The 144179-nt window shown below is 39.9% G+C and overlaps 4 protein-coding genes and 1 long non-coding RNA gene across 6 annotated transcripts in view; all 5 read left to right on the plus strand.

The window, feature by feature from the left end:
- LOC124394825 (pre-mRNA-splicing factor CWC22 homolog) overlaps positions 1-25 on the plus strand; it is a 9747-nt gene extending 9722 nt beyond the window's left edge. Inside the window, exon 14 of the mRNA XM_046863300.1 lies at positions 1-25. This exon is cut by the window's left edge and continues 730 nt beyond it. The gene's annotated coding sequence lies outside the window, so the exon portion shown is untranslated.
- Positions 26-1174: 1149 nt separating this feature from the next.
- LOC124394130 (putative uncharacterized protein DDB_G0292636) lies at positions 1175-3942 on the plus strand. 2 transcript variants are annotated; one of them, XM_046862222.1, is made up of 4 exons: positions 1175-1364; positions 2245-2327; positions 3024-3155; positions 3795-3942. In XM_046862222.1, exons 1-3 carry the CDS (start codon positions 1343-1345, stop codon positions 3153-3155), a joined length of 237 nt encoding a protein of 78 aa, XP_046718178.1. In that variant the 5' UTR covers positions 1175-1342; the 3' UTR covers positions 3795-3942. The 2 variants fall into 2 exon arrangements, with proteins under 2 accessions (XP_046718178.1, XP_046718177.1); XM_046862221.1 differs by having other exon boundaries at positions 1184-1364; positions 2991-3155.
- Positions 3943-8417: 4475 nt separating this feature from the next.
- Positions 8418-62651, plus strand: igsf11 (immunoglobulin superfamily member 11). The gene is made up of 7 exons (XM_046863582.1): positions 8418-9698; positions 55020-55183; positions 58782-58989; positions 59663-59818; positions 60304-60426; positions 60577-60724; positions 61425-62651. The coding sequence occupies exons 1-7, from the start codon at positions 9641-9643 to the stop codon at positions 61894-61896; spliced, it is 1329 nt and encodes a 442-aa protein (XP_046719538.1). The 5' UTR covers positions 8418-9640; the 3' UTR covers positions 61897-62651.
- An 8584-nt stretch (positions 62652-71235) lies between these two features.
- Positions 71236-72471, plus strand: LOC124394784. Its single transcript, XR_006927553.1, has 2 exons — positions 71236-71376; positions 71683-72471. It is a non-coding gene; the product is annotated as an uncharacterized LOC124394784 (long non-coding RNA).
- Positions 72472-88362: 15891 nt separating this feature from the next.
- Positions 88363-144179, plus strand: part of LOC124394186 (limbic system associated membrane protein) — a 507895-nt gene continuing 452078 nt past the window's right edge. The window contains exon 1 of the mRNA XM_046862315.1: positions 88363-88651. Coding sequence (XP_046718271.1) covers positions 88588-88651 — 64 coding nt within the window. The 5' untranslated portion in view covers positions 88363-88587. The remainder of the gene's footprint in view (positions 88652-144179) is intronic.

Below are 144179 nucleotides of genomic sequence, written 5' to 3' on the forward strand. Positions count from 1 at the left end.
CTTCTCTTCTCTTCTCTTCTCTTCTCTTCTCTTCTCGGAAGATGTTCCACTAGATTTTGTGTGAGATTCATTCAGCCACATGGGTCAGAGGTCTATAGCAGGGAGATCTTTGTGGAGCTGGCTTTGTGCACAGAGGCATCGTCATGCTGGAGCAGGTTTCAAGTAAAGGGAAATGTAATACAACATCCAAAAACGTCCTTCACAATCTTGTGTCTCCAACAGTTCAGTGAAGAACCTCATATGGCTGGAAAAGTCAGTGTCCTAATACTTTTGGCCATAAAGTGCATGTATTAATCACTAGGTATTGAATTCAATTCAGATTATTTTATTTAAAAATAAAAAATGAAATATGAGTTTTATATTGTGTTGATGTTTGTGTGAAGTTTAGAGCAGCTATAAACGCTCTTTCCTTCACCAGCTGGAGTTCATTCAACAAGAAAACCTCCCCTGATAGGCTGGAGATATAGACTCCGCCCACATCTCATTATGAAGGACAAAGAGATAAAACTGCACTGTAGCAGTGAAAACAGGTTTCAATCAGATCTTCCTTTAAATATAAACATCAAAAAGGTGTGTGTGTGTGTGTGTGTGTGTGTGTGTGTGTTTTCTAAATGAACTGTACGAACGAGGCGTTTATCCTGATCTCATACGCCTTGTTGATGATGATGATGATGATGATGTTCAGTTCCAGGTTTGAACGGTCACACTGAAGGAACTGGATTTCTTTGGAATGTTTTGTGTGGAACAGGAAAGTCCTGATTTCCCTCTCAGTGAACAATGAACAAGGAACAACATGACTCTCTCACGTGAGAGAGAGAGAGAGAGAGAGAGAGAGAGAGAGAGAGAGAGAGAGAGAGAGAGAGAGAGGGGAGAGAGAGAGAGAGAGAGAGGGGAGAGGGAGAGAAAGAGAGAGAAAGAAAGCTCTTGTTTTTCTGCATTCAACTGCTTTAAAATTAATAACATTAATAAATAAATAAATAAATAAATAAATAAATAAATAGTAATTAGGGATAATTAGTAAATATTTGCATGACGACGTTACAATAAATCGTTTCCTTCCTAATGGCGGAACCACAAATGCCTCTTTTTTCTCTATGTAACACCCCCCACCCCCCACCCCCGGGCATCTCACCCCCTCTGATGACGTCAGAGTCACTGGGGGATGTTCAGGTGGACTTGTTCAGCAGGTGGTTTGAAACACAGCCTCGGGTGTGGCGCGAGTTGTTTTATTTCCTGGTGCGTCAGTGATCCTTCACACTTTCACCTTCACTTCACATCAGTTCTTCATCGAGCTGCTCAGAGGAACCGGAGACGAGAACAGCTCAGAGCTCAGGACTGAATCATGGACTTCGACTTGGGTGCAGGTGAAAATCAAAACAGATATTTAATTCTATATTATATGTAGAATAATGACGCGTCTTGTGTTTGAGATAAGTCTGCATGACGTTATGAGCGCTTGTAAAGCTTTCATACGGAGCTCATACAGCTCTTACAGCGGTAATAAAGTATTCACAGAGCTCATAGAACACTCACAGCGGTAATAAAGAATTCACAGAGCTCATACAGCCTCCATACAGCGTTCACAGTGTTCATGCAGCGTCCATAGAGCTCATACACAACTCATACACTGCTCATAGCGTTCATACAGCGTCCACAGAGCTCATACACTGCTCATAGCGTTCATACAGCGTTCATAGAGCTCATACACTGCTCATAGCCTTCATACAGCGTCCACACAGCGTTCATAGAGCTCATACACTGCTCATAGCCTTCATACAGCGTCCACACAGCGTTCATAGCACGCTGGAGTTAAAAGCGCTTATACGACATGATGAATTCTTTTGCACCTCACCGAGTTTATAAGTTTGTACTTTTCCTGTTTAGAAATCAGAAAACAAAATATATATATAAAAAAAAACGAAGCAGTAAAAATGCAGTTGAAATAATAATAATAATAATAATAATAATAATAAATACTCAGGCGTGTAAATGAGGACCGGATAATAAACATGTCTGTCAGTTTATTATAATTATTTTACTATTTATTTCCTTGATTTTATCCAGTATTTCTGTTTATTTACTCCAGTCTTTAACTCGTTCTCTACTCCACATGTTTATTTATGTATTTATTTATTTATTTATATATTTATTGTATTTGTTCCTGGTGTTAGTTTGCACAGTTTGTAATGATATTTTTGGACCCGGTTGTGTTTCCACACTCGGATGTTTTGTCTCTGACTCCAGCTGTGGATCAGGGCGAGGTGAAGAAGAGCGAGGCGAAGGAGGTCGAGGGAATCTTCGGATTCGGAAAGAAGAAGGATGAAAAAGTGAGCTTCTGGATGTTTCTCTGTAACAGTAACGAGCGGTGTTTATCGAGGCCGGAGTTTATTTTTCTATTGTTTGATTTGGAAACATCATTAAATGAATGAACTTCTCCAGTACAGCTGTTCAGACTGATCTGAGAAAAGCCCTGGGAGGCGGGGCCTAATATTCTAATGTGCATAACTGACAGTCCTCAGTTTGAACCAGTCATGCTAATGTTAGCTTAAACATGTTATGATTAGCGCTCAGTTTTTATGTTTAGTACATACCACACTTGTACCATGATGGTATTCCTTCCACGTGAGATTATTTATGCGTCACTATAATACGAGGTGAGATCAGGAACGTTTGAGACTTGAGTTTTGGTAACACACCAACAGATGGCAGCACAACGCACAGTCACATGGAGCACCAACCTTTATAGTCAGTGTGCCAAAGTGCATGGTCCTGTGTACATTGTTATCCGTGCAGCTGCTGCCGTAATGACCACGTTCTGATCTCCACTTTGAAGAGCATGACCATCACTCTATCTTTTCCCAGCATCTCATTTAAAATACTGAGAAACAGAACAATATGCAAATCATGCAGATTAGCGGCTGATGTACTGCGATTGTTCCTTTAGAGGTGCTGAATGAAATGTTCATGTTGTTCTGATCTCACTGTTACAGCACAAGAAGGACAAGGAACACAAGGACAAGGAACACAAGAAGGACAAGGAACACAAGAAGGACAAAGAACACAAGAAGCCCAAGGAGCATAAGAAGGACAAAAAGGACAAGAAGCATAAGGAGCATAAGGGCCACAGCTCCTCATCCTCCAGTGATGATGATTAGGTAACAACCTCCTGACCTTTTGAGGTCATCTCTCTGTTTATGATGCAACAATTCCCCAAAAATAGTAACGTGTGAGCTCAGAGAGGATAATATTTATCAGCTAGGGATCTTCTCACAGGGTAAAGTGCACAAAGACGAATAAAAACCTTTACGCTTTCAACCCTTAAAGCAGTATTTAGCACACAGAGCTACTTTGGCATGTTGGTGTCTCCTCTTGCAGCTGATAACATCAGTGTAGCGTCGCTGAGACGGCGGTCTGGGTGTGTCCCGGGGTAAAGGTGAAGCTGCTGTAAACGTGCTGTACAAGTCCGAGTGCACTCTGTAGCCTCAGGTTTCACGTCAAACCACAGAAAAGTTTTCATTTACAATAACAATATATTGTACTTGAATAGTTTAATAAATAAAAAAAGAGTAGTACAATTTATTTTGTGTGTGTGCGGGTGGATGCCACTAGATGTCAGTGTTGGACGCCAGTCAGTTCTTATTTATTTATATGTGTATATTATATTATTATAAAATAGATAGGTATTTGATGTATTCCATAATCCTTGTTTTTTTTTAGGCAAAACGTCATATAATTTAACACTAATTACATAATTATTAAAAATAATAATAACGATTGTGTGTTTGTGTGCGTAGGTGTGTGTTGTAGGAATGCAGCTGCAGCGAAGATGGAATTTGTCTTTTTTACATCTTTTTCTCTCTCCATTTATTCCCTCATGATATAAAATGTTATCATTAGAATACTGTAATGAAGAAGAACAAATAAATAAATACTAGAATAATAGTTTTTCTGTTTTTTATTTCCTGGTTCCTGCAGTGCTGTAATACATTTTTGTCCAACACATTGAGTGCACTTCTCAGTTTGTCCACATGGTGGAGACATTTTACAGTTGCATGTGAACTGGATCTGATCTGGAGATGGTGATGGAGATATAAATGATAGAGTGGATCATGTAGATCAGTGGACCCCAAAATTTTTTGCGCCACAGACCGGTTTAATGTCGGACAATATTTTCACGGGCCGGTCTTTAATGTGTGGTGGAAAAATACAACAAATAAAATAATACGACCATAAAAACTGATATTTTCTAAATCTAATAATAAACCTGAATCACTGAGGTGTTTTTTGTTCATTTTGCTCGCGTGGGGGTTTGAATTTAGCGGTAATGTATTACATGTTAGCGGCCGGAGCTCCTTCAAGAAGGTAGCGAGATGATGTAGAGGATGAAGAGGTAGAGGATGATTGAGATGTAGAGGATGAAGATGAAGTAGAGGATAATCGAGATGATGTAGAGGATGATGAAGTAGAAGATGATTAAGATGATGTAGATGAGGTAGAAGATGATGAAGATGAGGTAGAGGATGATTGAGATGTAAAGGATGAAGATGAGGTAGAAGATGATCGAAATGATGTAGAGGATGTAGATGATGAAGATAAGGTAGAAGATGACTGAGATGATAAAGATAAGGTAGAAGATGATTGAGATGATGTAGATGATGAAGATGAGGTAGAAGATGATGTAGAGGATGTAGATGATGATGAGGTAGAAGATGAGTCAGATTATGTAAATGATGAAGATGAGGAAGATGAGGTAGAAGATGATATACAGTTGTGTTCAAAATTATTCAACCCCCACTGAAATTGATTGTTTTGGTCGGTTTGACATTGATTATGATCATTCAGTCATCCTGCTTACAATTAAATCAAAGAGGCACGTGTAGGTCAGACAAATATAACATAACATTTATAATGAAATAACCACAAATGTCTTTTCTGAGCTCACATCATTATCAGTTTTATTCAACCCCCAAGTGACATTCAATCTTAGTACTTAGTACAACATCCTTTTACAGTTATAACAGCTTTTAAACGTGAAGCATAGCTTGACACAAGTGTCTTGCAGCGATCTACGGGTATCTTCGCCCATTCATCATGGGCAAAAGCCTCCAGTTCAGTCACATTCTTAGGCTTGCGCACTGCAACTGCTTTCTTTAAGTCCCACCAGAGGTTCTCAATCGGATTTAAGTCTGGTGACTGCGATGGCCACTTCAAAATGTTCCAGCCTTTAATCTGCAACCATGCTCTAGTGGACTTGGAGGTATGCTTGGGATCATTGTCCTGTTGAAAGGTCCAACGCCTTCCAAGCCTCAGGTTTGTGACGGACTGCATCACATTGTCATCCAATATCTCCTGGTACTGAAGAGAATTCATGGTACCTTGCACACGCTGAAGCTTCCCAGTACCTGCAGAAGCAAAACAGCCCCAAAGCATGATTGACCCCCCGCCATGCTTCACAGTAGGCAAGGTGTTCTTTTCTTCATAGGCCTTGTTCTTCCTCCTCCAAACATAGCGTTGATCCATGGGCCCAAACAGTTCTAATTTTGTTTCATCAGTCCACAGAACACTATCCCAAAACTTCTGTGGTTTGTCCACATGACTTTTGGCATACTGCAGTCGACTCTTCTTATTCTTTGGGGACAGCAAGGGGTGCGCCTGGGAGTTCTGGCATGGAGGCCTTCATTACGCAGGGTGCGCCGTATTGTCTGAGCAGAAACTTCAGTACCCACATCTGACAAATCTTTTCTCAGTTCCTCAGCAGTCACACGGGACTTTTCTCCACTCTACGCTTCAGGTAGCGCACAGCAGTCAAGTCAGCATCTTCTTTCTGCCACGACCAGGTAGCGTTTCAACAGTGCCCTTTGCCTTGAATTTGCGAATGATGCTTCCTATGGTGTCTCTTGGTATGTTTAACATCTTTGCAATCTTCTTATAGCCATTGCCCTTCCTGTGAAGAGTAATCACCTGTTCTCTTGTCTTCCTGGACCATTCTCTTGACCTCACCATGTTTGTAACCACACCAGTAAATGTCTAGAAGGAGCTGAGTATCACAGTCATTTTAAAGCTGCCTAATTGGTGCTTATTAGGCTTTATTGCTGCTCCCTGATATCCACAGGTGTTTTCAATACCTGATTGAAAACACTTCATTGAACCTCTGTTCTTCAGAGTGGTAGTCTTTAAGGGGTTGAATAATTATGTCAATGAAGAATTCACAAAAGAAACATTTACTACTGTATTACAAAACTAATTGATGTCATTTTAGTTGCATATGGTTCTTTAAGAAGTCCTTGTAGGATTTCATTCTGAATACAATTACAAATGTACACTAAATTCCCTAAAACCATTTACAGCATTGGGGGTTGAATAATTTTGAACACAACTGTAGATGATGAAGATGAGGTAGAAGATGAGGTAGATAATTGAGATTATGTAAATGATGAAGATGAGGAAGATGAGGTAGAAGATGATTGATTATGTAGAGAATGAAGATGAGGAAGATGATCGAGATGATGAAGATGAGGTAAAGGATGATTAAGATGATGATGATAATGTAAATATTTGTATCTCTGTATATCTTTCAATATCTGTAGTTCTTTTTGTTTGTTTCTCTCCCTGTCTCTACTTGTTCTCTCTCTCTCTCTCCCTCCCCCCCTCTCTCTCTCTCTCTCTCTCTCTCTCTCTCTCTCCTCTCTCTCTCTCCCTCCCTCTCTCTCTCTCCCTCTCTCTCTCTCTCTCTCTCTCTCCTCTCTCTCTCTCTCTCTCTCTCCTGTTCTGTAAATAAACTCCAGGCTTCTCCTCTCTCCTTTATAAAGTTGTTTTGCGTGAGTCTCTGATGCTCTCGGATCTGAAGCGATCAGAACACGTCGGAATCAGACAGCAGGAAAAGAGCAGGAGCACCGTGGCATGTCGCCATCGACACTTCTGTCACTTCCTGTTAGACGTGCGTTACTGACGTGTCGAGAGAGATCACGTCCTGGGGAGGAGTTGGGAAAACACACTGCACTCTCACAACATCAAACTGAGACACGAATGGAACAGAAGCAGCCGAGAAAAGCAGAGAAAAAAATCTCCTGGGAATGAGTTCAGAGACAAAACATCGACCTCAGATACTGAGACAGGCTGAGACAGACAGAGAGATACAGTGGCAGGCAGACAGAAAGACAGATACCGAGACAGACATTTGGACAGGGAGACAGGAAGACATGGGGACAGACAGCAACACACAAACAGGCAGGCAGACACTGGACCAGACAGGGAGACACCAGGACAGACAGAGACAGGAAGACATATGTGCCAAACAGACAGACAGATAATTAGGCAGACAGATTGACAGATAAACAGACAAATAGACAGATTAACAGACAGATAATCAGATTGATAGACAGACAGGTAATCAGATAGACAGACGGACGGACAGACAGACAGGTAATCAGATGGACAGACAGACAGACAGACAGACAGACAGGTAATCAGATAGACAGGTCTGTCGAATGGTTCCGAGAGTAACAACAACAGGCAGTGTGAGAAAAAATCTTAATCTACACACCTGGGCTTTAACATCGCTTTATTAAGCTGACTACAGTAAAACACACACACACACACACACACACACACACACACACACACACACACACACACACACGTCCCTGCAGAAGCAGTGTGAAGAAAAGCTGAGTTTTATTTCTGCTGATGCAGCTGCGAACTTCAAATATACAAACTCCTGATCAAACTTTCTGCATTTTACTCTGCAGTGAGTTCATCATCCTCTCTCTCTCTCTCTCTCTCTCTCTCCCTCCCTCATCCTGCTCTCTCTCCCTCCTCTCTCTCCCCATCATCCCCTCTCTCTCCCTCCTCTCTCTCTCCCCATCATCCCCTCTCTCTCCCTCTCTCCCCATCATCCCTCCCTCTCTCCCTCTCTCCCCATCATCCTCTCTCTCTCTCTCTCTCTCTCCCTCATCCCGCTCTCTCTCTCTCCCTCTCTCTCCCCATCATCCCCTCTCTCTCTCTCTCCTCTCTCCCCATCATCCCCTCTCTCTCCCTCTCTCCCCATCATCTGTCTCTCTCTCTCCATCATCCCTCCTCTTTCTCTCTCTCTCTCCCCATCATCCTCCCCATCATCCTCCCCTCTCTCTCTCTCTCTCTCTCTCTCCCCATCATCCCCTCTCTCTCTCTCTCTTCCAATCATCCCTCTCCTCTCTCTCTCCCCATCATCCCCTCTCTCTCCCTCCTCTCTCCCCATCATCCTCTCTCTCTCTCTCTCTCTCTCTCTCTCTCTCTCCCCATCATCTGTCTCTCTCTCCCCATCATCCTCCCCTCTCTCACTCTCTCTCTCCCCATCATCCCCTCTCTCTCCCTCCCTCTCTCTTTTGCCTTTACCTCTGACTGCACTCACACTGGAGACTCAGTGATGACACACACTGAGGTCTGTGATTGGACAGAATCCGAGTCAATCAGAAGGATTTTAATATGTAATATCAACATCTTCATTCATCATCCATTTCTTTAATCTCTCAAATTCAAACAAATAAAAATCAATCAAGAACCAATCAGAAATCATTTCCAGGTCAGAACTTTCACTCTACAGCCAAAAGTTTGTGGACACCTGAACATTAAACTGCTTTGTGGTTCTTCTTGAACATCTCATTACACATTCAGTCCCAGGTTGCTATTAGAACGAGCTCCATTATTTTCGTGGGGTGCAGGTTGGAGCTCTATAGCAGGAGATCATCCACCAGGTACAACCAATGGAAAGCAGATCTTCATGGATCTGGCTTTGTGCACAGGAACATTGTGATGCTGGAGCAGTTTTGGGTCTCCTAGTTTAGGTGAAGGGGAAAGTTCATGCAGCATCCAGAGACATCTGATACAAGTGTGTGCCCTAAGCCTGTAGGAGCATTTTTGGGAATGTGAAGAACCTCATACTGTATGGGTGGAGAAATAAGGTTTCCCGAAAAGGTTTTTCTCTCCGTCGCCACATGATGGCGTCCTTTCCGCTCCTCCTTCGACCCCAGCCCTTCCTTCCGATGGCGTCACCGGCGTCTCCACGGCAACAGCGGCAGGACCGAGAGAGCAGAGAAAAAAGAGAAAGACTCGGTCTCCGGGACGGCGCGCGCCTCTCGGCACAGCGGACCAAGAGCGCGCGCGGTCAGGACGCACGGCCATGCACCGTCTCACGCTCACGCGCGGGGTCTCGTCCGGTTTCTCTTTGAGTAGGGAACAGTAATAACGATAACCATTATTAATATTTTGCAAAAAATAAATAAATCCGTGCCTCGTGCGGCGGACATGCGCGGAGCCACCGGAGTGGCGGACAAAAGGAGGAGGAGAACATCATCAGCGCTCCGGTGAGATGCAGGAGAGAAGCAGGAGGAGCGCGAGGAGATCCGAGTGGCGCAGGAATGCGGCGCCTTGACGTGGTGCTGCTGCTGCACTTCTTCTTTTTCTTCTTCTTCTCATTTTTATTTCTGGAATGAAAAGACGCTGCTGCGTGACAAAAGACTTGCGAGCGCGTGCGGTGCGTGTGTTGTTTCCAAAGCCAGAGAAAAAACTCCGGACGCACTGATTTCATCCATCCGAATTCCAGATCAACGCTACAGAAGGAAAGAGGAGAAAAATAATAAAAAAAAAAACAGATCCAGGAACGATGCTGAACTCTCACAGTTTCTGGATTGCATGGCTCGCGCTCCTGTGCACGGAAGAAGGTAAGGAAGGTCTGGGATTTCTGGTTAATTCCAAGTCCATGCATGGCATAGGAACCCTGAGAGGGAGTCTGCTGTAAGGAATAAAGGTGTGTGTGTGTGTGTGCGCGCGCGCTGAGATCTTTTTCCAGGTGCAGAGAGAGAGGTTGCAAAGAGTTGCAGTCAGGCTGGTAATAAAGATCTGAAAGTTGCACGAGGCCACGCGTGGCAAGGTTGTATGTTGTCTCGTGTGTGTGTGTGTGTGTGTGTGTGTGTGTGTGTGTGTGTGTTGTGAATGCTGGACCTCTACAAACCCTGAAGAGCCAGACGGCGCGTGCATGTGGATCCTGTAATCCTTTCTTCAGACGCTTTAAAAAAAAAAGAAAAGAAAGAAAGAAACGAGGAGCTCTGCAAACCATGTGATGAGATCTCTAAAGCTCGTGCTTGCAGCTCGTGGTTTTAACGCGGGATCCGACGTGCATGCAGGCTGAAGCGTGGTGCAGAAGAACGAAGGAAAGTTGTAGCACCTCGTCACGTGACCAATACTGTGCATCATTGTTAGTTTTTTTTTTTATATATATAAAACAAGAAGTAGAGATTTGTGTAAGTCATCACGTGACCTGTTCTGGATTTGATCAGATTAGTTGTGTGTTACGTATATATTCTTTTTTTTGTAGTTTTATTCTGAAACCATGAGGAGAACATAGAGAACAAAAGTATAGTCAGATGTCCACCTCACTTTTTCACTAATGTGTGGTTCCTCCACGCTCTGTTTCTACAAACTTGGAGAAACATCTTTGCAGCATGAATAATTTTCTTTGAACTAGGAGACTTAAACCTCTTTCAGGGTGACAATGCAAACCCTGTGCCCAAATCCAGCTCCATAAAGATCTGCTGTCCATGGGTTGGAAGTGTATGGAAGATCTCCTGCTATATATAGAGCTCTGACCTCAACCCTGTTGAACATGATGAATGTGAACGCTGACTGCACTCCAGGTCTTCTCACCTCACCTTCATCAGTACCTGACTTTACTAACACGCTTGTAGTTGAACAAAAAGCAAATCTGATGCTCAGGAGATCAAACTTTTGGCCTCCTACTGTATTTTCTATTCTTTAAGAACATCAGTCCAGCAAAAAACCTGAGCTTTAGAGTTCAGACCATCGGAGACATCTGAAGTTCCTGCACTGTGCTTCTCTCTAATGATCTCACGCTTAGATCTGATCTTGAAATTCGGCTTCTTAGCAATTTCTTAACATTCTTTTTTTTTTCGCCCCAAAATCGATGAAAAACTCCAAACTGGAACATGATCGAGAAGCCTGAGGTTTTGTCGACTGTCTTGTTTGCTGGTTTATCGATTTCTCTCCACTCTGTGACCTGCTGCGCTGGGATTCTATACTAATTAATCTGATGTGCTCGATATCTCAAACATTTCCCATCCTGAAGCTACAGGATTTATCCGACGAGAGATTTTTGGATCTTTATTCAATCCGCAGTGAACCAAAGTGAAAGCGGAGCTACTTTTTAACGCATGCTAGCTCCATGATCAGGTACAGCGATGATCTTCAACAAACACTGTACAAAGCCTTGAGGTCAAAGCCAAATAAGTTCAATTTCATGGTCAATGTTTCCACCAACCGATCATAAAGTGACCATCGATGAAGATGTGGTTCTGATTAGCATTCTAACAACTAGCTAGCTGAAGTAGCTTAGCATGCTAAGAAACCACAGGATACAAGGTTCCTCAAGGTTCCTTCATATTGTTCTGTTGTATTGGTAGATAATATTGGATCAGACCCAATGTGTAGCATAAGAAGGTGATCCTGACATCAAGAAAGAAATTGACCAACAAGATCTGAGTCTTTAGTGCCACAGTAAATGAAGTTCTCACAGAAACAAATATTTGAGTGCTGTTGCTATGACACCAGACTAAAATCCACCAATTGAAGGCTGATAAACTCACCATCAAGCTACAGATGATGATGAAACCTGATCACCGTGATGCTCATGAGAACCGAAACCAATCATCGGTTTGACCTGAAGCAATGTTTGTTCAGGAGAAACATTAGAAAATCGGTTTGTTTGGGATCTCTACCCCGATTAAAAAGGTGTGAACATCTGGAAAGCACATCTGTAAACTCAAACCTGACCTTCTACCAGATTGCTGGCAAACTCTTGATCCTTAACTTCGCTCATCTCATCTGCCGAGTCGTTCCTCTTCAGCTGTCACTCTCACTTTGAGCCGGTGCCATTAATTTTGCATCTGCTGCCATTAACGGAGAGGCGCAGGACAGGAAGAGCGAAGGAAGGACGAGTTCACGAGGACGTGAGCGGACTGAGACATGAGGACACGAGGAAATCTACTGTAAACTCCGAGACAGGACAGGAATCAAAGTTTGAAGCTTTTCATCAAGATCTTATCTGAGATCCTGAGAGACACCAGAGATTATTGATGTGTGTGTGTGTGTGTGTGTGTGTGTGTGTGTGTGTGTGCGTGCGTGCACAGTGTAGCATTGCGTGAATCCTCGAGGAGGACTCAGCAACGTCCTTCAATGTGATTACAGATACATTTTGAAACACACGGACGCATTGACTTCCGCCCACAAACCAGAGACGAAGCAACGTCCTGGTTTGTAATCCGTTTCACATCTTCGCCCTCTTTTTTTTTTTTTTTTTTGGGATGGAAGTCATGAACTGAAGGACTGGTCCAGGAAACAGATTGACGCCTATAAGTGCTGAACATCACATGACATCCCGAACACCTACAGCTCAAAAACATCTGCTGCGCTCCAAGCTAGCACTTAGCGCTCATATGTCCCTCGTGCCTTTCATCCTGAAACACCCCCACTGCATGTCCCCCCCCCCCACTGCATGTTCATGTTATTTTTTTTATCTTGTTGAAAAAGAAAAGCGGAGCAGCTGGCCTGGACAGGGGACAGATGGGAGTTTCCACCTCGATTATCTTTAGCTAAAAATAACCACCACCCCCCAAAAAAAAAATTAAAAGACCATTAGGAGTGTTAAGGGCACGAGGAAGCACATGAGAGGAAGAGGAAGGAGAAGGAAGTGTATAGGAATCGAAACTTGCTTGTGTGTGTGTGTGTGTGTGTGTGTGTGTGTGTGTGTGCGTTAGATCACTTTCATACTTTGACGTGTTCGTGAGACGAGCGATAATTACTGTCCACGTTTCTATAATGTCCGAGTGACACTATAGGGCTAAAAGATTGTGTGAGATTTGTGCTCATTCCACACTGAGTCTCCATTTGCCTGCTATAATAAGCTCCACTCTTCTGGGAAGAAGTTCCACTAGATTTTGTGAAGATTTGTGTGACATTTTAACACCCTTATGGATAAAAATCAGATACTAATGTAGAGATGATGAGCGTTCACATTCATCCCAATAAGGTTTATAGTAGGAGACACACTTCCAACCCATGGAAAGATCTTTATGGAGCTGGCTATGTCTTCTCATGATGAAACAGGTTTGGATCTCCTCGATCAAGTGAAGGGAAAATTCCATGCTACTGCATCCAAGGACGTCCTGTACAACTCCGTGGAGTTTGCTGGAGAAGTCTGGTGTTCCAATACTTTTGGCAACACTGTTTGTACAATGTATGTAGGTCATATAATGTGTTAATGCTACACACACACACACACACACACACACACACACACACACACACACACACACACACACAGCAGCCAGGCAGTTTCTTTCATAAAGCATTGTGACTGCAGCGCTCTAAAAATACACCAAGGTAATAATTTCACACTGCTGCTAATGTCGTTTTCTTCATCGCTCACAGCTCCAAAACGATCAGGCTAAACCAATCTCTCTCTCTCTCTCTCTCTCTCACACACACACACACACACACACACACTTTTTATTCTTCTTTTTACACACAGACCTGGAATTTCTGTTGAACACTTCCTTATTTTTACAGTCTTCACAATTTCACAAAAACAGGTTCCAAAAGTACTGGGACACTCGACTTGTTCACCCAGGTGTCCACATACTTTTGACCCTAGTCTGTAGATTGGGTTTCTAATTTATTTGACTTATATATATAAATAAATCAGTAAATATAACTTATGTTGACCCTCAACCATTCGAACGAATATCTAAGATGTTTGTGTGTGTGTGTGTGTGTGTGTGTGTGTGTGTGTGTGTTTGTCACACGGGTAAAAGATGAATTTTGCAGAAGGACGTGTCAGTAATTCCCTCCATCAGGCGGCCATATGTAATTCATGAGCCACCAGTCTGTCCTCCTGTATCAGTCTCAAAATCTGTTCATTACCACACACACACACACACACACACACACACAGAGTTTAGAGCTTCCATAACAAAAAAATAATCTAAATGTAACAGTAAGCAGATAAAAACTGTCTCATTGTTCTCTACTGAATAAAAGTCTAATGTGGGCGGAGCAATAAAACACCTGCTGTTCTTCAAATATCCTTACAAGGAGATGAGGTGCAGCACCTGAGCTTGTAGTACCTGCATTTTACCTTCAGCATCACTCTGTGTGTGTGTGTGTGTGTGTGTGTGTGTGTGTGTGTCTATACACTGCGCTGTAATTTCACATGGAATGACTAAGGCCATAGACCCCATCTGTACACTGCAAATTGCCCTATTATTGCTGTCTATTGCTTCCTCACTCAGGCATCGTGAAACACACACACACACACACACACACTGAGTGTAGTATGTGTGTATCGTTTATTCATGTGCGGCAGTCTGTCCTGTTAGTCTATAATCTTCCACTGACAGAAATGGCTTTTATTTGTTCACGTGTGTGTGTGTGTGTGTGTGTGTGTGTGTGTGTGTGTGTGTGTGTGTGTGTTACACACTATAGATTAGCCATGTATGCGTGTGTATAGATTACAGTACTCCTCTCACACACCATCAATTCCACACTGATTTCTAATTTAAAGCTACATTTACTGTATTTCACTGTAGTTAAAATTTACAGCTCACTTTCACACACACCAAGTTTTCCGCCTCAATTTTTAACTACACAGTCTGGTGTAGGAGAAGGAGGAGAACATCTCACCTGCCATTCCTTCAGTCCTTTCCCCATGCCCCAGTGTCCTAATTGTCTCCCCACTGTCCTGAGTCTCTTCCCAGTCCTGATTCTCCAAGAAATTATTATACAGAGTCAAATAAAAGAAGTAAGACAGTGAAACTGCCATGCAGTGTGTGTTACCACACACACACACACACACACACACACACACACACACACACACACACACAGAGTACACTTTATTCTCATGTCTCTCACATTCACATCTCCCAGGAGTTCGCTCTGAGAAAGTCTCAAACAGAACTAGAGACAAAAGAGCGTCAGATCTCCAACACCAGATTCTCAGAATCACACCGTCTGTATTTCAGCCTGCTGAGAACCTCAAACTTCAACCACTCATTCTTTACAAAAAACTGCATTAAGAAAGTAAAAAAATAAAATAAATTAATAACTGAACAAAATTTCAAAATCCACATTAAATAAAATCTGCAAAGGAAAAAAAAAAAACAATAAATAATAATAAATAAATGTTATATATCCCCTAACTAAACAAACAAACAAACAAAAAAATCAAGAAGTAATTAATTAATAAGTAAATAGTAATATCTGTCTTACTAACATAAATAATAATACAATTTTATTGCCCTTTATGTGTCTCGATATTTGAGAGTGGAGAAAAAAAAAAAAAAAAAAAACACACTTCTTTTGACAGAAAAGTAAAATAAAAAATAGCTTCAAACTAAACAAAAACCAATGCGGCAAGTTTTTTGTTAGAAGTAAAATTACTCACAGTAAATAAATATTTTTTCACTCATTAAACAAACTGAAAAAAATCGTTTATAAGATTTAAAAAATTATTTAAATCACCACAATTATTGAACGAATGAAACAAAAATTCTATGTATACATTGCAATTATTATTATTATTATTATTATTATTATTATTATTATTATTAAAACTCTCTTCCTACACTACTTGCACTAAAGAGAAATAACGTGATGCAGGTTAGAGTTAATCAGGCTTTGATCAGTTCATCACTTATTTTTATTTATTACATTTATTACTTTTTTACTTATTTATGTATTAAAGCAGGTTATTTTTCTCTCGGTAGTTTCTCACCTCTACCCCAGTAATGATGTACATGTATTTATTTGGGTAAGAGCAGTTGTTTTTGTGTCTCTGGGTTACTGATTGGATGGTTGGGGGTTCAGGCCCTTGTATCACCGAGCTGCCACGCTTGGGGCCCTTGAGCAAGGCCCTTAGCCCTCTATGCTCCAGAGGTGCGTATCATGGCTGACCCTGTGCTCTGAACTTAGCTTCCCAACATCATTTAATTAATAATAATTTCACTGTGCTTTAAAGTACATGTGACAAATATAAAAGCACCTTTTCTTATTTTTTTTCTTTCTTTTTCTTTCTCTCAGAGCGCATGTTAGCGTTTGTGCATTTCCCAAGCGAAAACGTTCCCCTGGGGGTTTATTAGATTTTTTTATTTGTGATCTGTTCTCGTGCTGGATGTGAATCGGTGTTAAAAAAGAAAAAAAAGCCCACAGGCTCATAACAAATGCGTCCTGAATGCATCGGCGTCGTGGTGCTGGGGCCGGTTGCCGTGGCGACGGCCGTCCCAGGTCGCTTTGTTGTGTCTTATTAGCATGCCAGTGCGCTCGTCTATCTTCCAGTGGAAACAAAGGAAAGCCCTGTTCTCGAGACGAGGAGCCGGGACACGCCGGGGCTCTGACGCTGACTCACAGGATTTCCATTTACATGAATATAACGAAAAAAAAACAACGTCTGAAGTCCCAACTGTAAAATCGCAGCAAATTGCGATGATACCATTTGGCTAATAATGAAATGGAGATAAATCCCTACTTAGTGACTGTTCCATTGACTGATAACACAACGTGATCAGTCTGCGCTAGCTGCTAATTCGTGACCTAATCCGCGTGCTCTGGATTATCGTAGATGATAACTCGTCAGGACAAAGAGATCGGTGCTGGAGGTGTCTGAAACCACGAAATGCAGAGCATTAACAGGGTTTAAATGTAAACCAGATGCAATCTAAAGGAACGACACCAACTCTCTCCCTCTTTCTCTCCCTCTATACGTTTTTCACATACATCACACGTTTGTTGCGGACGCCGAAGTGTCACCGAGCCGACGCCGGGCTTCTCTGGGCCCAATTACTAACCTGAAAATAGTCTTCATGCAGCGTGAACAGAGATCTGCTGCAGGACATGCTTTTGTATATGAGGTTCAGAAAAGGTCATGTACAACACACACTACTTGATTCTCGTCTCTAGGCTCCGTGGACACTCCGGCAAGGCAAGAAGGAGAACATACACATGATATTTACGCAAGAAATTTGTTTCGATTTTATTTAATGACCAAAATGTACTTTATTAGTTTGTTACATCGTAAGGTTCGTCCAAAAAACGAACCTGTTATAGCAGCAATAAACACACATTCCCTCACCAGCATTTCTTCTTATTCTCAGCAGTTACTGGAGACATGAAGGTTCAGTAGCATCGATGCGTTCATTGCCGGTTGTTCCGCAACACCAATACACCACTTTATAAAAGTGCAAAATCCCTTTTATGGCTTTACTTAAATTAAAAAAATGTGATCTCAGATGCGAATATTGGATGTTTTCCATCATTGTCATTTGATACTGTAGAAAATGTCATTAGATAAACACAGACCCACGTTCGGTCCATAAGCCACGTTTCTACCCGACACCCTGAGAGAGGCTTGATGAGAAATGGAAATTAAAGAAAATCGAGGAGTAGAGTGTAAAATTCGGGAAGAAAACAATGGCAGACGGAATGAAGGGGTATCATATGATATCAGCTCATAGACATGTTAGTTTTATAAGCTATTACACTCCCAGTGTGTATATGGAACTCGTGATAACAACGAATACAAGTAATGGAGGTATTTATTAATACATGTAAATATATCAAAATGAACTATAATAATTACATATATAAATAATGTATATTTATACAAAAGCTTCGATTCATTAAAAGGGCCATGTTGAGTCATTTGTTTGTGATCAGCTGGTTGCACTGAATGTGTTCGGACTTCGCTTTAATAGTTAATTTAGTGTTTTTTCTTTGTCTTCTCGAGCGTGGCTGCTGTAAATTGGTTGAGGAAACTCATTACATTTTTATGTATACATTAAGATAGCAGTTCTGGGGTGGCAGATGGGGTGGCAATGCTTTTCGTGATGATACGATCATTTAAAATATGACGTTTTATTAAAAATAAAACCAGCTGAAAAACAGCGTATTAAATACTGACCTCATTAGTGATCACGAATTCTGTATGAGTAGAATAATTGTGTCGAAGCGGCCGTGGTTTAAGGTTGTGATGTAACTGTTCACGTGGTAGTACCATCTCCTGTTTGGACACTCGTCCTCGCTCGCGTTCGCTTCTACAACAGAAACATTGCTGTGGAAGAACGACGCCCTTGAGCTTAAAATGCAGGCGAAGCTCATTTAGCGTTAAATTAATTACGCATGACGACTATTACCAGGTCAGTCGATTAATGATTAATGTTCGTTGTGGTTTAATCTGGGATACGTCTCAGGAGAACCTCGCTGAGTGGTGTGAACCAAGAAAAGGAAAAACGAAGGAGATGAATAGCTTGAGGTAAAGAGAATGGACGCTCATTTTTGGAGAAAGTAAATACCTGGGAACAGTGAAGGTTTAGCTTTACGAGAAGAACGGCAGAAAATTGTGCAGGGTTGGAAGTTTGGAATCTGTTAGAAACCAGATAAAGTTTGCCTGAGAGAAAAGAAGGACTATAATTTTCCTATTAAGTTACAACAAGGCTCAGAGGAGAAGGAAGAAGCTGGAGAAAGTGGGAGAGGAACCATGTGTGGAGGGATTGAAATGGAAAGTTGAATGCTGGCTGAGGGATCTTCAGGTCCCATAGCCATGTGCAAACGGTGCCAGCTTTACAAGCCTGTATATGAACCTTGTATTTTCGTCCGCTGCATTTCCGTGCGGTTCGTTCTCCCAAGAACGTGCAAACGTTAACCCTTCTCACGTGTGCTCTTCTGTCAGATTACTGCAGGTATACCTACAATAGGTTTCATCTCAAATACAGAGCGACAGTCATAAATGCCTGGAGGTAATTGCACTGTAGGGGGTGTGTGTGGGGGTAATTAACATTGTCTGCCATCTTTTCATGGAATGGTCACCTGCTCTTCTGGTAAAGACCTGCCATCTTGCAACGATTGAATCCTAAACTCACACACACACACACACACACACACACACACACACACACACACACACTTCACCTGGCAATTTAATGACCCCATACATCACTGAAGCGAGATCAAGTGTGTTAGAACTGAACAGGAACAAAAGCATGTGATCAGTGTTTTTATCACGTCCTCAAAGCTTCAGCAGGTTCCATCCTACAGCGTGATTTCTTTGAGAAGTGAAGATGAAGCTTTATGAGAAGCCTCCGCACTTTGAAAGGTCATCGCTCACTCGTTCATACTTTACCCTCAACCCGCAAAAGCAACACACCAGACAGACCAGTTCCTAAATGACCTTGAGAGTTCTCGATCGAGAAAAATGCCTGGATAGAAGCTTGTATTTGTAGCAATATCCATCTGCTTGAGAAGGAAAAAAAAAAACATTTTATATTATTTTACATTTCTGAAGCATGTACAAGACTCTACATTGGCAAAAAAAAAGCTCCAGACATCAGCTTTGAGACCAGAGCCTGAATGACCTTGACAGCTCAAACCAAAAAATTATCACAAAAGCTCAACCTGGAAGCAAAGTATGGCTCCTGAGGGGGAAAAACATATTGTAGTCTGTTGAACTCTTGCTATTGCCCTCCTACCAACCCTTTACCCCCAAACTACCCTTCTTGCCCTTGTCTGACCTTGAGGGTTCTTGATCAAGATGATCAACCTGGTTTGAAGTTTCTGTAACAGTACATCTCTAATGGAGAAAAAAAAAAACCCTGTGATTAGTGATGAGTTGATCCTGAACAATAAGTTTGTTTTGAACGAGTCTTTAATGCGACTCAGAAGAACGAGTCGTCTCAAAGAGTGATTCGTTCATTTTCCGCAAGGCATCGCAAAATCTCCGTAGGTTATGAACAGAAACAGAGTGGGGTAGTTCATCCCTCGACTCTCTTATAGTCCGAGTCGTTTGTTCTTTTATCACGTGACTCTCGTGGAAATGAACTAAATGACTCATAAAAAGATTCGTTAATTTTCATGAAGGAGATTTAAAGAACCAAGTCACTAAAATGATCCAATCGTTAGATCCCTACTTGTGACCCTGGGATATTTCTGAAGCATGTATCAGGCTTGACCTTGAACTTCAAGTGACTTTCTATGAAGTCTTTCTTCTGAAATAATTTCTCATGCTTTTCTACTCTGGCTGAAGTTACTGATCAAGATCATCCAGGTACAGAAACTTCATGCAAGGACGATCTCCTGTATTAACTTTTGGTAACCCTGCTACATAGACTTCCAACACTATTGGTGAATATTTGCTTCCCGGTGAACCTGGTGAACATGTGGAATTGACAGTGAAGGTCTTTAAATAAATCAATCAATCACATTGGATGAGACTTGAAACTCGTTTGAAGACTGGATCCATGGTTTTGATTTGAAAATGGTGTGGAGAGCAGGATTTTTTCGTCCCCTGAGCAGAGCTTTCAAAGTTTTTATTGATGTGCTGATGCTGATGCTAAACTCAATTACCTGTAGTTTAGTGGCCCATGAGCTTTTTTTCTTCCTCATTTGCTTCAAAAGGAAGAAAAAATAAAATAATCAATAGCAGTGAAGGATTTCACTTTGACTCAAGAGCCTGGGCATCTGCAATCGTCAGAAAGTGTGACTGTGTGATTGAAGCCCTGGATTATTCTCCAAAACCTCTTGACGACACACACACACACACACACACACACACACACACACACACACTGACGTGTCACTGCAGCATTTACACTGCCATTTTTGGCTTTGCTTTTTTTTACTGCCCTCATCATCAAAATCTGTCTTTTTTTGTGGCACTAAAAACATAAACCTTCAACTAAATACACACGAGAAGATTTCTCACGTCCACGCTGTGGGATCATTACGCATTTACGGTCTCGTCATTGTGATTTTTTTTTACCGGAATCACGAGGAAATAGTGCATTTCCCTTAATCAACAAATGAAGGAGAGTTTGTTCCTTGAAAACTGAAAACGCAGGTAAAAGGAAGGGCAGGTGTGAACGCAGGAAGGTTGAACGGCGGCCGAATCGCAGGGTGAAACCGCAGAGCGCTTGCTGTCGCTCGGTCGGAACCCTGGGCTCGGTGCCAGCACATGCCTGTATCTATGGTAACAGACGTGCTTTTAAGAGGCTCCATTGTTTAGCTCCATAATTGGTTGGAATTCTCACCGATTTAAAGGCAAAAGAGACGAAATCGAAAGAAATGAGTTTATAGACAGTATATCAGTAGAATTGTGTGTGTACCGACGGAGAACAGAATGCATTATGGGTAGTTCCCACCATGCTGCCTGCCAAGAAATGATCTTTTTTGTCAGCCTGTGTGACAGTTCCACCTCTCTCTTTCTTTTTCTTCTTTCTCTCAGTCTCCTGCTGCTCTCTCCATCTCTCCCTGTCGCTGCATGACGTCTAAAACGATTGCATCTTCATCTCTGAAATGAAAGACATTCCACACGGTACAGCAGGTACCATTAAAGTGAGGACTAATAGACCATAAGTGTTCTCCATCACCCACACACACACACACACACACACACACACACACACACACACAGTTAAAACATCCTGGGAAATTAATAATAATGACTGACCTTAGATCAGGTGTGTAATTTATGATGGTGTCATTAAAGGTGCCGTAAGTGATTATTTTATTAAGTCATCGCGTACTGATGGAGAATCTCAGGAAAATATTCCATAAACACGTCCGTTTCTTATGCAAAACAGGTCTAAATCTCCACTGCTCATTTTGTCGCTATGTAATGAAAAGGTGTAATTGTTTTTTTTTTTTTTTTTGGGATCCACCACACTTCATTAGCTTCATTAAAAGGTTCGACTCGAGGGCCGTTCTGTATGTCGGAATGTACTCCATCTGAACGTGTGTCTGAGAGCGAATGTGCTGCCTAATTATTTATAAACCGAGCTGTAGATCGAATTCAGACAACGTGCAAAATCTGCTCTCACTTCGGCGCTAATTCCTCACACAGTCACCAGAAAAAAACAACGAAGTAATAATAATATACTAATAAATATGACTGACAGTACAGCACGCGTCACGTTATTCCTGCACGAACCCCGTAGTCACGCCTCAGTGACCGAATCATTGATTTTCCCTCCGTTTCCTGTGTCTGGTGTTTAATTAAAAGCGTCCTGCCACCAGCGTTCTAACGTAATTATCACTCATGGATTTGGGAAGCGGATCGAGCGAATCCTTCGGCTCGCTGACGTGACGGGGCGACACGGACGGATCGCCGTTCTGCCATCGACTGTTTCCTGTCGCCTGCCAATGCGATGAGCAGCGCCGTCTTTCTCCTGATTGGCTGCGCATCGATCCCGGTCGTGTTACATCATCCAATAAAACAAAATGATCGAAAAAGTGTTCCTCACTGTAGTGTATTAATACAGGACGGAAAACGGAAATCGTCTGGTGGAATTTATTTACGAGAACTTTAAACATTATATAAAGCCTCCAACTTTCTGCTATAGAATTGTGTGATGTGTGTGTGTGTGTGTGGGATTTTAATGATTTACAGAAACCAGATTGTCTATTTGTAATTTTTTTTATCGTTTGTTTTTCTCTGTATTGTAGCTCACATGAAGGAGCGTTTTAGTTCATTCTCCGTCTCGGTCGTTACTGTACCAGTCGTCCCTCGTTCACTCTCTCGCCACTCGATTGTGCATTTGTGTGTCCGGATGTCAGTCGGTCCTCAGTATAATACAATCCACAGCACCACGTGTTATTACATCAACATCTTTATCCAGAAGATTCAGAGAAATGAAGGAAAAATTAAAAAATTTTTTACTTACTGAATGCCACACACACACACACACACACACACACACACACACACACACACACACACACACACACACTATACTGTATAATACTCCATATAGCACTACACTACACTACATTATATTACACACCTTAATTTCTGGATTGTGGTCAGATGCATTTCATCGTTGGCTCCATAGTAACAGCTCAGTCACAAAAATCTGTTGCACTTATTTTTAAATTTGATGTCAAAACGTCTAATTGCCCCCATTTATGGAAGGAGTCTCCAGTGTAGTTCATGACTTACGGTATTGTAATAGTAAGTGTTTTGCAAACGTATCATATGCGTATATCATTCTTGTTAATTATTTGAATTTCATGTGTAAAGTTATGAAACAGCCCCCACACACACACACACACACACACACACACTCACCCGCGGCGTAGTGCGGATATAAATCTCGCGAGTTTTCACACAAACTAATTGAAGACAGTGTGCGTAGTCTGAGGAACATTAGGAGATTACTAACAGCAGCATATGGCAGACTCATGGAAATGTACACATCGCAATCTGGGACTGTTCTTCATCGCTGAGCTCTACAGCTACAGGACGAGGTTCGAATCATAGCATCCTGACTGTTTAGGCTCCGCCCCCTTCCCATTATTGGTCTATTTTATAATCGAGTTCATGCTTTCGAATCTGCTGCTATTTCAGGAAACCCTACTGTATGAAAGTCTATTGATGCATGTTGTTTATTTGTGTTTGCTTAATGTAAAAATATTGTGTGCATATTTAAATTGCAAAAACACTAAATTATTAAATGATACAGATAAAATGATTTTTCAAATAATTTAAATTATATAACATTTCAAAAAAGCTGATATATTGTAAAACATTATATATATATATATACACACACACACACACACACACACACACACACACACACACGTAAATGTGCGGCACATCTACAAAACAATAAAACACTAAAAATACAGTATAAAATTACAATAAATATTAACGAATAACGAATATAAAACCACATATAATCTTTTAGAGCAATTTGCCTGAAACACAAAGCAAAAAAACAAACAAACCAACCCATAGAAAATAAAACACATGCCTCTAATTATCAAGTGAATTATTAATGAACAGTGCTGTATGTTAAATGGTTTTGTCGCCTCTCAGACGTTCGCACGTGATCACGCCGAGCCATCAGGGTTAACTGTCCGTGCTGGAAAACAGCCCCAGGACCACAACCGAGCTTTACTCCGTGACTCATTTATCACTCCGGGGAATGTAATTGTGTTTAATTATTATTTGGCCGTGTGTGTGTGTGTGTGTGTGTGTGTGTGTGTGTGTGTGTGTGTGTGTGTGTGTTTAAATACCAGAGGAGACGTATTCATAGGCGTGACGTGTACAATTAACCAAATCATCGCAGCTAATTATTGTTATTTACTGAGGGTTTGTGCTGTGCTCAAAGGCATGATCTCACACACACACACACACACACACACACACACACACACACACACACACACACACACACACACACTCCTGAGATTCCCATTAATAAAACACACACACACACACACACACACACACACACAGGTATCAAAAAGGTCATAGACTGATTTATTTCTTGCCACTTTCCTGTAATCATCGGTTTTTGATGAAATATTACGATATTGAACACAGAAAAGAAACCGGTGAGGTTCAGGAGAAGGCGCATCGGTAAGCAGAAATTCTGGGCAACTTTTGAGCTCCTGAGAGCCGTCCCATTTGGATGCCGGCCGAAACACCGGCATCTTCTTACGTTGCTAATTTCAGACGGATTTGAAAGGAAGACCCACATACAAGCAAATTCCCAGTATTCTGTTCCCCGAAAGGAAACGGCACTGCGCTCATCGACTCGAACCCGTAGACCTGATTCATGCTCCATGCCTCAGTAAAGCCTTTACCAGCTCATCAGTGTCTTCACAAAGGAAATATTTCACTTATATCCATCATTTTTACCGTGCATTACGATTTTCCTGGGAATTTGAACTGAAAGGAAAGAAAACGCGAAAGTATAAAGGGTTTGTGAAAAAACTGAACCGTGTTGAACTGTTTTGGTGACTTTTCCTCACCATGTCCAGCTTTTCTTGAAAAGTCCATCTTGTAAAAAACAGCGTTTAAATCCACCTGAGAGTTTGTGCAGTTTGCGGCATGATTTATGAGCTATGGCTAGTGATGCTCTCTGTCCATCCAATCAAAAAGACGTGAAAATGCTACATGGCCCTGGTGTCTCCAACTCGAAATCTGATTGGTTGAAACAAAAGCCTTCATGCCACATGTACTTTACTCTCCAGGCTCCTGGACTGTGGATCCTAAAAGCCTCAAGCAGATTCCTTTGACCCTGGAAATGCATTATAGCTGAAATCTGATTGGACAGTAACTCAAACAGAAGCTTACATTCCTAAAAGCAGTGCATTCGAGAGAAACGCTTAGAAATAAAGAGAATAGACTAAAAGGAATGATGTAATACATATTCAAATGCAAGTCAGTGATTCTTTAGGCCAGTGGAGAAGGACTTGCTGACCCTTATGGCTTTCCACTGACTGAATTAACAAATCCAAGACTGGGATTCACTCCATCATTCAGCGAGAATCATTTTGGTCAAGAATGCGATTCTTTCTTCTCTCTGGTTGAGCAGAAAAGTATCTGAATCTGAGAATCTGCTGATCTTCTCTTCCCGATCATTCACTCAGTCCGGATCAGAGCTTCACGTTATGGTTCAGTGAAGTTTGTTCAGAGTCTGATGAAGCAACTCATTAGTGGGTCTTTATTTTCTGTGTTGGGAGATGGTGTCCTCCTTCTCTGCAGCAGCTCAAGTTCACTTTAAATACCAAAAGTTCCACAAAAGAGAACAAAATCTATTCGGACTTTTCAGACAATTTCATTTGTCGCTCTTAATTAGATTCTGTCGTGTCCGCTGAGGAGTCGCGAGCTGACACTTCTATTACTCTTTTTTATAGTCTTAATAGCATTTCCAAAATGTCTGGTAATCTTGAAAGCCTCATTATGGCAGCTTCAGAAGCCAGGATCTGTGCTGATTTGTCTCTGGTGTTACTGATGAAACATTGCCATGACTTGAAATTCAGTGTTTGAATCAGAAGAATCGTTTCTCAAGGTTAAGATTCAGTTTTCTTCCATTTGTTGGATCAGGTTTTGAGTCTCTTGAGTTGTGCATGGAATAAATTATTATACAATTATACAAAACTCTCAGAAACTAATTCTGAACAATTTGGTGAAAAGATTCGCTTCTGTTGACTTTTCGGATGTTTTGAGTTCACTGGAACCGACTGCGTGATGCGAATTCATTTCATCTCGCTCTCACTCGTTTTTTTTTCTGGCTGGTTCTCCCTCTGAATCAGCAGAGTATTTTAGGCCGGTGTAATCCTGGCCATCTGCTCCAATCTCCCCCACTGCACTTCCCACGCGTGCTCCGCCTTCCCAGCATGCACCTCTAAGCCAAGGCGGCGTCGAATCATGCTCGGGTCGGCCGGGTTTGACCGCTGGCTTCATCTCAGAGTGTACTTTTTTTTTTTTCCCCTAAATGTTCAACTCATCAACTGATTTAAACCAAATAAGTAACAATATAATTTAATTAATATACAATTTGACTCACGGCCACGACTTTTGTTTCAACAAACTGGTCAATATTCGAACTAAATGTCTGCTGTAGCTTCAACATTCCCAAATCGGTCACTATTTTGGGGCACATTTTGTAAAAGAAATATTTACTCCAGTCAAAATATAAACAAAACAAACAAACAAACACACACCATACCGCTTAGCTAGCTTCGTTTTCAGGCCAAACTGGCTAGAATTCTGCTATAATATAACTTTTATCTGTAGATTCTTTAATATGAATATCTAAAATTCACAAACTTGTAGCCGAGCTGTACTGTAGTTCTAATAAAATTAGCTAAAAATCAACAAATTTATCCCAAATGGCTGTACATCAAAGGACCGAAATCCAATTTCACTAGAAAATGTGTGAAAATAATACAATTTCCTTGAAATATTTATGAAGAATTTTACATCTTCAAATAACTGAAACCAAAACAACACTTTAAGAATTTGAAAATCAAGAATGAGGGAGGAACTAAAACTAAAACTAAAACAAATTCATGGCATAAAACAACAACAGCATCAGCGGAAAAGAAGAAAAAAAAATAATAAAACCCACACTGGTTGAAACTGCTGAAGTTTTATAGGGAGCCTCGTTAGGGAGGAAACTGAAATCAGTTGTGCACAGAGACAGGAAATAAACAATAGACGCCCCCTAGAGGCTGGGGGGTGAGTTGCTCATGGTGGACATGACACTAATGAACTAATGAACTGTTGTTCTTTTGACTTTGGATATAAAACAAAATGTGAATGTAAACACCAGAAATCCACTTGTTAACAGGTGATTATCAGGTTATGGAGATTAGGAGGACTGGGGGTAGGGGTCGGGGTAGGACACAGTGTGATGTGGTTCGGGGTAATAGAGTGGTTTCTGTGGTACAGTACGGAATAATGAAGCATCCGTATAAATGAGAGAGCAGAGAGAATGGACAGAATGCAGAGAATAGAGAGAAAAGAAAACAGACAAAGTATACAGTATACAAAGAATAAAGAATATGGAGAGAATAGAGAGAATGAAGAGTTTTGAAAGAATAGATAGATTGACAATGCAGAGAATGGAGTATGGAGAGAAAATAGAGCATAGAGTGTATAGACAAAGAATATGGAGAGAATAGACAGAATGGAGAGATTGGAGATAATTGAGAGAATGGAGAGAATAAAAAGAATGGAGAGAATATAGAGGATATCCATTAGACTAATTCACACCGATTCTGAAGCTCGTAGCAGAAACGTGTACAAACGGAAAAGAGCTCAGAGCACCTGAGGTTGAGAAAGACACTTAAAAACTTAAAGACACTTCAAACATAATTAACGTGATTTTGATCAGACTTTATCTATGAACCTGCAGTAATTATTTCTAAAAGCTTTCACGGTTACGTTTAGATTCTAATGATTATAGTTTTTACGTTAGTTGTTTTTCTTCATTTCTTCATTTAAAGTAATTTGAAAAACACTAGTAATGTGTTAATATCAATGCTAGCATAGACAAAATGAGCTGTTCACACACACACACACACACACACACACACACACACACACACACAGATACTGTACGTGCTAAGACATGCTAACAAGCACGTATGTGTGCGCTCATACATTCATATAATCGAAAACCCGCCCAGAAACACGTGAACATGAATGGTAATGTCCTCTCTGTCGCTATTACTCACTTTCTATTCCAGTCACACACACACACACACACACACACACACACAGGCATGGTGTAATGGTGGCTAATTTAGCTCTTTTTCTGATAGAGGTTATAGAATCTTGAATGGACTTTCTCTCTCTTTCCCTCTCTCTTTTTCTCTCTCTGTATCTCTGATTTTCTCTCCCCCTTTCCCTCTGTCTCTCGTCATCTCTCATTCCTACTCCCTTTCTTTTCATTTCTTTCTCTCTTTCCGTCTCTCTTTCTATCAGTCTTTCTCTCCCTCTGTCTCTCTTCATCTCTCTATCATACTCCGTCTCCCCCCTCTCTCTCCATCTCTCCGCCTTTCCCTCTCTCTGTCACTGTCAGATCTTTCTCTTCCTTAATCCCTCATTCTCTCTCTCTCTCTCTCTCTCTCTCTCTCTCTCTGAGAGGAGTGTGTGAGTGTTGAACTGATCTCATGCCCTTTATCACGTATTAGTCGGTCTTCATAAAAGGCTCATCTCTTCATTGCTTTTTGCTAATTACGTACACACTTCATTCTAAAGGTCACTTCCTTACACACACGTATGAAACGTGCACAGTGGGCGTGGCTTAGAATCTGTTTCCGTCTAACTTTTTACACGATGAAACAGAAATACGATGCATGGAACAGGATCAGGATGTGAAAGTTATATCCCATAACGTTTGTTTATTTCTCTGTTATATTTTTTTTAATAATATTATTTCTTTATATTCTTTAGAAAAGTATATATAATTAATATCACAAAATACTATAATCATAAATTAAATATATTATAATATGATTATATATTATATATATAATATTAAGCATTAAATATTAAAATGTATAAGTATATAATTATAAAAGGTGTTATATATATTTTATAATTCTATTATGAATAAGATAATAAATAAATAAATAAATAAATAAATAAATAAATAAATAAAATGTCTGTCATATTGTCAAAAATCATATATTTTAAATGTAATTATTTAAGTAATCATAACTGATTCATTACAAATAGGGAAAATGTCAATGAAGTATTATAAACAAATAATTTTAAAGAAATGGCAAAATAAAACCAGCACTTTCTGCAAAATGTGAAGAACAAACAGACATTTAAAAAAACCACAACAAAAAAAACCCAAATATATTTATTTATAAATATTTTGGGGGTTAACTATTATAATTTTTATTAAATCATAGAAGTAAAAATATAAAAAAATCCAATATTTAATTTTCCCCTGAAATTATTCTGAATATTTCTCTCTTCAGCTTCACAGTCCAGAGAAACTTTTACTTTTAAATCTCCTTTGGAGGATTTACGGAAGATGACGGCGTCACTAATCACACAGCGTTTTGTTTCCTATTGCCGGTTTTGGGTCCAGAAACGTCAGGGTTATGAAATATTCATATCTCCTGCTATCCAGCGGGTAGAGAGCAATAACTGCACATCTGCTGCTCCCGATTCTGCTTTAGAAAAATACATTCAAATACAGGTTGGTGGATCAGAGCGTAACAGAGAACCAGTGAAACATGTAGATCATACGTACGGAGGGTCATACGTACCTGACTTAACTTAATCTTGGGTCACCTGACTTTTCCCAGCCATATGAGGTTCTTCCACATACAGTTCCACAAATTTTTCCTTCACTTTACCCTGGAGACCTAAACCTGTTCTAGCATGACAATGCTCCTGCGCACAAAGCCTTCCTAATGAAGATCTGCTTTCCATGGTTTAAATGGAAGATCTTTCTTCTCTAGAGCTCCAGTAAAATCTCCACAAAATCTTGTAGAACCTCCACAATCCCAGGCGATGAGTTCTGCAGGTCTAATCTGATCATAGCTGTGAAGACACTTCCTGTTTTCACAGTTCCATCAACAGGAAGGAAAACAACAGGGAGGAAAGTTTGCATACAAACGGATCTGATTCAATGATTTTAAGTTCCATGGGTTGGATGATGTAGAAGATCACCTGCTATAGAACTTAAACCCTATTGAACGTGAACGCTGACTGCACCCCAGGCCTCCTCACCTTCTCACCTACATCAGTACCTGACTTTACTAACACTCTTGTGGCTGAATGAAATCTCACAAATCTCCACTAAATCTAGTAGAACATCTTCTAAGAAGAGTGGAGGATATAATGAATGAATGGAGAATAAATGTGGAATTTGTAAGAGGAGGATTTGCTCAGTGCTTCATCTCAACATTCCGTCAAGCCATTTCATTTTCATGTGAAAGCCTGGCGGCCATGTTTTATTTACTCCTCATGCATAATTGATGGAATAATTCAGGATGGAGCTGATATCTGTGTCGGGAAGTTATAACAAATTCTTGACCTCCCTCTCCCTTTCTCTCTCTCACTTTGAAATGCAGATTGAAGTTTTGCTACATGTTTGGTTTACAGGCTGAAGTGTTGAATGCTGGAGGTCAAGTTCCTGTAGAAGAACCTTTACTTTCCTGAAGTGTAGCTAAACGTAAATAATATCTATGACTTTCTCCTCACACTCGTCTATCAGTCTGTCCATTCAAACCTTTTGATCGGCTCAGGAAGAAACAAAAAAAAAACACAGAGAGATGGAAAGTGAAGATGAAAAAATATGGTGGAATTTCACTTTCTCCTCTTCACCTTTCTTCTGCTTTCACAGATTCCTGCAGTATGAAAAATAAGAGAGAGAGAAATGGTCAGAGAAAATAAGACTGAAAAAATTTTCTCACTTTCTCTTTTTGAGAATAATAGAGAGAATGATAGAGAGAAAGAGGGAGAGAGGGAGAGGAATGTGATTGGTTTCCTCTAAGTGAGGCATTAGCGATCACCTCAGGCTAAGCTAACACAAATTAACCTGACTGGAAATGAACCACTTTTTTTTTCTCCCTCATTTCTTTCACCATCAGTGTGTTTTTTGTGTAGTTTTTCCTGGACAGATCTACAGCCACGATAAAACGACTAACATTCCACTTTATAGGGTGAAGTCATTAGCAAGCTAGCGTAATGAACTGGTGATGAGATTGGAGTAAATCTTCACTATGATTGTGTGTTTTCCTGCTCTGAGCGAGATTACGTAAACTAATCACAATTTCACTCATTGACTTTTACTTTTTTATTGTAAAAGTTTCTCCTCTGGAAATGTAATTGTGGAAAAAACTAAACAAAATCAACCGAGCTTCATGCTAGAAAACTGCCCGCTACAAGATCCTGATCTTGCATTTTATTTTACAAAGTGTGTAACAAGTGACAAAAAGAATAAGTGGATCAGATTTGATACGGTGATATTGAAATGATGGCATTTCTAATTTGCATATCATAAATATTCAAAATGATGCTGTTCTATTAATGAATATTTATCAATTATTTTATTCTTTTATAAATGTTCAGATGTAGAGACAAAGGTAAAGGTGTAGACCAATTTAAAGGTGTACAGACGAATGTAAAGATGTACAGATGAATATAAAGGTGTACAGATGAATATAACGTTGTAGAGACAGTTCTAGAGATGAATATGAAGGTATAAAAACGAATGTAAAGGTTGTACAGATGAATATAAATCTGTAGAAACGAATGTAAAGTCCTTCAGACGAATGTAAAGATGTACAGATGAATATAAAGGTGTACAGATGAATATAAAGGTGTAGAGACGAATATAAAGGTGTACAGATGAATATAAATCTGTAGAAACGAATGTAAAGTCCTTCAGACGAATGTAAAGATGTACAGATGAATATAAAGGTGTAGAGACGAATATAAAGGTGTAGAGACGAATATAAAGGTGTAGAGACGACTGCATTCATTCATTCATTTCACATTATTCTGTATAACTTTACAAAAGTTTACAGACTGATGTAAAGCCGTAGCAGTGAATTGAAAGGTAAACAGATATACATAGACATCCTGTGTCTGGAAGTTATAACAATTTCTTGACAACCCCCTCTCTCTCTCTCACTTTGAAATGCAGACGTGAGTTTTGCTACACGTTTAGTTTACAGGCTGAAGTGTTAAAAGCTGGAGGTCAAGTTCCTGTAGAAGAACCTTTACTTTCCTGAAGTGTAGCTAAACGTAAATAATATCTATGACTTTCTCCTCACACTCGTCTATCAGTCTGTCCATTCAAACCTTTTGATCGGCTCAGGAAGAAACAAAAAAACACAGAGAGATGGAAAGTGAAGATGAAGAAATATGGTGGAATTTCACTTCCTCCTCTTCACCTTTCTTCTGCTTTCACAGATTCCTGCAGTATGAAAAATAAGAGAGAGAGAAATGGTCAGAGAAAATAAGACTGAAAAAAGATTTTCTAACTTTCTCTTTTTGAGAATAATAGAGAGAATGATAGAGAGAAAGAGGGAGAGAGGGAGAGGAATGTGATTGGTTTCCTCTAAGTGAGGCATTAGCGATCACCTCAGGCTAAGCTAACACAAATTAACCTGACTGGAAATGAACCACTTTTTTTTTCTCCCTCATTTCTTTCACCATCAGTGTGTTTTTTGTGTAGTTTTTCCTGGACAGATCTACAGACACGATAAAACGACTAACATTCCACTTTATAGGGTGAAGTCATTAGCAAGCTAGCGTAATGAACTGGTGATGAGATTGGAGTAAATCTTCACTATGATTGTGTGTTTTCCTGCTCTGAGCGAGATTACGTAAACTAATCACAATTTCACTCATTGACTTTTACTTTTTTATTGTAAAAGTTTCTCCTCTGGAAATGTAATGGTGGAAAAAACTAAACAAAATCAACCGAGCTTCATGCTAGAAAACTGCCCGCTACAAGATCCTGATCTTGCATTTTATTTACAAAGTGTGTAACAAGTGACAAAAAGAATAAGTGGATCAGATTTGATACGGTGATATTGAAATGATGGCATTTCTAATTTGCATATCATAAATATTCAAAATGATGCTGTTCTATTAATGAATATTTATCAATTATTTTATTCTTTTTATAAATGTTCAGATGTAGAGACAAAGGTAAAGGTGTAGACCAATTTAAAGGTGTACAGACGAATGTAAAGATGTACAGATGAATATAAAGGTGTACAGATGAATATAACGTTGTAGAGACAGTTCTAGAGATGAATATGAAGGTATAAAAACGAATGTAAAGGTTGTACAGATGAATATAAATCTGTAGAAACGAATGTAAAGTCCTTCAGACGAATGTAAAGGTGTAAAGACGAATATAAAGCTATACAGATGATTATAAAAGATGTAAAGATGCATGTAAAGTTGTAGAGACGAAAATAAAGGTGTAGTGAAAATAAAGGTGTAGAGACGAATATAAAGGTGTAGAGACGAATATAAAGGTGTAGAGACGACTGCATTCATTCATTCATTTTCACATTATTCTGTATAACTTTACAAAAGTTTACAGACTGATGTAAAGCCGTAGCAGTGAATTGAAAGGTAAACAGATATACATAGACATCCTGTGTCTGGAAGTTATAACAATTTCTTGACAACCCCCCCTCCCCCCTCTCTCTCTCAGTTTGAAATGCAGACGTGAGTTTTGCTACACGTTTAGTTTACAGGCTGAAGTGTTAAAAGCTGGAGGTCAAGTTCCTGTATATGTACAGATGAATGTAAAGTTGTACAAATGAATGTAAAGACATTGAAGTGGGTTCAAAGAAGTAACGATGAAGATTAATTTAAACAGACGAATGTAACAGTGTAGTTCCTGTGCAAATTTGTAGCTGTTTCTCAGAGTAAACTGTTTGATATTGAACCTCAGGGTTGAAGACGAGTCAGAGCTCAGAAATGGATTAATGAAGGCTGATGTTCATGTTTTGTAATTCTGTTGATCAGGCATTTAATGATTTTGCATAATTTTCATTAAATATGAGTCAGTCGCTGTGTCATTTTGTGTGTGTGTGTGTGTGTGTGTCAGTAATAGATCCAGCACCAATAATTCTTTTCATCATTGATGTTCTGAATGCAGCGGCTAGCGGATTTAATTTATTGATTTTCGGAGCTGAAAACAGCTCGTGGCTTTGAAATCACTTTGCATGCATGCTTGCTCCGTTGATGTGAATCCTCGTGAGAGTACATCAGAGACCAGGGCCAAGGTGTACCGCATGGACAACCGAAAACGAGCCCCACACACACACACACACACACACACACACACACACACACAGTACCCAGTACCTCTCACTGTGTTTTGTTTGCATATTCAGGCTGGTTAGCAACAAAGCCACACAAGGATTTTAAAGATTTATCCTTTTAACCTGAAGATATTTAAGGTTGGACGATACGCCCAGAGTCCCAGAGGGAAAGAAAAGTTCACAATGTTGTTTCTGTTTTATCAGTCGGCCCTGAAAGAATTCTGTGTTAAGCCTGGAATTCTTCTTAATAGGATTCATCATGGGTCACGAGACATGATGTTCAGATTCGCTGCTTCTAAAGAAAGAACCTCTGTTATCAACTCGTATGCCTTTTATTGTGCTCTAAAGAGTTCTGGGGGGTCAGCAAGCTTATAATGGAGGTCTATTTGGGGAAGATGATGTGAAATTGCTGTTATTATCAAAGGATTCTTGAGAAGGAGGTAAACAGTAAAGCCTAACTGTTATGGGGTTAGAAATGGTCTTAGGTTCTTCTTACAGAGGTCCATGGAAAGGTCCATGTCTAGAAGAAGGGTTCTGGTGTCCAGTGAAATAAAAGGATATAGAGCTGATAGTGTTCCAAAAACAATGAAGGTTTTTGTTTTAAAGGAATGAAAATCACTAATCCTCCTTATAGAGTTCCAGTGTGGTTTCAAGTCAAATCTGACCACATGGACACCTTGTAAAAAGCTGTAAGGCTCTGATGGAGGGCTTGTGTAGATAACTTCTCACTAGCTCTAATTGTAGTTCAAAATCATAAGAAGATACATGTCTAGATAGAGATTGTTGGTGCCACCACTGTTAAGTTTTTACTGACGTCAATCAAACCCCATAGATTTTGGATAAAACATGAAGATCTTGAACTTCCAAATTCTCTTCCAATCATTTACTTTTTGGATATGAAATGTTGGCTAATACTTAATGCCCCTTAATGAAGCTCCATGTTGACCATTTGATGTTCAAAGTCCATAGAAATGCTTTTCACCAACTGAAAGAGTTTGGTGTCCGGAGGGCAGAAGGACGTAGAAAGTGTTGTAGCTTAAAATTCCTTGTGGTTAGAGGGTAACATGGGAAATCTCAGGGAGAAACATTGGCTACAGATCTTCATAATGAAAGTCCAGATTGCTCTTAGTCTAAAATGGAACCTAATGGGGTTTTTAGAAGGCTGTGATGAGGAATCGGAGCTCAGTGAGAATCTCTGAGGTATGTAATATGGATTCGTTCCACCTGGAGAAGAACGTTTTTTATTTCCCTACAGATTAAAGGATCTTTCAAAGCTGAAGTCAGTAAAGCAAGTTCTGTAGGAACTGAAACTTTGTAGAAAACAAAGATGCACAATCTAATCTAATTTAATCTAATCTAATCGGGGGGATGAGATACCTAATTAAGGAGACACAAGCCTGAAAAGGACCTCATTAAGTGTCACCGAACTTACACAGTTCTGAACTGACGTGTTCCCATGCCAAATAATTATATTAATTATATATTATACATATCAAAAATTCATATAATCTTTGAAAAAATTGATTCTTATATATTTTAAAATGAAAAAGTAAAAAAAAAAATTCTTCTTGAAAAAGAATGACAAAACAAATGTTGGTAAAATAAAGTACACAGAAAGATTTAATATTTAACAATGAACAGTGTATAACATCGAAAATACCATATAATATTATAATTATTAGAGAAAAAAAATATTAAATAAAAATTTTAAATGAAACAAATAAAGTTAGCATCATGGTTAAAAAACAAATAATATAAAAAAAATTACATATATATGATTCTTGTAATAAATTAATGAATAAGCAAACAAACAAACAAACAAACAAACAAATATTATTACCCAAATTGGTGATGTGGTTAATGAGGAATAAAAGCTAGCAGCCTGTGTTTAGAATAAATATTAGCTGAACGCTAACTTCCTGTTCCTCATTAGCATTTTAAAATACAATTATTTTTAGCCCCCTTTCTAAGGTGACGTGACGACGATGATGATGATGATGATGATTTTGATGAGACCGGTTTGTGCCAGTCCTCTGTGAAGCTCTGGTTGTTCATCATTCAGCTGTCGGAGTTAGCATGAAGGTGACTCGCTCAGGTTGTACACTCTCATACTGCCTCAGGACCCGAACACACACACACATGGATGTGTGCTGGGATTAAAATACACACCAGACATCAGTTTTGTGCACATTTTTTAGGAGATTAATTATAGCTCCAGATTATTTTCTAGTTTTTTTTTTTTATCTGAAATATAACCATTGTGTTTATTGCAATTTGCTCTGATTATACGAGAGTTAGCGTGCTCGCAGCGCTGGCTTCCACTCGCCATCTTTATCAGAGAAATCAAGCATAAAAGCAATTTTGCACCTCGGGTGCACCTGCTAATGCCATGCTAACGCTTCTGATGCGCATTCTCACACACACACACACACACACACACACACACAGCTTTTCACACATACTTACCCCTCATACATACACATCATCGTGAGTGGGGTGGATCACAGGGGACATCTCGCCAGGAAGTACAGTACAGCAGCACAAACATTACTCACACACACACACACACACACACACACTATGAAATGCTATAGAAGGCAGCAGGTGGCCATCTTGAAAAACTCCAATAACATAACACATTTTATAATAAAATTATGTATTAGCTCACGTTTCCATGGCAACCTTATCAAAAACCTCCCAAAACACTTTTCATAGTAATGCTAGCTAGCATTGTCGGTGCTAGTTAGCTAATTATTTAAGCAATTGCATGCTTGCTGTAACACTTCAGCTCAATTTATCATTCAGTTCATTGTTAATTGTTAACATTAAAATAATAATTTGATAAATATTTTACTGAAGATCGTCAGTGTCTCTAATTAGCTAATGTACTCCAATGAGTTGCTAATTTGTCACCTAGTCTTTGCTAGTTAGTAATAATGTAGCATGTTTTCTTTAATGAATTACCAACTTTCATTTAATTTATTTAGAAGTATAATAATTAGGAAGCAGTTATTAAGCCACTCCAACATCCCATGCTAGTCAGCTATCAGCGCCTGTAACTAGCTAAATCTAACAGCAAGCTAACATTTGCTGCATATATACACTATCATTTAAGGGCATTTTATGGTTGTTAGCATGCTATTTAGCTATATATCTTATTTAAAAAGTACGGTATATATCATCAGGCTAGCTAGATCCCTATTCCTGTCTAACAGTGTAACACTAGCTAGCTGTAAGTTTTAATGCTAGTTCACACTCATCCCATGACGCTAGTTTATTTATTATATTTTCAGCCTATATGCTATAAGTTGTGTTTGATTAGCTGGCTGTGGCTAACAGATCTCTCTCTCTCTCTCTCTCTCTCTCTCTCTCTCTCTCTCTCTCTCACACACACACACACACACACACACACACACACACACGTGTGCACTAATCATCCTTCCTGAGTGATAGTGTGTGTTAGCATCACAGCTCCGGGTTAAACGCAGGAGAGAGGGAACTAGGCCATGAATGGAGAGGGAGAAGAAAAAGGAACGAAGGAAAGTGGAGGAGAAGAACGAGTGTGTCTCTGTGTGGTGAATTTGAAATGTGTACTAGTGCATTGTGGGTAGGACAGTGTCTCCTCAGCAGTCCCATCTGGGACTCTTTCTATCTCTTTCTCTCTCTCTCTCTCTCTCTCTCTACATATCTCTTTCTCCCAATCTCTCTCCTTTCATTTCTCTCTCAATCTTACTTTCTCTCTCTCTCTCTCTCTCTCTCTCTCTCTCTCTCTCTCTCATTTCATCTCTTTTTCCATTTTCCTCTCTGTTAGCCAGAAGAAGTGCGTGATTTCTTATGCAGTGTTTTACGTGCGATTCAGAATAAAGCACTTATTAGCTAAACTAGCAGACTAACCATCATTTTGCTAACATTTACGGATTACTAGAGATCAAACTAGTGGCCTAGCAGGAACTTAATATAAAGTAGTCAAGGAATTAGTTAGCTAGCAAGTAAATGTATATACTTTATATAATATACAATATTTAGCCACATAAAGGCTAGCTGATTCGGGAGCTCTTGTACTTGTTTCGCTAAGGTGACTAGCAAATGTGACTAGCTGGGGTAATCGCGAGTGATGCAACAACCTTAGCAAGCTAGCAATCACGACTTCTGTGTGAAATATTTATAAAAAATGAGCATGCTAACTTATCATTGGTGTCATGTGTGTGTGTGTGTGTGTGTGTGTGTGTGTGTGTGTGTAAACATAGATAATCGCACTTCTCCATTTCACACTCGAGTGACAGCTGCCACAACCGAGACTTGACACGACTGCAAAGATCGAAAATGTCATGTGACTGATCATGTGACTCGTGTTCAACATTTCCACAATACATCCAATGTTCTGATACTGTGTGTGTTTGTGTGTGTGTGTGTGTGTGTGGGGGGGTGGTTGTGTAGATCAAATCCACCCTGTTTGTTAGCAATAATTAAAGCAGTCACCACACACACACACACACACACACACCTCCTCATTAGCATGTTTATGTACATGTTAAAGGTTTTTAACATCCTTTGAAGCCGTGACTTTCGCACGTGAAGACTTTTCATGTCACGGTCACCACGGTGACGACGGCTGCGCTATTTTGGCTCGGAACAGCTGCAGCATCTCAGAAGACGCCGTGTCGGTGCTTAGCACATGAGAAAGGCGTTTAAACAGGGCAAGGAGCAGTGTGTGTGTGTGTGTGTGTGTCTCTGAGTGCACGCTATTCCAGGCCCAGTTTTGAGTTTCATCTTCACAACGTTCAAATACCAAGGAGGACGCGACCGTCTCTAGGGCCGGCTAAATCAGAGGCGTGTGTGTGTGTGTGTGTGTGTGTGTGTGTTCCTGATGTTTGTGTAAGTGTATATACGAGTGTTTGTGTATGTAACTGTGTGCGTGAGTGAATGTGTGTGTGTGTATGATTGAATGTGCGAGTGTAAATGTGTGTGTGTGTGTGATGTGTATTCCATTATTGTCTTCCAAATTCTTGGTTTATGATAAAACCAAAAATGTAGGATAGTCACTGCTCAATCATACATTATAATGACTACATAGCTTGCATGCTAGCTAATTATAAATACCTGATAGTTACTATATAGCTAGCATAGATACTATACGTTTAGATTAGCCCAGACTGAGCTACCTTGACTGAATTAGCGTATTAGTAACATAATTACTCTGCATTGCTAGCTAGCATGTTCTAGTTAGTTGTTTAATTATTCCAATGTCTAGCTTTTGTTATGGTCTAGCTGTATCTAGCACCGGCCATGATGTTTGTGGTTGCCATGACTACACCGAAAATGTTGGCCAACAATCTAGTAATTAGCAAGTATCATCTACAAAAGATTAGCATGCTACCTGAAAATTAGTGTGTTCTATGTAGTAATGATTCACCTGATAGCTAGCTATGCAAGAGGTATCATGTATCACATGATAAAGACTAGCATGCTATTTAGCAAGAAGGCTAGTACCCTAGCGGATTGAGTACTTGTTTTATTTTCAGCTTGTCACTCAATAAACACCAAACAGCAAAGCTAGCAACAAACATGTTTGGTAGTTGATAGTTGCTAACGTCTGCGTATAGACTGCATGTCATCGTCTCGCTAGCGGTGTGTGTGTGTGTGTGTGTGTGTGTGTGTGTGTGTGTGTGTGATCCCAGACCCCAGGATAGTGTTTCCCTGCTGTAACATTATCATACTAAGGAAGACATGGTCTAAATTAGACATCTCCAGGCACTGGGTGTTTGACAGACGTGAAGAGTCGTGCTGATGGTTCTGAGAAAATAACCTGATGGTTCTCCTCCAGGTTTCCCTCATTTTATAGAACAGACCGATTATTAGCATTAGCGCTTGCATTCGATGCTAATGGAGTCAAATTCTTGTACATCAAAATTTAGGTTTCAGAAGAAATGAGGATGTTCTTCACACCTGTTCACCCTGGGCTTAGCTTTGACGTTCCTCTGCTTTGGTGCTTTAGAATCCCGACTTGGTGTTCAGACTAATTTTAGTGAGCTAATTTAGTGCTGCTAAAACAGTTTTGTTGCTTGTTTGTTCAAATTACCCATAATCCTCCTGACTGCAGAGTGAGCTGTATTTTAGCTGTATATTAACTCATGCTTAATTGCTGAACCTTTGTTCCTGGGTACTTTGTGTGCGAAGCTAATAGCATAGCATGATTGGTCAGAATTGTCCGTATTAAAATGACCAACTATTTTAAATCATATGTAAGATAGCTAGCTATCTTAGGTTAGCTAATTAGCATTTCAACATGATTTAAGAATAACATAGCTTAAATTTTTCATGACTAGCTAGCAGCTTACAGAGCTTCCAACACTCACTGTTCACCTTTTTGGCTACAAGATTCAGAATATTAAACTATGCAATCTGATTGGCTGTTCTTCTGCCTTTTTCAGAGCAACTACATGCCCTGCTGTTGTTAGACAGGAAGTTCTCAGTTAGCGTGTCAATAAGACAAGCACTTCCTGTTAAAGTGGATGGATCTTAGCTATGTTTAGCAAACTGAAGGTGCACTGAAGAGTTAAAAATCGCTGGTGTATCAGTGGAATAAAACACTCCTGGATGCTCTGTTACAGGAAATTCTCTACCTCAGGAATGCTAAAGCGGCTTGACAGATTAGCATGTTAGCTCCCGTTAGTTTCAGAATTAGCAAGATAAGATAGCGGTTTGTTGTTTGAATGAAGCGTAGGCTTTGCACCGGTGCCATTGTGAACGGTGTTTATCAGCGGGACGACCCATCGCTCACCACGGACAGTTCCATCAATCAATGGATTACGTGTCACTTTTTCATGTCCTCGCCGTCCGTCTCGAGGGTCCAGACGGCGTCTCGCTCTGCTTTTACTTCGATCCTTTTCTCCTTACGTCATGTTTCTGTTTGAAAAAAATAGAAATTATTTTCCTCCCTGCTGAGCATGAAAACTCTGACTCACGGGCCGCCGCTTGTCTTCACGCGGCATTTTCACGCCGAGTTCTCCGTCTCATGCGCAGGAGTGTGAGTTTTCACGCGAGCAAGTGCGAAACCTCGCAGATCACAACGACACCAAATCTAAATTCAGAGTCTGAGCCGCACGTGCAGCGCAGACGATGAGAAGATCGTCTCAATGAAACGTGTTTAATCTTTAGTGATCATGCTAAGCTAATTCTAATTGTATAGGAGCTGATCATGGAGATAGCATGCTTTAGCAGACTTGCTAAATTGGAAGCTCTTTTGTTTAGCGTCTATCATTTTTGGTTTGCTGTGTCGTTTACAGCATTTTGTGCAAAAACATTTAGCATTGCTTTACTGTTTAAATTCATCGTAAGCAAATGGAATTGCGCATAAATTAATTAATTAGCAAGCGAGCAAGTTATTAAACTAGCAAGAAAAAATGTTATTCTGTGGTTTGACCACACTAACTGTCGACGAATAAATGATTGATTTTATTTCTAAAACGTTTCTGACAGAATAGAAAACTTAATCTTAATACAGATGTAATGACTGATTAGCAAGCTAGTTAGCAAGGCAACATTTTATTAGTATTTAGACTCATTAGTGAAGCAACGAGGGTGGAATCATGCTAGCAGCCCGAGTTTTGTGTGTGTGTGTGTGTGTGTGTGTGTGTGTATCTTCATTCTCGTTTCATTAATATTCTCTTGCTGCGTTTGCTGAAGGTTATGACCTACATGTGGTGATTTGTGTATCTCCCAGCTGTTTCTTAGCTTTTGTACATTTGTTAGCATGGACCACACACACACACACACACACACACACACACACACACAGATCCTCTGTTTTTGTTCATAGTTCAAGTCGCTTAGCTTTGTTTCCATGTCAGCGGTTTGAAGACCACTTCTGGCCAGACTTCTCCAGACAGTAAATTGGATGTTTTTCCCCAGATCTTTTCTAAAGGCACTTTTGGGCATCTTCTGATGTTGAAGTGAAGTAAGCATGATGAGTCTCTCATCAACTACATTGTTCCCATGATCGTCCACTGTAGCTATGCTCCACATCATCACCCGTTTCTTTGTGCTTCTACAAAACATATTAAAATTCCAGTCTGCTTTGAGATCTTTGAGGAGAGAGCTTGCTGATACAATAAAACCACCAATCCTCAAAGTTCTTGAGTTGCTCAGGAACGTTATGGACCTTCACGCTGTTGAGGTGGAACATCCCTAGAAATTAGATTATTTGCAGGACTTTGCAGGTAGGACGTTTTGGAGACATAGTGAGGGAGAGATGGTTTGGTGAGGTGCAGAGGAGGGAAATGGGGTATATCAGTAGAAGAATGCTGGGGATGGAGGAAAAGAGGAAGGTCACGGAAGAGGAGGGAGGACATGCAGGTGGTTGGTTTGAAAGAGGCAGATGTAAAGGACAGAGTGGTATAGAGATGGATAATCCTCTGTGGAGACCCCTGATAGGAGCAGTCCAAAGAAGAAGATATAAAACCTGAGTGTTGGTATAAGTGTTTATACAAAAGGACGACACACACACACACACACACACACACACACACACACACACACAAACTCAAGAGGAGAATCATGTGAAAAACGCTTCACAGTTTCTCCTCAGCAGGATCATCAGTTGATGGAGTTTATTTTCGTGCACATTCTGATGAGACTAATTTTATCGAGGATGTGAAGTGAGATCCTCAAATCTCGGCAGAACAGAACATTCATTCGAACGTTTTTTTGCAACACGGCGTAATTCATAACATCAGAATACGACACGTTAGCGTAGGTGACATCGTTTACACGTGGGAGAGGCACATCAATCTGATCACCACACCATTGCACATACGCTCTTTTTTTTCATTCCGGAGTAGATTTATCTTTATTTGCGTTAAAGTCCCAAACTGAAAATGAGAGTGGAGGAGAATCAGATTACGCTCATCGATATTCGTCATTTTCTCCATCGTGCCACGGGGCGAGCCGAGATTTTATTAAATCCCAGAACCGCAGCAGAACAAACTTACTTTCTTGTCGAGCTAAGCACAATTTCTCTGTGACGCGGAATGAAGACTGTAATGCGTCAGATTTATATTGTAGATGCGACGCAGATACGTTTCATCGCTTCTCGTTTTTTATCTTCATATAATTGTATCTCAATCACATTTTTGGCGTGTTTAGTAAATGATCCGCAGCACTTTTTCTCTATTACTTACTGTATATGATGTATATACGAGGAGTTCTCAAAAGGTTTGGAGACTAATGGTGTAACTGGTGCTGTTCTGACCCACGTATTTTCCCACGTCTACGACTTTATCATGGACCGCAAGTTAGAACAAAGAGCAAATGTGAACCTGGGCAAGTCTGTCACAGAGACGTTTGAAACGGCACTCGTTTGACATACGGCAATGCTGGAAGTAGACGAGAGATCAGGAAGACCTTCAACAAGATCAACCTTCCGCACCCACCCTGATCACCAGATTTGGCTCTTGCAGACTTTACCTTCTTCCAAAGATGAAGCTTAAAGGTCGCCGTTTTGACAACTAAGATAACTAAGTTGCTCTGGATACGGTTGTCCCCCAAAAATGGCATAAATGTAAATCTCATTCCATATTCAGTCCCTGTTTCCTGTTGTAATAACCTCCATTCTTCTGGGAAGATGGTCCACTTGATTTTGTGGAGATTTGTGAGAATTCCTCCAGCCGTAATGGTGTTAAAAAGTCAGGTACTGATGTAGGTGAGTTTGAGGAGGCCTGGGGTGCAGTCAGCAGACCAATACAAAGCCATATACCTTTGACCAGTCCAGAACTTGATATCATTTATTATATTTAATATATTTTACAGTGTATTTGTACTGAAAAATGACTCGTTTTTTCTTTTGTTCACATCATCTGCTGAATTGTGGTTCTTTACTCTACATCATTTTGATCGTTTCCATAGAAACAGGAGATGATTATATAGAGTTTATTGTAAGGAGTCTCCAGTGTCAGTGCTTTGCAAAAGAATTAAACAATCTGAGAAACTGTTTATTAATCATTTTAATAATAATAATGAAATCTATAAAAACATGTATAATTGCTGAGAATTAATGTGTTTATTAATATATATTTTTATAATTTAAAAAATTGAGAGAGAAGTGATGCTGAAAACACTCACAGACTCCAGAAGATCTTTCTTTCTTTTTCTTTCTTTCTTTTTTTTTTGCAGTCCCAGCCCCCAGTGTTCATTGTTGTGACTTTCTATTCTATGTGACAAGCACAGTGTATCACTGACCTCGGTGTCCAACGTCCATTTATTCCATTTTTCTTTTATCCGGCTCGCTGAACAATCACTCTGTTATACTCGTCCACCGAGACCCTGGACACTAACTGCTAGCATGCAGGCGCACGGTACTCGCTAAGCTCACGTTCAAAATAATTAGCCTTCATTTCTTTAGGGAGAGTTTTATAAATTTGATAAATTCTCAATTATAAATGCTTGAACTTTTTGAGGTTCTGAATATTTCAGATGCTCGAAATCTTTATCTACTGAATTTCAGATGTATCGTGTCCCTGAGGTTGCAAATATCAGGAGTTCTGATGGTTTGAATTCTGGAAGTTCTAAAGTTTTACATTTCTAACTCTAATACATTCTATGAGATCTCATTTACACATCAAGCCCGTGATGCTCGGAGTTTTGGATGTTCTAAATCATGAATGCTTTAACTGTGAGGTTCTCAATATCTCAGATGCTCTAAATCTAAATTCAGAAATTTAGTAGATGATGTCCTGAATATTGGACATTTTGCAGATTGTGAATTTCAGATGTTCAGATGTTCTGGTTTAGTCTGGCTATTTTTCATAACTTGCTGAGGTTTTGAGTTATGCAAGTGTTGAAAGAATTGAATCTTTCCTCAATTTTGGAGTCTTCTCTACAGGTTCAGGATCGTAGATGTTCTAGATGTCACAGATTCTAAAAATCAGCTTTCATTCAGATATTCTCTGGTTCTGTATTATATCACTGAACCAAAATCAAACATCTGGTTGGCAGAATACCTCATCAGGTGTAAAAGACAGAGCGATCCACAGACTGTAGAGCTAAAAATCTTACATGAGAACAAACGAATAATTAAAATAAATTCTAATAAAATACACAACAATAGAACATGGAATAGAGATCTGGAATTGTCCATCTATAATAAGCTCCGCCCCCAAACGAGGCCAGAATCTTTCCTCATGTTAGAGTGTAAACTGCTATCTTGACATAAGTTCTGGATATAAATAGTGGGTTTGGCTAATTTTGCAATGTTGCATGAAATTAAACTAACACACACACACACACACACACACACACACCTTTTTTTTTTTTTATCCCATATGTCCTTGCATGAAAACTGCAGGAGCGATCCCGTTTTGAGACCCGAAGCATTTTTATGTGTCCTCAAAGGACGAAAAAACGCTGGGTCTGTTCTCCCAGTGGACCGACCTCAGGCTCGAGAAACAGAATTCAGCAGGGCAAAAACTTTTGGAAAGATGTAAAAAATAGCACACGAACCTGTGATCTAAATCCGGTTTCAATCTGAGAAGCACATGCGAATATTTCCACCATCACAGCAGTCTGCTTCAACATGACGCTTTCATCGATGTTCACCTCGTCACATCACCCCGGGGTTTTCAGTGCATTGTTTCCGTGCATTAAAGTTTTCCTGGGGATTTAAAATGACGGCAAATTGTGTGTTTTATGCAAATACTACAGGAACGTAAAAATGGTTTATGGAAAAGCGTAACTGTTGTTCATCACGATGTACAGCTTTTCTTTCAAAATTCCAGCTTGTAAGTGTTTCTGCAACTAGATCAGTTTCTTCTACTGTGTCAGTCATCGTGGAATGAAAAACAGACCTTAAATCCACAGGAATTCTGTATATTGGTGCTTGTGTTTGTGTCCAATCAAAGGACATCGACCTTCGACCTCTGCAACACATGATGTAAGGCTGAAATCTGATTAGATAGAAACTATAAACACTACTGGAAGCATCATAACAAAGAGAGAAGCTATAAAAAAAGACTATTGGGAATAGTTTAATACATATTCATGAACAAAAAGTCTGCTGCTTTGGTGATTTGGAAACATTTAAAGAATTCATGAAGCAGTTTCATCCACAATTAGATCAAGAAGAAAAACCGTAGGACAAAATATCAAATTTACTCAAATCAAATGTAATTTTAGAAAGAAAAATGGCATTGAGTTCAGAATTCCTCTCACTAGGGTATAGCATCATGTGTGTGTGTGTGTGTGTGTGTGTGTGTGTGTGTGTGTGTGTTGGGGATTAGGAGGGGGGTCCAGGATAAAAAAAACACACAAAAAAACCCTGAAATACTGTACTCGTATTAGAATGTGTGACATGACCAAAAAAAATCTGGCAGCTTCCAAAGGAAAGGATGACGTTCGTGCAGATGGGCTCAGATTTTTATTTATTTTTTGTTCACGCCATGAATAACCCTCCCCTCCTGATGGACTACATTAGTAAGAAGTTATATTCAGATCAATTGCAGGCCCCTTTGACTCGGTTTAATAGCAGGAGAACTGAATAGGAGATAATTGTACGCTTGGTATTCCGTCATCTGGTCCTCATCGCTAGAGATCATCTTCTCAAGAATCCCTCGCTCGCTTCTGCTGAAGAAGAAATGTTACAGCTTATTTAATCGTCGTTTTTTGTTTTTAGCGTTTTTAACTTTTTCAGGAACATGATGGAATATGCAGAGATTCTGCGTTTTGGGGAATTCTAAAGCTCAGAACAGAAGCCCTCTGGGTTCTGGTTAAATATTGTGATCAGGTGGTGAGATTTGACAGACCGAATGATTTGCAGGTTCCTCACAAGCTTGTGAGTTTTCCACGGCGCTGAACGGTGCAGTTCTGTTTTAGATTTTCTTTCTAGGTTTCTAAGCCCTGATTCTCTAAGGCTTTAAATCTCAGGTCACAGGTTCTGAATATCGGATGCTCTCCTTACGCTCTTTATGTTTCTGCATCATTTTGTACTAACATCAAACTTCTGGTTTCAGCATCCATAATGGTTAATAAATAGCCTTCTACCTATTTCTCTCTCTCCTTCCCTCCCTCCTTCTCTGTCTCTTTCTCTCTGTAGATGACTCACTGCCATAAAGCTGCTGAGATTACATAATGGGGCCTTAATAGTCCATAAAACCAGATTACAGGGGATTATCGTTGTTGGTGGCCCTGCCCCTCTCTTTCACAAGCTCCGCCCCCTGTTTGTGTAAATGTATATGTGTGTGTTTGTGTGTTTATGTGTGTGTGTGTGTGTATATGAGTAGTCAACAGACCTCTGCATATGATTCCATAAACAGTAAAGCCAGATGGGAGAAGGCTAAGCAGCTTAGAATCACATTAATCATGCAGCTACGTTGAGCAGCGTCATGCTAACAAGTCTACTTCCTCACACACACACACACACACACACACACACACACACACACGCCCGCCCCTATCCATTCACGTCCGAGACGCACTACTACAGGGAGCAACACGCCAGCCAGCAGCCAATCAAACTTATTAAAACAAAGGGCTTGTTGTCGCAAAGGTTCCTAAAACGGTTCTTAAAATGGTTCCTGAGCTAACAGTCAGAGGGCTTCACTTCCTGTGACATTATCGTTATTACGTAGCTCTTATATGCTAGTTAATCAGGGGAGTCGGAGTTAGCCGGATTTTCAATCTCAATCTGTTCACGTCTAAAACGTTCAACGTCACGGATCAGCCGGAATGATCCGGATAAAAAAACAAAACAAAAAAAACACGTAAGATTTAATCAGTAATCCTATTTTCTGCAAAGTTTATTGTTTGTTGCGTCGGTTTGTTAGTTAACGGATTAGCGGAGTTAATAACATGGAGCTCGATCTGAAACGCTGACCAGAATATACCGACGGAACAAGTGCTCAGGAAGAAAATGGGGTTAGTTGTGATTCCCTGTTCTAATTATCTCCACTCTTCCGAGAAGATGTTTAACTAGAGTTTGGAGAGATTTCTGGAGATTCATTCATCCACAAGGGTGTTCAATAGGGTTGAAGCTCTGTAGTAGGAAGATCTTCCACTCCAACTCATAGAAAGCACCTGTGCACAAAGCCAGCTCCATGATCATGCTGGAACAGGTTTTGGTCTTCTAGTTCACATGAAGGGAAAATGTTATTCAGTGTCTAAAAATATTCCATGTAATTGTTTGTCTTTAAATTTGTGGTAACAGTTTGGAGAAGAACCAGATATGGCTGGAAATGTCATGTGTCCCAAAACATTTGGCCAAACTGTGTGCATCTACAAAAGCTGTAGAAATAGTCACTGGCACTGGAGACTCCTTCCATCAACTAGAGAAATGTTTAAATAAGTGTATTAACATATTGAGTGTGTGTGTGTGTGTGTGTGTGTGTGTGTGTGTGTGTGTGTGTGTGTCCAGGAACATGTCAGCTGAACATGTCATGGTTTCTATTTCACCTCTTCACCCCCTCCCTGCTGCACATGGGTGATCTTATCTTTCATCCAGCTCCTGAACCCTTCCAGACAAGCTCTCCATCTCTCCATCTCTCACTCAATCCCTCTCTCTTTCGCCCCAAGCATCGACTCTACTCAGAATGGCTATATTCATGCCATAATTACTCGACTCGTGTTCTCCATACGCTGTTCTATTTCCATCCCCGGAGCTCAAAGGATCGCTCAGTGTTTCTGCTTCGCTGCGGGTTTGTATCTAAATGCTGTTTTTTTTTTTTCCTTTACATGGTTAAAATCTGTAAAGAAAATAAAACTTCTACCTGCGTCACAAACAACACAACAGAGGTTGATGAGTTGAGTGTACGGTTTCTCTGATCAGAGAAGTTACTGAACACTGAAAAATATTCAACATGAGAACCTACAGAACAACTTACTATAATAAAAAGCCAAAAGTACCTTATATAGAGATCAAAGTTCCAAAAAATGATAACCATACTGGATAATGTTTAATTAATTTGTTTGCCTCAAATAATGTCGTTGATAGTAATTGAGCTCAATTTGCAGGTAAAAAACAACCAAGATAAATAAGATTTTAAGTCTTGACTGGATGAGGAGTTTTTGCAGTGTGGTCTCTCTCTCTCTCTCTCTCTCTCTCTCTCTCTCTCTCTCTCTCTCTCTCTTCCTCTTCATTTCAAAGCTTTTGTCTTTCCTCCTTTTGCCCTCTCTGTAACGCATTAGAACAGAGAACATTTGTTAGTAAAACCATGTAGAGGTGTGTGATCATTACCACGCACTTCCTGTAGCTCCGCCCCTCCCATTTACAAATCATTGCTTGACCACGCCCCTGCTGATACGTCATACTTTTCACCACTGTACGCCAATGAAATCGTACTCAGGCATTTTTTTCCCCATGTCAGAAAAACGTCCTAATAACCATCTCGCTCAGACGGAATACATCAAAAAAGCAATACCAAAAATTATCATAATTCATTCAGAGCCTCTGAAACACATTTCGTATACGAATCAAGATCATAAATATGGATGAGGCAGTATGCTCTGATATTAAAGCCGGCTCTGTGACGAGGAACATCTCAGAAGTGCTGAATCCGTCACAATTATGCTTTATTATGAGGGTCATGATGACGGTGAAGGACGAAGGCCGGGAGCTGAAAAATAATCTTTTTCCCACCAAGGAAAAAAAAACGTATTTCTTTGTTTTGTATACAGATGTGAATCTCTGTAATAATCGGGATCTCAAAGGAACGTGATGTGAAATGATATTATGCAAATATAAAAACACCATGTCTGATTAAACGCCATTATTAAATAAAAACGCATGATGCTGAGGTACCAGTGACCAGTGTTCCTGTTTCTTCTCTTTGGATCTGCCTGATTCATCATGATGTCCTACCTTTGGAGCTGGGGATGGTTCCACATCTACAACCTAAAGATCCACGAAGTTCCTTAACAACTCAAGAACTTTGAAAATAGATTTTTACTGTAATTAATATCAACAGTCTGCTACAATGATTCAGGACCACAGTTTGCATAAACAGTTCTTCATTTCAGCACCAACACTGAACAGCTCCTCAACAAAGATGGAATTGTAATAAATGGACATTTGGTGTTGAGGATGAGGATGAGGTTCTCTTGTGAGTTTGGTTCCTCTCAAGGTTTCATCCTCATGAAGTCTCTGGAAGTTTTTTCTTCACAACAGTCACCACTGGTTCACTTTTTAGGGATAAACTTATAATCATAAGGAACAAATTTATAGGCACTAAACTTAAACATTCCAACTTTATAACTTCTTTGTCTCAAAGCAGTTTCACAGACACAATGTTAATTGTTAAAAGTGAAAATAAATAAAGTAAATAAAACTGAATTGAATTATGCAAATGGACTCTGGAGCCAAAACGTTTAATGCTGATGATGATTGCTGATGATTTCTAATTGTTACTAATAACACAATATTTGACACTGAAGACTCCTTACATACTGTTTTTTTCTTTCTTAAAGAATGTTGTGTGTCTGGTACAAGACCTTGGGAACAAACTGTTGCTATAGAAACATGAACGATAACGCTCACAATACGCTTTGTGTGTTTGTTTCACAACAAGCGTATTGATATAAACCTAATTAACTAATTAACTTACATAATTGTAGATCCTTCTCACAGGTAAGATTTTGATAAGTTTGTTGATCGAAATGATTGCGCTCAGTGATGGAAGTGAATCCGAGCTGCTCAGCTAACGCCGCTGAGTATCCGTGTCTCGTTCATCCTCTCCCTCACCTCCTCCGAGGTTTTCTCCCCTCAATCAATCGCTCTTTTATCCTCCGTATCATCGCTCATCAACTGACCCCCATCTGCTCCTGGTCTTTTTTCTTCTGTACAATCCTATCAGGAAGCTAGGAACTTTCAACCACACAGAAAAAAATCTCATAATCTCAGCATAATAATCACCACCACAATCATCAGTCAAAATCACCACCACCATCATCTTCCACTCATCATATAAAAAGGTTGTGCAGTTAAACTGTACATGAAGGAATGAAATTCCAAACACATTTTTCTTGTTATTGAAGAAGAAGTGATGGAAGTTCTATAAAGTTCAGTGGTTTTTTAAAGTTCTGGATTGTTTTATCTTCATGTCCTCCTGTTCCTGCTCGTCTTCCTTATCTGTGGGTTAAAGACTGAAATAGCTGTGACTCTGTGGAGGATCCCTGCCTCATTAATCAAACCCTTCTCTGTGGTCAGGTGCACGCCGGCACCCTTTGACCTTCGCTCTCTGAAGGTTTCAGGAGGATTCTGTGGAATGCTCTGTGGCATTTCCTGTGGCATGAGCGAATCGACTCTCACTTTTCAGGCGCTATTTTAAAACCGTATGCCAGCAGTGTGAAGTAAAGTGTGTGTTTCGTGTGGAATAATTATCCAGGAAAGTCGCCAAGATGGCCGCCTTGATGTATAGCATGATCTGTATACCCAGCTAGCATGCCAGATTTGATGTCATTAGCCGTAAACGACGTATGCGTGAGGTGATTAGCGTTGCCCTGGCTCGGCTGTTCCAGTGTTGTTTCCTTAGATACCTACTGAAAGCAAGTAGAGATCTTTATAATCTATATTAGTATCATATCTATATAATATGACTGTAAAAAGACTTCCTGTTTATGAGATCAGATCTAGAACATTAGGAGTTTTATTATCAGGTTGTTGTGGTGATGATTGTATTGATAATGGTGGAAGTGCTGCTGCTGCTGATTTACCTCCTGTTGGAAAACCAGGAAAGTCCAGGCAAAGTCTCCATCAGGCTGGGAGGAAGCCTCTGTACTCATGATGGGGGGTGGAGATGCCCTGGGCAAGAGCTTTATTTTTTTTTTGTCACCCTGAGAATCCGGTTCCTCAGCCAAGCGTGGCTCGATTAAATGCCAAATCCACCTGGAGAACGAGGCGAAGCTGCCAAGAGTGAGGATTTCAGAGAACACGCTCAGACACAATCAAAGAAACCCAGCATCAGGTTTCCACACATCTCCTATAAATATCTTAATAGCGTGAAATGGGATGGAGGGTCTTTATGAGATACAGAATAAACATCAAGCCTAAGGGAGGAAACCGCAGTAACACAAACTACTGCTGTAACACAAACTACTGCTGTAACACAAACTACTGCTGTAACACAAACTACTGCTGTAACTCAAACGACTGCTGCAACTCAAACTACTGCAGTAACACAAACTACTGCTGCAACACAAACTACTGCTGTAACACAAACTACTGATGTAACTCAAACTACTGCTGTAACACAAACTACTGCTGCAACACAAACTACTGCTGCAACACAAACTACTGCAGCAACACAAACTACTGATGTAACTCAAACTACTGCTGCAGCACAAACTACTGCTGTAACTCAAACGACTGCTGCAACACAAACTACTGCTATAACACAAACTACTGCTGCAACACAAACTACTGCTATAACACAAACTACTGCTGCAACACAAACTACTGCTGTAACACAAACTACTGCTGTAACACAAACTACTGCTGCAACACAAACTACTGCTGCAACACAAACTACTGCTGCAACACAAACTACTGCTGTAACACAAACTACTGCTGCAACACAAACTACTGCTGCAACACAATATACTGCTGTAACACAAACTACTGCTGCAACACAAACTACTGCTGCAACACAAACTACTGCTGTAACACAAACTACTGCTGTAACACAATGACAGCAAAGCAGTGAAAGGGCACAAACTGACCACAGTATGATGTTCTGTAAGGAGATGTTTTGTTGAGAGAAGATGTTCTGTGCAGGAGAGATGTTATTTAAGGAGATGTTCTGTAAGGAGATGTTCTGTGAAGGGGAGATGTTTTGTGAAGAGCAGATGTTCTGTAGGGAGATGTTCTGTAGGGGAGATGTTTTGTTAGGGTGTATTCTATAATGAGATGTTCTGCGAAGAGATGCTTCCTTAAAGAGGTATTGTGTAAGGAGGTGTTCAGCGAGATGTTCTTTGAGGAGATGCTGGAGCATGTAAGAAAGCAGTGTCCAGTGTTAGAGCTACTGTTATGTTTATCTCAGTGAGACAGAACATTTACACAAAGAGGATGCAAACTTCTGAACTGTGTGTGTGTGTGTGTGTGTGTGTGTGTGTGTGTGTGTGTGTGTGTGTGTGTGAAAATGGTGCATCAGAACCTAGAGAGTGTGAAAATAAAAATAGTGGTTGGTATTTGGCTCAGTTTTTTGAGTTTTGCACCCTGGTGTATCGCTCACACGCTGTCTCGCGTTATTTCTGTCTTTTTCTTTGTTCATTTCAGCCGCATGAAATGCTCACAGGGGCAGATCCAAATTCTCTCTCTCTCTCTCTCTCTCTCTCTCTCTCTCTCTCACACACGCTCTCCCTCCTTTCTCTTTCTCTGTTGTTCTCTCACTAGCAAAATCAGAGCTGTGATTTGGGACACAACCTGCAGTATGACGACCTCTGACACTCTCTCCCTCTCTCTCTCCCTCTTTCTCTCTCTCTCTCCCTCTGTTCCAAATTCAGGTAGCCGTGAATGTGATTTCTTTAGGCATGTGAACACACACACACACACACACACACACACAGCAATTGCCCTCTGTCATTGACAAAGTGTCTGAGTAATAAGAAATCAGGAACAAATTGTGTGTGTGTGTGTGTGTGTGTGTTAGTTAAATAAAGGAAAAAGCTGTGTGTCATTACAGAATGTGTATAGAGTTCTGGTCCAGTCCCCACATTATCCCGGTGAATTTGAGGGTCTCGGGTCCAGTTCTCCTGGTGGGTGTGAGGGTTCAGTATCTCAGTGAAGGACTTTCTCAAGGACACCTGCTCATATTTTTGGACGCTTTCCCAATTTGTAGAAATAATGAATTTGGCATGGACCATTGAGCAATGTTTCCAAAATTTTGAGAGAAAAAAAAAAGAAGGCGCCAACAAAAAAAACAGAACCTGGACTGAATCAGAAGTTATCTGGTGCCGGAGCTCTGAGTCGTCCTGCTCCGTGATTGGCCGGATGTTTATCCCGTAATTGGGCTTGCAGTTAATTCAATCCTCGTACCTGCTAACGAGGCTAACGGTGGCCCGTGTCGGGGTAAGTGCAGGGATGAGTTACGACCTTTTCGACTTAAACACACATCCAGATATAATTACCACTCCCCCAGACGTCCATGTGTCTCGTCAGAGCTGGAAACCGGATTTCAAGGCTAATGTGTTTATCTGTGACTGAAACAGGAAGTATTTTCAACTTTCTGTTCTCGGGGTTAATTGTGTTTTTATAATAATCGTATATCATACTGAAAGTTCCAGACTCTTCTGCTCCATGAGATGAATCTGAACCTGACTCGCTACCAACCCACCCTATGTTCTCCAAACGTTAGCTCTGATCTAGGACCATTAGATAATCCCATAAGACCATTTAGAAACCTAAAACATTAACACAGAAACCCAGTGTTTCCCTGTAAGAAAGAGTTCTACGGTTTTCTTTTTCCAGAAAAACACCTAATTGTCTAATGAACACTTCAAGAACCCTTGGATTGGACCAAGGTTTTGTTAGAACTTTACATTTCCAGAAATTTCAAGAAACCGGAAAGACGAAGAACCTGAAATGTTGAAAAGAAGATTTTAAATATAGAGTTAAACCACATGGACAAGTATCGTATTGTGTATATAATGATTGATTTACTGGTTCTTGACGTTGCGGAGATCTTTTGTGGTTTGACACTTAGATTAGAGAAGAATTCAAGAAGGAAAGCGATTAATATAAATCCACAGATGGAATTAAAGCAAAGCCAAGTGACTGAGGAACGACTGAGGAAACAGATCGATGGAGGAGGACAGATTCTGTGTAACGCTAGCCAGGTTTCTCTGCTAATGTGGCGAACACTGTGTGTGTGTGTGATTTTCCGCAGTGTGTGTGCGCTCGCTGGAGGTGACGGTCAGCCAGAGCAGCGTGCAGGTGGCCAGAGGTCAGGCGGCCATCTTACCCTGCACCTTCACCACCAGCGCCGCCCTCAACAACCTGTACATCATCTGGATGGTGACGCCGCTGGCCAACGCCAACCAACCCGAACAGGTAACAAACTATATAGTTAGCATGTAGACATTTGAGGTTTTTTTTTACATTGTGTCACGTTTATTCAGGGTCTGTCTTTTTCTCGTGGAGAAGTTGATTGATGTTTACAGTTTCAGGACATGCTCACGTTTCATTTTATTTTTACATTTCAGAATTTTTTATCCATTTATGGTTACACTGAATGTTAATTCCAAGTAATTTCCTGTTTGTCACTCACGTTATAGCAGCTATAAATGCTCGTCCCCTCCCCAGTTCCCCCCGGTCAAAAAGACAAAACAGAAAAAGTTCTGACACTGGAGACTTCTTCCATAAAACGTTCAGCTGTGCTGTGAACGAGCCGTTGCTATAGAAACGCAATCGCGCATTTTTATCAACCTGTGATTTGCAGCTGCACTGCTGAGAGTCGAGTCACACATTTTCCCTCGTTTCTGTTTGATTTGCTTTTACACACACACACACACACACACACACACACACACACACACACACACCTCCCTGTGTCTCAATTTAACTCCGAGCTCATAACACTGCGATCTTCTGCACTAATTAACGCAGCTGTTCCTCTGAACACACATACACACACATACACACACACACACAGATTTAAGAGATGATTGCATTTGTGATAAATATAATAAGACAAAAGAAAAAAACTCCACGAAACGTCTCGTAATGAATCGGACCCGAGGACGAGTCGGATTTCTTGAGGGATCGTTTTTCCCGCCTGCGATTCGAACAATCCGATTTAACGAAGCGTTTATTCTCTGCGGCTGTTTCAGGATTCTCCGAGTTTAATCTCACCGACATCCTGGTGGTCTTCAGGCTTTTCGCACACACACACACACACACACACACACACACACACACACACACACACAGAAATTAGGTTTTTATAGATTCACATTGAGACAGAAAGTGTTCCAGCATTATCTCAATACTTTACACAGAGAAAGTTCCTGGTGTTCAGAGTCGGGCTACACACACACAGGCTCCGCCTTCAGAGTATTCAAATCAGCCTGTGTAGGCCACGCCTTCCTGGTTACCAGATCTTGAATAAAATATCCTACCTGAAGCATCAAAATTAAGTTCCACTGCAACACCGCGTCCTAAAAAAATATTAGGTAGGACTAAAGCCGGAAAACGTACTATTTTTGTGGACATCTGAGCTACTTTTTGAACGTCCCGTTTCACATTGTGTCTCCATTTGCTGTTCTAAAAACCTCCACTCTTTTGAGATGATGTTCCACTGGATTCTGTGCAGATTTGTGAGACTCATTGATAATGGTGTTAGTAAAGGCAGGTACTGATGTAGGTGAGGAAGTGAGGAGGCCTGGGGTGCAGTCAGCATTCACATTCATCTCAGTTGTAGTGTTGTACAATAGGGTTTATAGCAGGAGATCTTCCACATCTTCCAACCCATGGAAATGTGTGTTTGTTGTTTGCAAACATTCCTTCATGTCATTTTCCTGTAAAAGACGGACCTGTGAAAGCTGGAAATGTACCTTTGTTTCCTCACAGCCCTGATCAGATTAGAACTGGAGAACTTTATGATGGATATGGAGAACTTTAACCACTGAGCTTGTGGAGGATCAGGATCACTGCCTAGAACGGCTCTCTAATTAGCAAAGGATCTTCATTAGCGCCCACTGAGTTTCAGAGTTTGACTCAAGTTGACTCAATTAGGTGGAGATGGAGATGTTCACAGTTGTCCTTCTCGCTCCGTCTTCACAATGACGCCAAGCTGGAACATCTCAGGACTCAGGAGGAGGAGCAAGGAGAAGACGTCTTGTGATCTTCAGCTTTTGACCTCCCGCATGCTATTTTTAGCGCCGATATTAACAGCTTGTATTTATGTACTGATGTTTTTCTGAACACTTTCAGACGAAAACTGGGGATAAAATGTTATATTTATAAAAAAAAAAAAGTAAAACAATATTTCTTTATAAAATTAATTCATTTGTTACTTTATTTGTTCATGTATTGGTTTAACACACACACACACACACACACACACACACAGGCTCATTTTTCATAAAGTACTTTAGATGCAGTATCAGTGCTGCAATAAGAAGAAAAAATTCCACTGGAGACATTTCATTACTGAGACCAACTACTGTGTGTGTGTGTGTGTGTGTGTGTGTGTGTGTGTGTGTGTGTGTGTGTGTGTGCGCGTGCGCGTGTGCACGACAGCTGAAGTGCTGCTTATTCATCTGTGCATAAAAGGACAAAAGCCCAATGCTCTGAGTAAAAGGAAAAAAGGCACCATAACACACATGAATATATGTGTGTGTGTGTGTGTGTGTGTGTGTGTGTGTGCGGCCCTGGAATTTTGCATGCAGTGCCTTTGGAAACCATGACACCACAATTAACTATGACATCCCAGTGTGTGTGTGTGTGTGTGTGTGTGTGTGTGTGTGTGTGTGTTCCTCACATGTTCTTCGTTTAAAGATCCTCTTCAATGTTCGTTCTTGCTTTTAACCCAACCTCCACTCACGTGTGTGTGTGCGTGTGTGTGTGTGTGTGTGTGTGTGTGTGTGTCCTGTGATTGCTCCCGCTCTCACACAAAACTCATTGAAGCTGCATGCACTTTGATGTGTTTCCAAAAAAGCCTCTTCAGTGCTGCAGTAACAGTCAGATTGTAATATTAAACATGATGCCTTTTGTGTGTGTGTGTGTGTGTGTGTGTGTGTGTGTGTGTGTGTTGTGTGTGTCTCATAACCAAACTCAGTTATATTTAACCCTGTAAATAAGCGATTGCTATGGAAATGCTAATGTCGAGTTCATTAGCAAATTCTGACCAATCAGAGCGCAGAACTCCGGCGTCAGTGCGGCGTAAAATTGGAGGTATCTTCAGTGCAGTCTGTACCCTGAGTATTATTATTATTATTATTATTATTATTGTCTCCCCAGCCAGATGTGGTTCTCCTCCAAAATGGTCCTACAAACTTGTAAATTACACATTCGCCTTTGGATGCTGCATTAAATTTCCCTTTTAAACTGAAAAAGCCAAACTTTCTCCTGTGCTTTCAGTGGGTTGGAGTTAAAGCTCTAGAACCCTTGAGCTCCAACCCTATTGAACATGAAATCTCTACAAATCTCCACAAAATCTGGGGAAACATCTGTCCAGATGATTGGAGTTTATTAGAAGAGCAATTGTGGATACTAATAAGGATACTCAGCTAATTAAAGAGCTGTTCTGGGTGATATGGAGTCTCCAATCTGATCAAGGCTGTGAAGAAGCAAAGCTACATTTCCAACTTCACGAGAAAACGACAGGAAAGAACATTCACATATAAACAGATCTGACTCAGCGGTTTCTATCTTCATGGGTTGGAGTAAAAGATCTTCCTACTCTAGAGCTTCAAACCTATTAAACACCTTTGGGATGAAAGTGAGGCCACCTCACCTCACCTCACCTTGAAATCTCCAGAAAATCTAGTAGAACATCTTCTCAGAAGAATGGAGGTTATGATAACAGCAAATGGCAATGAAGAAATCACACTCGAGCTCATCTCCATTAAATCTAATTGTGATCCTGGAAATGTTTCACCTTGCGATATTGAATGATACCCCTCTCTACCCTCCTGCCCCCCCACAGGTTATAATCTATCAGGGTGGTCAGGTGTTCAGTCTCGCTAACCGGATGAACAATCGTGTGGGTTTTGTGGCGACGATGCCGAGCACCAGCGCCTCCATCTTCATCAACAACACACAGCTGGCCGACACCGGGACCTACCAGTGCCTCGTCAACAACCTGCCCGACCGCGGGGGGCGCAACATCGGGGTCATCGGCCTCACCGTTCTGGGTATGAGCTCGCACACACACACACACACACACACACACACACACACACACCGCAAAGAATTCAGAAGATCTATCTATACACTAATACATAATCTATACACAATCAATACACTAATACACATTCAACACACAAATATACAAATACACAGGGTAAAGACAGAGTTGTGTAGTTAGACACTGTAACAGAGCTTTGTGTCATCAGCCAGTAACACAATAACACAACAAATATATCCACAGTTTTGTTCTGTTATCCAAAAAAAAGGTGAAAACACAGAAGTGTGAACACTTTTACACACACACACACACACACACACACACACACACACACACACACACACAGTGTGAGATTCGGTTACAGACCTGAGCAGGATTTAGTTTATTATTACAAGAGTTTACACTAAACTACACTAACTGCAAATCAGCGTGAGAATACTGCCCTCTACTGGCCAATAACAATTTCGCTCTCTCTTTCTCGGTGTTTCCTCTTTCTTTCTTTTTTCTTTCTTTCTTTCTTTCTTTCTTTCTATTTGTCTCTTTTTTTTGCTGTCCCTTTCCTAACTTCCTTTCTCTCTCTCTTTCGTCCTTATTTTTTCCTTTTGTCATACTTTTGGTCGGTCCCTTATTGTTTCTCTCCCTTTATCTCTCTCTCTCTCTCTCTCTCTCTCTCTCTCTAGTCCCTCCATCCTTGCCCGCGTGTCGTATTCAGGGTTCTCTGGATGTGGGCAGTGACGTCACTCTGCTCTGTGGATCTGAAGAGGGAATTCCCACACCCACCTACTCCTGGGAGAAAGTCGACTCAGTACCCAAACTCCCTCTCGGCGCCATGCAAGGTGTGTGTGTGTGTGTGTGTGTGTGTGTGTGTGTGTGTGTTTTCTGTCAATCGCAGTGCTTATATGGTCAATGTGTTCCTCAGTCTAAACTTAATACTGTGGAAGTTTGTAGGATTTTCAGTATTTAAGTTATGGCGCTATCTAGTGGCCATAATTGGAATTACAGTTCAACTCCTCGTCTTTCTCTCGGTCTGAATTATTTGGTTTTTTTGATTTCACATTACTGGATTTCATGCTGAAAAACTGCACAAAAACATTCAAATATTTTATGTTAATGTTTTGATCGTCTGCTTGCTTCTTTTTATTAAACTTATGTCAAAATTTCAATAGATTTTGTTATTTAAATAAATATATATATTTTTTTTAAATCAGCAGTTCAGCTTTTTTGTGATTGTCTCTAAATTATGCATAATTATCATGAGACATTTCCTCCATCAGTGTAATCATGTGTGTAATGAAGATGATGATGATGATGTCTTCCTCAGATCAGATGCAGGGTACAGTGAGTCTGAAGAACATCAGTGCGGGGACATCCGGGGTTTACCAGTGCACCGCCTCCAATGCCATTGGCACCAGCACGTGTCAACTGAACCTGCAGGTGGTGACACGTGAGTCACATCTTATCTGTATACAGTGATGAGGGATGGAAATGAGGAGGGGGCGTGGCCTCTATCGCTCCATCAATACGATGTCATTGTATTATGATTATCACACTGTACTTCAACACGTTAATTTTCACGTGTCTGTGCGATGTGCAGCTCAGCCTCAGAGCGTCGGCCTCATCGCTGGAACCGTGGTCTCAGGTGTCCTCGCCGCAGTCATTTTCGCCCTGCTGGTGATCGTCACGCTTTTCTACTGGAGGAACAAAAACCGATACGAAGAAGACGACATCCCGAATGAAATCAGGTGAGATGTTCTGTCCGATTCCCCTCCCAAAGTATTTCCGTCTCCTACCTGTAATAAGTTCCACTCTTGTTAAGATGTTCCACTAGATTTTGTGGAGATTTTGTGGAGATTAATTCGGCCACAAGGGTCTAAGTGAAGTCAGATACTGATGTAGGTGAGGTGAGGAGGCCTGGAGAACGCAATCAGCGTTTAAATGCACCCTGAAGATCTTCATTATGCTGGAACAGGTTTTGGGTCTCCTGGTTCTCCAGATGAAGGCAAAATCCAATGCAACATCCAAAGACGTCTGATCGAACTTTATATCTCTGACTTACAGTTTAGAGAAAAAAACACTGGAAAAGTCAGGTGTCCCAATACTTTTGGCAGTATTTACCTTCATTCATTCATTGCATACGATACGAACGTTTATTGGACAAAATAAAAAAATTGACAAGTATTGAAAATTAAAAAGTAAGAAGAGTTTGTGTGTGTTTGTGTGTGTGTGTGTGTGTGTGTGTGTGTGTGTGGTGTGTGTGTGTGAAGAGATTCGCTGCAGTGGCTGAGCTGCATTACTGGAAGATGTAAAGCATGAAATATATCACACACGCACGCACGCACGCACACACACACACACACACACACACACACACACAGTCAGAACAATAGCAATAATGAATCTCTTAAGGTGAAGATTTAAACCGTTGTGTATTTTGAACCCCAGAGAGGACGATCTTCCGCCGAAGAGGTCGTCGTCGGTGAAGGCGTTTCAGGCGGACGCTTCATCCTCAGAGAACGACACGCTAACCTCTACCAACACCTACAACAGCCGATACTGGCACAACGCCAAAGCCAGCTACGACGCCAACTCTTTTACGCGCTACGACGGGCAGAGCTTAACGACCGGAGGCGGGACTGGTGCAGGAGGGGGTGGAGCTTACACCAACGGCAGCCATACCCTCCCAGCACCCAAAACTCTGGTGGTCACCGCCAATTCTGTGCCCGTTGTGACGCGCAGCAACGGTACTATAAGTCAACGCGTTCCACCATCCACGCCACCGCCCCCTTCTGGCTCCGCCCACACACACGTGCCAAACCGCACGCACTCGTACGCCGTGAGCCAGGCGGCGCTCGAGCGCATGGGGGCCGTGCCAGTCATGGTTCCTGCACAGAGTCGGGCCGGGTCGCTCGTCTAACACCAACACGAGACGGACAAATTGAATTTTTAACGTTCTTTATACAAACAATGCCATCTCTCTTTTTCTCTCTCTCTCTTTTTCTCTCTCTATCTCTTTCTCCCCACCCCTCGATCTGACTAATGAACTACTGATTTTACTTTGAGTTGTTTTCTACTTTAACCAATTTGCAATAATAATAATAATAATAATAATAATAATAATAATAATATAGTCGTCTCGGAATGGGCGTATGCGGCAACGGGAACGTTTTCGTAAAACATTTGAGATGTTTCCTAAATTGAGCGATCTTCATCATGCACATGCACCTCGACTGCACACTCACATCACGTTTGTTTTAACTCTACAACGTCAACTCGGGCCATTCAATCAGCTTCTCAAGCAATAGTTACGCCAAAAACACCTGGTCTGATTAATGAGCAATATAACGCAGAGTTCCCACCAAAATCCCTGAGGTTTAGCAGCGAGTGTGAACACGGAGACAAAACACTTGATATCAATAAGAGTTGCTTCTCCTTCTTTTTTTGTGATCTGAAATGCATCCAGAAAATTCATTTGAGTCAGCGTTTGAGTCATTTATATGAATTAGCATTACCTTAAGGCCGAGGTTAGCATTAGACACATGACTAGCGCTCGGCGAAATGATGTCATCGATTATTTATATTGATTTCAAGTCCAAATCCATGATCTGGCAACCTTTACACGTTTCACCTTACAAACTATAAATAAAAATAAATAACAGTTGAACTGGAAAAGGCACCATGTTTGGGTCACTTCTCAAAAACCTGGAAATTTTACTTTTTTTTTATTTTATTCAATTTTATTGTACATATTTTTTTTATTGTTTTTATTCCACCATTTTTAAACCCAACCAGAAGCTTAAGGATTAATTAGAAAGAAATTATTATAATTATTTTTTTCTTAAATCACTGACCAGTACAAAAATCCTTCTCAGTAACCACACCTCAAAAAATCTAATCAAATCACTAATTAATAAACAATAATAAATCTGTTTTTTTCGCTGCAGTGTTATTTTCCTCCTGTTCTTGATCCGACTTAATCCTTATTTAATTTGAGTCTTATTGAGCGCCGAGTCTCTAATTCAGCACCGCAGATAAGCCTAGCCGTAGCCTACCTCTGAAATCATGTTTAAAAAAACTAAATAAATAGAATTATTGAATTTAGGTCTTTTTTCCATTGTATTTCTTTGTTACATGACAGATTATGAGAAGGCATCAATAACAGCGAACTAATGAGCGCAGTGATGAAATCAGAAGCCGGTGCAGTGTGAGGTGCAGGAGACTGAACACGGACTCTGCTGGGAGAAAAATTATAATAATTATAACCTTTAATGATGATTTTTTTGATTGTTTGATGTTTTATTGTTATTCTTTTTTCTTCTTTTTTTTACTGTACATATTGTAAGTACTTGTAGTATGAAATAGAAATTAAAACACTTTTGCCTAATACATGTGTGTGTTATGTGTAAAATATTTTTCTAATATTTTTTGTGTTTTCCAAATAATATTTATATATACACAATATTTAAAATAAATGAGATATATACAGTGAGGAAAATAAGTATTTGAACACCCTGCTATTTTGCAAGTTCCCCCACTTAGAAATCATGGAGGGTCTGAAATTGTCATCGTAGGTGCATGTCCACTGTGAGAGACATAATCTAAAAAAAAATCCAGAAATCACAATATATGATTTTTATACTATTTATTTGTATGATACAGCTGCAAATAAGTATTTGAACACCTGTCTATCAGCTAGAATTCTGACCCTCAAAGACCTGTTAGTCTGCCTTTAAAATGTCCACCTCCACTACATTTATTATCCTAAATTAGATGCACCTGTTTGAGGTCGTTAGCTGCATAAAGACACCTGTCCACCCCATACAATCAGTAAGAATCCAACTACTAACATGGCCAAGACCAAAGAGCTGTCCAAAGACACTAGAGACAAAATTGTACACCTCCACAAGGCTGGAAAGGGCTACGGGAAATTGCCAAGCAGCTTGGTGAAAAAGGTCCACTGTTGGAGCAATCATTAGAAAATGGAAGAAGCTAAACGTGACTGTCAATCTCCCTCGGACTGGGGCTCCATGCAAGATCTCACCTCGTGGGGTCTCAATGATCCTAAGGAAGGTGAGAAATCAGCCCAGAACTACACGGGAGGAGCTGGTCAATGACCTGAAAAGAGCTGGGACCACCGATTCCAAGGTTACTGTTGGTAATACACTAAGACGTCATGGTTTGAAATCTTGCATGGCACGGAAGGTTCCCCTGCTTAAACCAGCACATGTCCAGGCACGTCTCAAGTTTGCCAATGACCATTTGGATGATCCAGAGGAGTTACGGGAGAAAGTCATGTGGTCAGATGAGACCAAAATAGAACTTTTGGATCATAATTCCACTAAACGTGTTTGGAGGAAGAAGAATGATGAGTACCATTCCAAGAACACACTGTGAAGCATGGGGGTGGTAGCATCATGCTTTGGAGGTGTTTTTCTGCACATGGGACAGGGCGACTGCACTGTATTAAGGAGAGGATGACCGGGGCCATGTATTGCGAGATTTTGGGGAACAACCTCCTTCCCTCAGTTAGAGCATTGAAGATGGGTCGAGGCTGGGTCTTCCAACATGACAATGACCCGAAGCACACAGCCAGGATAACCAAGGAGTGGCTCTGTAAGAAGCATATCAAGGTTCTGGCGTGGCCTAGCCAGCAGAGGTGGGAAGTAACGGAGTACAAATACTTCGTTACTGTACTTAAGTAGATTTTTCTGGTATCAGTACTTTACTCCACTATTTATTTTTCAGACAACTTTTTACTTTTACTCATTACATTTTTACACAAATATCTGTACTTTTTTTCTTTACACTTTTTTTCTTTACACTGCGCGCCGATTTCAGCCGAACAACCGATTTCCTGTTACTGCGCGTCTTTTTCACTCTGCTGGTGTATAAAGTCCTGACTCTCACTCTTTACGAAGATAAGAATCAGCAGGCAGAAGGCAGTAAGAAGTTTGGGGTTAATGTGGATGAGACAGAGGGAGTCAGTGATTAAACATCACTGAGATCAGACACATTCATGATCATCATCATCTTTTCTCTGCTTGTGTTCTATATGTGGATCTTCAGCCTGGACACATTCATTAGGTAACAACATTTTTAATTAGTTTTGTATTAATATATTTATATATATTTAGCTGTCAAAATTAAAATTATTTTAAACGGCACTAAATCATTTCAGCGCTCATTTCTGTTTTTACCATTTTTATTAAAAAAAAAGTAAATACATAAATAAATAACTAAATATAAAAGAGGCGAAATTAAAACCTCCAGCAAAACATAGACTTATTTACGACGTCCCTTCTTTACTTAGATATAAAATAAATAAATAAACTCCAGATAAAAATATTTTGAATCAGTAAACTTTTGTTTTATTTCTGCGCCAAGTCTCAAATCAAACACCAAATCCGCCATGTTTTACACAATTTACCCTCTGAGTGGCGTTTTGTGGGTTTTTCCCTCATAATGGCGACACAAACATAAATTACTGTCTTTATTGATCGTACAGATAAAAACAATACATCATTCAAATCTGTAAAATGTCTATGATTATATATATAAAAGCTTGTTGATTTGATTTGAAGTGGTGCACTTTTCCCGGTATCACCTCATTAACTGTCCGTGTGGAAACATAGCATGTATGTGTATGTGACAAATAAAATTTGATTTGATTTGATTTGATATCTATCTATCTATCTATCTATCTATCTATCTATCTATCTATCTATCTATCTATCTATCTATCTATCTATCTATCTATCTATCTATCTATCTATCTAAATTGAGGTCCAGTTAACAGCTAAAACAAGTAATAACTACTTTTTATTGAAGTACATGTCAGAGCCAAGACTTCTTTACTTTTACTTAAGTAAAAAGGTATAATCAGTACTTCAACTTTTACCCGAGTATTTTAAAACATGAGTATCTGTACTTCTACTTAAGTAATGGATGTGTGTACATTTGCCACCTCTGCTAGCCTGTCTCCAGACCTAAACCCAAAACAGAATCTTTGGAGGGAGCTCAAACTCCGTGTTTCTCAGCGACAGGCCAGAAACCTGACTGATCTAGAGAAGATCTGTGTGGAGGAGTGGGCCAAAATCCCTCCTGCAGTGTGTGCAAACCTGGTGAAAAACTACAGGAAACGTTTGACCTCTGTAATTGCAAACAAAGGCGACTGTACCAAATATTAACACTGACTTTCTCAGGTGTTCAAATACTTATTTGCAGCTGTATCATACAAATAAATAGTTTAAAAATCATACATTGTGATTTCTGGATTTTTTTTTTAGATTATGTCTCTCACAGTGGATATGCACCTACGATGACAATTTCAGACCCCTCCATGATTTCCAAGTGGGAGAACTTGCAAAATAGCAGGGTGTTCAAATACTTATTTTCCTCACTGTACAAGTATAAAATTAGATGTTTTTTTTTACAGTATACACAATTAATTAGGTGTTTTTTTAAATTAATACTTTATATTATATAAATGTCAGTTTGTTTTGGGAAGATGTTCCGCTGGATTTTCATTTATTCATCCACAAGAGTGTTAGTAAAGGTATTTAATAGGGTTTATAGCAGGAGCTCTTCATTGTGCTGGAACAGGTTTGAGCCTCCTAGTTCAAGTGTGCCAATACTTTTAGGTGACATTCTTTGTGATATATTTTTAATGGCATCTGTAGCTATAAGAAAGGTGTGTTATTTTGATTTCAGGTGCATTTGTAGCACAATAATGTGTCATGTAGCTAATTAACCTCAAACACGCAAGTCACCACACGCTTTTATTTTGGTCACTTGTTTACATAACAGTGTATACGTTACTAATTACTGCTATAATACTGCAATTAGCAGTACATCAGGATGCGTTTATTCCACTTTACAAACCACAACATAAAACAAAAAGCCGACAAGAAGCAGGCAGTCGCTCATTCGCCAGGGAAATTAATGGGATACACACTAAAATCCATCTGCCCCCAACTGGCACCAGAGTGGGTGAAAATAACTGACTAGCACTCGGTCTGTCCCACTGTGCATCAGATCAGCATCAGATCTGCATCCTGCGCTCAGACTGTGTTGAGACTGAAACACTGAGATGTGACACAAAACAATGTAGTCTTAATGCACAAACCGTTTTACGTTTCACATGTTGCAAATTGACCTCTTAAAGCTCCGCCCACTTTCCAGATTTTATTGTAGAATAAATAAAATATTGCAGATGAGAAACTAAACCAATCACTGATCTCCAATGTTTTTACCATCCATTCAATCACTGATCCCCACTGTTCTCACCATCCAACCAATCAATGATCCCCCTGTTCTCACCATCTATCCAATCACTGATCCCCACTGTTCTCACCATTTATCCAATCATTTACATTTACATTTGTGGCATTTAGCAGACGCCCTTATCCAGAGCGACGTACAAAAGTGCTTTGAGTCTCTAGTAATGAATGAATCTACACTGGTACGCAAGATTATAAACTTAATATAAATATAACTCGAATTCTACAAACTTGAAAAGTGCTAGTTTAGGTATTTCAGGAAGAGGTAGGTTTTCAGTCATCGTTTGAAGATAGTCAGGGACTCTGCTGTACGGACATCTAGGGGGAGTTCATTCCACCACCTCGGTGCCAGAACAGAGAAGAGCCTTGAAGTGTACTTACCTCTCATTCTGAGAGAAGGTGGTACCAGTCGAGCAGTGCTGGAGGATCTCAGACAGCGTGGTGCAGTGCGAGATGTGATGAGGTCACTGAGGTATGATGGCGCTGGTCCATTTTTGGCCTTGTAGGCAAGCATCAGTGTTTTGAATCTGATACGTGCAGCTACTGGAAGCCAGTGAAGGGAGTGCAGCAGTGGGGTGGTGTGGGAGAACTTGGGCTGATTGAACACAAGTCGTGCAGCTGCGTTTTGGATCATTTGCAGTGGACGAATAGTGTTCAGGGGAAGACCTGCCAGCAGAGAGTTGCAGTAGTCCAGTCTTGAAATGACAAGAGACTGAACAAGCATCTGGGCAGCCTGTGTGGACAGAAATTGTTGAATCCTTCGGATGTTATAGAGAAGAAATCGACAAGAACGAGCAACATTAGCGACATGTGGGAAAAAAGACAGTTCATTGTCCATAGTTACCCCAAGGTTACGAGCAGTGGCTGAAGGGGAGAGCAGAGAGTCATGTAGAGTTATTTGGAGATCTTGACCTGGAGATGAATCACCTGGAATGATCAACAGTTCTGTTTTGCTGGGGTTGAGTTTTAGTTGGTGAGCACTCATCCATAAAGATATATCTGACAAGCATGCTGAGATCCGAGCGGAAACTGTGGTGTCTGATGGAGGGAAAGAAAAGATGAGTTGAGTGTCATCTGCATAGCAGTGATAAGAAAACCCATGTGAGGATATGACTTCACCAATGGAGTGGGTATAGAGGGAGAAAAGGAGGGGACCAAGTACAGAGCCTTGTGGGACACCAGTGGTGAGTCTGCACGGGGCAGATGTGGATCCCCTCCATGTTACCTGGTATGAGCGACCTTCCAGGTAGGAAGCAAACCATTTCCATGCTGTTTCGCAGATACCAAGGCTCTTGAGGGTTGACAAAAGTGTCTTGTGGTTGACTGTGTCAAATGCTGCTGAAAGGTCCAGGAAGATAAGTACAGATGACAGCTTGGCTGACCGAGCAGCATGCAGTTTCTCAGAAACAGCCAAAAGGGCCGTCTCTGTGGAATGTGCCGCTTTGAACCCAGACCGGTTCGGATCATGGAGGTTGTTCTGTGACAGTGGATGGATGGTGTCACTGATCCCCAATGTTTTCACCATCTATCCAATCACTGATCCCCAATGTTTTCACCATCCATCCAATCACTGATCCCCAGTTTTCACCATCCATCCAATCACTGATCCCCACTGTTTTCACCATCCATCCAATCACTGATCCCCACTGTTCTCACTATCCATCCAATCGCTGATCCCCACTCTTCTCACCATCTATCCAATCGCTGATCCCCACTGTTCTCACCATTCATCCAATCACTGATCCCCAATGTTTTCACCATCTATTCAATCACTGATCCCCAATGTTCTCACCATCCAACCAATCACTGATCCCCACTGTTCTCACCATCCAACAATTTACTGATCCTCACTGTTCTCACCATCCAACCAATCACTGATCCCCACTGTTCTCACCATCCAACCATTTACTGATCCTCACTGTTCTCACCATCCATCCAATCACTGATCCCCAGTTTTCACCATCCATCCAATCACTGATCCCCACTGTTCTCACCATCCATCCAATCGCTGATCCCCACTGTTCTCACCATCCAACCAATCACTGATCCCCACTGTTCTCACCATCCAACCATTTACTGATCCTCACTGTTCTCACCATCCAACCAATCACTGATCACCACTGTTCTCACCATCTATCCAATCGCTGATCGCCACTGTTCTCACCATCTATCCAATCGCTGATCCCCACTGTTCAAGGAACATCTCATTATTGAATCTGTTATACTCTGTTGTGATAAAACTCTTACCCAGTTTATTTATTTAAGGTCTATTACTTTGTGTAACAGGTTGGTTTGCAAATTGCCCTGATGATACGACGAATATGCAAATTATGACATGTAATTGAGCAGCCTGAAAAGTGTTAGAGGAGTTCTTTTTGCTCGTTTGGTGTCTCAGTGTCTCTTGTTTGCATTGTTAGTCTCTTTAAAAACATCATTGTGTTCAGAAGTGTTAGCTGTTTAGCGCTCTGTATACGGATCCTTCTGGGACCTTATTAAAACCGGCTAAAATGATTCCTAATCACCAATTTTTTGCTGAGATGCTGAGACAGGATGTATCATCAGAGTTTTGTGAGCAGATGTGGATGGTCCTGGTGATAAGGTGACAACCCTCGCATAAGGATGAGGACCAAACACGGAGCGTGTACGAGGCGGTTAGCATTCCCCGGAGAGGTGCTGCTCATTAACACCACAGCATGACTGTCTTGAGGCGTGAGACCCATCTGGGATGTTAATCAGCTCAGGTTATAAGGCTGGAAGTTCCTCATATAAACACACACACACACACACACACACACACACACACACACACAGTGCATTTAACAGCCAGAGTCATGTTCACTGATTAGCAGCTAATTTACATTTTAGAAACACAAATGGAATAGACACATTTAATGGAATTTTGTAAACAAACAAATGAAAAAAAAAAAAAAAACAGGTTTAGAAATGAGTGATCTACACCAGAAAAAGATAAATAAAACTAAATTAAATAAAAAAAAAAAAAAATATATATATATATATATATATATATATATATATATATATATATATATATATATATATATATATATATATATATATAAAATAAAATAAAAACTTAAAACATAAATGTATAAAAAAAAAAAAAATAATAATTAGAAATCTGTACCAAAACATCCAGACCTAAAAAATATATATTTTTTTATACATTAATTTGGGTATTAAAATCTTTTTTCTTATGTCTTTTTTTTTATCTATTTTCCTATAAAATAAGAAGAAAACTTTTTCTTTTGAATGTATTAATCTGTAGATTAATGACATACTGTAGCGGAACAAAGTTGTTGAAAAATAAATAAAAAATACAAATAATCAGTGAAATCTCCAAAAAAAGGAAAAAATTATTTTTTTTTTTATAAATCACAGAAAATAATTAACAGATTTAATAAAGCTCAATCCGAAATTTCGACAAATAAAAATTTGTAAAAATATAAAGGAAAAAAAAAAAGTGTACGCGAATAAATCAGACTGATAAGAAACTGAACTCTTCTTCCTCTTCCTCTTTCTCCTCGATGCTAAAAATGTTTGAGCTTCCCGGTGAACTCTGCTGTGGAGTATATTTTCTGTTCCGCTCTCGGCTATGTCCTTGTGCTCGAGGCGTGTTAGCATTCACCCAGCGTCCGTGGTTCTAGCTGGAGTTTATTAGCTGTGACAGTGCAGGACAATGGGACACATCATTAAGGGCTTGTGTGTGAAGTCAGACACAGCGTCTACACAGGCCACGGGGCACCGAGCGGCCATTTGGAAGCACAGAGCGACTGTTCGACTCCGGCCGTACGCCTGCCACCGCTACACTCCATCACGCTAATCAGTGCGCCGGATACGCCGCCAGGGCTGTTCTGGACCGTTAAGCGGTGATAAATTTGGTGTGCTGCAGTCGCTCACTGGCTGTGGTTACTGCACACTCTCAACATATGGTACCGGAAGGCAGCAAATAATCAGGAAGGAGATGCAGGAGGTTGCTTCTGGGTTGTGAAGCTTCATATTCAGAGCTCGCAGATCGGATTTCTGCTGAGCATTCGGATTAGATGACAAACACCAATCTGACGCAAGGACGCTCTCCGGATCCATCTGTAGATGAGACTGTAAGGAGGGTGGTTTTGATTAAATTATATTTTATTTAATCTTTAATCTAATCTTTATTCAATCAAAAAAAAGTTTTTTTTATTATTGAGTACATTAGAAATGTAAAAATGCTTTAATAAGAAAAAAATATTAAATATATTTATTTTTGTTAATAAATTATTTTAAAAAAAGTTTTTTTTATGTTCTGGAAGTTGACACTTTAATTCCAATATAATTTTTTTTATACAATTTATCGAACAAGATAAAAAGAAGCGTTTGAGCTCAGAGATAAATGTCTGATTCTGCTTTTCTTTCTCTTTCCTCAGCTCTGCATTTTACACTTTTCCCCCCATTTAGACTGAAATTAGAATTGGATTACGCCGCCTCATCAGCTCTGCGAACCCACTGAGGCTTGGATCTTTTTTTGTTGTTTTGAAGCGACACCTGAACTGATTGTTCAGCAGGAAAGCCGTCTCTCTGAAGGCGAGGTGTTTGTATGTTAGCAGCTGTGTTTGTTTCAGTCGCACCGACTGTGAGCTGTGAGACGGGTAAAATTAGCCACGCGACTGGGACTCGGACACAAATCAACTCCAGACTATTTCTTCACTTTTCTACTGATTCTACATGACACTGTGTTTAGTTTAACGCTACTCTGACATCACACTTCCTTCATTTAGACCAGGCGCATACTTCTTTTTTATGCTTCTCCCATTAGGGGGCGCCACAGCAGATCATACGTCTCCCTGTCCTCTACATCTGCCTCTTTCAAACTACCTGCATGACTTCCCTCACCACATCTATAAACCCCAGACCAAGCGCATACACAGATCACAGGTCAGTTTTTAGCTCGGCTAGCTTTTTATATATGCACAAACATTTTCCACTGAAATGTTTTCACCTTAATTTTAAAAATTAAAGCTCTATGAAAGAATGCAACACACAAACAAAGACTTGGCACTGACCCATGTGCATTTTATAGGTTTGTAACAGGAAATGAGCAAAACCTACAAGGAAGAGTTGACAACTCACACAAGGGTGCCCTCTGGTGGCGTGGTGGGGAATTGTCTGTAGTTGCTTCCTTTGTGTTATGGTGAAAATAAAATATTTATTTATTATTTGTTTGTTTGTGCTTTAAAAAAAAAAAATTCTGGAAACTGTGTAATGACCCAGAATATTGCCAGCAGGAGTTTTTTTTTTTCAAATTTGAGAAAAAAAACTTAGTTGCCAGGACATTTGCCTGTGACATGGTCACAAAATGAGATGAGATGAAACGAGATAAGCTGAGGCAAGACGATACTCCAGCCGCTCGCTCAAAACAGCCAGTGCTGTTTGGAAAGCTCTTTTCCTCGATGTGTGAAGTTTACAAAGCCATAAAGTTTAAAATTAGAAGAACCAGCAACCGGACAAAGCTGCAATCAGCATCATGTGTCATGCAGCCGAGTCGAGCCCTGAGTGTTCGGAGATAACATCTCAGACCGAACCGCTAGCACAAACACGGTCTTCTAATGTACATATGACCCATGCTAATGATAGCAGTGCTACAACCAAGCTAACTGAGCTCTTGGTGAGGCTCCAAATGGCGTTTGGGTGAAAATACACAAAACATTATTCATATTTCAGGACAGATTTATGATAACGTTTGGGAGTGACTTTAGTTTGCTGTTTTTTATGAATTTTCCAATTCTTTTGAAACACTGTTAGCATTGTTCGGACTTACGTAGCATAGCTGTTTCTATGCGAGAGCTTCATCCAAAGCATTGCCTTATATGGTAATGATAAATCTTTTTCTACATGCCGTGTTATTGTCACATTGTCAATGCTAACAAGCTTTTTAAACTGATTAAAGCCGTATACTGATTGTGTGTGTCCAGGGTCGTCCCTTTCACTAGGAATAATCGACTGCGCCATGAAAAATGCAATGCTGGTGTTTATTTTTTATACATTATTATTACTTGATTGTGTGAAGGACAGTGTTTTTTTTTTGTCTCATTGGTAATGGGTGAAATTTCTCATATAAGAAAAGTTTCTGACTGAGATCTGACTCACAGTAATGTGTTCTAAGATCTGACTCTAAAATAGAATCACGAGAATTGACTCCTGAGATCTGACTCTAAAACAGAATCATGAGAACTGACTCCTGAGATCTGACTTTCTAGAATAGAATCACGAGAACTGACTCCTGAGATCTGACTCTAAAACAGAATCACGAGAACTGACTCCTGAGATCTGACTTTCTAGAATAGAATCACGAGAACTGACTCCTGAGATCTGACTCTAAAACAGAATCATGAGAACTGACTTCTGAGATCTGACTTTCTAGAATAGAATCACGAGAACTGACTCCTGAGATCTGACTCTAAAACAGAATCACGAGAACTGACTCCTGAGATCTGACTCTCTAGAACAGAATTACTAAAACTGACTCCTGAGATCCTACTCTAAAACAGAATCACGAGAACTGACTCCTGAGATCCTACTCTAAAACAGAATCATGAGAACTGACTCCTGAGATCTGACTCTAAAACAGAATCACGAGAGCTGACTCCTGAGATCTGACTCTCTAGAACAGAATTACTAAAAACTGACTCGTGAGATCCGACTTTCCAGAACTGACTCGGGAGATCTGACTTGTGGAACCTGACCCCTGAGACCTGACTCCAGAGAAATGACTTATTAAAACTGACTTGCAGGAACTTACTTGTGAAAAATGACTCATTAGAACTAAATTGAAAAAAATGTAATTGTGAAAATTTACTGCAAAATCATAGAAGGTAAAAGTAAAAAAAATAAATTATAATTATAATAAATTAAAATGTAATCATGAATAAATTACTATAATATAAGAAGAATTAATTAGTTGTGTTATTGCAAATAAATGAATAAAATTGGAATTCATTTTCATTTAAATGTATACATTTATATCATATAATAATTAATTGTTTTACTTTTTCATTGTTAATGATTTCAATAGCTTTCAACTAGTTGACTAATTTCTAATTACATTTCATTTCAAAATGTAATTAACGGAAATAACTTTCCGAAAAACTGCTGCATTTTTGTATTATTTGGCATTGTTTTTAATTGTTGAATTTTGTGTTAAATGACGTGAAGTTGCTGATGCTGATCTCTAGCGCCCCCTGCTCCTGGTCCCAACAAACTGCCATTTTATCAAAAAGAACACACAAGATTGACTTTCATAGAGATCTTTATTCTCTCCATCAATTTTTTTAATACCCTTGAGTAAATCCAAAGTCGGTGGTGATGGTGGTGATGTTGGTGAAGGTAGTGGTGATGGTGGTGGTGATGGTGATGCTGGTCCTCACACACCTGAGCCTGGAAGTGAGTGCAGTTAAAGCTGGGTTAATAAGGGGCATGAGGGCGGCAGAAGTCGCACAGATGACCTGTGACTTTCCTCTCACCGCTGTCGCTTCATTATTGAGTGAACATGTGGCCTGGTTTCAATCTGAGAGAAGAAAAAAGGCTATTAAAGTACGGCAGAGAGAGAGAGTAAGAGAGAGAGAGCGTATCCTTCTCCTCCGTGATCTTCTCTGCAGAATTTTAATCATGGGGAAGAAAGAAAAGCACAAGCGAGCTTCTTTTTTAAAGCGAGTCAATAGTTCTGTCATTCAAACACACACACAATAGAGCGTGAGGAGTAAAGATACGCTACAGTCAGTGTGAGTGAAATGACATTTCCCTTTCTGTTCATTGAACTCGAGTCTAGGAGTTTTAGTCAGCATTACATTTACAGCAACATCCTCGTGGGTCAAAAGCGTAACAGAGCTCGGCAGTGTATTTGATGTTTGCGAGGACAGAATGCGAAAGTGTCTCGGTGATGTTTCTACACTATCTGTAGCTACATGCAGGAGTTTAGCTAGCAGACTGTTATAACGCTAGTCTATAGTAACCTGGCAACAGTGGCTTTCATAAAGACAAATGAGTTAACAATCATAAACAAGTCCATATTTTGTAGACCGATCAATGTTTGGTTTTTAAAAATATCCTGTTGTGCATCTCATTCCACATTTAGTTTCCAAGATGTTCCACTAAATTTTGTGGAGATTTGTTGTATCCACGAGGGTGTTAGTAAAGTCAGGTACTGATGGCGGTAATAGAGTTGGAGCTCTATAGGAGGAAGATCAGCATCCAAAGACCCTGTACACTTGTGTCTCCAAATTTGTGGGAGCAGTTTGGGAAAGAACCCATATGGCTGGAATGGTGAAAAGCAGGAGTCTCAATACTTTTTGTCCATAGTGTATCTACATCTGGAGGAGGCATGCTTTGGTTTTATGTTTTCCTTAAACCCAAGATCATAAGATCAGCTTCAAATGGCGAGCCAGATGGTCAAGTCAAGTCAAGTCAAGTTTATTTCTATTGCGCTTTTCACAACAGACATTAACTCAAAGCAGCTTTACAGAATTTAACAGTGAAGGTGAATGATGTGTATTTATCCCTGATGAGCACCATGGAGACTGTGGTGAAGGAAAATCTCCCTTAGATGTTATGAGGAAGAAACCTTGAGAGGAACCAGACTCAAAAGCAGAACCTCATCCTCAATTGAGTGACATCAGGAGTGTGATTATAGTCTTTAAACACTACAGAACACTGGAGAGTGAGAACTAACATGAGCACTGGAAAGTGAGTCATCTTCAGTAAGAGGGCGAAGTCCGCAGAACTGGTGAGTAGGGTTGGGTGCGGAATTGAGATCGTTTGGATTGTTCTCCGACCATCATCATGCACGAGTTGCTGAATGTTTTTGACATTTTCGGGGTTCGAGCTTGTTCCTGATCTCTCGTAGTCTTGATCTTCTGTACTTGAAGCTCGAGTGCTGCTTCGACGGGTGTGAAACGTACCTCACGTCAAACATCTCTGCAGCAGATTTGGCCAGTATCATTTCACATTTGCTCTTTTCTCTAACCTGCTGTACGTGATGAAATCGCAGACGTAGTAACGCACGTGGATCAGAACAGCACCAGTTACACCATCAGTCTTTTTGATACCACATGGTATGTGGAAAAGTTCTGGAAGGTGAATCCAAATCACTGTCTGGGTCATTTCTTAATAATCAAAGCAGTTTGCAGTGATGTATTTAAAGCCTAGCAGCTTTGCTAGCAAGCACCTTCATAGGAGTGCCAGTTACACAACTTGCTAATGCTAATGCTAAGTCAAAGGACATGATGCGAGGCTGCGTATGAACGATCAGAGTATACAATCAGACGGAGCAAAGAGTCACATAATAAATGACTTCTGTGCTATGATTCATCGAGGAAAAACGGATTTCTGCGGATTGAGTGCATTAGCATGGTGTGAGAAGAAAAGCTAGCGCTGTGATTACCTTGGCCAAAAGTTTCAGTGATATTCGCTTTCACCCCCACAGACCCACACACACACACACACACACACACACACAGAAACAGAAAGCAGCCAGCTGTGAATGAAGAGCCGAATTGATCTTTCAAAGGCGAGTCTCAGTGCGGATCAAACTCGCGGCGTGAGCCTCGGAGCAGCCCGTCGCTTAAAAGGCGAGCCGGAGAGTCACAGGGATTTTTAACGGCGCGGCGTGAGCGCTAGCTGTCTTTACAAACAAAATAATTGGTCCCCGAGAAATGCAAGGTTGAATCGGATCATTAATAAAGCACAGGCCGAACATCTACAACGGGAAACGATTTGTTAATTATCTGTCAGATGAGAGGTCACGAAAGCTTCACAAGGAAAGTTTTTTCTTTCTAAAAAATAAATCGAAGCTTCAGATCCTCCTGAGAAAATACAGAGAATACAGGCTGAGGATTAAAAAAAAATAAAAAAATAAAAAAATACAGATAAAATCTTCCTCCTTCAAATGGTTAATTGGAAATTGTAAAAAGAAAAAAAAAATTAGGATGAAGAAGAACGCCTCGTTGCCATCGTTAGCACTTTGCTGCAAAAAAAAAAAAATAAATAAATAAATAAATGAGATTATTTGGTGAGTGTGAGATTGAGGCAGAGGATTCTCAAGGTTGTGAAAATTCGCCGGTGAATAGAAAAAAAAAAAGGAATTGATGAATTTTCACAAAAAAAATTTATTAATTAATCTAAGTATATAAGAATAAAGTCCAAATATTTTAGGTATAAAGATTAAAGTAGTAAAACTTTGAGAAATTAAAACACTGTCATTTATAAGTAGGCAGGAGATAAAATAAATAAATAAATCAATAAATAAATAAATATATATTGGGGAGCTGTCCAAATACATATGAACTGGAGTGGATGGAGATTCTTCAGGTTGGTTATTAAGAAGTAGAAGTTAATCACCTTCATCATCATCATTAACAAACGACAACAAATTTCGATTTTAACGTCTTTATTTTTTTATTGTCTTATAATTAATTGTACCTGTGTGATTTTTTGTAAATGAATGTATAAACAATATATAAAATCATATATTGGTAAGTATTGGGACACCAGATTTACCACCCATATGTGGTTCCTCTCAAACTGTTACCACAAAGATGGAGGCGTTGGATGTCAGACATCTTTGGATGCTGCAAGAAAAAATTTTCTTCATTGAATTCGAAGACCAAAGACCTGTTCTAGCATGACATTGCTCCTGTGCACAAAGCCAGTTTAATGAAGATCTGCTTTATATGGTTCTGAGTGGAAGATCTCCTGATATAGAGCCCTTTTGAACATGATGAATGTGAACGCTGATGTACCCCAGGTCTCCTCACCTCATCTACATCACCACCTGACTTTACTAACACCCTTGTAGAAGAATGAAATCACACAAATCTCCACAAAATCGAGTAGAACATCTTCTCAGAAGAATGGAGCTTATTATAAGAGCGAATGCGGTTTCAATGTGGAATGTGATGCCCTCTGTTCACCTCTGAAACTGAAGTCTGCTTTTATAAAGTTTTCCACTAAACATTATAAACACTTCATTTCTGATTAGCGAATTCTGGGGTCCCTGTGAACGAACTGTTACCACAGCAACAAAGTCAACTGTCAGAAAACGAATTAGCACCTTCTGACCAATCAGAGTGCAGAACTCATCATCATGGGCTTTTCCTCTCCTTTTATCCTCAGCAGGAACTTGAATCAGGCGGGTCTTGAGTCCTCATTTCCATGTGAACGCGAGGCTCTTCAGGGGGCGTGTCCTCTGAGCATCTGATTCCTGCCTGTCATCAGTTCCTCCCATTCAGTCGCGCAATTAAGGGAATTAAAGAAAGAAAGCATTTCAACCGGAGCTCTTTTTTGTTGTTGAGTCGGAGCACGAGTTCCCATTACTATGTAAATCCTGCATCTGCGCAGAGCTGACGGATGTGTGTCTGTGATGAAGGAATAATTTAGTGTCAAACGCTGCGAAGGATGTTGGATTTAATTTATGGTGATTGACTCACTTGGTAAAAAAAAATCGTGAACGTGTGAGCTCAGGGCTGCCAATCACCCACAGAAAGGCTTTGCTATCCTCCTTGGGCGACTTGTTATTTCTTGTTTTGTGCTTAAAGTTGCAGTTTGATTGCATCAGAATGATGTGAAGTTCTCACCGGATCCTGATGGACTGCAACGAAACGTTATTGACGTCGGAACACAAATTTCAGCACCGGACGTTGTCCAGCAAGTGTTTTCCTTTCTTTAAGATTTCTCAGTGTTCATTTGAACTCTCAAAGAACTCTGGAAGAACCACTGAGAAACCCAGGTGTAATACGAGGTGGTATCAAAAAGTTTGGCTCTGTTTACAAGAAAGTACCTTATTTATCTACATTTACACACTTTCACCTTCAAAACAGCGCTCCCAGTAACAAGAAGATACATGATCTGAGTTAAATTGTTGAAAAAATAAAGGGTATTCATGGGTTCTTTGGTGTAAAATTTATATTCATATAAGACTTAAATAATTAGGCAGTAGAAAAGTTTATTGAATTTAAAGAGAAATATTTAATTTGTATCCAAATGCTTATTTATTTATTGTTTCTTTTTCAGACACTTTTGTTTTTCCTAAAAGGAGTTCGCTTGAGTTTCCCACTTTTTCACCTCTGACTTGTATTTCCTACTTCCAGAGTTTTTTTTGTATTATTATGATATTATTTCCATGTCAGCTTCCTTACCAGGATATAAAGCCGCTCTATTTCTGTCTCTCGGTGTGTTTACTAGGTCACTTCATCAGGAGTGGCTCGGGCTTGTTGTCCCGTCTTGGGATATCACACTGGAGGAGAAAAAGATAAACAGCGCAGAGCAAAAGACTCGCTCAGAGTCGCGTCGCTGTTTATAGATGGCTCACCATGAGAATAACAAAAAAACACACTCAGTCTGTTGCCGCGTGTGATCCCAAACCCGCAGGATTGTCGCGTCATGTCACCTGGCGTCACGTGAAGAGACAAACGAGCTGCCTGGGAGAACGTCTTCCCGCTGCCCAATTCCTTTAAATCCCGCTTGAGTCACTTGGTCTGGGTGATGCATTATCACGGTGCTTTTTACAATACGAAACACGAAAATGTGTATCTCCTTCTCTCACCTTTTTCTTTCCCCCCAAAGGTCATCCACCAGAAGGAAAGTCAAGCTCTTCATTAAAATCCCATCGAAACAGTGAGAAGGCGCTCTGGCGGGCGAAGTCTGCGAATTGTCCAGATAGTCTGCGCTTCGGCATCTGCTCCAGCTGCGAAGGCAATTATCCTTGCGTGACTCCCGTACACTCGTCCGTGGGCGATATCAATTTTGCATGCCATGGCTCGTAGGCCTTTCAGAAGCAGAGCAATCATTTGTTCAGAGATTTTGCCCTCGGCGGCAGCAGGGTGATTACTTTTGTCTGGCTGTCGGTGAAATATATGCCTTTATACGACGTTGCCCTGAAGGGCGAGGCACTGTAATGCGACCTGATTGGCCAGGCTGAGATTTATACATCAACACCGTCTTGGGAATGGTGAATGATGGATCAATCTGACGATCACATGTGTTATTGTTTCTATAGTAACAGTAAAAATTGTTTATCTGTTAACTAATTATCATCAATGGAAGGAGACTTCAGTCTCAGTGCTTTTTGTAACTCAGAGGAAAAGAGAATTGAAAAAAGCCTGTTTTATAGACAAACATAAAATGTAAACATAACTGGATAAAAAGTGAGGTGCTGTTGATTAATTATTACAATTTGGGATTTAAGGAATAAAGCACTCATGCTGCTGTAAAGGAAAATATTAAAATACTATAAATAATCTAAACACTAGTGGTGTAACGCTACACAAAATTCACCGGTTCAATTTCAGTACGATTAGAGAGAAAAAATGCAAAACATAAAATTGCTTGCCGCTTTTTACTGCTGCAGTTTATTATTATTATTATTATTATTATTATTATTATTTTATTTTTTATTTTTTTTACTATTTGTTAACATCAACAGTTTTAAATTTTAAATTTAAACCTATTTAATAATAATTATATATAACCTATAAAAGTAATAATTATTTAAATGTATTTAAATAAAATGCCTGTTTGGTTAAAAAAAAATCTATAAAAATAAAATTGAATAAATCAAATTAATGCAATACTTTTTAATTATTTTGATTACATTAGTACAATTTTAATTAATTAAATAAATTGAAATAGATGGAACTTTTTAATGAAATAGACTCTATTTGGGTAAGACAAATGTGTATATAAGTGTGTGTGTGTGTGTGTGTGTGTGTGTGTTTCTGTGTTTGTTTTTACATTTAATATATCATTTTCGAACGATATGATCCACTTAACTGTTCCGAATATTACAGCAGACTTTAACAGATGTCTTCCATCCTTTGTTTATTCACTCCCTCGATATGTGAAATTGTCAGGATTTTCTCTTTTTTATGGGAAATTCTTGAACCTGGACATAAAACACTGAAGAATCAGGATCGCTAGATCGTCCCAAAAACGTAAAAGTGAAAATCTTTTGCACATGCGCACTATAAATCGTTTGTCCAGTACAGAGCGAAAAGCCACAGGAACACCGCACTAACTCGAGTTTCTTTTTGTTCTACCCCTGACATGTGTATGATTTCTAGTTTAATAAAAAAAATTATCCACAAGAAAAAACACCAAACACCAACTCTGATTTAACAGCACACACACACACACACACACACACACACACACACACACACACAAACAAAAACCAACAAGCAGCCAAGTGGTGTTTCCAAAAGTGTGTTGAACATAAAAGAGAAAGGTGGAGATATTCGAGATGTGGATGAAGTATCTTTATTATAATGCTCTTATTAATTAACTGGTAAATTGGTATCAAAAGGGGTGGAGCTAAAGTTCATCTGATCGAATTATTTAGTTAATTTAGAAGGAAATAAAATCTATCTCCGGATCAGCTTGTTTTCTAAACAAACACAAAAACAGACACTAGAAAGCTGAAGAAGAGCACCATCTTATTGCTGTAGCATGTTCAGCATTCAAACTTTCATTCAGTCGTGTCCTGGAAAGTTGAATAACTGACAGCGACACACTTCATACCGAGTGAAGAGCAGCAGCAGATTCGCTGTTTTCTGCCTGACAGCAGACATTCAGCAGCAACATTTCTCCTCAGGTAATTTGTCCAGCTGCTTCAGTGTGCTGAATAAATGAATTGCTGATGGAGCTGGTGGAGAAGTTGGCCTTAAATATCAACTCTGGTTTTCTGTACACCAGCAGGACGTCTCTTTCGATGACAGCACGGGTATGAAATTCAGCAAAATGGCAAACGCCAAACGTCAGACTTCCTTTTAGTAGACGGATGGGGGGAATATCTTCCACTTCTGCACGGATCTTAATCAGAAGGCGAGTTCTAGCATTTTAACCAGCGCTGGCTCCTCCATAGGGGTGCATTCAATAAATGTCAATCATCATAAAGCTCTCTTTCACAACTCTACACTGAGTGCTTTTTTCCATACCAGGTTTTATTTTTTATTTTTTTACTCAGACTCTATGGTTTGGAATAAAGCCATAAACATTTCTCCCATACGGTCTATTAAAGAAAAAACAAATCTGTGCTCCGGTGCTTTTGCTGCTTTAAGCACGACCTGAGCACAAACACACACAAACACACACAGACACGATAAACACTTTCTGGCTATCAATAATTTAAAATACATGTCAAAAGAAAAAAAACCACACACAAAGTGTTGCGATTATTTTTTATACGCAGAAAAGGCATGCCTTGAGGGCGCTATCGAGCATCTGAATTATTCACGTTGCACAAGTTGTTGTTTTTTTTTTTAAGCCGTCATGGATCAAAGAGTTTTTTTCAGAACCTAAGGGGTGACATGTGTTATTTAACTGTTTCATCAGGTTTACCATAGCTTAAAAAAAACCAGTCAGAGATCCATCAGAGATCTTCTCCAACACACCGATACGCCTTTAGAAATGAAGCGCAATCACACAATCTGTTCAGCTCATCAACTGGAAAGTCACATCAACTGATTTGACTCACCAAGTAGTCAACTGTTTTTAAAATTCTAGATTTTTCCGCATCCAAACTGCGCCATTATGAAACTGTTTTTAATGCATCTATAAAATCGCTTTTATACCTTTTCAATTCCTCTCTGTGTCGCTGTATGGCTTTATTATTGTACATTAAACTTTTATATAATGTATTATTCATGTTCAGTCTATCCTACCTTTGAAAGGAAGAACTGTTCCTTGCAGCTCGCTTGGATAAATTAACACTTAAATGCAAACAAAGTGGATATTAAATTGGAATATGACTCGCATTTCATACACTTGTGCTTCTTTTTGAACATTGCCGCTTTCCACATTTATCACCTGTTCGCTCTTATAATAAGCTCCATTCTCCTGGGAAGATGTTCCACTAGATTTTGTAAAGATTTGTGTCAGGTACTGATGGAGGACAGTTGGTTGGAGCTCTATTGCAGGAGCTCTTCCACAAACTTCTAACCCATGTAAAGCAGATCTTCATGAAGCTGGCTTTGTGCACAGAGGCAATGAAATGCTGGAACAGGTTCGGGTCTCAAAGTTGAAGTGAAAGAAAATTTCATGTCGCATCAACTGTTTGCTTCCAACTTTGTGGTAACAGTTCGGAGAAGAAGCACATCTGACTGGAAAAGTCAAATCTCCCAATATTTTTGTGGATATACTGTATCTTTCATAAAAATAACGCAGTATAAAATACCAGTTATGAAAGGACAAAAGAACATCCACAAAACATCTCAGCCATAAATGGTCATGCCATCAGCATTTCTTCTTGCTGTTAAAGGAAATTAAACACCAGCAGATTTGTGATATCCTTTAATATGTGGTCTGCCTCTTTAACATTTCGAATTTTCTGCAGTTTATATGGAATGCGTAAGAATTTTTTATTGATCACTCTAATGTGTAGCTGAAGGTTAGTCTGTCTGTCCAACATAAAATGCGTGAAATATATTCCTTAAAACTTTAAAAAATATATCATTTATTCAAATAAAATCAATCACCATTATGAACTTGTAAATTATTCAACACAAGAGCAGTCTCTTCCAAAAATATATATATATATCAGTATAATTATTGAAAATAATAATAATAATAATAATAATAATAAAAAAATAATAATAATAATAAAAATAATAATAATAATAATGTGAGCCCGTTGTCTATTTCCATAAACCGCTGTTATGAGTAAAGCGTAACCGTTTTTCACAGAGACCTTGTAAAAAATGAACTTTACCCCAAGCAAAAGAGAATAAATCTTGTGTTAAACTCAAATTACATGGTCCATGCCCTTAAGGAAGGGACAGACCTACATCTCTATAAAGTAGGACTTAGTCACCGGCTGCTTTTTCTCCAAATCTCAGCGACATGTAGTTACAAGTGAAGGATTTCAGCAGCTGTTAGTCACTGGGTTCCTTGACATGACTTTGTCGAGATGTAAATTCGAGCACATGTTTTAGAGCCTCGTGAATTTGATTACAGAGGTAATTTTTGGCGTACAGATGTAGAGATTGAACTGTTCAGCAGATTTTCTTGATCGTACAGCAAAAAAAGCAGATGTTATAGCAGGCGGAGTTGGTGAAAAGAGTAGCAGGTTACACCTAGTAGTCAGTCTCCAGAGATTTCCTAACACTCAGAGTGCTTCTAAATACCATTCGGACCACTGGCTACCTGCATACTAGAAAGATTAGTACACAAAGGACTTTCAATCCCAGACTCTGGAAATCCTTGAATAGTCCCAGTCAAACTCTAGAATGTCTCCAAAATCCAATCAGACTCTTGAATGTCTTTAATACCAAGTCAAATTTTAGAATGTCTCCATTATCCAATTATATTTTAGAATGCATTCAACAATTAACTGGACTCTAAAATGTCCCCAATACCTAACTGCACTCTAGAATGTCTTCAATACCCAACCTGACAGTAACATGTCTCCTTCATCCAATTATATCCTAGAGTGTATTCAATACCCAACCAGACTCTAAAATGTCTCCATTATGTAATTTGACTCCAGAATGTCTCCAGTGCTCAACCAGACTTAAATGTCTTAATCACCCAATTATATTCTAGAATGTATTAACTACCCAATTAACCTCTAGAACTTCTCCAACACCCAACCGAGTTCTAGAATGTCTCCAGTAGCCAGTTACATTCTAGAATGTTTTAATACCCAATCAAGCTCTAGAATGTCTCCAATACCCAATCAGACTCTAAATATCTCCAGTCAGATTCTATAATATGTCCAATATCCACAATCAAGAAAATTCTAGAATGTTTCAACTGTTTGAAAAGCACATATGTACCTGTTGTTGTTGTTGTTGTCGTCAGGTATTGGTTTCTGTTCGGAGACCCTCATATAGACACAGACATGAATAAACAATTCCTTTCATCTTCAAATCTTTAACTCAGGATTTTATGGTATTTTAATGATGTCTGAATCTAAAACCAGGTTTCACTCTAACATCTGAACAATAGAATTGCTTTCTGTGGATATTTGATGATCTTAGCCATAGACTGACCAGGAGAATCCAGGTTTCATCTGTTGAATCCACATCCAAAAACAAGTAAATGGCAGAGGAACTGTAAAAGAAAGATTTTTCTTTTTACTTAAAGCAGTTAAATCAGATTGTGGATCTGACAAAGGAAAGATAAAAACATGTGAATAGGTTATTAGTGAAGGTTCCAGGCACTTTGGGTTGTTAACTTCTAGCAGCAGCAGGTAGCTGTTTCTATAGTAACAGCTCATTCAGAGAAACTGTGCAGAGCAGAGAAGAACACAGCAGAGCAGAGCAGGTACGCCAGAGATCCTCAAATTTGAAAAATGTGTAAGGTTTAGTGTGTTAATATTTTGTTTCTGAAAGGAGACGTTTATGGAAAAAGTCTCTAATGCCAGAGCTTTTTAATACGAAGAAGTTCAGTAAAACTCAAATATCTTCAGGACAGAGAATCTGATGCTTCAGAAAACATGGATCTATGTGGGATCAGAGGAACATCTGGGTTGTAACAGTACCTCGGCTGGATCGCATCACAAAGACCCAGGCTGTAATGTCTATAAAACCCCAATCCAATTCCAGAAATTCCATTAACAGATGTCCGAGCACCAGCTTTACCTTACAGATGTTACAACTTGAAGTAATGCAAAGCCTGGGCACTAGCCTTCAAAACCCCATCCAATAAAACTAGAATATCTCTAAAGGCTATCTGCAGAATGCCAAGGAATAATATCATTAGTCCAGAGATCCCATCAAAAAGCTCAGATACAATCTCATCTCCAATCAGAAAGAGCACGCTATCGAATCCAAAGCTACAAACGTTCTCCAGTGAAATATCGATGCCACCAAGCTGAACAGGACTTGTGAGCACCATGTCCTTGCCCTAGACATTAATTAACACTTGAATGACTATCTTCTCATCTAATTTGCTACAAGATTCAGGACACGCCACAGCGAGAAGATAATAAGAAGAAGAACAAACGATGTCTGGTTATGCCTTTGGAGATCCTTCAGTGTCTATTAGAAAGCAAAGAAAAAAATCCACTTTACTCTGTCCCTCAATCAGAATAAGTGTCTTTGAAAGATTTGAAAGCACATCCAAGTTCTCTGGATGTAAACCGAGCTGAGAGGGATGTGATGCGCCAATGCCAGGGGATGGTATTAAAGAGCTCCAGGCGGCTCTTCGGTTTTAACTCTGTGGTGCTTCTTAAGCAGGCTTTGGAAAATATTTAGCAGAGTAAATCAAGTTCTGTCTGGACAATTCATTAAGCACTAACTAATTTTGACGCAATGCCTGAAGGTTGTGCATTTCCTCGTGAACTAAAGGAACTCATTAGTACACACAAATATTAAAAGGCCTGAGAGTCAGCGAGTCTGAAAGCTTAATCAGCGCGTGTAAAGTCGGCTTTTGGCAATTGGCTGCTGGAAGACTGATATTTCACACTGCTGTTATTGGTTTATTATGAGCAATAATGGCTTTATAACGTTTGAGCTCTCCAAACTGTGAACTTGCATAACCTGTGAACAAGAGAATGAGCGACGACGTGATGCATCCTGAGCAACTGATCAGTCACATAAATGATTCTGGATGTAACGAGTATGAATAATGAAAATGAGAGAAGGAGTGAGAGAGAGAGAGAGAGAGAGAGAGAGAGAGAGAGAGAGAGAGAGAGAGAGAGAGAGAGAGAGAGAGAGAGAGAGAGAGAGAGACAGAGAGAGAGAGAGAGAGAGAGAGAGAGAGAGAGAGAGAGACAGAGAGAGAGAGAGAGAGAGAGAAAGAGTGAGAGAGAGACAGAGAGAGAGAGAGAGAGAGAGAGACAGAGAGAGAGAGACAGAGAGAGAGAGACAGAGAGAGAGACAGAGAGAAAGAAAGAGAGAGAGAGAGAGAGAGAGAGGCGGCCTGCTGTACATCCTTTACTGCAATAGACTTCTTTCTACTACATACATTTATTCAAACGGATTGGAACGAAACTTTCACTCCATCAGAATATACTGTGTGTTCTCTAATAAAAGAATGTACGAGTGACCTTGACCTACAAAACGTGTTCATTTTGGATTATAATGAGTGTCTATTTTAAGGGTTGGAATTGGGATGCAGGGCTGATCTGAGTCAGAGACTGATCAGAGACAACACACACACACACACACACACACACACACACACACACACACACACACAATATTCATTCATTCAATTTCAGTAAGTATTTTATCTCACTGGGGTCACAGAGTTTGCCCCAGGAATCACTGCGTAAGAAGCAGTAACTCAGGCACTTTTTTTGATGGTGCATTGGTACATAAATTATTGTCCAGTTGTGATAACGATGATGATATTTTTCTTACTAGATATTTACTTATTTATTGACTAAGAAAGTAGTAGCTCAGACTTTAAGGCTCTCTGGAAGGTCATGGGTTCAAGTCTTAATATCACAACACTACCACTCTTGGGCCCTTGAGCAAGGCCCTTAACCCTATGTGCTTCAGGGGCGGTGTATCATATCTGACCCTACGTTTTGACCCCAGCTTTCTAACATCTCTGGTATAGGATTTCATTTGTGACAAATAAACAAAGCCCCCTTTACCCTTCACCCTTTACTAATGCCTATAAATAAACACTCAAGTCACAGGTTTGATCTGTGTACAGGCCGACTCGAGTGCCGGAGGACCGCTGGTGGTTGAGAGGGTTCAAGCTGGCCGTGTTGTACCCTGGAGCACAGCACTTATCCAGTTCTGCTCCAGAGGGAACAGTCTCACTGTTGACCCTGACCTCGGACCTCAAGCTGAGAAGAAGAATTTTACTGCATTGTTATTAAGAGACAAAAAAATTGTTTATTACTTTTTTGGATTTTTATTTTCTCACTTTGATATTATTATGTTTATTAAAAGGATTATTATTATTATTATTATTATTATTATTATTATTATTATTATTATTATTATCTATTTGGCGTCTATGTCGGGATTTGCGGTTTGCGCGTAAACATAATCATCATCATCATTATCGAGTACTAGCCATCACCGCATCCGTGCACGAGCATCGGCAGCGCGCATCATCATCATCCTCCCCCCTTCATCCTCCTCCTCCCTCCCATATCCCGAAGCGCATTTGCACTTTTTCTTCTCCGCGTCGGGCACAGCGCAGCGCAGCGCAGTCAGAGACCGGGGAGAACAGAGGAGAGAGAGAACAGAGGAGAGAAAAGAGAGAGAGAAGAGAAGAGAAGAGGAGGACGACGCGAGGAAGAGCGGAAATCGGGCAGAGATTTGGGCGCATTTTCGGAGAACCTTTAACTCGGTTCCGTTCGGTTGCGGTTCGGTACAGAGATGAGTTGCATTTGGATACCCGCAGTTTGGATCCCGGCGTTTTTCGCGCTCCTGGCATTTCAAGGTAGGAAGAAAAGCGGGATGGTTTGATCGTGTGTGAGAGAGAGAGAGAAAGAAAGAAAGAGTGTGTCAACTCCTGTTCGGGGAGAAGAGTTGAGTAGAGAAAATCGGGATGAGAAAAAAAAACATTGGCGCAGGTTGAAAAATAATAATAATAAAAATAATAATAAAAATAATAATAATAACAATAACAATCCGAGGTGATTAATTAATTAGTAGATCCCATGTATCTTCATATTGCCTAATTAAATGATGGAATACCCAAATATATTGTGTGGGAGGTGGTGGCAGTGAAGGAGGTGGAGATGGTGAAGGTGGAGGAGGTGGCAGAGATACAGACAGATGGACTGCCCAAGTCAGGCCACATGCTGCAAACCATTTCTGAAGCCCCTACCTCTTCTTCTTCAAGTCTGCAGGTTTACTGCAACATGTGTGACAACTTCTGTGAACACTGCAGAATACTTGAGCTTTCACCCTCGAACATGAGGATGCTCATGGATCTCATAATCTCTACCAGGGGAACCTGCAGTCCTTAAATGAATTTTAAAAGGTCCGAGCATCATGTGTGTGTGTGTGTGTGTGTGTGTGTGTGAGTGTGTGTGCTGGCTTCAGAAGTAAATCTGAGTGGACTGGTCCAGGTCAGAACTCACACTGTGGTTTGGATGAATTTTGAAAGAAGCATTGCTGGAAGTTTGCCAGTAATGGATTTCGCATGACAGCTTGTTTAGAATCTCTGGCGTTCTTCGTCTGAAACATCTGGCTGGAGTTGAAATGCCAGGTTTTCTACGCTGAGCTGGTTGAAAAGGTTCCAGACAGCCAGAACTGCAATTCCATATGATTTCCATTTACTTATGTGGATAAATGTACAACTTTCTGTTCGTGATATGAGTTGTTTGTGTTTGGGGATTTGGAATTTAAGCTGTCAACTTTTGATTCACTTTTACTGGAACAGCATTACTCCACTGAGAGTGGTTCAATCTCATTCCACATTCCTACCTAGTGCACTGCTTGGGCATTGTAATGCAGAAGACCAAGAAACTGTGTTAGCACAGGGTTTCATCATAACCCCTGATGGCGATCGTTAACTTTTAAAAAGAGTATTAGCATTGTTAAGCAGTGTTATATTACATGTGCTTTGTTATGCAATCTTCAAGCCTTCAATTATTAACACTGAAACACGGAAGGGTTCTGTTTCTCCGAGTTTTAAGCGCTAATGAGCGAACTGACACTAATCCCAATGTCGAGGCTTTTCGGCCATTAAAGCCCTAATTAGAAGTTCAGATCAGATCCGGGCTCCATTTTTAGTGTCAACAAAAGATTTTTCAAACCACAACCAGAATTCAAAGCATTGTTTAGGTTCTGAAGGCCTTCTGTGTTAATTCTACCATCATTGTAACATTTACCGCATTTCATTAAGGGTTTTAATGACATTATCAGGTTTTGGTTGATTCCTGTTTATCCGCTTGATCGTAGCCTGCAGTCATTATTTCTTTTTTTTTTTTTTTTTGATTGTAGAATCACCACCACCTCATTTTGGGTTTACGTAAGACAGGATTTAACAAATGACAAATAAGACAATACCAAAAATCTGGAGAAAATTACGGAGTTATCTGGGGTCTGTCTTCTTTCCGTCCTCTCCTGCTCCTCTATATGGTCAGAGTTTATGTGCAGTTTCGGCAATTGCTAGTAGGGGTCTCTCTTGCACTGTAGTGTCAGGATGAAAAAAAAAGAAAAACTAGCACACACACACTCAAACCTTGGGTTTCCTATTTCAGCTCTCGGTGGTCTGCATGATCAGCGTCCTTTCTCCTCTTCTGCTGATAAGGTTCACTCGTAGTGCCTTTGCATATCAAAAAAATGTTCATCGTAGATCACTTAGCACGTCTTTAGCCTCTCTATTGTGAAGTTCTTACACATTTTAAACGTTGATCAAGACATTGTTGATGGAGCCACTCTAATATCAATCAATCAATCACTTAATCAATCAATCAATCAACCGATTGAATTCAGTCAATTTCAGGTATTAATTTCTTATCATGGCCTGAGTCTATTCCACATGATGCTGTTCTATCGCTCGCTCTCTATTCTCTTTTCTGCTCTGCTAATTATACATCTCCCTACAGATTACATTACTACACAATGCTCATTTGTTAAATGAATTGGCTGAGGCAGGGCAAGATTGTGTTATATATGTCCACTATTCATTTCTCTACAGAGAAGCCTGGCTGCCACCGAGCCTGTTAAGTAGCTCCGCAGGCTCAATTCATCACTATCAAGCCAGGCGTGAGATTTAAGAGAGAATGAGAAGGAGGGAGGGAGAGAGGGAGAGATGGAGAGAGAGAGGGTGCAAGGCAGAAAGAGAAAGAGACGAAATATCTAAAGAACACCAAGACTAGCTTCAGCTTTTCCACTTTCAGGAAAATCCCTGTCATCATCTTCGATGACTTTGATACTTTATTAGCTCAAGTCAAGCTTGTTGGACCACCTCCTTTAAAGTCTGAGGGATTGTCAAGATGGCTTCTGGACCAGAACTTGGTTAGGAGTTAGAAGTTCCTTATCCTTATACATTTCCTTCTTTACATCCATCACTTTGCATGTTCGTACCTCGTGTGATGTGTTTGATTGGAAAACCTATGAAGACAGAAAGAGTATGTTTTGGAATAGTGGACATGTAAGAGCACAAGAGATGACATGCATGTTTGACTTGAAACACACACACACTGTCTCCATGGAAACACATATATTTACTGTATGTTTGTATATCATACAGTTTATATAAATTTCCCCCAAAAATTCTAATTGATCCCCTTAAATAAGTTTCCAACTTGGAATATTTCCAAAAATTCCCATGGTACGTTTTCGGAAAGTTTCCGTCCAATTTACCGGACATTGTCCACCCCCTTTCCAGCCGTAGGCAGGAATAGAACCTATAAGGAACGTTTCTTGGCTCAGTTATGGTCGGTCAATAAGAGCTTCCATAGCAATGTTTTTATCTTTGTTCAGGAATGCGGAATATCAAGTACTGCCAAGTGGGAAAATCCACAGGGTAATGCTAAGTGCAGCAAAAAAAGATTCTTCTGCAGACAAAGTTTAATTATCCTTAAAATGAAGTAGCTGATTAGCATACAGCACATTTGCAACTGAATTCCTGACAGTCCCAGAGTTCCTTTGGGGAAGCCGAGCCATTATATGGCTTCTTCAGTGCATTTACTGCCACAGCTTTCAAATCAGAGAGATTGTTTATGTAGCTCCCTGTGGAGTTCCATGTTCTGTGTTTTCTAGAGATCTTCCCAGTGCAGTACTTCTTTTCTTTCCTCCAGCATCTGAAAGTCGTTACAGACTACAGATGTCCATCTCTGTTGACTGAAACATAAAGATGTGCTTGTCCGTGCTTTATCCAGGATTGTCTATGAGCTGCTGGTGGTGAGAATCCAATCGTGCTGCATAAAATGGAAGTAGGCCACCATGTGCTTCCTAAACACTTGAGCCATTTCTGTCTTCCCGCTAATACCAGAGAGTATTTGTGTTTGTGTTTATGTATGTGTGTCCCCATGTCCTTGGCTCTCGCTGCAGTGGGTTTCCTGTGGTGCCACCATAATGTGTGAAAGCAAAGCTGCAAAGAGAGAGCTGACAAACTACAAAGTGAGGTGGGTGGGAGATCAGACTCAAATAGATGCTAAGAGTTTATACGTAGCAGTTCTGATTATGAATGACAGACATTCTGACGGTTTACAGTTCTCTTCGGATCAGACTGGATAATACACTTCTTTTTATGCTGAGACTAGATCAGACTGGATAATACACTTCTCTTAATACTGAGACTAGATCAGACTGGATAATACACTTCTCTTATACTGAGACTAGATCAGACTGGATAATACACTTCTCTTTATACTGAGACTAGATCAGACTGGATAATACACTTCTCTTTATACTCGATCAGACCAGTTATTATGGACTCCTTTAGTCTAAAAATGATGATGCTGATTCTCTTTAGATCAGACCAGATATACACTCCCCTTTATACTGAGACTAGATCAGACTAGATAATTACAATTTTGTTTATTCTGAGACTAGGTATGGCTAGATCAGACCAGTTATTTTTTTTTTTTGTTACTGTAAAAAATAGATTAATACAGTCTAATTTAGACCGAGATTAGATTAGGCTATAGAGTTAGCTATAAATTGTGAACAAATCAGACTGGCCAATACGGTTCACTTTAGATCAGACAGGTTAAGGTAATCCGATGTAATGCTAGCCTTAGACAGAATTGGACAAGGTAATGCAGTTTCCTTTACAGCAGCTGAAACAGACTGCTATATACAATCCTCTTTAGATCAGACTGATGAACAGTAGTTAAGTGATGAAAAAAAAAAAAGTGCATTAGAATGTAAACACATTTGTATTTTATATGTTATGTAAGCTGTCAATCAAACTCTTTTTTGAAGCACTTGGTAAACACTTTGCAATCAATATTTACAGCTCTCCAAATTTTCAGTACAATACAGCATGGTCTGGGAAAGTTTGGCAGGCTTCAGTGGCTGAATCGATGTAGCCATCTTGCATATGACAGCTTTAGTCAGGGAGGTGTGGCCTCTGTGTCAGTTCCAGTGAAGGAGGTGTGGCTTCTTGTTCAGTTCCAGTGAAGGAGGTGTGGACACTTGTTTAGTTCCAGTGAAGGAGGTGTGGCCTCTGTGTCAGTTCCAGTCAAGGATGTGGGGCCTCTGTTCAGTTCCAGTGAAGGAGGTGTGGCCTCTTGTTTAGTTCCAGCAAATGAGGTGTGGCCTCTTGTTCAGTTCCAGTGAAGGAGGTGTGGCCTCTGTTTATCAGATTCAGAGAAGGAGGTGTGGCCTATTTATATCAATACCTGTATATAGGTTTGGTCTCTAGAAAGAAGCCACGCCTCTTTCATTGGAACTGACACAATTTCTACTAATCTGATTATTTATTCTGTTTCTTCACTAGTTTAATCTCTGATATGTAAATGAGCTCAGTACAGATCTGTGATGTCCAGGTGGCAAATCACAGTGATTCAGCGCCTCTACGATTCCATCGCCTCTCATTTGCCCTCCTGCACCGTCACACTCCAGCTGACTGTTTGACAAACATGACCATGAACCTTTCAAGTCCCTGTGTGTGTGTGTCCTTGTTTGTGTGTGTGTCCATGCATGTGTCCCCATGTCCTGTTTCTGACCTCTATACAGAGCAAGCTGTCAGAATCTTTCTCGGCTCTCAATCCCAATAGACTTGCTGTCATCACTGTCATTTCTGCAAGTACCAGCAGGGAGAAAACTGGAGAACAGGAGCAGCAACATCGAAGAGGGAATGATCGATAAAGCTGGAGGAGATACAGCAGAAACAAGTTCCACCCACAATCATTTCACTTCCGAATTACAAATGTCTGGCGTTTAGCCTTTGACTGAAATGGTTTAGCCACTGCAACTACAGGAAAATTTGAATAAGTACATAAAATAGGATTAGAAGTGAAATGAGGTGAAATTTATCACATTATTCCCATAAAATTGCAGATGGAAATTTACAAGTATAAGAAAATTTTTTATAAATAAAATGTAAAAAAAAAATCATATGAAAATGATACAATTAAATGCACACATGAATATTTATAAATATAACAAAAGTAATAAATTAAAGAAAATTTGTAAATGAATCATGTGAAAAAAATGTCAAAATAAAAACATTTTCCAAAAAAATTTTTTTCCACATAATCTGTATTTTATTTTTGACCATTTATAAAAAAAAAAAACATGCAAATAAAATGGATTGTGCTGAAGAACTGAAAAGTAGAAAAATAAAAACAAATACGTGCACGACTTCCTCAATCGCATGATCTCCTGTGCGTTATAATAAATCACTGAGCCGAACCCCCCACCCCACCCCTCTTTTACGAGCAGTTCATCAAATCGCTTTTGAGCTACAGCAGAATGGATGTTGAGAGTTAATGTTGTTTTTACCCTCTCTGTGTTCTTGTGAACGAGAGATTTATTCTTTACTGCACTTAGGCAAATTGCTCCCTCCATCTGCAGACTCATTTAGCTAAAAATAAATAAATAAATAAGTAAAAAAAAAAAAATCACTCACTTCTGTTTGGAGTTTGGGGGGAGAAAAAAAACATCTAAAAGGTAAATCTGTTTCGACAGATTTATCATGACCTCAAACTGTGAGCGGATAAATCATTGACTTGCATTAAAGCTACAAATGCTAATGCCATGCTAACGCCACACATTATTTATCCCACAGTAATGTATAAGATAAATTATTTGACCAAACGTTTGTGGATACCTGACAATAAGTGCATAAGTTTGGGGAAGAACCACATGAGGCTGGAAAGTCAATGAATGAATGAAATCTTACAAACCTCCATAAAATCTAGTGGAACATCTTCATGTAAGTGCATAAGAAGGGTGTTATAACAGCACTAAATGGGGACTAAATGTGGAATGGGATGTACAAAAAGCACCTAATCAGTTTGTGAAGCATGGGGGTGGTAGCGTCACATCTTTTTACAGCCTGAAATCATTTAAAATAGAATCAGTTTTTTATCAAAGCTCATGCAATCTCATAGTTTTAGCAAACTGAGATGTTTACTAAAACACTAATAATTAGAACATGCACACATGGCTTCATGGCTTAAACTAATTGATTCATTGAAGTATGTCAAAGCAGGAAAGGAGGATTTAATCGATAAAATTTGCATAATTGTGGCTAAAAACTGGTTTATATGTGAAGTAAATGGTTGTGCTCGTTACACACCAGCTCGGCTCGGCGCTTTTGTTCAGAAAAGTATTCAGTCTTTCATTTGCTTCAATCCAGCTAATGAACGATGTTTAATAAATAGACAAAAGATCAGCTCTGTGGAAATGGACATGGACCACAACGCTGCTATTTACGCCGCTGCCAGCAAACACCACTCACATTAGCAGTAAATTCATCAGTTTAATCGAACCTCTCTATCATTTCACAAACAAACACACACACACACACACACACACACACACACACACACTGGAGCTGCTGTAAGCTAATTACTGCTTTGTTGCTCGAATAGGAAAATGTTTTGCGACATTCGTTTCACGACGATCCTGCGCGCCATGTTTGTGTAAATGTGTTTTGTGTGTTTTGTGTATTCGCCAGGTGCTGTGTGCGCTTTTTAGAGTTATCAGACTGTCAAATCTCCAGCACAATAACAATATTTTTAGCTACCATTAATCACATCCTGGAAAAAAAACAACGAGGCCTCAGGCGGGTGGGTATAATTGGCCATGTTATAGTTTGGGATGGTGGGTAATTAATTGGACAGATTTGAACAGAAAAAAAAAATCAATCTGGCAACCCTGGATTCATTGGAAGCAGTTCACATCTCATAGGCAGCTGAGTCACTGCTGTGTGACTGATTTACGAGTCAACTCTTTTCTTCATTCAAAATATATACAATCCTCTTAATAATGGTTTTACTGCGGTTTAGAACCAAAACTTCTAAATGACTAAGACTTCATAGACAATAACACCTGAGGGACACCTGAGTTTCCCAGCCAGATGTGGTTCTTTTCCAAAAAGGATGCTGCATGAAATTTTCCCTTCACTACGAGACCCAAACCTGTTCATGCCTCTGTGCACAAACCATCTTCACACTTTACATGTGATGGAGTGGAAGATCTCCTGCTATAGAGCTCAAACCCCATTGAACACCTTTAGGATGAATTTGAATGCTGACTGGTCTCCTCACCTCATCAATATCACTTCCGGACATCTCACAAATCTCCAGAAGCACACCGCAAACATCTAGTGGAACATCTTCCCAGAAGAGTGGATCTTATGTGGGATGGAATCTTTATGAAATTTTATGCTCTGGTGTCCAGAATCTTTTGCTTTGATATTTGGAGGTAATATTTATATTGTGGTGCATAAATAAATAGATCAATTTCCCAATCTTTATCCAGACCTGGTTTCATTGTGATCTGTATATTTAATAATATTCTCCAGAATAAAACTCTGTGTAAAAACAGCTTTGAAAGCAGCAGCAATTGAGGATTTCTTCATGTCTTTGTGACGCTTGTCGTGAATTAAAACGATCTCCTTACAGTGGAGGAGGACGATGTTTTTGACGTCCGATGGAACGGTTCGCTTCCGTACCGAGGTTAAATACTGCAGTGTCCGATTTCCCTGCTGCTCTTTTTATTTGATTTAATGTGATTAGATGAACACGGTGGTGCATATAGAAACCCATCAGCCACCAGGAGAAAGCCTTCAGATATTCCTTTTAGCAGAATTCTTTACAGCCTAATGGTCTGAGAGGCTCCCTGTGGCTACACGCTTTTGTTTTATTGAATTATTTACTTCGGTTGCTCGATTTCCTCAAGTAAATTAGCTACGTGATCTCTATCCAGTGGATATTTTAGGACAATGTACTCCATCTATCTATCTGTCTGTCTGTCTGTCTGTCTGTCTGTCTGTCTGTCTGTCTGTCTGTCTGTCTGTCTGTCTGTCTGTCTAATGCCCATCCATTCATCCATTCATCCATCCATCTATCCATTTGTGGAAACCTGACCATAAGATTATGTGCTTCTTAAGCAAACCATTGCACATTTAGTTCCCATTTGCTGTTATTACAACCTCCGCTCTTCTGGGAAGATGTTCCACCAGAATTTGTGAGATTTCATTCAACCACAAGGGTGTTAGTAAATTCAGGTAGTGATGTAGGTGAGGTGAGGAGGCCTGTCAGCAAATTCATCACAAAGGTGTTCATAGCTCCATAGAAGGAGATCTTCCAGCCCATGTAACACATATTTTCATGGAGCTGGATTTGTTCACAGGACCATTGTCATGCTAACAGATTAGCGAAGAGCCACATATAACTGGAAAGTGTCCAAATACTTTTGTCCATACAGTGAATCTGTTTATCTATCTGGGTTCTTATAGATATCCTTTGTGTCGCAGTGAGAAATGTATCACCTCGAGAGGAACATGTTAACAAACATATTAATTACGCCGTAATTTCGGGAAAACAAAGTTTCATTATCACCAGATGTTGCGAAAATTATTCCATCATGTCAGGAGATAATGAGAAAACAAGAAAAATTAACTCATCACAAAAAACAAACAAAAAAACCAGAATCAATACAATATGTGAACACATGAGATTTTAATGTTTCTGTACATCATTCTTCTCGTTCTTTTTTTAAAGACAGGAAATGTCCTATAAGCGCTGACCGGATCTGATATCAGACCTTTTCCACAGTAAAAAAATATCATATATCATTTAACAGTGAATCCCACAGCTGGAATGGATTACAGAACATCTGGTGAGTTATTTGTATAAAAGCAGTTGAATGAATGAGTGTGTGTGTCACGTGTCCGTCGTGAATGAATTATGCAACGCCACGATTTGTCTTATCGCCTTTCAACAATAGCGGAGACGTTTAATTTAACACACGTGTACATTTCACTTTGATAACTTGGTTCAGGATCGGAATGCTGATGTGACGCAGCCGACGCCTTGCACCCGTGTCAGATGCTGTTTATTGGCGATCGAGAGCATCATTTGAATAATTTCAATTAAAACTCACTGGCTTTTATATTCCTTCATTAAACCATGACAGACCGGAGCATGCGGAAATCCCGAAACAATCTGCTCGTGCTGCATGACCGGTATTTTCCTCTGAGGCACAGAGTTTCGGATTCAGCCGGAACCTTTTTGCAGGAACGTGAACGCCCGTGCGCTGAAGGAACCCGGCGTGCCAGCTGAACAGGGTTCAAGGCAATTGCGGTGCTCTTTGGGGTGGAAAGATCGTCCTTTATATGCCTTTGGAAAGCGACTCGGCGAACGAGGACATGGCGGATTTGAACTTTGACGGCTACGGGAATCCGTCTGAGAGCGGAGGGAAGGAAAGAGAGAGCTTTTCAGAGAAACCTACAGAAGACTCGGATATGGATATTGTGCTAAAATAACAGATTCTACGATCAAAAACATGTTGAATATTAGACATTTTTTTAGGTGTTCAGTGAAACATTTTGCAGATGAATTTATTTGTCAGATGTTTAGAAACTAGTTTTATCAGGTAGGACGTTTTGCAGATGAGGTGCAGAGGAGAGACAGGGGAGTAGCTTGGTAGGGAGTAGAAGGCTAAGGATGTGGTGAGGAAGACATGCAGGTGGTAGGTTTGAAAGAGGCAGATGTTAGACGACGGGGTGATATGGAGATGGATGATTCTCTGTGGAGGCCGCTAACAAAGAAGAAGATTTATTTTTCCACATGTACATTTCACCAAAAATATTTGTTTCCAGTGTATTAGGAAACTACAGTGCCCCTGGAGCAGAAAGGGTTGGGGGTCTTGCACAAGGGCCCAACAATGGCAACTTGGGATTGGCCAACGTGCTTGGGCTTGAGACAAAGAGAACCTCATCCTCAACACTGAAGTTTCATCATTGTTGAGCTGTTCAGTGGTAGGTGCTGAACTGCAGAGCTGTTCATGCAAACTGTGGTCCTGAACCAGCAGACTGTTAGTATTAATCCATCCTCATGAGTTTCACAGTAACTTTATGGATCTTCAGGCTGTTGAGGTGGAACCACCCCCAGCTGAAGGTTTACAGTTGAAGAGAATGCGATCTAGAGGATGGAGTTCTGGAGATCCCCTGTATGCTTGGTTCAGCAATCTTTTGTTATATCAAAAGATCATATTTTCAGATGTCCACAAACTGTAAATGTTTCCATGACCAATGTCGGTCAGTGTTTAAAATGTATATATGGAATAGAATTTTTGCTCTGTTGTTTGTCTGCAGTTTCTACTTAATAATAAGCAGTTTCATAACTTTTCCCCGTAACGAGTTCATACCGTGGCACTGCGTGATGCAACCGTGGAGAAAGTTGTATCTTTACCTCCATCAGCCGTATCTCATGTTCGTGCACCTTCAGCACTGTACGTAGGTGTTAGGAGAGAACGTGATGCAACAGCGTCAGGCGAGCGAGAAGACGACACGGCTTATTAAAATTACTACACGACTGCGTTCACATTTGCATGCATTCATTATCTCGGCTTGCAACAGGCGTTTGGAGCGAGAGCTAACAAGCTGCTAAGCTGCAGGTGACTAAGGGGTGATGGAGACACCAGGAGAGTGAAGGGATACGATGGTGATGTTATGGGATGGGATGGATCTAGGCGTTTTTATGGAAGTAAGAAGTTTTTCACAGGCGGATAAACAGATTCTCATTGAAGTGTAAATATGACATTGCACACAACTAATGCAAATTGCATTAGCAAAAACATTTTTTCTGGATGTGATTTTTTTCTGTGCTAAGTAAAGACGTGAAGACCTGTGTGTGTGTGTGTGTGTGTGTGTGTGTGTGTGTGTGTGTGTGTGTGTGTGTGTGTAAAACACTTGCACTGCTTGAGAAGGTCACATATGAATAATGCTGACTGCTCAAGTTCAACTCTCTATGGAGTTGTCCTACAGTGATATCGGGCTGTGTTCCAATACTGCTTTTAACACTCCCTCGCTGACTTGCCCTCGTCGTTTCTCTCTCTCTCTCTCTCTCTCTCTCTCTCTCTCTTGTAGGGAATCCTCCCATCACCATTTTAAGGCCTGCTTTTATACTTTATTAGCTCAAGTGATATTTGTTGTACAAGCTCTTGGACACTCGAGGGATAAGTCAACATGGCTGGAGATATCAGAAGCGAGAGCAAAATGTACCCAGAAGGCATTGCGTTCAGAGTGTACTTTTCAATTTCTTCTTTTCTTTTTTTTTCCTTTTTTAAGAGCTCAAATGCCAGCTGCTGTTTGAACTATAATATTTCTTAGAGGATTTTATGTATCCTGTACAGATGATGTAAGCTAATGCACTGGTTCTCTCTGCAGGAAACTTGAACTTGGGTGTAGCAATAAAAACTGTACTTTTTTGTTCTAATATACTTTATGCTTCTGGGAAGATGTTCTAGGGTTTTTTTTGAAAATTAATGGAGATTACTTAAACCACAAGAGTGTTAGTAAAGTCAGGTACTCATGGAGGTTGGGTGGAGAGGCCTGGAAAGCTCTACAGCAGGAGATCTTCCACTCTATCCCATGTAGAGCAGATCTTTATGAAGCTGGCTTTGTGCACAGGAGCAATGTCATGCTGGAACAGGTTTTGGTCTCTGAGTTCAAGTGAAGGGAAAATTTCATACAGCATCCGAAGACGTCCTGTACAAATGTGTGGGAACAGTTTGGGAAAAAACACATCTGGCTGGAAAAGTCAGGTGTCCTAATACTTTTGTTGATAAAGTGCATCACCGCAGGTCCTTTTGATTCAGCCTCCGAGTCCCAGATTAGTGTTCTCGCTCTGTTATCGCTCGTCTAGCTGTCAGCTCAGTCAGAACGGCTCTGCCTCAGCTTTTCTTCTACACTTCCTCGGATAAAAAGGTGATTAACTGTAAATAAATCACTCAGTCAGGGTGCACGTGTTTAATAACCTCGCTGTTGAGTTTTCTGATCTCGCATTAATTACACTGGGAGAAACGTGACAGTTTGTGCTTTTAAAAAACGGTTTTCCGATGCTCCTTGAATTCTTCAACACGATTGTTTGTGCCCTTAACACTCATCGATCAGTTTCATAAACGATATAATTATTAGTCACACTCCATAAGAGCATCTGCCACATTGCCGTAAATGAAATTCTTTATTTTGATTGTTTTACGATTGACAAAAAAGCAGAATCAGAGCAGAAAGATCAGAAATTACAGGTGGGAAATTACAATCTGTAATCAAATCCAAATTTAGAGCATTTAAAACGTAGCCATTGTGGGGAATTTAATTGTAATTAGAACTTTTTTCTGGTTAAATAAGTGTTAATAAAGTCAAAGACAAACACACCTAGCGCTCCACTGATCAGGTCTGCATTCCATTTCCATCATTTTCACACCTTCTACCTTTTGGATTTTGGTACTTTCGGTGCTCAGGAGTGATCCTGAGAGCCGGGTCTGATAAAAGAAAAACACTGGCTCTGTGTTAGATGTGAAAGCTATCGTCCATCCTGCAGTTCCCCGTAAATGAGCTGTTGCTGTAGAAACGATAAGCTATTTGAATCCTATAGAAACCCATCCTTCATGTTGCAGTTGAAACTACGGTCAAAAGCTCGTCTGGTGCTTCTTCTGGCTGTAGACGTCAGTAAACGGTTACAAACTTCTGAGGTGCTGTTCGCGTTTAACATTCCAGACAGTGAGCGGGAATCACAAATCGCATCGAAAAACAAAATTCCAACCCTCCCCATCAGACACACTTGTCTGTTGTGCCAGTCTATTTGCATTTCATTTTCTCAGCCGTGATTTACATATTCATGTCAATTCCAGATGAGTTCGAGCGAGGCTCGGGTCACCCCCTCTCTCTCTCTCTCTCTTTCTCTCTCTCTCTTACTTTTTACCCTGATTGGAGCAGCGATGTGAATCGTAATAGCATTTTGTGACACTCTCTCAAGAGGAGTGCGTTTTGTGTGAACACATTATGCGCAGAAGTGATTTCCCAGAGCCGTCCTGACACTTCAAAATGTGAGACCAGAATGAGGGTCACTCCAATTCCTCTGTTTACTCCGTCTGCAGCATTTAAACAGATTCTTAAAAGGAAACGACAACAAGGAGCCGTGCTGGACGCCCGAGTTCAGAGAATTACGAGCCGAAACCTTCCAGCAGGAACGCTTTGCTACGGGATAATAGAAAGTAAATATCATAGAAGGCGATATAGTACTGAAACAAACAAGGTCAGGAGGTCAAATTGGAAGCCGGGCTCCATCTTTTCAGCCCCCAGTTTTCAACTCCCTCGGTGTTCTCCAGATTACAGCAACTGGCGGTAAAATCCCTGGGACAAGAAACAGAAAAAAAGAATTCCTAGGCTGTGAATGTATCGCAGTTTTAGTCAAAAAAGTCTCGATTCGTGTTCTTTCATTTCTTTTTTTTTATTGCTTTCTTTCAGCCTGTCAGTCTTTCTTTAGCACTTTTTTGCTGTTTTTAGTTGTTTTGTTTTCTTCTTTTTCTCCATCCAATCATGCATCCATACATCCATACATCTAATAATCCATTCAATGTTCCAATCATAAATCCACCTATCCGTCCATCCATCCATTAATCCACCCAATCATCCATCCATCCATCCATTAATCCAACCAATCATCCATCCATCCATCCATTAATCCAACCAATCATCCATCCATCCACCCAATCATCCATCCATCCATCCATCCATCCATCCATCCATCCATCCATTCAGTCTCTTGCTTATGCCACAAACAATCAATGACTTGAATTGAACTTATAAACTCAATTCATTCGACTGCAAAAGTAATAGCACCCTATAAAAAGGAGGAGTTAGACCATGTCTCTAGTACCTGACCTGCTGCAATGGCTGATCTTAAAGATGGAAGATTTTAGATATGCCACACTTAAGAGAACTTCTTTCACCCTTCACTCTTTTTTAGTTTTCAGCTCTTTTATTGAGTTATGTGGGTGTGGCTACATTTTAAGTTAAGCGAGAAGGTCCTGGCCCTTTTTCAAATGAACTTCAGTGAGAAAGCGATACGACCTAATCGACTCACTTGAAGGAGGTTCAGGAGAAACACAAGGTCATGTGATTTAATGAGAAGTTAATTTCAAGCCTCCAAACCCTGGCGTAACTCTGTTCATTTATTTATCACCAGCTCCATGTTTAGCATTGTGTATGATTCCTGTGAACACAATGTGAACTCAAACCGGACCAAATGAACCAAAAGAACTAATTACGCTCTCATGCTATAGCTGGTGACTCACTTCCTGGCTTTTTCTTTCTTTTCTCTCCGGCTGTCACTCAGCGCTCTGTGTTTTACCTGCTCGGTCCTGTCAGCTTTGCTTGTTTGGATTTCTGTTGCTTTTCCCCAAATAAACCTTGCAGTTGCATCAACCCTCCTGCCCCCTGTTTCAACAAACATCACTATTTCTGTTTACCGGATTGAAAAAAAAAAATAATGGTGTTCTTCCTTTCGGAAAACAGAGAAACGGCAGAAGAATTTGTAAAAGCTTAATGTTCCCTTAATGCACAAAATCAAAGATCACAGCATTTGCTGCTGCTCTTTAGTGATTAAGCGACGAAAACGGTGTGCGTTTAACATTCATTTAACATCATTAAAGCTAAAAATAGACGAGTGTGACATTGGGTCTTCACTATAACCTGTTATAAAAGGATTTAAAGTTCAACAGAAGCTGGAAATAAGTAAATATTTGGTTGAGATGCTACACATGACTAAGAAGGTTTCTTTAAGTTGGTCAAAAGTCATTTGGTCAAAAGCAGACTGGGGTTTCAAGATTGTGTCTTCGAGCTATTTTGAAGATACACAAAGAAACGGCCACATCCTGCTTACTTCTCTTCAACACCAGATGATCTTCAGCAGTGCCATCAGCAAAGTACTGGAGGAAACCAGTGGGACCCAGGTACACCCATTTAGTGTCTGGAGATATCTGGCCAAAAGTTCTCAACTCTGTAGCAGGAGGCTGATTGTTTTCTGAAGGTCTGGAAAGCGGCACAATAATAAATGTCTACATGCATCAGTGAAGCATGGTGGAGGTTTCCTGCAGGTTTGGAGTAGCATTTCTGCAAATGGAGTTGGATATGTGGTCAGAATTTACGGTTTCCTGCATGCTGAGAAATACCGGTAGATATCTCCCCATCATGCAGTACCATTAAGAAGTCATCTGATTGGCTCCAAATTTACAATGCCAAACACACAGCCAATGCCATTAAGAACTATCTTCAGCATAGAGAAGAACATGGAGTCCTGGAAGTAGGAGTTCTGGCTCCCATAGAATGGGAGTTATTGAGTCTGTCTGGGATTACATGTAGAAGATTTGAGGAGCCTCTATCCATAAATAATCTGTGGTTAGTTGTGGTTCCAGATTTTTTTTTAACAACTTACCAGAGTTCCTTCAAAAACTGTGTTGTTAATGTTGTTTTGCAGGCAAAAGGTGGTGACACCAAATATAAGATTTGGATTTTTTCTTTTGTTCAGTAATTTTTTGGGGTTTTTTTTGTAAATGAATAAAAAAAATTTAATAAAAAGATTTTTGAAAGCATTTTTACTTCACAGCATTTTTTCACATTGCCTACAGTGTTTATACTGAACTACACTTCATCGCAGAAGCTGATTTGGTAGAAATGACATTCTTCTACTTTGGACATGTTGGTTCCTGTATGTACTGTTTTTCTTTTTGACGATCTTCTCAGGTGATCTCCTCCAACACTTATTCCTGATGCTTGGTCAGTTACTGTATTATCTGATGCTGTGCTCCTCCAGCAGATAAGAAAAGTTAATATTTGTTGATCTATTTATAGCCGGCGGGCTGCTACGCTAGGCCAGATCCGCTCTTCCAGCGGGTCTGTATCTCACCGTTTTACCGGATCTGTGCAGATAAGAAGATCCACAGCATGTTGTAAATGAGAGGTCAGATGATCCTCTCAGATTTTGTACGCATTTATCATTAATCGTGTGTATAGTGCGCCCGGGAGTCGAGTTAAAAGCTAAGCAGGCGCGATAATCGATTAGTGCAGTGAAGCGACGCTAAACTGGCTTAAGAGCTTCCAGTAGAGGATCTTCTGAAATATGAGATTCTGCCACGATGGAGGGAAAAAAAGTGTAAACAAGAAAACATCACTACAGTGGATTCTCAAATTGAAATGGACACTCAGTGATGCTCCACAGCACAGATTTACTGCAGTTTTCAGTAATACGTTTTCAGACATCTGAAGTTCTTTAATTTTTGATTTGTGGTGAGAGTAGGGAGCAGGTGGAGAAGATCCTGGAGAGGTGGAGGTACACGCCGCAGAGAAGGGGAATGAAAGTCAGTAGGAATGTCAGTGTAAATGAGAGGGAGGGCAGTGGAGGAGTGCGGTTGCAGGGAGAAGAGGTGAAGAAGGTGGAGGAGTTCAGGTACCTGGGGTCAACAGTGCAAAGTAATGGAGAGTGTGTTTGAGAAGTGAAGAAAAGAGTGCAGGCAGGGTGGAGTGGGTGGAGAAGAGTGATAGCAGGAGTGATTTGTGATAGAAGAGTATCTGTGAGAGTGAAAGGGAAAGTTTATAGGACTGTGGTGAGACCTGAGATGTTGTATGGATTAGAGACAGTGGCATTGAGTAAAAGACAGGAGATGGAGCTGGAGGTAGCAGAGCTGAAGATGTTGAGATGTTCGTTGGAAGTGAGGACGATGGACAGGATTAGAAATGAGTTTATTAGAGGGACAGCGCATGTAGGACGTTTTGGAGACAAGGTGAGGGAGGTGAGATTGGGATGGTTTGGACATGTGCAGAGGAGGGACATGGGTTATATCAGTAGGAGAATGCTGAGGATGGAGACACCAGGAAGGAGACATCACGTCTCTACGATCATTGGTAGGTCTAAGCTAGAGCGCTCAATATTTTTTAAACGGAAGCAAAAAATGCTGAAAAAAACCCGCTAGCTAGCTAGCGGAATTGTGCGATGTTTTAGCGTATAATTGTAGCTCTTGTGTAACTTTTTGTTTCACTCGAACAATAAATAATGACAAGCTGTTATTCACTTTCTCTTTATCACACACACAGCGTCAGACATCTCGAAAGCGCAATGAATAAGTCACTGTATGTGACTGAAAGCCTCCGTGTTACTGTTTAGAAACAATCAAGACCTTCAAACACGACTCTGTCAGCAACAAGCTTCACTTTCTCCCTCACACACACACACACACACACACACACACACAAAATGTCTTTCTCTGATTAGCATCTGAGTATGTAGAGATCTGAACTGAGCGGCGTGTGGATCCTGGAGGCGTTTCCAGGCTGTATGCCATTCATCAGATTTTCTTTTAGGATATTTATATTCCCCTGGCTCTTATCTGAAGGAGCTTTTGATGTACACAAACGTGGTGTGTTCTCCACCACAGCAATCACAATCGGGGGTTTTCGGAAAGCCAAGTGGTCTCAATTTTCTTCTGAGTAAAAGCAAAGTGATCAAAAACTCACATACACAAACCCTTCAAAATCCGGCGAACCCATGAAGAACCCTTGAAGAACCTGTTTTTGTTTTTTTTTTATACTAGAAATTCTAGTGTTTCCCTTATATTTTGGATTTCTCCAAGATGGCTCATGAGTCTAGTACTTTGTTGAAAAAACAAAACAAAACAGTAAATTTTTCACGAGTAAGATTGCGTTACTGTGAATATTATTCATTCTTCTTTACATTAATGCAGACGGACAACTCCATCCTACTCTCTCTCACACACACACACACACACACACACACACACACACACAGTCATGTATTATGGATGAGCACTGGGCTGTTATTTTTATTTTTCGGAGGAGCCACAAGCTAAACAAGAACATATGCAGCTCCAATGGGGAGAGTTTTAACAAAATCATTGGGTCGCAAATAGAACAGAGACCAACAAAAAACAAAACCCAGCGTGAAACGCTACCTAGAGTCTGACCTGATGATTCCAGACAACTTCACAATCCAGTCAACTGTTTATTAGTCGCTAGCTGACATTCTTCACAAGCTAGCTCCAGCGGGAGAGAATTTAAGCTAGCTTGCGAAAGCTTTCTAGCTTTACACTGCTTTGCACTATACTCCTAACACTGGAGACTCCTTCCCGAAATAGTTTAATAGACACAGCTTTTCAAAACATCACCAGGTCAACTCGAGCAATTCATTTTCGAAAAACGTGGCGCAAATTTTCATAGATAGAAATGATTTCATACTAGAACGAAGGTGCAAATACGATGACGTCAAATGGGTTTTGTAGCACACCAACAGATGGCAGCATGAGGCTGCACACACAGTCACAGGGAACACCGACATTCATAAGTCAATGTGGCAAAAACCATCAGCCTGTGTATATCAGTAGCTGTGCAACTGCTGCTATTCTGACCACGTGCACTCCCAGTCACCGAGCTTCTCACACGTGAGTTTCCTACCGGAAAATGACACGACGTCACACCCGCACCCAGAGCTAGTATACATTTTTTTAAACCTACTGTCATAGCTACTTTATGAACACTTTCCGACCAATCACAATCCAGGCTTTTTTTCTTAGTAGCTACTGGACATAGCTAGAAGTCTTGGCTAACAATTCTATCGTCCTAAAAATATCGACATGTTGCCATAGCAACCATTTAGAATTTGCAGTGCAACTTGAAGGGTTAATGCGTAAAAAAATGTGGTGTTCTGAACCAGTAGTTTTATTTAATGCATCGATTCTATAGCGTTTTTCACAATAGACATCAAAGCAATAATAATGCCCTTTCTATGGTCTTTTACAGTCAGATGAAGTTGTGGAACCAGAAGCTCCAGAGCAACTCATAAATTAGCTCCAAATCTGAGTTTGTTATAGGTTCAAGACCAAGTTCTCCATGCCAGAGCCTTTAAATGTTCAACGATGGAGAAACAGCATATGTAGAATGTTATTTTGAGTATTGATTAAGAGGTCATTTTTTTTCTTAAAGTCCAATGTCTGAAATCTGAATGAAATCCAAGTGGTACTTCTCTAGATGGCTCGGGATTGTCACAGGGTCTTCGGCTTCTTTTTGAAGGTCCGAAATCTTCATGAGGTGGGAACTGGAGTACCATTAGTGGTCCCATTGATTTTTAATAGTAATCTGCAGATCAATAATGGAACCTTAGATGAATTTGAATAAAGAAAGTAAGCGATAGTTTATTAAGTTTGTCATTTTATCCCTTGAATTTTTCCTCCTGATGCGAATTTTAAGCCAATTATTTTTTCTGAGCCTCACTAACACCTTAATCTGTAAGAAAATCAGTGTTTTGTACTGAGATTCCTCACAGCCCCGAGAGGTTTTGGTGGCAATTGTAAACCTTGCGCTAACATGACCATCGGGTCTGCACATCATCCTGTATTTATTCTGCATTTATTCTGGTGTCTCTGCATGAAATCACTACCCTGCTGTTACCATGACAAGAGAGGATGAAGCTGAGGGATCATGACCACCTCTCTGACAAGTAGAGAAAGGCAAATAGATAAAAAAGTAGAAAAGCATGTCCTCTTCCTGGAGGTGGATTTGTGTTTGAGCAGATACATCGTTAGCTCGAAGGACATGATCTGAAACCCGGCAGACGTTTGATGTCTATTTCTTCAACAAATCTTTGTCCAGGACGTGGTGAAGCTCGTAGGGAAGAGTCTGAAGATGCGTTTGACAGCTACATAATCAAATCGCATTGGAACACATTTGCATTAACACAAACCTGTGATTTGCAGCTGCGCTACTGTCAGAAAATGAATCAACACCTCGACTCAGGCACGGGGAGATGATTTGATAGGTGTGACGCTATCGAGTTTCCCTCAGCGCCGATTTACCAAGTTGACTTTGGCTGAAACTTTATTTTCATCTTGCCAACGCAAATTGGACCATCTTGAGGTTGTAAAAAAAAGTGTTCCATCAAGCAAAAATCTGATTTACTCCAGTCAGTCACTTTCGATCAAACCCTGATCCTGAAGCCTTTTTACAAATAAATACGGAGATAAATGTGTTAGAATCGAGCCGCACTCAGGCTGGTGGATTGACGTAGATCAGATCATTTCAGGTTTCTTGGAGCTCGTTGAAACTTTGTAAATGGGTCGTTGATTCCCGAGATGTTTGAGATGCTTGAGAGGAGGAAAGAGTTTCGGTTTAGCTTTAGCTTTATCATGCATAAATATTCAGGTCATCTTTTTTGGCTTATGGGATCAGTCACGTGTTTTTCTAGGCTGCTGATCAAAAGGTAGCGAGTGATCGCCGACGTGGAGCCGTGGTTTCCAACCACATTGTGCTATTGTACTTATATGTGGGATCAAACATTATGGAGACTCGCTCTGTTTACAAGAACGTACTTTATTTATCTACATTTCCACACCATCACCTTAAAAAAAAACCTTCTGGAACGTCTCCTGGAAGTCTTCTTTTCGAAACGTGTAAACCACCTTCTGCTATTTGTGCTGGATCTCCACAACAGTGTCAAGAGAAATGAGGGTGTGGAAGTGAGATCAGGTGGATTGTTCTCCGAACATCATCATGCACGAGTGGCTGAATAGTTTCGACATTTTCAGGGGTCTCGTTGTCTTCTAGTGATGTTTTCCTGCTCTTGCACTCAAAACACATCGAACGACTCGTTGCATCGTTGTGGAAGATTTGCCCAGTTTTCACGCAGAATTTCACGTTGTTCTTTGTTCTAGCCTGGCGAAAGAGCAGACGTAGTAACCCACGTGATCAGAATAGCACCAGTTACACCATTAGTCTCGAAACCTTTTGCTACCACCTTGTGATTATATTATACTTTGATTGGATTCTTTTTTTTTATTGTCTGTCTGGCCTTGTGCCTTTATTTTTTGTTGCAGTCTTCTAGTCCTGTCATTGTTTTACCCTATGATGTTCACCTATTCTGTGTTAAGTCTTTGAGCAGATCCTGAAACACAGCACAGCCATTAAAGTCTTGAAGATTTCATCATGCAGTCCTTCAGTTCTGTTCCATGTTTTCTAGGTTTTGTCTGTTTTTCCATTTTAGATATCAACACTCCATACTGTATTATTTATTATTACGTTTGTAGAGCTTCTGCTCGGGTTGTTCATCGTGTATTTTAGGTCTTTAATGCTGAGGAAGTCTCTCCAACCGCACCATGGTCTCCCTCCGCAAACTGATTTCACCCTGAAACAATATAATGTGATTAACAGTATCACTGTATGCAGTCCATTTTTTTTGGAGAGTAGATGAAGTGTGGAGATGTGAAAAGTAAGTGTAGCCCTAATTAGTCTGCTTTTTGAGAGACAAGGTTCGCTGGCACATCTCATCCTGCTCTGGAAGACGACGTGGCACCATGAGCCAGAGGACAAGTGAGGACCATTGAGAGACTTCAAAAGCCTGGCCAAAGAGCTTCTGTCATCATGCCAGGATAAATGCCATGCACAAGCAGCAGCAGCAGAGGAGATTTCACTTCTGGTCCAATAGGAGCTTTGCTTGAATGTTCTCTCATGTATTGAGATGAAACTGGTTGGGTCAAGGGTCAGAATCTGGAACGAATGTGCTAACAGGACTAATCCTTGCTGTTTTTCTGTGATAAAGACTTTGGGTTCTGTTTTCGGAGATCACTTGTTAAACTTCTTAAATTGGATTAGTTTGGATCTGATCTCCATTTTGTTGCAGATGATTTAATTTTTCGTTTGGTATTTGCAACAAACATACCATGAAGTCAGTAAAGCATCATGGACTTTCAACATTAATAATATGAAGAAGAATACAGAAGGATAGATTGATTCATATCTCGACTGGCCATCATGCCAGACCTGAAGATCATAAAAAGTATATCAGTGGTGTACATGGAATGGCCAAAGAAGATAGTACATATACACTAATCAAAGCAAAATACCCAGAGAAACATGGTGGTGGAAGCATCATGATGGCATCTGTTGGTCATTAGGTGGATGGCCTTCTCTAAGTAGAGATCTAATAATAATCAAGCCATGGTTTGTTTCTATTCGAGCACGCTGGTGATATTTTTCAGAGAATTTCATTTCAGAACCTCGCAAAAAACTCTTCTGGATCCAGATCCTCCAGATTCACCATAAAAGACTCCGAAAGGACGACGGTATATTTGATATGTGCCTAAATTTTGCTTATAATATCCACCGAGCAAAGGCCTGTAGGTGAGTTGTTAGAGGACGAAACTCCAGTGCGATTTCCTGACTGAAATTGAATTTCTTTTTTTCCGATGGATTTGACATACTGGAGGTTTGTGTGGTCAGTGGGCGTGAGAACGAGTGTTTCGCACCCTCTGGTCTGCCCCAGTGAATCCATTCATGGCTTAATGTCTGAGAAATACATTGTAATTTCTCTCCATGGGGATTAGTTTTGCTGAAAAGGAGGCAGTGGGTATAGTGTGGCTGTGTCAGTGTGTGTGTGTGTGTGTGTGTGTGTGTGTGTGTGTGTGTGTGTGGCACAGCGACAGTGAAGCTCTACAACCGCTTCCTTTCTTCAACAAATAATAACACGGAACCTAGCAGTTTAAGGACACAGAGGAAGGAAAAGGCTTTAATAGAAACACATTCCAGTTTCTGCTGAGATTCTATTTCTTTAAAAACAAGTGAAGGGGTTGAGGGGTTTCCGAAGCTAAAGCCCCTTTAGCTTAATAATACAGTGTTTCCATATCAGAACATGCTTTTAAACCAATGAAGAACCTTCATATTTCCTGACAGGTTCTAGATAATAAAGAGATGATAATTGTACAGCACACACTCCAGGGTATTACACAGGTTCTTCAGTGGTTCATCAGCGGGGTTTTTGGAGAAGTATCAGTTATAGGCTTTGAGCAAAGGGTCCTAGTGGGCATCATTTGAATGTTTTGTGGTTTTATTACAATTATTTTACATGACAATAAAAATGTAGTTAAAGCAACAAAAAATAAATAAATATCTCTTCAGAAAGTTGATTCCGCTCTCAATTACAAATCTGCCTCGTGGTTATTGTTCTGGATTTTTCAATTTATATTAATCCCACTTTAAATCCCCCAGGGGGCAGACGCCAGATACTTACTCATTATCAGACTTGAAGAATGTTCTGTTTGTAATTATGAAATGTTATATTTTGGTGAAAGAAGCAGTGGGATTTGGGGGATCAGTCCAATCTGTAACTGAGAAAATTTCACCTCCTTCATCACCTAAAAGTGAAAGAAAGAGATGGAGAGCGAGAGATAGAGTTTTATAAATATGGATTGAGTAAAGGTGGATATGAGCTTTTCGCTTCTTTCCTTTAACTGTCAAAACAGAGTTTTAATGCAGGCAGAAGCACAAAGAGCTTGTCATTTATTCCTCCACTGTTGAGTCTGTCACCTTCCATTTACATTCAAATGCCTCAAAATCTTCCACATTTCACTTTGAATATCTCCTCCAATGGATTTTCTAAAGCTCAGATGAATTTTTCCCAGGAGGCTGTTTGAATTTTTCATGACATTTTTACGTCACTTTTTTTTTCATGAATTTAAAAAGGGACTTCACTGTGATGTCGGATGCTGGATTTTAGATTCTTAGATCTGGAGTCTGTAGTCTGTGATTCCGGACTTCCTCCATTAGGAAACTAATCAGCAGTGATTCGATGTGATCTCCGACCCTACCCTGCCCCAACCCACCCTGCCCAACCCCACCCCACCCTACCCTACCCTACCCCGCCCTGACCTGCCCCACTCCATCCTGCCCTACGCCACCTCACACCATGTTCGCACTGAATTTGTTGTTCTAGTTCATATTGTATTAGATGTCATTTGCACAAAAGATGGTTCTAGACTGGTCATTTATTCCTAACAAAACAAAAACAAAAAAAAAAACATTGGATTGGATGTCAGATTAGACTTCAGATTGGAAATATTGGGCACTTAAGTGCATTTTTTTGTATTTGGTACTGGGAGATTTTAATGACTGCACTCTGTGTGACTGAACAAATAAAGAAAATGAATAAGTCATTTTCTCCGTTTTGGTTCTCGGAAACAGCAAAAAGCCGCTTTTTCTGGTTTCGATATTAAACTAAAAAAACCTAAAAACTAACAAAGGCGTGAACATTCAGTACAAATAAAAAAGAGATAAATGAACACAATGTACACACTCATTTTTCTCTATAAAGAAATCCTGTTTGAAATCCCGGCCGTTTAATTAAATTAAAGGTGCGGATTTCTGCCTGCGGTTTGGAATAAACTGATACGTTTCCAGAGCGCGTGTTGGTGATGTATGCGGCCGTTAATCGGGTCTGAAGTGCTTTGCAGGACCCTGAGCGTGTGCGTGACGTGATGCACTACACTCGAAGTTCTTTGTTCAGCACACGTTCGAGACGAATTGCGCGAGCGAGACGATCAATCGTACCGAACTGTCATTAGTTATGCTCGCTGTACCAAACGTATTGCTTTGGGGACGTTAGATGTTAAAAATGCGCCTGCGTTTCTTATCAGACTGATGTGATTTCAGCTCCTGTAGCTGCTGATAAATATGAACTTATTCCCATTTGGGCTGGAGTCTGCTGCTTTACTGAGATTTATAGAGCCATTCCTGTGTTCTATTAGATAAAAGAAAAGCCAGAAGGGGAATTATGGAAAATATATAAATATATCTATATATATATTCCGAGGTGGATGGTTTCTGAACTTAAAGGCATTAAGGAAATTACTTTAATGGTTTGTAATACAACATGAGACACCGTGTTTTATTTCAGACCACTCGGCTGTTTGGTGCCATTTCATACCCACTGATTCACTGCCTTATAAAGTTGGGTGTAAAAATACTGAGCGTAGTCACCACAGTGTTTTGGCAAAATCTTTACCCTGTGCATTAATGGACCATGTTCATTCACAGAGACTTGCGTGGTGGGCGTTTTACATAAGGTTTATGATCTATGGAAGAAGGCTCCAGTTTTAGTAATTTGTTTTACTGACATTCAAATAAAACAGTAAAGCGTAGATAGTTTCATTTCTCGTTTATGTTCCAGCAGCTACGTCGTTTCTCGGACGTTCAACGTCATCGAAGGTAATTACTATACTATCCCGTTTGCTTGGTTACGTAGCAAAACTCAACATCTATATTTTCTACCTGAAAAAAAAGCTTTTTATGATGGTGTGTGTGTGTGTTAGAAAAACAAGGCAGGAATTAAGACAAAAAAAAAAAAACCCTCTTTCCTATTTTTTGATGGAAAGCAGCAGGCAACATTCAGACCTCTGTACAAATTGCTACATTTCTTCTCAATCCAGACCTATTTATCCCTGGACAACCTGCACTGTTCAAACTCTCCCCTGACAGTAAGCAGAGTGTTTACTAAATAAAATCTTCCCATTTCAGGTCTGACAAGTGCTGTAACAATAATAGCAGCTTGGCTGTTATCCAGCCCCAATAGAGCTAAAACGGAGTAGAACCCTCAATACGGTTCCTGTGGGACTCTTTATGCTGAAGCAAAAGTTCTGCAGCGTTCATCATTCAGCCTGGTTTACAGTAACACACAGTCTGCCATTCCAGGAAGAGTTCTCAGTCTAATGTGTGCGGTTCAGGTTCAGTCCTGCTGCTTGATTACATTTCAGGTTATCCATCTTGGGGTGGAGGAGCTTCGTCAGATAGAAGTAGGATTTTGCTCAGTTTGCATATGGAACTTTTTTATGGTTCTTTTACTGTACATATGTAGTCTCACCCACCAAAATATCATTTTGAGGTGGGAAACACACAGCAATCACACCAGCTTCTAAACAAGGTGGTCTCCTGCAGGAACCGGACCAAATGCTTGTTCGATTTCTGCTCAAATGCCACGAGAAAATAACCACTTTATTATATACTAAATGTGTAAAGCTCTTCGTGTGGATAATTGCTCCGTGTTCTCTGTGCTTGGGTGATTTTCTGATTTCTACACACTTTTTTCAGTTGGGTTTTACAAGGACTTTTGAAGCCCCACACATTTCCTAATACAATGCTGTTACTATATTGATTAGTGATGAGTCGTTAATTTAAGTCTTTAATGTGACTCAGAAGAACGAGTCGTCTCAAGGAGTGATTCTTTTATTTTCTGCCGGGCTCGCATCGCATCGCAAAACCTCCGTAGGACGAAGCCCCCTGGTGGTCTGGAGGCCTTAGCAGCATTTACATAGCAAGAAATGGCCTTGTTCAGCTACATCCGTACAGGAGTTAGAAGATTCAGCTTACGGGTACGAATTTTGTCATCTATTGTTTTGTGGGTGTTTTGTGCTCAGCTTGTGTTCTGCAGTAGTAGTGTGTGTGTGTGTGTGTGTGTGTGTTTAAAAAAAACAGGATATTGTTCATGATGAGAGATCCTTAGCATGCTGGAGAGGCAGGAGACGAGCATTTACATCCAAAGATTCATCTTCCCTGCTGTAGGTCTCTGAGTGCCTCTGTATGATCCTCCTGACTGATGAACAATGACTTCCTCTTCAATCACTGCAGGCTGATGGCACTCAGCTCCTCTCCACTACCTCCCGCTGCATGCTGGGAAATATTTAGGCAGGAACGCCTTGCTGTAAACGTTTCTCTGATAAAGATAATCAGCCACAATGGCTCCCGAGCCGCCGTATGCTCACTGCAGACCTGTTAGACTCGTTCATCTGTCAGAACAGAGGCTGCTTATTAGACTCGGTGAACTCGGGGGTTCTGTTTCACTTCATCACGCTACATCAATACGCTTCAGACTCTGGGCTGCTTTGTGGCTTTACTGTAACTGCAATAATCAGCCAGATTATGATGATTTACTTTCCATTACAGCAGCTCTTACTTCTACGTGTCACATCTCTGCATTAATTCACTTGTTTTTGGAATAAATTGGGAATATTTTTACATAATTGAACACTGCTTAGCATAAATTCTAGTTAGCTAGTTAGGTAGCTACTTACAGATTCAACATCAAGCAGATGAAATCAAATTAATTAATTTAATTCATTAATTGAAGCCGATTAAATTAATTAGCATTTATTCCTTTCCAGTCTTCTGGATCCTTCAATCTATTTTTCTGAGCATTTTCATGATCTCTGCACCTTCTGTGATTCTTCTGATTCCTAATCTCCCATGATGAACTCCCCAGATTATTATGATGTACAGTACTTTCCATAACAGCAGCTCTTACTACTGCACGTCACATCTTTGTATTAATTCCTCAAATCATTTAACATAATTTGACCCTGCTTAGCATAGATACAAGCTAGCTAGTTAGTTAGACACTCACATATTTGATATCAAGCAGATAAAATGAAATAAATTAGCATTTATTTCCTTTCAGTCTTTTGGATGGATTCTTAAACTTTTCTATTTTTTTTTCCAAAGGATTTCAGGTATTTCATGATCTCTGCACCGTAGATGAACTTTCGAGATTATCATGATCTACATTCCATTACAGCAGCTCTTACTCCTTTATTAAAGATGTTTAAGTCAAACCCGGGACTTTTGAATTGATTGAATATTGTAAAAAACTAATTTCAAGTAGTGGAAGCACTGATTTTTCAACATCCTCCCCTGCTACATTTATATGCTTATCCTAGCGTTTAACTGACGCCTGGAAAGGTTCGGCAAAAAATCCTAAGGCATCCTACTTCACTTCATTTCCAGTGAACCACCAGGATTGGGATCATCACTGATGGACGCATTCGTCTTTGAAACATTTAAACCATCAAATGTCTTACTGCGGCTGAGCGTCTCAGCACCACACTGTACTACTGTAGATATACATGTTTTTACACCTTTCTTTCAAAAGAAACTTCAGCACCACACGCTGTTCCATGCACGCTAACACTGTTGTTGTCCCTCTTGATTAATGGTCTCTGGACCGGCTGGGGACATATGCGCCACCTATCAGTAATAGGACTCGTTAGCCACTGTCTACTGAGTGTAGTTTTATACCTGTAACATTAAAAGTCCCAGTTTGACTTGAACGCTCCTCGTATTCATATAATGTAAAATCTTTTCAGTTTTTTTCATATTTATACTATATACACTTTTTATTTTATTTTTTTACACAGGTTGTTTTTTAGTGGTAGAATTCTTTTTTTTTTTTTTTTCACTCTTTTGCCTGCTGGGATTTTCTTGTTAGCGATGTTGGCACTGCTTCATGACAAGCCCCTGTTCTCCCTCTACTCCCTGTTCACCTCCAGAGAGATCTTCTTTTATACCGAGTCCCTCATGAACCCGGGGCTGGTTTGGGAGAATATTCAGGGTAATGGTGGAGTCACTGGGTTTGGATCCTGCTAGATCTTCTAGACTAATTTAGGCTCTTGAAGTTTATTTTCAATAACACACAAAGAACTTAGGTAAGAAAAATGTAGATTTAATCATTAAAATGTGTTAAATTAAATATAGCGAAATGCGTCACAAAGTTTCCATGGGAAATGTTTTTTTTTTTTGTATTTTTCTTTTTTAAGGATAAAAAAAAAAAAAATCAGCTGACAGTTTTATTGGCATTAAACAACAGTGCAAAATGGAACTTCAATTAGTATTTACAACAACAACAAAAAAAAAGATTATAAATTAAATAAAGGGCTTTAAAAAAGAAAGAAAGAAAAAAAGAAAGAAAGAAAGAAAGAAAGAAAGAAAGAAAGAAAGAAAGAAAAAATTCTCACTTATTGCTCAGTTCTTTCTTATGTGTGTGCGCTATGTTGGCCCAAAATGTTGGTCAGTCTTGGTTCTTCCAGACTTCCTACTACTTCCAAAAAAAAGAAAATTTACTTCCAATAATTTTTACTTTGCTAATGTTACATCAGTTGTCCACTTATCGCTGGTTTTCATATATTAGAAGTTTATTTTTGCTAAAATCCACCAGGAGATGAAATTACAAATGGAGGAAAATGCTGGTAGCCAGAGAATCGAATCTACATATCCTCACAGCACCCTCTCTGGTGGGAAGTGAAACTACAGTACATCAGTAGCCCCTAATTCCCCCATGCTGATGTCAGGAGAACATGAAACACACACTAAAACAAAGAAGTGGTTTATGTTAATGTATGTTTTCTCATGAATGGCACTTTAAGATTTTTAAATGTTTGATTTCATTTTCACACCGCTTCGAGTGTGACATCAGCAGTGCACTAATTACACGTTAATTTAGCGAACGTTTCGGTCGGCGTGTCTTATAGAAACCGCGGTGTTGCGGACCGCACGAGCTTTCAGAGCTAAACAAACACCGGCACGACCTTCAAATTCTGTATGTGCTTGTTTACAAAAGGGATCGAGATCTAATTAGAGGGGAAATTTAGCTCCTGGAGAAAATGAGTCCTGTTTTTCTTGATAATCTAAAAAAAATTAAAAAAAAAAAAAAAAAAAAAAGAAAAGGAATAAAGCCTTTAATCTTGCTTGCACAAACGACTACATGCTGTCTTTGGCATTCTTACAAGAAATGTATTTACACCAATGAGCAGGATGGTGGAAAAAAAATAAAAATAAAATAAAAGTTTAATAAGAGTTTGCTGGAAGCCAGACGCACAAAAAGAGAGGTGAGGACTTTGATTTAAAGGCAAAGTATAAAAAAAAGACCCTGTTCACTCCGCGTTTCGGTTCAGCTCAGTGGGATTTCTGAGCTAACTTCTGTCTGAAAAGATCACGCGTTGCAATGTAATGCAGAAAAGCATCTATATTGTTATTGTTGTTTAACGTCGTGCTGAATTTGTCGTTGAAATACGATCAATTGCTTGCAGCTAATAAACTGGCAGTACAATACGTACTATAAAATACTTCCTACAATACAAGTGATAGAAAACCGAGTCGAGAAGAAACATCTTGAATCAACGCTAGGTGAGAACAAACAGTTGATAAACAGCTGAAGGATACAAACAGAAATTTCCTGCTATCTATATAGAAACACTTCACCGAAATAAAACAAAAAGCCGATGCAAGCTAACTAATGTAGCTAGCTAATACAGTATATTTGAAATCAGTCTGCTGTTGTTAGTAGCAACAACGAACACCCCGATCGCCACGATGCGTCCTCGGAATGTATGCCAGCATCAGAAATACAAGTTGTAATAATATTGTTCGACCGAGTGTGTCATTCATCAAATTAGCATTAGACCAGCGGGAAAGCTGCACTTTACGAAGCCGAGTCTCGGTTTGCCCCGAGGCAAAAGTCGATTTGAGATTAGTATGCAGAGATCATCAATTCATAAGCGTCTAAGCTGTTAATGATAACGTATCACACAGCCAGAGGGAGTTGGCATGCTAAACAAATAAATACAGTTATACAGTATATTATATATATATATATAAACCACACAAACAGAGTCTGTCATTTATCACATTATCGAGGAAATGTTTTTCTAACTGATATTTTTTTCAAGAGAACTCTGAGAACCCTTAATGACTATTTTAGTTCTTTGTCCTTTGGCCAGAATTTGGCAACGATTAAAATTGTTGTTAATTACAATAAAAAGTAATGGATTTTTTTTGTCTTCACATTAAAAAAAAAAAATATGTGAAAATATTTTTTAGTTCTTGTATCCTTTATAAAATATATTAGATAAAGCAAGCTCAAGAAAGATTTTAGGTTGATGATTAAAATACCAACTATCTGGTTCTGAATCAGTAAAATATATTAACAGAATATTATATATATATATAATGCTTCATAGAGATAAAGCAGCAATAATGGTGTGTACAAATTTAGTGCCTATACATTTCTTCTTATAATTGTAAGTTTGTCCCTAATGAGTGAGCCAGTGGTGACTGTGGGGAAGATGGCATGAGATGGCATGAGGAAGAAACCTTGAGAAGAACCAGACGCATCAGGGAAAAAGAACCAGGCTCAATAAAGAACCTGATCCTCAACACTGAATGTCCATTCATAACAGATCTATCATTGTTGAGGAGCTGTTCAGTAATTGGTGCTGAAATGCAAAACTGTGGTCCTAAACCATTGTAGCAGACTCTGCAACGTTCATATCAATGATAAAATGAATGTTTACAGCTATTAGTGTATTATCTAGGAATTAAAAACAAATCAATCAGACCTTTATACACTGTATAAAAGTTTTCTTTTAAATTATATTGCAGCACCTGGTGGTGTTTTTTTTCTTTCTGGTGTTTCTTTTTTTTTTTGCATGATGAATGTTTTGTTGCGTTGCTTTGCCCCGGGGGAATCTCCTGCGGCTCTTCCATAAGACACGACCTTTAAGTCGACACTCTGACATTCAGTGAAAGGAACCCTGCTGTTCATGTGGGGGAACTTTTTAAATAAATAACATTATTCACGTGGATCTGTCGACCTTCTTGCTATAACACGTTCTCGGCAAAATCTTCTTTTCAAGCGATCACTCAGTATGGTGTCAAGGAGCTGCTGCAGTGGTGTTTGGTGGAGCAAAGAGAAAAACATAGGGATTGGAAAAGAACTGTCCTGACATTTTGGTGGAGCAATAAATAAATACAATAATTCCTACACATATAAACAGTAATCTAAGTAAACTGGTGAAGAATGTGGGCCATGATCTCCTACGTATGCTGGTGGAGAATGTGGGTCATGATCTATGTATATTGGTGGAGAATGTGGGTTATGATCTATGAATATTGGTGGAGAATGCAGGCCATGATCTTCTATGTATGTTGGTGGAGAATGTGGGACATGATCTCCCACTTAATTTGGTGAAGAATGTGGGTCATGATCTATGCATATTGGTGGAGACTGTGGGCCATGATCTCTTACATATGTTGGTGGAGAATGCAGGCCATGATCTTCTTTGTATGTTGGTGGAGAATGTGGGACATGATCTCCGACCTATGTTAGTGGAACATGTAGGACATAATCTACGTATATTGGTGAAGAATGTGGGCCATGATCTCCTTCGTATATTGCTGGAGAATGTGGGCCATGATCATTTACGTACATTGCTGGAAAATAGGCTCAACATTGCTTGTTTTTTTGTAACGTTGGTTTTTCTTTACTATTGTTGTTTACATCTATAAAAGTTTTCAAATGAAACTTGGATCATCTTTAATTAGTTTTCTGGACAAAGCTCAATTGTCTGACATTCAATTGACCCCCCAAACCTCCCAAAGCTCATCCCGCAAACTTCACTTGAGCTAAATAAAGTACTTTAATAGCCGTTTAAGACGACTACAGAGATTCTGCCAAGGACAACTGGGGCATGTTAAAAACAGCACTGGATCACTGCTAGCTGTGTGTGTGTGTGTGTGGGGGCTTTTTTTGTGACGGACAGCATTTCAGAAGAAGCTGACAGGACACACAGAGAGAAGAAAATCCCTGCTGGTATAATCATTGGGAGAAAACAAGTGCCTGCGGTGAGATTTAGATTCAGTAGAAACAGACCTGAGGTCCATTTCAGCCACCACAGAGCCACGGCCTCCTGTATGTGTGTTTATTCTGCAGGTTGATCATCCTGCACTTACTGTCTGCAATATCTGCAAATAATTGAGCTAAAAACCGAGACCCAGAAGCTTAAAGAGACGTTTCTGTGAGAGAGAAATAAAAATCTGTACACTTTGTTTTAATGGGGAATATTTTGGATTGGATTTGGTTTATTACAAATTAACATAGAAAATTGATAAACAATAAAATATAAAAGAGTTTCATTTTTATGATGTTAAATTGAAGAGTTTTTTAATGATTATTATTTGAACTTAATTGTCAATTGATCTATTATTATTTATTTATACTGCGTATTTGTGTAATGTACCCACCAGAATCAGCTTTATTGCACAACTGTGCGATAGTTGTGTTTGTTTTTTCCTTTTCCTTCTTCACAACATGATGCTCATATTTGAAACTGTCATTTTGTACACGAATAAATGCATAAATAAATACCATTTCAAGGTTATTAAAATGCATCTTATTAAAAGCAATCACATTTATTTTATTTAGATTTATTCAGATTTTTTTTTTGAAGAAAACAATTAAGTCATTAACAGTGACGGATTTACATTATTATCGAATAATGCATTTTTTAATTAACATTATTATTTAATTTGTTCATTATTATGCAGCTACAACATTATTATTTATTAATTAGTGAATTATTGGATGTGTTTACTAACCAAAAAATATAGAAAATGTTGTTTATAAAAGCTGCTCAGTAGTTCGTAGTTTTATGCAAATTATATATATATATATATATATATATATATATATATATATATATATATATATATATATATATATATATATATATATGATACTTGGATGACAGTGTAGTAGTTTTCATGACTCTCATTTCACTTTCTGTATCTCTGTCTGTTTTTCTCTCCTCAGGTAAGTTTGGAGATCTCTGCCTCAGACTGAACCTTCTCCTCTTCCTCCTCCTCCTCAGTGCAGTGGTGTGAGTCTTGTGTGAATGAACAGGAAGTAGTAAGAAACATCTAGCTGCCTTTCTTGTGCTTTTTATTAATTCTGTGGTTCTCGCTCTGCGCTCCGGTTGCAGTCGTCTACTGTTTATTCTCTGCAAGACCCGATTCAGAACTTGATCCTGATTAGACTGGCCAGTGCACTTCTTCTTCTTCTTCCGATTCAGCTCTAATCAAATTTCCTGTTACTTCAGTTGGTGTAGATTTCTTTCCAAGTGAAGTGATGCTCTTCATATCACCTGCAGCTCTTTCCTCCAGCATATTGTATACTTATCAGCAGTCATTTTCCGATCAGGACCAGATCTCTCACACACACACACACACACACACACACACACACACACACACACACACACACACCAAACTTTTTCTTGGCACAGCGTCCAAACAGCAGGTCGAGATGTTCATTGTGATAGAATTTTTAATTCATCTTATTTTGATTGGTATAAATATTGTGTGGAAAAACAGACAAATTGGATTTCGCTGTAACTATTATTTAAGACCAAATAATGTGACATTTAAACCACCAGATGTTTTATGTTGGTTGACTTCCAAATATATTTTAATTTCCATTTTTGTATTCCATTTCAAGTCAAAATCTGCGATTGAATTAAATTGATTCATTATTTATTTATTTATACTTTTTTATTTACTTTTCAGTCTTTGTTTCAGTACCAGTAGACACTAACCCCAGTATTTGTTGTGATCCTCACAAACATGACAAAACCAGAAGGATGTAAGAGTACGTCCAGCGGTTCCCCACAGAGAGCTGATTATCCTTGCTGCTCTTCTGACAGCCGAACTCCATGATTATCATTAATATTAATGTGCCACAGGTTAGAAAAATAGCATTCTGAAGTGCTGACACAGCATTCCTTCCAAACAGAAACACTAACCTGATCATGTGGCTGCATGGGAACAAGTTTGAAGGGAATTTGTATTTTCTAGCAGTTAAAATGTCAAGTCAAGTTTATTTCTTCAACACACATTGTCTCAAAGTAGCTTCACAGAATTTAACAGTGAAGTTGAATGATGTGTATTTATCCCTGATGAGCAGCCATGATGACTGTGGTGAAGGAAAAACTCCCTTAGATGTTATGAGGTAGAAACCTTGAGAGGTACCAGACTTAAAATGGAACCTCATCCTCATTTGGGTGACATCAGGAGTGTGATTATAGTCTTTAAACAATACAGAACACTGGAGAGTGAGAACGAACATGAGCACTGTATGTGTAGGCGTACCAAATGCAAGCGCTTTAGAAAGATCTAAGGAATGTTCTGGAGATGATCATTAGATCATTGTTTTAATGAAGAATGAATGAGCCTTAGTGTAGCTGATCTGATGTTCTCTCTATATTAAAATGCGACGATGTGGAACATCAGTGTGATCCTTAAACAGAAATGAGCAGAAAAAAATGAGCAGAAAAAAATGAGTAGAAAAAAAGGAGCAGAAATGTCACTTTCTATTTTAATTCCAGCATTAAAACACCGTCTGTATTTATTTATTTATTTTTGGGGGCTAATTTAGTTAGCAGATGTAGAAACAGTTTGTTCGTGAAGGCGAAATTCTTCACCGACACTTTTCACCGAATTATCAGGCGAAACACGGCCGTTCTTTGTTAATGACTTTTGCATTTGGCTCTATGCAAAATTCTCATTTAAAGCATCTGAAAAGGCTATTTAGCATTCTGAGCAGCTGCAGCGACTCGGCCGCAGTCATTTGAAGTCATTTAAAATGAGTCTGTAGTCCAGCTCAAATCATGAAACGTTGATCAAATGCTTTAGAAAGACATTTTTTTAGAACCCGATTTAAAAACCTCCACTATAATATATCCTGTGTATGATCTCAGAATGCTAGTTTTAGTATTGCTGACTTTGAGCTGGAAATCGTCAACAGAGAACCCTGAGGAACTCAGGGAGAACATACACAGAATAACACAATTTCAGATTTGAACCAAGAAACCTGGAGCTGTGAGAAGGTGGGCTTGAATTTTTTTTTAGACAATTCAGCACTGGGTTAGTGACAGCTCCTGCTCCTGGATGGCTTTTGGAAAGCGTAAAAATCACACAAATAAAAACACGGCGATGCGAGCAGAAGCGCTTTAAAAGCCGTCCAACCGAACAGAAATAATGTAAATAACACGATGACGAGTTAACGTACAGTACAGCAGAGATTAGTGTCGGTGATTACAGGAGACATTATTATAATTCCAAACAATGCTATGCCTTTTCAGGTCCGTCCACTTCATTATATTCTCAATTATTTTTAAAGTATGGGTTTGGAAAGGCTGAAGCTTGTTTGGTGGTCTGTCAGCTGGTGGACAGAGGGATCTCACTGTATGGAATCAAAAGCTCCAACTTCAAGTATGGATGAAAAAATTGCCATTGTTTAGGAACTCTAGCTTTCTCAACAATCAGAGCTTTTAATCAGACCCTCTTATGTAAATTCTTCAGCCGACAGATTCTGATGGACCTTTTACAAGAACCTGGATGTATCTAGCAACAGGGTTTCATTTAGGAGGTGTTTGATCTTGTCAGTCTGATATTAGTAAGCAATATACAGGTTTAAATCGGACTGAATTGTTTAAGAAGGTCAGGTTGTAGTGGAATCGTCCACACTGAGTCCATATTTTTATATAAGAAAACTCTTTCCTGTTACAACAAGAAATGCTTTTTTCTTCTTCAAATCTCTTTTGTTTTCTATCATTGTTCAGCTGCAGAATTATTTTTCTATTTGACAAATTGAGAGTTTGTTGGTTTCTCATTATTTGGTTGAGTAGTTCTTGTCTTGAGCAAAACCTTTTACTTTTAAATTGAATCAAATCTTTTAGACCTGCATAATAATGGAAATAACTGTAGCTTGGAGCTCCGAGGAGAACCCGTGAGTGTCCGAGGTGCTCCCATAAACCTTAATTGATAGCCAGTTTAAATCTAATTAAAATTTCTTTATTGGACTAAATGAAATGCAATGAATTAAAAGCACGATTTGGTTAAATGTTTTGGACACCTGGCCATCCCTCATGTGTGAGTCTTTCTTAAACATTTGAAAGCTCACAACTGTATAGAACATCTGTGTATGCACTTTGGCCTGACCTGAACCCTACTGAACATCTTTGTAATAAACTGGAATGGAAGAAAGGTTATTATACAGAAGATTGGGAATAAATCTGGAATAACGCTGTTTTGGGTTTTCTATCACGACTAAATGCTAGTAGTGAAAAACAAACACATCAGAGCTTTAACATGCTAATCAAAATTATGCTGCGACCCGCCTCTGATTAACCCCGAATCTAACCCCAGCTCACATTTTTCCTCCGTGCTGTATGGTGTAGTCTCCTCTCTCAAGGCCTTTAGCCTTGCCTGTGGCCATTTCCTTCTATTTCTGGCTCACATCCACTTGGAAATGTTCCTGTAATGACTTAATTACCTCTGTGCTCCAGGTTCTCTTTCCCTCCTCACAGTTACCTGTTTAAACCTCAGTGATTGGAGCATCGCTGATAAGAGAAATCACGAGACGCGAATATATTCGTAAAACACAAATCCGGAAACATCTGGAGAAAGAACGGCGTTGTTTTACAGGTGATGATGTGCGTAGAACAGAATGCTAAACGAACCCGGCTCTGTTTTTTTTTACTGTACATCGGCAATGAAATGGTAAATTAAAAATAACAATGCTGGCTTGACCTAGTCTTGCCGCACTGCACAACATTTATCATGCAAATGTCAGGGGTACGAGATCTCTGATGGGAAGGTAGAATTGGATCGGCCTTCTGTATCTCCCTGCTAAAGAATAATGCCTCGGTGCCTGGAGGCCTGCTAGCTTTCAGAGCTGTCTGCAACTGAAATATGAGTCCACTTTGTGCTTTGTGAAGCCTCTCGCGTTTCTGCTAAATGTAAATTTCAACAATGGATAAGCAGTCCGTCATGTATGGTCCAGGAGACACACCTTCACCGAGAGACATATAGACTTGAAGTACTTTGGAAGACCTCTGGCCAACTTTGTAGGTCCTGAAAGAGGTGCTGTTGCAAAAACAATCAATTTTTTTAGATGCCTGGGAATTAAGAGCCAAGCGGTGTGATCGGAAATAAACTGAAAGTCAAGTAAACGTAGATCTCAGGACTTGAGGAAGAGTTAACATTTATGATTATGTGTTTAATCTGAAGCTGAATGTTTTTTTTGAAGGACCTGATAAAGACCTTAAGTCTTCATGTTTTTCTGTTATAGTTCAGTTTAAAGAGCGATTTAGAACATATATAGAGGGTTATATAGAGGGTGAGATGGTTTGGACATGTGCAGAGGAGGGACATGGGGTATATCAGTAGGAGAATGCTGAGGATGGAGACACCAGGAAGGAGGAAAAGAGGAAGGCCAAGGAGGAGGTTCATGGATGTGGTGAGGGAAGACATGCCGGTAGTTGGGGTGAAAGAGGCAGATGTAGAGGACAGCGGGGTGTGGAGACTGATGATCCGCTGTGGCGCCCCCTAATGGGAAGAGCCGAAAGAAAAAGAAGAAGATAGAGGGTTACACACACACACACACACACACACACACACACACACACATGTGTATACAGTATATTATTGTGTTCTTGGTTGTGCTGAGTATTTGGACTGCATTAAATCTGCCACCAGGCACAAATACACTCTGGTGTTGGGAAACAAAATGGAAACGTGCATTAAAAGAACCTGATTAGATTAAGTTTTCGAATGAGATTTCAGTTCCTTGACAATTTCTTGAAGTCACGCCAGCAAGATTCATTTTGTGCAGCTCCTCCTTTTGCAGTTCAGTAAGAGACGAACCAGACTAATTCAATCCCTTTTATCATCTCCACTTGGCTCAAACATCACTAACTTAATACAGTGATATTTAAATACAGAAATAGAAACATTCATGTTTCCTCAAGATATTCAGTTATTTATATCATGAAATCCCAGAGCGATCTTCATCAGGTTCATGTTTGTTTTCAGTATAATTTTCCCATGTGATGCACTTTTGCTAAGAAATTTGGAAAATCAATGTCCCTTAACATTTCATAAGGGACATTAAACTATTTTTTTACTTTTTAATCATAATATTATCACTGTAGCAGCCGTTGATGAAGGAATCCACACAAGGATGGGTAGTGTTTAAAAAAAATGTATGTATTGCCCATTAAACGGCAGGGTGCAATTGCATGTTCAGGACGTAGTGTGTATTTGAGAGAGGAAACTTCATGACATTTGAACATCCTATTTAACATTTAATCTTCATTCGCTGTTATAACAAACTCACCTGGAAAGACGTTCCATTAGATTTTGTGGATATTCATTGGGATATTCAAATGGGAACAAAGGTGATGAGGAGGTGATGGCTAGGTATGGTCTTAAGGAGAGGAATGTGGACTGGCAGATCCTTTAAATTGCTCTCGCGTATTCTTCAGAACGAATTTCTCCAACCGATTTCCTTTCCAGTATGAGCAAAACGCTCTGACATCCAATACTATCAGTTTTATAACCAGGAACACGGGTCATTTTTGTCTCCATGTGTGTGTTTAATGAGGTGTAATAATGTCTCCTGTAATCACCGACACTAATCTCTGCTGTACTGTACGTCAACTTGTCATCGTGTTATTTACATTATTTCTGTTCGGTTGGACGGCTTTGAAGCGCTTCTGCTCGCATCGCCGTGTGTTTATTAGTGTGATTTTTACGCTTTCCAAAAGCCATCCAGGAGCAGGAGCTGTCACTAACCCAGTGCTGAATTGTCTGATTGGCTACCAATCTCTGTTTTATCACAGATTAGAACAAAAGTTCCTGTACTCTCTCTGCTGGAAGAGCATTCTGGCTTGCTGAACACTTTCAGGACTCTTTAATAGGTTTATGGGGGAGTTTTGGCTCGCACTTCTGACCCCAAACAAATTTTTTTTTAGTATCATGCCCACTGCAAATCTGCCAGCCTGATCTCTTTTACATTCCTGCAGTGGCAGATCATCAGGGCCTTCTCTTCTGGCTTAAACTCTATCAGAAACACTGACTTATGATTTAATATATTTTTGTTCATGACTATGTATTAATTATTATTATTCTCTTCATGTCCTAATGTTTTTCTATGGTAATTTTGCTTTGCAGTTTCCATCCAGTCGAATTTCAGCCGTCACATCACGTCTTGCCATAAAGCTTTCAGAAATTAACAGAGCTCCTGCTTTAACCAATCAAATTTTGAGTCGGCAACACCGGGGCCATCTAGCAGGTGTGTAATAATGTGGCCATTTTAATGTCCGTTGGTCAGATGGTCAGAGAGCGCCACTTTGTCAGAGCTCTCAAACCGCATCATCTCCAATATATTCATGTGGATTTAACAGCTTTTTTAATCCACAATGACTGAGAGATGAAGAAACGGATTTGGTCGCAGATTCACGATTTTTCAAGAAAATCTGCACATGGTAAATCCACAGGAAAACCGTATTGCAGGGAAACAATGCACTAAAAACCCTGGGGTGATGTGATGAGGTTCATATCGATGCTTCTGCTGGAGATGATGTATGTGGGAGGTGCAGTCGTGGCTCCAGTGAAAGGAGACGTGTTGAATTGCGTTTCTTGCTTTAGTGATGACGTCTGTCTGTATGAGATTTCTGTGTGATGCAGTGCTCTGATTTACGGCACTTCTCTAGAACATTGATGATTTCTATAGACGTGGCATCAGAATGATGTGATAAAAAAATGAAGTGGTTTAGGTAAAACATCTCTGTATTCCTCGTTAATACCCTTCCAGTTACATTCCAGAGATTCCGGGTCAAAAACATTTCTTTCAGAGCACAATTTATTTAGGAATTTAGTATAAAGTCATTGTAAGTCAGAAGTTTTTTTTCAACTAAACTGGTAACAGCTGAATCACAGCCTGGTTTGGGGACAGCATGATCTCAAAACACCTTAAACACAATCCTGCGTTTAGGAATAAACTTATTGTTCCGGGGAGTTTTTTATTATTTTGTGTTAATTTGTGTTTCATATCGGAATCTGTATTTTTATCCGATTGATTAGTAGATTCAGATTGTCAGATTGTTGTGGTTATAAAGCTAACAGCAGTTCTCTATTCCGTCAATGCTAATGCGAGTGCTTCACTTAAGTGCCATCAGAAGCTGTAGCTGCTGTTGTTTATTTGTGTGGGACTGTAAAAGCGTCCTTTGTTGTGTTGTTTTGCAGAATGCGTTCATTTTTTACTTTTTTTTTCCTCTGAAGAAACCTAGTTAATTAGCAAAATAATTATCTTTGCATGAACAAGTGACCCATCAAGTAGCGCTCGAATGCTTTCCTCCTCATCTGTATTCCAGAGAGAGAGTCTCGCCTCGGCGTAATTAGTTATCATCCGTCCGTTTCGTCAAAATCGATGAAAAAGCAAGCCAGCGAGGTTCTGGTGGCCAGGTTCAGCAGAGAAGTAAAGCATAAAAAAATGTTCGGAATGATTTATAGGATTTATTGGATGTCATGTGACTTTAACCAGCTTTTTCTTTTTTTCTTACAAACACAACATGGGAATAATATAGGGTAAAATCATCTGAAGGACTCAGATGGATGCTGGGGCAGTTTTTACATGCAAAAAAACCTCAGAAAAAGGTTCATGGGGCATCAGAAAATGAGAGAATCCTGAAACTAGAAACACAAGAACAAGGTTTGGTCTGAGAGTCACACAAACAGCATTAATACTGAATACACGTCCTTTAAATAGTCAGCAGCTAGAGCGTGAGTGTGTAATTAAGAACAAGTGTGTCTCATTAGGAACTAGGTCTAATGGGAGGTGTAGTCTATGGCAGCCATGTTTGTAGGCTTGTGTCGGTTCTCCAAAAAACCGGACAGTCCCATACTTTGGAAGCTGGTGTTTTTATTTCTTGTTCTTTCTCTCTGGGAATTCTTTTCAAGGTTCCAGTCCTGGTCAAATAGTGAATCACATCAGAATTACTTGACTACAATTAATAATTAATTGAATATGAAAGAACCTAAAGATTGGAAAAAATTAATCTGATTCAGAATTTGATGGTAATTGCTGACGTTGTTAAATAAAATTTGATGGAGGTGGAAGCTCACTGGTAAAGGCTCTGGTTTACTGATCATAAGGTCGAGGGTTTAAGCCCCAGGATTGCCAAGCTGCCACTCTTGGGGCCCTTGAGCAAGGCCCTTAACCCTTTGTGCTCTAAGGGTAGCTGTATCTTAATCTCAATCTGAAATGTTTGGAGACTGATGGTGTTATGGCTGCAATGAGCCGTTCGAGGTGTTTTGAGAGAGAGGATAAGAACATCGCCGGAAGACTACGAGAGATCAGGAACGATCTCGAGCCCCGAAAAACGCCGAAACGGTTCAGAAACTCGCGCTGACGATCGGCGGAGAGCGTATACAGAGATAAAAAATAATAATAATAAAGTCTTGAACATGGAGCCAATCTCAAAACTTTTTAATACCACCTCAAATATCTGGATCTGTGCTCAGATTAATTAATATTTAGTGATACCACAATACACACATTAAAAATAATCTCATCTGATTGGACCTCAACAGCTCTCTGTTAAAAAAATGTAAATGCAAAAAGTGCCAAAGAACAGATTTCTGGGCTCCACCTGATTCACTCTTTTCTCTTCCACTAATTAGAAATTTAGTGATACATACAGTATGATAGACTGAGAAAAAAAAGAACAGCACATTGTTAAAAGCAAGTGATTTCCATACTGAAGAAGATCATTTTTTCTTTTTTCCCCCCTTGTACTCGTTCCATCTGAGGCATTCTGTCAGGTTTAAAAAGCCTTGATGATCACCCACAATCAGAGAGAACCAGAAGAAGCGATGTGAAAGAGCTGAAGAGAACAGAACCTGATTACTGAGGAGCAAAACGAAATATATATATATATATTTTTTATAATATTTTAGACTGATCAGAGCCAGAGAGAAAAAAAAAAAACTTTTAGTCTTCTAAAAAAAGAAGTTTTGCTTCTTCTTTGAGCAAAAAAAATATCAAAATCAAGAATCGACGATGGCTGCAGGAGGAGAACACGGAGACGTCTGGCACGGTGGGAGCATCTCGTCAAAATGAGTGGCTTGTAGAAATATAAATAACTCACGCACATTTTATGTACAGTACACACACACACACACACACACACACACACTTATATATAAATATATGTATTTTTTCTCTAACAGCTTCTGACAGCCAGATAATATTTTACTGTTAATTAGTCCACAGCGAGAAAGTGAGATTAATGAATGAAACACAAAGCCATAAGACTTTGTCTCTAATTAAAAATATGCAAATATAATTAGGAGTAAAAAGAAACTGATGAAAAGCTTGAAGCGAAATCTAAAATGTTCCCTGGACAGCGTTTCAAACAAATATATCATGACTCTACCATTATCTCAGCGATGCTGGATTCTGATTGGTCAGAAGGTGGCGACTCTTTTTCTGTAGCTCTTGGCGTGATGGAAACTCCAGATCATCACAGCACCACCGTGTCCTAAAACAGAACAGGAAGCATAGGAACGCTTATTAAAGAAAAGTTCTCTGTGGTGGATTCTCGAGATTCAGGGAAAAAAATGAAGAAATCGCAGCGCTCAAACCTGAAGGTGCAGAAGGTGAAAATCAAAAGAGTCCCAGTGGTGATGGGAAAAATTGGAGCCGTGACCCCGGAGTTGAAACCCTACAGGAGCGACGGCATCGATCTTCTCCTTCCCAGAAGAGCATAATGCTACAGGGAGAATTGGTGTCAGTCAAAAGTCAGGATAGAACGAGAAAATAAGCTATTGTCCAACTTCATCATACAGCAGCACACAGTCTCCAAAAAAAAAAAAAAGGACTTTTACAGTTGGTCCACTTCACAGGAAAAGAGTCGGAGAGGACGTAGGTGTGGGAGCTCCTTCAGAATCCACTCTTTAGCCAGATAATGACTCTTCATACACAATCTCCTCTATCCACCACTGTTTCAGCATTCCAGTCTAAACGTTTGTGTTCTAGATCTTTTTTTTTTTTTTAATATATCCAAACATTAATACCTGATTAAACCTCCTTTGTCTGTTTGTCTGGGTGTGTCTGTTCTCTCTCAGCTTCTCCAGGAACATGATATTAACATCAAATTACAGAATTGCACACAGAAAAGTAACGCCAGAGAATTAGCATTGTGCTAAACAGATAGTCTGGAACCTAGCATGGTGTCTTCAGAGAGTTTATGGAAAAATCGAATCATTTAAGTGACTCGGTTCTTAGAATCTTGTCAAAATGAACGGATCTTTTCAATAAGCAGATCTCCAACACGTCTACATACGCCAACTTTAACTACAGTTCCGATCTTTTATACAGTATATACAGTATAACTGTCTCTGGGAGTCATGTGACAAATGTACGGATGACTCGGACTAGAAGAGTGACGAGAGGAACTACTCAATTCTGTTTTCTGTACATAAACTGCAGAGATCTTTAAACTGCGGAGATTTTGCGATGCTTTGCTCGTTCGCGTCCAGTAGAAAATGAGCGAATCACTTTTTGAGTCGACTCGTTCTTCTGAGTCACATTAAAGACTCGTTCTGAATGAATGACTCATCGCTTCTTTTCCACACAATGCCGTGTTTGCAGAGATATGCGATGTTTGAATCAAAAATCTTGCTACAACATGTACATTTTATGTGATAGAATCCGACAGGTCAATAAACTCGCTTGATTGATTTCTCAGTTCAGTCCTTTGGTGTCTGTGGTCCCATGTTTCTTCAGTTCCCTACTCCAGTTCCTTCCTATAATTGAGGTTATTGTTTTGTCTTATCCATATACAACCTCGATAAATGTGTATAGAGAAGTTATGAAGAAAATAAAGCTTGGAGAGAAGAAGTGTGTACAGAGCTAGCATGGTTAGCTTGCTTCTTCTAATCGAATCGAAGAACAAAGGTATTGTATTACGACGGAACACAAAACACACCCCCACAAAAACTACAAACACACATAATTTGTTGCTTGAGTGTGAACTCATCAATTAGGATCAAGTTTTGCTGACATCAGAGAGTTTTTTTTTTTAAAAGATCCAATTTGTCTATTTTTTTTGTCTGTTTTTTCCTTCCAGTTTTTTCTCCTCAGATGAATTTCAGCTCATCTGCATGCAGGTAGCATCTACTCCAGAACTTTAGCACACGTACTAAAATATTCCTGAGTGTTTTGCACGCTACGAAGCTCATCAGATTCTACATGATGGCTTAGAGCATCTGCTTCTGGGATGTTTTCTTTTTTTTTAAAGAGAGAGAAAAAAAAAAGCACCTGGTTTAGATGTTGGGTGTGAAAGCACCATTTTTCCTGCGGTGTAGATGGAGGAGCTGATAGGAAGAGAATGTTCTGACTTGTATCTGCAGCCTGATAAGTAGAGAAGCTTTGGTGTTTTTTTTCTTTTTTTTTTTTCAAAAGATGGATTTTTATTCATTCCTAAGGTGCAGAGAATCTGAAACTGCAATATGAGTCTTTTTTTACTCTTTAAACTTTAAATTGGTGAATCTCAGCCAGAGAAGGTCTTGTGTGGTCTGATGGGTCACTTTGTCCCCTTTTTGATTACGTCAAACATGATATCAGATTGTCATGGTCATGAACGCTCGCTAGTGTTCTCCAGGGTTTTGTATTTAAGATCCAGACGCTTTAGAAAAATGAGTGACCAGAAGATGATTTTCTTTTAAGTCTGCTCCAATGCGTTGTGATGACTACATTCTCTCGCTCATACAGTATTCACACACTGGAAATGACAGTGAATTAAGTAATAGAGTAACAGAGCTTTAGGTGAAACCATCCTTCATCATTAAATAGGACAGCTAAAAGCTATCAAATCGTCTAAGTGGATCCTCTACACTGCCTGCTTAACAGCCACACACACAAAAAATCCCCAGCAGTGTCTCAATTTCCTGCCGAGACTGAAGAAGAAAGCCAGTCTTTACCATCCTGAGCCGAAGTGTTGTTATGGTCACTGCAGTGTCTCCGAATGCATAAAGAAACCAGCTGAGAACATCATTACAGTCTCCCTCGCATCCATAAAGCTTTGATGGCCTCCCACTCATGCCGTAGACTCTTTACTCCCTTACTGCCTGGAAGAAAGACCCGGAGCAACAGGGTTACAGCTTGTTCTCTCTGAGTTAGTCTGGTTGCTCAACACCCACTTCTTCACTCCGATTGATTGACAGTGAACCTGCTCGTTTCAAGATCGTGGTCAGTTCCCGGTGGACTTAAGCATCGCTACGATTTGACCAATTGATTCTCCTCCGAATGAGACTTCTTGTTATAACAGTTTATGTTCCATACATTTGAAAATTTTACTGTATGTCGCTGTAAGCACAGTGTTGGTTCTTTATCTTCACTCACATTTATCGCATTTTAATGGACATTCATCCAGAAGGTCTTGCAATTATCTCATCTAAACTGTTCAGCTGAGCAGGTGAGGGTTAACAGTCCTGTTTCATCACCCAGCAGTGCCAGAGGTGCTGGGATCTGAACTCAAAACCTTCTGATCAAATACATCCTTTTGGAATATCGCCTCATCAGAACTACTTGATTGGGCAACATTCCTATTAAAAAGAATATGTTCTAGACACTTTCAGAATTGCCTTGTGAATTCCTGGGGTATCACTGATCAGAATTTCTTCTGGAGTAATGAGATGTTGTGGACTGGTCAGCATTTTTAGGTGGTACACATTAATTACTGCTATGATTCCAATTTTGTTCAGACACATGGAATAGGTTGACATTTTTAAAGGATTTGGAAAGAGTGGTTAGATACTAGTCCTACAGATCCTACAGGATTTATCAGGTTGTACAGTAGTAGTATCTGTAGTATCTGCTTGTACAGGGACGTGAGCGTTTTCAGACCTTTCAGCGTGGATGAGCGACTTTTGAGAAATGATTACAAACGAAAGTGTGGATGTGGAGTGTTTATTTAGATAAATCTGGATTACTGTATACGTAGCCTCTAGATTTCCTTCGAGATTTACTTGATTTCTCAGACCTCGCTGAAAAGTGTACGATACAGAGATTTGTTCAGAATTTCTTTCAGAGACAAAAGGATTCTAGAAGAGTCTATGGGATTGGTCAGAAGTCCTTTAGGTTCAGATACGATCAGATCTTAAGGGGAGAGGGTGTGATTGGCTGTTAAAAGGGTAAAAATTGGGGGGGCGCTTCCAAGGTCTTTTATTGTCAAAACCATCAATCTTCTTTAAGTTATATTTAAGCACGTCTTACTCACTTTCCTTTCCTGACTAAATAACTACCTCCTGCCTTTAGTAAAGTGTCTGAATCAGCCAGATTTGCATGCAGGATGATGCTTATTTAAGTTGACGTCGTCATGGAAACAGGCTCCAGAACAGGTGGGAGGATAATGACAGCCAGCACTCATGTTACTTACTGGGTTGTAAGAGTGAATGGCACGTAATCATATCCTAATACTTAAATACACGTGTGCTCTCGGGACATTTATTCATTCCGTGTTCTCCCTGTGTAATGCAACCTGCATTCATGGAAGGAAAAGGGAAGATAAAAGTATAAATTTGACTGGAGTCGGAGCTCTGGGAGGCATTTCAACTAAATTAAGTGGCACAGGAAGTCTTATGTCACTAATGTGGCTTTGAAATGAGGTTCATTAATAAGGATCGGTTCCCGTCTTTCCCTCTCTAATAATTTACATAAAAAGTAATGCAAGCGTCTCGGAGGATGTGCATGTCGGAACAGGTTTTCCATCTCATGAGTTGCATTCTAGATTCCGATTGGAACTTCAGGAGCTGTCCAGGGTCCTGCTTAAAGGAGTGTCCAGCTACAATTACACATTCTTTCTATTATAAATTCATTCTACAGACACTTCTCTTTTTGTACATATTATGAACTCGTGACCTTGAGCCTTCGTTCAAAGAACCCAGATCGACAGCAGGCTGGATTCCCTGTCGCAACGAGAGAACGTAAAAAGAGCAAGCCGTCTACCAGACATCCGGAGAAAAAAAAAAATCAAAAGATAACCTCGATGCTTTGATGAAATATGCATCATAAAGATTCTGTCGATGCGTGGGTAAAAATGTTGACAGCAAAGCACTTCAGAAAACGTCGCACCACTGATATAATGTGTCCTTGCAATATGTCTAGATAAAAAAAAAAATGAGTGCAGGGGTGAGGAGATGCTTTTTTTTGGTTTTATAGCATCAAAACTTTTGTTAGATGCGATTTTTTCACCTTTACAGTTAGGAGATTACATGATGGGCTCAAGGGTCCAACAAGGTGGATTAGGTTTTGCTATTTGAACACATGACCTTCCAATCAGATGTCCAACATCTTGAACACTGAGCCACCACATGACACCACATGAATTTAGCACAAGTACCTACTCCAGATTTTCAACAAAGATCGAAACATTGTCTTTCCTTCTCACATCACACTAATAAATATTTCTAGACTTTTTAAACTTTGGGTCATGTTCATACGAATACATTTTAGCTTAAAAAAACGCATAATTTTTTCTCAGTTTTGGCTTAAAAACAAAAACGTAGCTTTTTGAAAAAGCTCTGCAAAGTAGATACATTTTAAAACAGCTTTTTCTTTTTTTAGTCTTTAAAATCGTTCTCTTGTTCACTCCTTCACTCCTTCACTAATCTCTATATAATACATGTCGGTCGAATTCAATATTTGGGAAGACGGGAATGAAAACGAGTGAGAGAATTTGGACAATGACAAATACCATGCGTCAGGGAGGAGATGCTGTCACAGGCGATTTCATCAGACATGACACACACTTATTGGGTTTATAATAGAAAGAAATATTCCACTGGTTTCATGCTGATAAAAATACATTTCATTTAAAAAAATAAAAAAAATACAAATGATAAAAAATATTTAGTCTAGATTTCTTTTTGTTAATTTTGCAGTATTACTGAGGCGAGCGTACTTTAAATGTACACTTGAAATCAGAGTGCATTGTGGGTATGAAAGAGTAAACAAATGATGGGACTGGAGAAATCCAGAGATCCCTGTAGGGAGAAGGTTCAGACACTGCATTTGAGGAGATCAACAGCGAAAATGTCAGTCACGTCCCCCCTATATTATATAACGAAACAAAAACAAGACCCCCCCAGTAAACTTAGACCAGGAGCTGGCAGAGATCAGTGTTCTCAAAAAACATCCTGGAGAACATTAATGCCTTTCCTTAAGAATGTTCTCGGTTAATGTTGACTTTTCCATGATGATTAGCACAGCGTCCTGTACTTCTACATGCCTTCTTCTTTATCCGACGTTTATCCACTTTTTGGATTTTACTCAGATCTTGTTTTTTATAAAAGTTCTGGAGGCTTAAGATGTTTTCATAGCAAACATTTCCTCGTGAGAGGATCTACGCGATTGTTTGTCGTGGCGGTTTAATCTTCTCAGCGTCATGTCAGACTGTCCCTATTTGCCTTTACAGAAAGATCGTCTTCGTCCCTTTTAATGAGTTGTTTTACCGAAGAACAAAGTCAGAGACTGTAGAAACATCTTGAGTGATAAAAGCTCAGTTCTAATGACTGCAGGGAAATGCGTTTTCACTCTTTACACTGATCTACACTCGATATTATTCTACATTACTGTATGAAATTGTTCAGGCTGCTTGTTGTTCTTCAATTGGATCAACCATCATTACCAGATCTGCAGCAGCTGATGTGACATTTGATTGGAATTTGTAAGATGTTTTTGTATTGTAGCTAAAACTGAAAAAGAAAACATTTTAGTCGTGTGACACCATCATGTGAAGACCCTTTTTTTAAATTTTGGTTTAAATGCACGAGCTGTAAAACCATTTTCAGAGGTTTGGTCGACGCCCTGATTCTGAGTGACCTCCCTTGGTTCTTGCTCTTTTAACTGATCAGTTGAGAGTTAAGAGCCTTACTCAAGGGCCCAGCAATGGCAGCTCATTTATGCTGAGATTTGAACTTATAACCCCCTGTTTAGAAGTCCTCCATCCTAACCACTGAGCTACCACTTTCATTTACAGACGTTTGGTCGACGCCCTCATCTTGAGCGACCTACATTGTTGTCCTGTCCTACATCTGAACAGTTAAGTGCCATGCCCAAGAGCCCAGCCGTGGCAGCTTAATGGTCCTGGGATTTGAACTCATGACCTTCTGAGCAGACGTTCAACATCTTAACCACTTTCCTGATGTTTGCCAGAGATTTTTGGAATGTGCTTGTAAACCATCAGTGTCTAAGAACATTTTAAACAAAAACATTTGTAGATCGATCCTTATTACCATAGACGCAACCCGAGACTGAAACTGGAGACTCCTTCCTCCTTCCAATCATAAATTAGCTGCGATCGCGCCGTTGCTATGGAAACAACCGTTACTGAAAATGTGTTACAGTCTGGAATTCGGCGATGCTGTGGTGCGAATCTCAGCTTGGATTTTGTGGCTGAGGAGGCGTGTGTGTGTGTGTGTGTGTGTGTGTGTGTGTGTGTGTGTGTGTGTGTCATATATCATACACAGCGCAGAGCTTCTGCTGCACAGCTCGTAGATCATGGCAGTGTTCCTCAGAGTGTGTCATCATGTCACATTTATTCAGTGATCCGGCGTCTGTGTGTGGAACAGCACTGCTGGATAAAGAGATTTAAGAACGAGAGAGAGAGAGAGAGAGAGAGAGAGAGAGAGAGAGAAAACAAGCGTGTCCGTTCTATAAGAGTCGGCTGTGTAACAATTCACTTTTTTTTTTTTTTTCGGTCTCGTAAGGCAGGAAATCATTAGTGTGTCAAAACTGTCAGAGCCGTCATGTTTTGTGTGTGTGTGTGTGTGTGTGTGTGTGTGTGTGTGTGTGTGTGTGTGTGTGTGTGTGTGTAAAGTAACAGAAGCCTCAGTCAAGAGCAAGCACTTCATTCCAGAAGTTATGAACCATCGTAAACAAAGCGGCAGGTAATTACGAGGAAATGGAAACATCTCTTACGCTGGAAATGACGGGTCAAAGGGCAGGAACGGGATTCGGAAAATCCAGCACATAAATTATATCGCTTTATTTTTTCCGCTCATCGAGATACACGATCTGGACAAACGGTTCGAGATTCCTCACTTCTCCATCCATATGTGGTTCTTCTCCGAAATGTTCCCACACGACTGTATTGGATGCTGAATTCAAAATTTCCCTTTACTAAACTAACTAGGAGATCCAAACCTGTTCCAGCTCCATGAAGATCTGCTTTTCCAAGGGTGGGAAATGTGTGGAAGATCTCCTCCTATTAACCCTATTGAACACCTTTGGGATGAATGTGAACCTCAGACCTACTCACCTTCATGAGAATCTGACTTTCCTAAGACCCCCAGTGGATGAAATTTCACGCCAACCTCCAGAAATCTCAGTGGAAGTTCTTTGTGTGTGTGTGTGTGTGTGTGTGTGTGTGTGTGTGTCTGTGTGTGTGTCTTTTAGGGGGTGGTGTTAAACTGCATCAAAGCTCACATCACAAACAGTGAAAGAGTTGTGAGGGAATGAATGAAGGAAAGATGGATATTCACCTGGAGTTTCTCCGTCCACTCATCTGTACATTTCACTCGCTAACCATCATCACGTCTGTTCTACAAGCCGAACATGAAATCCACACCGTGTTTAAAAAGACAATATATTTCGTAAACACAGACACGTTCGTGTTTGGAAAAAGAACATGGGAAGGTTCTCGAGACGTTTACAGAAAATGAAACGTTGTGGATCGATGCTTCTGCTCGATAACGCCCGTCGTCTACGTGACGCTCCGTGACAGCTTGAAATACGCCGCTAATGCTTCGGGCTGGACGAGAAATAAACCCTGAACACATTCCTGCCTGTCAGTCAAATTAAATATTGACTTTTAAATCAAAGAGTTTAAGCAAATGCACCAAACTGGGCAGAGAGAGAGAGAGAGAGAGAGATGGAGAATAAGCCCCTCCCACTCAGACAGAGCTGCCATTTTAGCTCACAGATAGCTGGAACATCACGGCGTAGAAACCTGAGAAGAGGCACTGGGAGAAGACCGACCTCTTTCTGTAACGCTTCAACTAACACATAGTAAAAAAAAAAAGTTTCACACTGTGCGATTGGCGACGCCCACAAAAAAAATTATGTACACATTAAAAAGACTCGCCTCGATCGATCCGTCCACGTTCAGACCTGCGCTGTCTCGCAAAAACAATCCGTAGCGCTACATTATGTCTATGTTCATCATCCTGCCTTCATCAGAACGTTTCTCTTCTTGCGGTATAGTCCACCGGAGTCGTTTCCACATTTTTCCATCAAATCATTGCGCTCGTTCCGTCATGGGGTTCGGTGCTCATGATGCGCTGCAGAAAAGAGTCGAAAATCTTCGAAAAACAATGATCTAATTAAAGATTCTTTCTAAATCTGTCCAAAATCCTACCGTGTGCACCAGGTTTAAGGCTGATGTTCCCCTGAGTCTGAATCCTAGTGAACCCGTGTCGATTTATTCACTGCTAGAGATTTTAAAGCACTTTTGTACGTCTGTTTTCACTATTTTATAATGAAAACAGACTAAATTGGTGCAAACTAAAAGGAAACCGTTATAAAAAAAAAAAACCTGCTGAAGCCTAAATATTGGCACCCTGTGTGTGTTGTAATAAAGAAAAGAAAAATAGAGAGAACGAAAAAAAGAAAGGAGAAAAACCCCGTTAGGAGCTTTTTATGAAATGGAAACAATGGATTGTCATTTATTTAATACTGAATACCGAGCTTTTATATTTAATATTGCATCGAGCGGGCTTTTAGCACTTCAGGCGCTGCGGGTCTCCACGTTTTCGAGGTGATATTTTCATATCAGAAGGTCTCTGTCGGTTCAGAGTGCTCCAGCCGAACGCTGCTGCTGTGAGGAGACGGCGTTCAAACTGACCTCGGAGTCCTGTTTGTTTAGCGGAGCTGTCAGGGACGAAGGCGGATTTCCATTGTGTGTGTGTGTGTGTGTGTGTGTGTGTGTGTGTGTGTGACTCCCTGGAGTCTGAACACATGTATTCATAGAAAAGCTCAGTCCTGAAGGCTTTATTTAATGAAAACTCTTCACAATAATGATGTCATATCGGTTGTAAAAAGCAATAAATGGCATTGTAATGACTTTTCCGCATAGAGTCTTTATATGCCGATCCACACGGAGCACAGGAACGATCCGGTTCTCCAAGTGTGAAGACGGGATTTTATAGCATGGACGATAGATTGGTTATAGATGATAAATAGAACATATATGTTCTGAAGCATTAGGGGTGTAAACACCCGAGTAAACGTATAGACACCATACTGCAAAATTTAATCCTTCACAAGTCACTGATTCCAATCTGACCTGAAAAGTCTTCAATTATCTGATTAAAAAAAAAGTACTTAAGTATTTAACTAGGCTTAAAGATGGGCTAATCCTCAACACAAAGACATGTGCAGCGAAAAAGCCGCGAGCAGTCGATTTGTGAGGTTTTATTTCAAAAATCCAAATCGATTTGTCCTCCTCATTAACACTGCATCAATAACGAACAATTTCTACAACATTAATGAATTCTTTCAAATTGACAAATTAAATTACAGTATAATGTTAATCTTCATCTTTTGGCTTCTCCCATTAGGGGGCGCCACAGCGGATCATCCGTCTCCACATCCCCCTGTCCTTTACATCTGCCTCTTTTAAACCAACCACCTGCATGTCTTCCCTCACCACATCCATAAACCTCCTCCTTTCCTCCTGATGACACCAGGACTGTTATTCAGGAATTTCTTTTGGATTTTCCGCTGCGTTTTTACTGAATATGCAGCGAATCGTCTTAAAACACACACTGATCCGTATTTTCCTGCGTCTCAAAACAAAGCCATAAATAACCGCGAGTTAAAGGCTGTAATGTTGAATATAAAGAAATGTAACATTCCAGATCTCGGAGCACATCATTACGATAAAAAATAGAAAAAAATATAGCTGAGTTCACACAAGAAACGAGCCGGAGAGAAATCTATTTCCGTTGTTTTTGTTCCTTACCACGTATTTTAGAGCCAAAGAACCCTTTTTTCTCAACTAGAATGAAAATGAACGCATATCTCACGCAGAAGTCGTAGGAATCGTATGAGCAAAAAAGCTATTCGGTGAATGAAGCCATAAAGAAAGTGTAATAACAGTAGAATATCGTCTCAGACCCTCATTAGACCTCGTGTTTTCGATTCGTTTTCCAGCTGCAATGGATTTTCAGAGACAGGAACAGGATATTACCTTGGTGGTGGTGTTCAATAAAACCTGGGCCACATTTTATTCACTAGGAATATATGCTGTTGTTAAAACCAGGGAAATAACCTGAGATACCGAAACGCATTAGCGAAAGCGTTGTGCAGGAGGAATTGTGTTGCCGTTTCTCCTTTGAGATGGTAACACGTTTATCCGGAAAAACACCGGAAAAAAGCACAAAAGAAGTTCGACTTTGTGACTGAAGCTGCAAGAGAAAAGATGTGTATGTTAAACATGATCTAATTGGATTAGTGAGTCAGGAGAGGAACTAGAGTTCTGCAGACGTGGTGTTGGAGATCCGAGCTGCTCCGAGCTGCTCGAGCTGCTCGAGCTGGAAATCCACACTCACTGCTCTGGGGATTAGTGTTTATATATTTGGGATTAAATTTTTACTTGTATTTAAATCACAGGGGAGATTACAGGGGACAACAAAACACACACAGAAAAACAGAAACCCACATTCGGACCAATCCATGTACTGTTTAAACAAGTAGGACATCAATCATCTAGTCGTCCTTCACACACACACACACACACACACACTTCATATACTGTCTGATGCGGACAAATAAAAGATCTCATTTACAACTTATGTTCTTTTTGACTGAATAGTGTATTAATCTATTTATTGTTTTTGTTAATCCATCCATCCATCCATCCATCCATCCATCCATCCTCCACCCATTCATTCCTTTATTTATTCATCCATCCATCCATCCATTTTTCCATTTAAACATTTATCCATTGTTTCCTTCATATTTTTCCCATCACATCCATCTATCTATCTATCTATCTATCTATCTATCTATCTATCTATCTATCTATCTATCTATCTATCTATCTATCTATCTATCTATCTATCTATCTATCATTTACAGTACATGTACTCAATGTTTGACTCATCCATCCATTCCTTCATTCCTACTTTCATTTATTCATCCATTCATTTTATTTCATGTATAAATTCAACTTTCCTATTTATACTCATCCATCCATCCATCCATCCATCCATCCATCCATCCATCCATCACACAAACATTGTGGCCAAAAGTTTGTGCAAGCTGCACGAACTGGAACAAACATCTACATTGGAGTTCTTACGAACGCCAATGTAGATGTTTGTTCCAGTTCGTGCAGCTTGTCTTTGGCCAAGGCGGATGTCCTTACAGCATGTCGGCCCTCAGGGAGTCTTACAGTAAAACATCAAACTTGATTAATGACGACTGTATCGACATCTCTAACCTTCCTTTAGAAACCCAATCAGAGCCCAGCAGAGTGGAACCGTGTGGAGGAGTGGAACTGGATCGTATTGCAGTGTGATGGTTTCTGGTAAAGTGGACGTTATTTATGTTGGAAGTCTGCATTACTGAAGCCTCTGGCTGTGGAGGAAAGATCATAAAGTCTCAATCGAGTCTCTAAATATCCACACGGCTCCATCATTCACTCTGATGATGTTTTACGACCGTCATATCCATTAACACCAGATTATATTTCAGCCTGCG

This window comes from Silurus meridionalis, chromosome 12, assembly GCF_014805685.1.
Source record: "Silurus meridionalis isolate SWU-2019-XX chromosome 12, ASM1480568v1, whole genome shotgun sequence".
Lineage (NCBI taxonomy): Eukaryota > Metazoa > Chordata > Actinopteri > Siluriformes > Siluridae > Silurus > Silurus meridionalis.

Bases quoted from the DNA above. Each gene is read 5' to 3' on its own strand.
- igsf11 (XM_046863582.1), top strand. From the start codon at position 9,641: ATGCTGAACTCTCACAGTTTCTGGATTGCATGGCTCGCGCTCCTGTGC. The intron at 55,184-58,781 runs GTAACAAACTAT...GCCCCCCCACAG, and splicing joins ACGCCAACCAACCCGAACAG to GTTATAATCTATCAGGGTGG. The intron at 59,819-60,303 runs GTGTGTGTGTGT...TGTCTTCCTCAG, and splicing joins CCCTCTCGGCGCCATGCAAG to ATCAGATGCAGGGTACAGTG.
- LOC124394130 (XM_046862221.1), top strand. From the start codon at position 1,343: ATGGACTTCGACTTGGGTGCAG. The intron at 1,365-2,244 runs GTGAAAATCAAA...CTCTGACTCCAG, and splicing joins GGACTTCGACTTGGGTGCAG to CTGTGGATCAGGGCGAGGTG. The intron at 2,328-2,990 runs GTGAGCTTCTGG...TCACTGTTACAG, and splicing joins GAAAGAAGAAGGATGAAAAA to CACAAGAAGGACAAGGAACA.